Source organism: Callithrix jacchus, chromosome 4, assembly GCF_049354715.1.
Source record: "Callithrix jacchus isolate 240 chromosome 4, calJac240_pri, whole genome shotgun sequence".
Lineage (NCBI taxonomy): Eukaryota > Metazoa > Chordata > Mammalia > Primates > Cebidae > Callithrix > Callithrix jacchus.
The window spans coordinates 118234942-118356837 of NC_133505.1; the positions used below are offsets into that span (position 1 = coordinate 118234942).

At 41.5% G+C, this 121896-nt stretch overlaps 3 protein-coding genes across 15 annotated transcripts; 2 read left to right on the plus strand and 1 right to left on the minus strand.

Moving 5' to 3' along the window:
* Positions 1–61050: 61050 nt before the first annotated feature.
* Positions 61051–90744, plus strand: CCN6 (cellular communication network factor 6). The gene is made up of 7 exons (XM_035296543.3): positions 61051–61410; positions 66002–66125; positions 73025–74796; positions 82024–82321; positions 85721–85963; positions 89378–89441; positions 90613–90744. Exons 3-7 carry the CDS (start codon positions 74650–74652, stop codon positions 90617–90619), a joined length of 759 nt encoding a protein of 252 aa, XP_035152434.3. The 5' UTR covers positions 61051–61410; positions 66002–66125; positions 73025–74649; the 3' UTR covers positions 90620–90744.
* Positions 85497–111165, minus strand: TUBE1 (tubulin epsilon 1). 6 transcript variants are annotated; one of them, XR_013534488.1, is made up of 14 exons: positions 111059–111165; positions 110894–110967; positions 110212–110264; positions 107834–107891; positions 105111–105226; positions 103642–103763; positions 99600–99787; positions 99212–99387; positions 97998–98138; positions 96014–96154; positions 95158–95332; positions 94665–94819; positions 90635–90733; positions 85497–85526 (listed from the first exon to the last, which is right to left on the minus strand). XR_013534488.1 is itself a non-coding variant. In XM_008994928.5 (13 exons), exons 1-13 carry the CDS (start codon positions 111081–111083, stop codon positions 90706–90708), a joined length of 1452 nt encoding a protein of 483 aa, XP_008993176.2. In that variant the 5' UTR covers positions 111084–111165; the 3' UTR covers positions 90374–90705. The 6 variants fall into 6 exon arrangements, 3 of the variants coding, with proteins under 3 accessions (XP_008993176.2, XP_054110329.1, XP_002747086.2); XR_008480795.2 differs by lacking the exon at positions 85497–85526 and adding an exon at positions 86633–87663; XR_008480797.2 differs by lacking the exon at positions 85497–85526 and adding an exon at positions 86633–87663 and having other exon boundaries at positions 94525–94819.
* Positions 111166–111284: 119 nt separating this feature from the next.
* Positions 111285–120280, plus strand: FAM229B (family with sequence similarity 229 member B). Of its 8 annotated transcripts, none has more exons than XM_008994920.5 (4): positions 111285–111367; positions 116106–116263; positions 118052–118190; positions 119456–120280. In XM_008994920.5, the coding sequence occupies exons 3-4, from the start codon at positions 118066–118068 to the stop codon at positions 119571–119573; spliced, it is 243 nt and encodes an 80-aa protein (XP_008993168.1). In that variant the 5' UTR covers positions 111285–111367; positions 116106–116263; positions 118052–118065; the 3' UTR covers positions 119574–120280. The 8 variants fall into 8 exon arrangements, with proteins under 8 accessions (XP_008993168.1, XP_008993172.1, XP_008993171.1 ...); XM_008994924.5 differs by having other exon boundaries at positions 116106–116207; XM_008994923.5 differs by having other exon boundaries at positions 116109–116263.
* Positions 120281–121896: the final 1616 nt, after the last annotated feature.

A 121896-nucleotide genomic window follows, 5' to 3' on the forward strand; every position in this document is an offset into this window, starting at 1 on the left:
TTATCTGTTGCCCCCGCTATTAAACCTGGAAGGCTGGCTCTTGTTGGGTTCCAACAATTATCAAGAGCTAAATGTTATTCTAGGGACTTCAGATGCCTTAAGTCGTTTATTTATCTCAATAATCTTCTGAGAAGGTTAGCCAATCTACAGAGGAATAAACTGAAGCACCAAGGGAAGAATAATGCTGCAAAAGTCTCACAGAAAGTAAGTGCAGAGCCAGGGTTCATCAGGACATCAGGCTTCATGGTCCTTGCTAGCCACTGTACCACACTGCCCCTTGATGAATGAAAACTTCTTGGGCTTCCACTTCCTTGTGTTTCTCCTTCTTCAGGGGAAAACGCTGTCTTTTTTTCTTTTTTTTGCCAGTTTCAGCAGAGACACTCCCAGATGTCAGTGTGTGTCTCGGCCACATGGTACAATCTGCCATGTTCTGAGAGCTGGTCTCCATGGAGTTGGTTCCCAACTTCCTTTTCTACAGAGTGCCAGAGAGATTCCTTATACAGAAGGTAAGCTGAAGGGCCAGACCTTCTAGGCAGAGGTTTTGGATCTGGGGATTTGCAAAGGAGGCAAGGCATATACGGAGTAGGGAAGAAAGGAAAAGGAGGGGAGTGATAGTAAGCAGGGTGCCCAGAAAAAAAGGTGAAGGCTCACATTAAATGTGAAAGAGCCTTCTTGAAGATTGGCTGGGTAGGGTTAGGAGGAGAACAGCCACATGGATGTCTGTGGGAAAGGAAATCTACAGCCTTACCACACTGGTGGCAGTACCTTCTCCTGACGTCTCATTCGATGAGAATGACGATGTGTGAGGAGGAGGGACATGAATCCTCTCTCTTCTCCATCTTGTCCCTGAGTAAGTTCTGTGCAAAGCAAGGACTGGCAGCAAGAGAGGGTAAAGTGGGGATGGAGATGCTTGCAGAGGTGTTTACAGTGTCACTTGATATAGTATTGAGGTAATAATGGAAGAATGGAGGCTCTGGGGGGCATGGGCCAAGGTGCCTTGAGGATGGAGAAGGCATCAGGAAGGCTCAGGGATGCACCTTGGGCTTTGCCATCTTGTATTCACAAAAGAAAACTCCAAAATCAGTCCCAGGTTCTTGGCACTGTCTCAGGTCCTCAGATGCTCTCTAACATATGTGTTCAACCATTCCTCTTCCCTGTTCTCCACATTTCCTGGGTCTCGACAGCCTTGTTGGCTGTGGAATGAGAATGAGATGTCAGAGAAGGTCCAGCTGGCCTTGGGTTGGAGTAGGTAGCTTCAAACAAAGAATGCCTCTGCAGTGGGTGTGAGGCCAGGCCACTGGCCCGAGTGTTTGGTGCTCAGGAATTCAGACTCTCCCTCTCACACTGACTCAGCCTGTGCCTTTGGGTGACTCTGTTTCTCAGACCTTAACACGGGGATAATGATACTCACTACTTTGTGAGGGGGTATTAATTAAAGTTAGCAAACTGCGTGGCAATGCCAGGATGAAAGGGGTTAAAAACAAAGTGTAATTGTGAGGCACGGTAGGTTGTGTCACTTGCCATATGTGTTGTGATTAGAATTGAATAGGCAGATGAAATTCATGTTAGAACATAGGCTCTGCAGAGAATAGGTCTCATTTTAGAATGTGTGTTGGAAGCCACCTTGGTCCCCAAACTAAAGTCAAGAGAAAAATGTGGATTTGCACGGGATGTGTATTCATGGGCTGATACTTCTCCCTATAGTCTTGTAAATAGAGAAGGGAACTGATTTTCGAATGTCGCATATTTCAAGTTTTCCTTCAGAGACTTCAGGCCTTTGCATTCAATCCTCACTTCTCACCAGCAGAGATCTTGATGACAAGAAACATGTCCCCGGTGAGCACAGCTTGATGGCAGGTAAGGGATAAGGTATGCCTTGGAGAACCAAACCTGGACACTTTTTCCCTCTCCGTAAGTGGCCTTTCTTGAGAGACTAAAAAATGTAAGCTTCCTTAGTCCAGTGCTCAAAGGCTGGCTGCCAGCAATTCCTCCTTGTCCCAGACACTGTTCCATGACCTTGGAGCCCCTCAGGACAAGAAGTCACAAATCATGTGGCTGAGACAGAGCCATGATTTCAGAGTGCAGCTCTCCTCGCTGTTTCACCAGTGCTGGCTGAGATCCTAGAGCAGCTTCTGCGGAATTGATCGAAATGATGTCATGTGTGAGGCTAATTTTTGGAAATGGAAATCAGTGTCTCTTGGAGAGACTAGAATGCCTGGTAGGTCCCGGGGAAGGCTGCAACCTTGTGCTAAATCACCATGTGCTAAAGACTTCTGTAGGCTCATGCTGGATGACATGCTTGCCTCTATGCCTTGAAGTAAAAAGCGATTAAATAGTTAAGAAAAAATGTCAGACTGAAAAACCCTGAAGAGCTTTAGATTCTCCCAGGTCTGTCAAGTTAGGCAACAGCTGGGCCATCAGATCAGGGAATTCATGCATTCATTCACAAGCTGTATTGATTTATTGAGCACTTTCTGTGTGCCAAGCACTGTTCTGAGTGTTGATACAGCAGTGGACATGCCAGACAAAAATTCCTATCCTTGTAGATAGCATTCTATTGGAGAGACATTCAAAGCAGAGGAAAACACTTATAGCATCACTGCTTGAATGACTAATTCCGTTTCCAGCTGTCCCGCAGCTGTCTAGGATTTGGACCTTGTTCTAATCCCAATCCTACTGCATCCTTTTCTCTATAAAATAGGAGGAGTGACATTGTCTAAAATGAGGGCAAGTTGTTGCCATTGATTTTAGCTTAGAAGTAGGGGTGATATTCATATTGGCAACTGGTATAGCACAGTGCTGACCAACCAGAATGGGTACCTGTAGTTCCTGCTAACATTAAACCTTTACACCCAAGGGTCTTGAGAGAATGATTCAGGTAGCTGAGATGGCGAAAGATTCAGAGTGGGGGCACTTGGGGGCATTGGCTATTTAAAAAATGGTACAGAAATATTTCAATACTTTGAACATAGCCTGACTATACCAGACAATCCCAGATGAATAGCAATCCTACTCTTGAAAGAGTCTAGAGAAAAGGACATACCCATATGATGTCTTGGTCAATATGCTCACTGATAAAATATCCAGCAGCCAACAGAGGACCTACTATCAATTTCATATTTTGAATCGCAATTAGAATTCACAGCTACTAAGTCTCCACAACCTTATAATAACTTTGAAAACTTTGAATTTTAAAGATGGCTTTTAAAAATCTCATAAATGGCTTCCAGGTGGAGCAGAGCTGTACCAGGCTTACCCAGGCTTTGTAAGAATTGTCTTTATTGAAAAGAATGCAACAGCCCTGGAATATGCTTTGATGTGGTGATAGACTTTTTTGGATCTCTTCTTGCCTGGTCATTACTTGGTTTACACGGGACTTGGCTGGTGAGGAAGCCACACCCCTTTGACAGGTAGGCAGGAAGCACTATTGACAGGAGCAGTTGTGAAACAATTCTAGTTACCGTCACTGGGGTGCTGGCATAGTACTGGTCCTGCAGGTTCCTAACTTGTCATCATAGCTGGCAACATCTCCTGGCTTTTATGGAAGGTTTAATTGGAGAGTGTTTGATACCTGAAGGACTTTGCTGGTTGACAGCCTTGAAAATGGTGAAAGAAAGAAATTGAAACCAGGTAAGTTGTTCCTTGTGCATTCTTTTCTCCTCACTCACAGGTGGAGCCCGGAAAAAAAATACCTGTTCAATGGGACACACAGTAACTGCAAGGAGGGGACGAGAGGACCGTAAATGCAAGGATGGCTGCCTGAAAAGAGGCTGCCCAGAGAGTTACCCACTTAACAATCTCATCAAGTTTGCTAACAAATTGTTTGCCTGGTGAAAGATGTCAGTGTCAATCACTCATGCCCCTTTCAAAGGGAAATGCCCCTGTGGCCCCTGCTGGGTGCTCACTTTTGTATCACATGACCAGTGGTGGCCAGAAGACCTCAGGGAAGGTAATAGTTCACAGACTTGCCAGAGTCCTGTGACATGGCATCCAGAGAGCTGGCCCAATCTGGTTTTGCCACTTGTGTATGTGTCCTGGGTCTATTGAGAGTCAAGGACGGGGATACATGGGTGCTGTGGCTGACGGTCATTGGGTGGAATCTGAGTAGGGGTGCTTGAGGAATTCAGGGCTGTGCTGGTCAGGTGGTGAGGGAGATTGCAGGGAAAAACACAGGTGCCATTGTGGAGTAACTGCTTCATTGCTTCATTCATTCATTCAACCATTATTATGTGTCAGGCACTCTACTGGGTACAGGGATACAGCAGTGAAAAAAGCAGACAAATATCACAAGCCTCATGGGGCTGACATTTTAGTGGGGGAGACAAAATAACAAAGAAAAATAAGAAAAATATATCTGGTAGTGATGAATCCTGGAGGGAGAATTAGAAGTAGTGTAGAAAATTATGGAGGAAGAATAGACAAAATAAGATAGGTAAAACTTAGACAACTGATTGGTGATGGATGGATAGGGATTCATTTTACTTTTTGAGTATGCTTAAAATTTCTCCTAATAAAAAATGTCTTTTAAAAATGCAGGTGGCTGGGCACGGTGGCTCACACCTGTAATCCCAGCATTTTGGGAGGCCAAGGAGGGTGGGTCACAAGGTCAGGAGTTCGAGGCCAGCCTGGCCACTATGGTGAAACCCCATCTCTGCCAAAAATACAAAAATTAGCCGGGCATGGTGGCAGGCACCTGTAGTCCCAGCTACTTGGGAGGCTGAGGCAGTAGAATTGCTTGAATGTGGGAGGCAGAGATTGCGGTACATGGAGATCACACCATTGCACTCCAGCCTGGGCAACAGAGCAAGACTCTGTTTCAAAACCAAACAGAATGAAGGTAAGTTGGATAGGAGACGTTAGGGTAGGGTGGGCTTACAATTTTAGATCTCACTGAGTGGGAAGGCCTCACTGAGAAGATGACATGTGAACAAAGACCTAAATGAAGTGCTAAGCATTCCAGGCACAGGGAACAGGTGGCGGCAGAGGAGGCTGTAGATGGGGCAGGGCAGGGATGGGGGATCACTAAGGGCCTGTGAGTCACTGGGGAGAATGTTGCCTTTTACTCTGGGTGAGATGGGGGGCCACCAGAGCATTTTGAACAGAGGAATGACACGACCTGACATGAGTTTTGGCAGTTCTTAGAGCTTTGGGAGTGAAGATCCACTAATCCCTTCCTATGGGGTCCACTGAGCATCCCTGAATCAGGCGCTTTTAAGTCCTAGTTCCGTTATAACTTCTGTTCTTAGATGAAGCAAAGTAACCCATTTATTTTTTTCCTCCTCCATGTAAACCCACAAGAAATCACATTTGTTTGAGATAGCTTCAGTGAGGCTCTATTGAATGGAAACAAACCACAGGAATAGCCACCTTTTCTCATTACGGGGCTGCCACTCTTGGAGAGCTGGAAAGACATGCAGGAGGAGCACCTGGGTGGCTCTTCATCACAGCTCAGGAGGGGAGGGGAGGATGCAGAGGCTCAGGAGGAGAGGGGAGGACTCCTCAGCTCAAGAGGAAAGGGCTCTGTGGCTCAGGAGGGGAGGGGAGGGCACTGAGGCTCAGGAGATGAGGGGAGGACTCCACAGTTCAGGAGGAGACCACAGCTCAGGAGGGGAGGGGAAGACACTGTGGATTAGGAGGAGAGGAGAAGACTCCATGGCTCAGGAGCAGAGGGGAGAGCACTGAGGTTCAGGAGATGAGGGAGGACTCTGCGGCTCAGGAGTGGTGGGGAGGACTCTGAAGCTCAGGAGGAGAGGGGAGAACACCACAGCTAACGAAGAATGGGAAGATTGCCACAAAGTCTGTGCAAGGTGAGATCGCTCTCTGATTTCCTAAGTCTTCCACTGGTCTAAGGCTCTTTAAGAAACTTTAAGACAAAAAAGTACACTTGAACCAAAAGCAAATTTAGGTATATATATTTATTTAATTTTAAATCTCATGAGAAATAATAAAATACAGGGACATTCCCCGTGCTCCTCAAGTAGTAAAATCTGAACCACTACCCGGAAGTGAAGAGGCATACTGAGCAAATTGTGTAAAGGTGGCCATAAGGAGAAGAACTTTAATGAGTATTTTCTGCTTGATTTGATGGTTCAGCCAGGCTTCTTCCATGAGGATCTTATTTTCCCTGGCATTCATCTCCTGGGTAAGGTAAAGGAGCACCTATCTAAAAATAGCACCTAGTGCTGAGTCGGTCTAAGGCCTCCCAGCCCTTTAGTCCCTGAAGCCAGCTTCTCTCTTCACTCCCATCTAAACCTCAAAAAGTCAACCCTCTCATTAGGCCTTGCCCACAAATACCTCCACCAAAGCTAGGACTCACACAGGTAAATGTGCTGCAGGTGCCCATGTGACTTCCTCAAGTAAGAATGTGACAAAACCAGTTTCCAGGGAGCTCTCATGCTCTTACTAATGAATGAGCAAGTAGGATCCAGGCCGCTTCTTCTCACATTATTTTGCCTGTGGAATCCTTTTGTACTTGAGATGCCTGAGCCAAATGCTACATTTATTTTTCCAGGTAAAAATTTTACTGAGAAAGAAAACAATTTTAAAGATTTAAAAAGAAGTCCATTGGGTTCTTTTTGCCACATGTAGGAAGAAACATCACAACCTTAGGGCTAATAAGCATGTATGTAGTGTTCATATAGATTGCTCTCTGTTTTCCTCATATTTAGTCTGTCATTTTACTTCTATTAAACTACCCTTCCCTCATGAAATTTAATAATCTTGTTTTACAGGAAGTGGCAAAGCAGGTGGAGAAGGTGGTCAAATGCCTTAACATGGATCATCTGCTTGTGGTGAGTTAGAATGCAGACTGCTCAGTGCTGATGCACCCGGAGAAGCAATGGTCCTAGGCTGGGCCCACCCCCAACCAGCATGGTTAGACCCCTCTATAGTTGTTCTCCAAGCAACCTGACATGGTTTTTTACTTGGATCAGTATGAAGTCCTTCTCCAGAACAGGATAGAAACAGAAGGCAGAAGAAGGCTCTAGCCTACTCTTGGAAGGCATTTCCTATTTCTTTTCTTTGATTCAGCTTGAATACCCGAGGGAGGCAAAATTGCAAGACTGGCCGTGGCAGTTAGAGCTCCTCTGTCGCAAAGGCTCTAGTATAGCCAGTTCTTCTAGGTCATGAGGGTACGATTTAGAAGTGCCCTGGGAGGGAGATTATTCTCCTGATTCTTCAGCAAACCCATCTTCAGGAAAAATGACCTAGGTATTGAGGCAATTCTGGCTCAAATGTAACTTTGCTCCTATCCTTCTTTCCATCTTCAGTATGCAAATCAGATAATTTCAGTGTATTACTATGAGCAGGGAAACAATGAAAACTATCAGCCTATTCACAGCTGCTCAAACCTACCCTGAGAAGCAAACTGGTTCTCAAAATACGATCAGCTAATGACACATTCTATAAATACCTGCCGCTTTATTAATGTGCTGAAAGCCAATTGATTTGTTCTGGTTCTTCCTCAAGGTCACCCGAAGCCCGAACCTGGTGTTTTTCACTGGGGTGTTATTGTTCAGCTCCAGACAATGATGGAGATCTTTTCTTCCTTAGGGGACCATTATAATTATTTTATTTCTTTTGTTAGCTGTTGTAACAAATAGGCCATTTTATCACGGTTAATATAATAGAACTTTATTTCTTCCTCAGTTTTTACATGGCAAGTGGCATATCCCTGGGTAATCCTGAGGCCCAGGTCTCTTCTGTCTTATCTGCTGTCCCTTGAATCTTACATTATCTGCATCAAGCTGGTAGAATGGAAAGAGAATAGGAAGCTTCGATCTAGAAGGCCAGATGTCATTTCTGTCATATTCCCTTAGAATGAGCCATACGGCCACATTTAGAGGCAAACAAAGCTGGGAAATATGGTCTCTGGCTGGGCAGCCAGTTATCAGCAATAACTCTCTTCAGATGCTCCTCAACTTATAATTTGGCTCTGTCCCAATAAACCCATTGTAAGTTGAAAATATTGTACATTGAAACACATTTACTACACCTAAGCTACCAAACATCATAGGTTAGGATAGCCTACCTCAAACATGCTCAGAATACTTACATTAGCCTGGAGTTGGACAAAATCATTAAACATGAAGCCTATTTTGTGATATAAGTGTTGAATATCTCATGTAATTTATTGAATGCTGTACCACAAGTGAAAAACAGAATGGCTGTATGGGCCCTCGAAGTATGGTTTCTACTGAATCTGTATTGCTTTTGCATTATTTTAAAGTTGTAAAATTGTAGGTTCAACCACTGTAAGCTGAGGACTGTCTGTATTAGGAAAGGAAGCATAAAACTATTGGTAAATATCTAGCCCTCTCTGTCCCATTTTCTTCGGTAATGAGAGTACTGAATGTTGATTATTTTCTGTGATCCTTTTAACCTTAGTGCCACTTTAGAAAGTGCCCAAATTTCACCTTCTGCTTCTTACACAAAATCTTCAAGTGTCTGGGGAACTCACAGAGCAAGGGCCCATGCTGCATGCCTATTGCGTGTGGGTTCAGCCGTGTCAGGGCCTGTCCAAAGGCTGGAAGGAAATCTGTTTGCATAAGATCCTAATGAGCTTCAAGGAGAGACAATGGGTGGCTGAGCTGGGAATGAAGATAGGAACCCCTTATCTTCCATGTGATACAGGAGATAGAAAGAAAATATTTAGGCAGATAGTGAGGGCAAAAGAGTCCTTGGCACAACTTCCCTTCTAACAAAAAGCAGCCCTAGAAATCATTTTTTTTTTTCTAACAAAGAGCAGCCTGAAAGATCGAGCTGCAAGCGTAAATAAGGAAGCTGGAAGCTTGCACCGGGGAATGCCGGCAACTGCATGGATAGAAAAGGGCTACCTGGGGGCCAGGCATGTCCACCATGGAAGTTCCATCTTCCTTTTTTTGTTAGCATGTGCACAGTGAGAAAGAAATGGGCAACTGGTTGCAGCTCAGGCTGAAAACCTGCCTGTGTAATCAAAGACTGGGGTGGGGACTGCCAGAGATTCACGCCCTATGCAAATGACACACCTGGTCCTAACCAGTTTTTCGCATTCTGTGCAGATTAGACACCGCCTCCCCACCAGCTCGTCTATAAAACTCCCGCATTTCGCTGCAGATAGGTAACACATTTTTCTGGGACCCCTCTCTGTAGCAGAGAGCTATTCTCTTTCTTTCGCCTACGAAACTTCCGCTCTTAACCTCACTCTTTGTATTTCTCCTTGATATCCTTGGGTGCCACCCTGGACAATGAGGCCACTTGACATGTGGTGACTTGGATGTGGAAGGACCCACTATGAGGAAGAAGATGAGGGGACCTTTTATGTCTGCAGATTCTGCAGAAAGCATAGGCTGGTTATATGGGATCAGAACGTTGGGATGTAATTAAGGATAGCACTGTTGGTGTTCTTACTATTGAGAATCAAACCTTCTATCCAGGCTTCTGTCTACACATGACTTTATTTTACTACTTTCATCAGAATAACTTTATTATTCCAGGCAACTCTTGCCAGGGAGAAAAAAGTTGCAGAGAACTTTATTGACCTTGGCAGGACTTCCTGAAAGACCTATTTACTCTTTAAGCTGAACTATCAAATGACATTTTATACCCTAAGACTCTTGAAACCTCTTGCCTCAAAATCCTGCCTTGTTTTTTCCAGTAATCCTAAATTATAGTATCATGATCTTTGTTCAAACCTAACCACAATTGAAAGACCTACCTAAAACCAGATCTTACAGTCTTAATAAATATGTCTTCTCGGCCGGGAGCAGTGGCTCAAGCCTGTAATCCCAGCACTTTGGGAGGCCGAGGTGGGTGGATCACCAGGTCAAGAGATCGAGACCATCCTGGTCAACATGGTGAAACCCCATCTCTACTAAAAAATACAAAAAATTAGCTGGTCACGGTGGTGCGTGCTTGTAATCCCAGCTACTCGGGAGGCTGAGGCAGGAGAATTGCCTGAACCCAGGAGGCGGAGGTTGTGGTGAGCCGAGATCGCGCCATTGCACTCCAGCCTGGGTAACAAGAGTGAAACTCCGTCTCAAAAAAAAAAAATATATATATGCCTTTTCAGCCCTCTCCTCTTAAGATGCTTCCAAGACTCTGAAGAGCAGTATTTTTCTTTACTCCCATAAGCAATAAACTCAGCTTTGACTTATCAACAGGTTGCTTTGGTGATAGTTTGCACAGCCAGCATTCCACATTATCTCCTAGTCTGGGGCACGTATGCTATGTTCCAAAGGTAAGGGAAACTAAAGAGATACACATTTTACTCAAATGAGAAAGTGTTTCCATTGGCAGCTCCAAGCCACTAACTAGGTCCAACTGTCTCATACTTTGGCATAATAAAGTCTTTTAAACACTAGTGGAAGAAGAACTCCACTTCTAGACTGTGATCCATAGGAACGCAACCAAGTAACTCACGGAGCAGCAGGACAGCCAGGAGGCAGAGAGCTTTGCAGGAAGACCCTTGAAGGTAGAGAGTGGCAGAGGTGGGAGAGAAGTGATGGTTGCCCAGAGCACACCCAAGACTTGTCAGGAGCCACTACACAGGCAGCAGTGATGATTTCATGAATGGCACACTTAGCCCACTTACTAGTTACTTTTCTCTACACTGTATTCCCTAAACCCAGGGATGCATGGTTATACATAAAAGATTGGCATCAGAAAGGCCCATGGTCATAAAAACTGAGTCCTTCAGTTATCAGCCCGGGTAACTGAGCAGTTGCTAGAAAGAGAAAGTATGGTAAGTGGGTTCATACCAAGCAGGAGAATGCCTGCGAATGCATGCTTGAATGAAAATGAATGAGAGGGGATACGAACCAATGAGCTCTGGGCTATGGGGGAATAAAGACATAAAGGAAGTAAAGAACATGTGATACTTAAAGCAGAAAGGAGTTGAGATCCCAGGAGAATAGGCTAGGGTTAAGAGGCTGTCTTCTCGATAAACTGAGATCCTTGGACCCCTTCAAGACCCCTCCTGCAACAGGTTTTGGGCTAACATGTAATTCTGTGCTGGGTTAGGCAAGAAGGAAAGGAAATGCGGAGGATTTATAATCTCAGCAGGGTAAAGATTTGCATAAAATGCCTCTGCTAAAACCTTCACTTCCCCTGAGAAAAGTATCAGACCGTCAGTCAGTCATACTGTAAATGAAATGAGCTAGTCAGCTTACTTGCCTTCCGACGTTTACATGAGGAGGGAGAAATTCGAGTTTGTGTAGGGGTAGGAGGCTTTGAGAGGTGTGGACTGTTGAGGGAAGAAGGAGTTATGCAGAGCTTGACACACTTCAGAAGAAATCAGGTGTGACAGGATGTTGTAATGGGGCCCTGAAGCCAGAGGAAGTAATATGACATTCAATGTTTCTATGTGCGGGGTGTTCACAGGTGAGAAGGGGACCAAACAATATGAGGCCCTACTCATACATTTCTTTCCCAGACCTGAAATCCTGCATTTTTGGATGAGTGTTAGCTGACTCAATACTCCAGAGTTTTTAATCTGTATGATGAAAATATTTGGTTAGCACTGGCCTGTATGTCTGAAGAATGCATATTTTATTTTAAAGGTGGTTAGAAAAGAAATATTCAGAACAAAACAGACACCTCACAGATCTGAGCTTTATATATAAGGACAGCATCACCTTTTTCTGTTAAGTGGGACAGATCATCTGCTTGGGGATTATAGAGCTTTACCACTCTCAAACCCAACTGCTGAGAAACCCGCATTGAAAACTGAGAAGTCAGGCTTATGTCTTGAGAGTAAACCCAGTGATGTTCAGTTGAACATTCAGTTAACCGTTTTGAGATATGGTGAGAACTGTGAAGTGTCCTTTCTCCTAGTTCTCTGCTGTCAAATAGAGAAGAATAAAAACAAGGGTCAGAGAGCTATTTGTACTGAAGATCCCAGGAAGGACCAAGTCATTCATCAAGTGGAGCAGATGTGGTCAGAAAAAAAGACTGGCCAGAGAAAAGCTGTCAGCAGAACCTGATCCTTGTTGGTCATTGCCCTGAAAGACATCCAAGTTTCCTGTATCCTCTGAAAGTGACCCATCATCAACTTCATCATCATCCTCATCATTGTCAGTGTTTACTTATTTTAACCAATAGATACACGATATAAAATGCTTGTATAAATAGTATTTTTTGAACTCACCTTTAATACAAAGAAGTATGAAGAGGACAGGCTACAATCTCAATTTTGATAGATCAATTTTTAAAAACCTGCTTATGGTTATAAAATGGAAATATACAAATAGGTATAATCCATGATTTGTTTATTTACTCTCTGATTGATGAACACATTCTACTTATTTATTTTTTGGTATTACACATCTTGTTGCTATGAGTATCCTCATACGAACATCTTGGTGAAATTTTACACATATACCCGTAAGTTAAATTCCTAGCATTGTATTGGTTGAGTTAAAGGTTGCATGCATAAAAATTATGGTAGGTTGGCCCAGCACTTTGGGAGGCCGAGGCGGGTAGATCACAAGGTCAAGAGATCGAGACTATCCTGGTCAACATGGTGAAACCCCGTCTCTACTAAAAATACAAAAATTAGCTGGGCATGGTGGCGTGTGCCTGTAGTCCCAGCTACTCGGGAGGCTGAAGCAGGAGAATTCCTTGAACCCAGGAGGTGGATCTTGCTGGGTGCAAGATCGCACCATTGCACTCCAGCCTGGGTAACAAGAGAGAAACTTTGTCTCAAAAAAAAAAAAAGTCGCCTGGTTAGTACTTGGATGGGAAACCGCCTGGGAATACCGGGTGCTGTAGGCTTAAAAAAAAAAAAAAAAAAAATCATGGTAGGTCATAGCTACCCTTTATTAAACAACTAATTTGGGCCAAGAAAAGTTTCATATTTTATTTTTAATCCTCACAACAATATTTCAAGTCATTGATAGTATTAGTGATTAGAGATGAGGGTGAACTGGACTTCAGGGAGGAGGAGGCTGTGACCTCCATAGGAAAGGCATTCAGTTCAAGAGGGTAAAGAAGAGACCCAGAGCCAGCAAATGAGACATGGGGTTTTATTAGGGAATTACATGCAGGGGAGAGAGTCCAGAGACGGTGGGCCCAGTGGCAGCAGGATGGGTAGGACACCCACAGCTACTTGCAAACATCATGCAGTTTATACAGCATTTTTACTAACACCATTCCCTTAATGACCTCCACCTGGCAATGTTCATTCAACTCAAGACTCACGGCCTCAATCCTCTGTACGGCCTGTGTTCCATGGGATGGGCTAGGGGATCTGATGTTACTCAGATGTTACTACTCAGACAAGGAACAAATCTCCAGATTGGCCACTCCTGGATTCCCTAGCTGGGAACACACATTCAGGTGCATCTGTCATACAGGGTCATTCACCCTACAGAGATCTTCCCGTACCCTAGGTAACAGAGCTGAGGAATAGCTGAACTATAATTCAGTCCCAAGTCTTTCCAGTTTGGAAGTGACATAGTCATCTGAAGGTTACAAATAACATTGAAGAGAAGATCATAAACCAGAGAAGCCTGGCCATCTCTTAGTCCACACCTCTCCCTTTCAGATGTGGCAGGGAGACCCTGAGAAGCTTAGTGTCTTGCCAAAGGCTATAGAGGTAAGATGGGACCAGGACCCTGCCTCCCAGGACAGTGACCTTTACAGTACACTAGTGGTTTTGTATGATTGGGGCCACAGAAGCCCTTTTCTCAAAAGAAAAGCTTGTGTACAATGTCGGGGGAGGAGGCCCCAGAGCTTGCTTCTCTCTTGTTTTCTACTTGTTCTCTCTCCCAAGGCATTTCTGGGGAACACAGTTTGAAAAACACTCGTCTACAGCACAGCTGTTTCTGCGTGTGGGGTTCATTATTCTTTCTAGTTGCTTTGAGCAAATGCAAAAGCTCTAACTTCTTTTCTGTTTTTAATGGAAGACTTGAGGTGGGGCACCCTTTGTGCTGTGGTTTCTTTGGCCTCATCCCACTGTCCAAGGGAGGCAGTGGTGATGGAGCTTGTTCATTTTTCTTGTGCTCATTAGATATGCAATCACAGAAGATATATCTAGGACTCTGGAGGTCATAGAAACCCACTATTATTAGTCTGAGAAAAAAACGGGGAAAGTATAAGGAAGAAAAAGTAATCAGAACATTGCTGGCTGGGTGTGGTGGCTCATGACTGCAATGCCAGCACTTTGGGAGGCAGGAGGATCATTTGAAGCCAGGAGTTGGAGACCAGCATGGACAATATAGTGAGACCCCATCTCTACAAAAGTTAAAACAAAATTTGCTAGATGTGTTGGTGTGCACCTGTAGTCCCAGCTTCTCAGCAGGCTTTTGTAGGAAGATCACTTGAGCCCAGGAGGTTGAGGTTGCAGTGGGCTATGGTCACACCAGTACACTCCAGCCTAGGTGACAGAGTGAGACTCTGTCTCTTAAACAGCAGCAGCAGCAGCAGCAGCAGCAACAATGAAGTTCATCTCCAATTTCTTTCTTTTTTTTTTTTTGAGATGGAGTTTCGCTCTTGTTTACCCAGGCTGGAGTGCAATGGCATGATCTCGGCTCACCGCAACCTCCGTCTCCTGGGTTCAGGCAATTCTCCTGCCTCAGCCTCCTGAGTAGCTTGGATTACAGGCACGCACCACTATGCCCAGCTAATTTTTTGTATTTTTAGTAGAGACGGGGTTTCACCATGTTGACCAGGATGGTCTCGATCTCTTGACCTGGTGATCCACCCACCTCAGCCTCCCAAAGTGCTGGGATTACAGGCGTGAGCCACCGCGCCCGGCCCCATCTCCAATTTCTTACGCTGTCCTCCAGCTGCATCCCGCCGGGTAGCCTTGGTGGAGAAGCGCAGCTGGTAAACTCACAAGCGCAGAAAAGCTTCCTGGGCCGGATGTGCCACGAGAAAATGGGTAAAAACATTAGGAGCTATGCACCTATAAAGGAAACAAAACAGGAAACTTGATGCGAATCATCAGAAAGCACCGTGTATAGAGAGAAGGCCATGGGCTTAGTCAAAGACAAAGCACATGCTGCGTTGTTTAGGGGTGATGGATGAAAGAAATCATATTAGCTGAATCTATAAGATAGAAACACAGTGTCCAGATTCTTGTAAAGCCAATGGTAAATGAATTCCGTTCCTGGAGGACAGTTTAAGGAATTGGAGATGAACTTCAGTTTCAGGCATTATGAGAGAAGACCATATTGATTCATGAGACCATGAAGCCAGGTGTTCTGTTTCCAAGGGGCTGTGAAAACCCTCAGCAGACTGTGAAGCTTCAGTTCATTTTCTGTCTATTTATCCACTTATTTCTGTGGCACCTGCCACTGTGGGGGCTGAGACGCAGTTAGCATGATTGTACCTGCTGGCAGGCACCAATAATTGGAGTTGCACAAAGATAAGCAGGATTCTGTTCAGTTAAGAGCATCGTCTGCAGTGAGCAAGGCTGCCTGCACTCTGGGGTGGTTCGCGGGGGTCCTAAGAGTGGTCTTTCTGGGAGAGATGAACTTGAAGTCCCAAGTCACTACTCTAATTGGTTTCTCTGGAGTATGTAGGAGGTAACAGGGGAAGGTGGGAGCAGGCCATTAAGAACCTGTGGCACTGACTAAAGTTAGGCTGAACCCTGAGGAGAGACTGGGGCTTGTTTTCTCCCAAGGGACATTTTGGAGGCAACACTGCCTCTTGCTCACACCAGGTACCACTCTGATCCTCAGGAATGACAGCTTTTTGCAGGCCCATTGACACAAGCTTGTGATGCCAATACAGGTTGTCAAGGTCGTTTTGAAGATGTTCAAGTCACATCCCATGAGGACAGTAATGTGAGGTTTCAGTCTTAAGGAGAAGTTAGAGGAGAGAAAGATCTAAGTGTGGTGAAAAGAGTATTGGACATTGGAGAGGTGGTGGCAAGGGTCCCTCTTGATACTGGGCATAGGAGTTCTCTTTTTGTCTCTTTCAGGACTAGAAAAGGCACAAACATTCAGAACACAGCAGTATATTCCCATCAACACTGGTGGCAGGAAACTGTCTTCTGACTGCCCCCCTACACCCATTCTCTCCCCTCTCCAAGCCATCTTACGTAGAAACAAATCTAACGTTAGTTGAGTGTCTATTATGGCACTATTCAATATGATTTATTAATCCTCATGCAGTCCTCTGAGATAGACACTATTATTTCTGTCTTGCAGATGAAAGAATTGAGGCACACAGAAATTACGTAACTAGCTTAGGGTCACATAGCTAGGAAGTATACATGTGTGTGTGTGTGTGTGTGTGTGTGTGTGTGTATAGATATATATAATAATTTGGGATGCCATAATAAAATACCTTAGAATGGGCATTTTATAAATGATAGAAACGTATTGCTCACAGTTCTGGAGGCTGGGAAGTCCAGGATCAAGGCACCCACAGATTTGGTGTCTGATGAGGGCCTGTTCCTCATAAACAATGCCTTGTATGTCCTCACCTGTCGGAAGGACAACAAGCTCCCTCTGGCCTCTTTTAAATGCACACTAACCCCATTCATGAAGGCTCTGCCCTCATGACTTAATCACCTACCCCAATTAACTCCATCACATTGGAGGGTCAGGTTTCAACATACGAATTTGAGGGAGGCACAAACATTCAGAACATAGCAGTATATTTTGCCACAATATTAAAAAGGGGGGCCGGGCACAGTGGCACATGCCTGTAATCCCAGCACTTCGGGAAGTTGGAGTGGGTGGATCACCTGAGGTCAGAAGTCCAAGACCAGCCTGGGCAACATGGTGAAACCACGTCTCTACTAAAAACACAAAAATTAGGTTGGACATCGTGGTGGTTGCCTGTAATCCCAGCTACTTGGGAGGCTGAGGTTGTACCTCCCAGGCTGTAACTGGGAGGCAGAGGTTGCAAAGAGCTGAGATTGTGCCCCTGCCCTCCAGCCTGGGCGACAGGGAAGGACTCCGTCTCAATAAATAAATAAAGGTATACAGCCAGATTCCTTCTCTCCAAACCACACCTGTGCATATTTCTTCTACTATAACACTGTTAGGGGGTCCTTTCCTCTCATCCTACTCAGTGATAGTACCTCCGTCTGGGACCCAAGTGTTAGGCTACCTCCTGTAATAGGTTCTCGGCTGCTGACATGTAATAAGCCTCTTCACAGATGCCACCCTCATGACTGCATCCCAGCCCCTGCTGGCCGTTGGAGCCTCTGCTCACTACCCATGTGGGGGACTGTCAAAGCCACCCTCTTTACTGAGAAACCTTTTGTAGTTGACACCAGTGCTCTGGACTCATCTTTCAGAAATTTTTCTAAGCCTTGCCATCAGTACCACAGTCTTAATGTTGAATGAGACCCTGCTTTGCACCAGTGTCTGCGTGGATGATGTCACTGCATCGCCACTGAAAATTCTACTTTGGGTCTAGAGTCAAGGGCAGAATGGAAATGCAGCAAACAATAAATACTTCGTGACTTGCCTCAAAAATAATACCGCCGACTTTTACATCAACTCCGTCTTCTAGCTCGCCTTTGGGATTGGTCTGTGCTGAAAGCAATTTCCAAAGTTAGAACCGAAGAAGGAGCAGATGAATATAATTAGGAGAGGAAGAATAGGAGTCAGCCAGGCAGAGCTCTGGTTCATTAATAATGGTCTTCGATTAGAATACCGCTCTTTGGGTGGTGTCTTTAGAAATCTCAGCATCAAGAGAGGCTGGAATTGCTTACAGTGTTATCGGCCCTGTTGTCTTGTCATTTTATTTCTTAGCTGTTTTATATTCTGGGCACAGAACTAGCTGGGAAGAATACAAATCCAGCGGTGTCAATGATAGCAGCTAACTGTAGGTATGGTCCTTATTTAAGGCTGGGCTTTGATTCAAGTCCTTCTTATTGTGCATTCCTCAGATTGCTTAATAGAAATGTGGGAAGAAGTGATACGGTAGGAGGATCAGTCAGGGAGGGGAAGGTATAGGAATAGAAGTGTTAAAAGGTCATAAATTATGCAGTACTTAAAAAATTCAAATTAATTTGAAGAACCGTTAATGGTCTGCTTTATCCTCGTTTTATACTTTTGTCTGTGAAATAAAAAGCAACGTCCTCGCAGGCCAATACGGTGCACCTGACCCTGGTGCGGCCAAGTTGATCTTCCTGCCACCAAAGCCTGCAGGCCGCTCCCTCTGCAGTGAAGACGTGCGGCGGTGGGGAGGTGAGGTTCGGATGTAATCAACAGCGACCTCTAGCGTGTGCCTGAGAATTTGCATTTGGTTAAGAGTACAGAAGGAAAATAGTAGAGGGGAATTCTGATCAAATTTCCAAGGAACAAAGGCGAGGTAGACATTTCTCATTGTTTTCCCTGGTAGAGAAGCCCAGGACTGACAGCTGAGGATTTCACTTCATTGGCACCACTTACTCCCCTCAGTGCTGGAAATGCTATTCAAAACATTGCCTTATTTCCTCCAGCAGATTTCCTCCAAACGGATCATTGGGATTGGTTTTAAAAAACCCTTTCACTTGTCTTTAGCGCTTCATTTCAACGAGAGAGTTCCCACAGGAGAGCATCAGCTCTTTTACTGCAGGGTGTGTGTGTGTGTGTGTGTGTGTGCGCACGCGCGAGGGGCTGAAGACAGAATGGGAGAGAAGAGCTCAGAAAGAGCGTGTAGGCAACATGGGGGGGTTCTGTGAGGAGGTCTGGGGTTCAGGGGTTCCTGCTCACCCTTCTTCATTGACAGCTGCTCCCTAGAGGTGGCCAGCTCTCCACTTCCACTTGTGGCTATTGTCGACTATTGAACATTTCCTTTGCCTGACCTTGGTGCGTCCACAGAGCAGCAATCAGCTCCCCGGGATCTTTTTTTTTTTTTTTTTTTTGAGATGAAGTTTCACTTTTGTTGCCCAAGCTGGAGAGCAATGGCACAATCTTGGCTCACTGCAACCTTTGCCTCCTGGCTTTGGATTCTCCTGTCCCAGCCTCCCGAGTAGCTGGGATTACACGCGCCTGCCACCACACCCAGCTAATTTTTGTATGTTTAGTAGAGACGGGGTTTCACTATGTTGACCAGGCTGGTCTTGAACGCCTGACCTCAGGCGTTCCGCTGAGGCTGATCTACCTGCCTCAGCCTCCCAAAGTGCTGGTATTACAGGTGTGAGCCACCGTGCTGCGCCCAGCAGCCCAAGGGGTTCTTGCCCTCGCCTCTGCTCTTTGCTTCCGTCTTCTGCCCCTCCCACTCTTCTGAAGCCAGATTCTGAGTCTCTAGGGTGATGTCCAGGCCAAGTGAGTGCACAGGCTGACGGTGCTCATTCCTAGCGAAGAATGCAGCCAGAGGATGCCTTCCAAGATCTGTCAGGAGCCAGGAGGAGATTCTTTAGAGAAAGGCTAACATCGCAGTTCCTGGCCCATGACTTTGCTGTTTGGTGATGGTAATCTGTGGGATGTGTTTTGCAAGAGGTTTAGGGGTTAGGGAATGAGGGAATACATTTTCCGGTAACTTCAAACAATTGAAGGCAGATAGATTTGCAGTACATATTTGCTGTAATAACTGGATTTGGCCTGCTATTGCCTTTTATGCAAGCTTGAACGTAGAAATGCTCCATGTTTTGTTATTGTGTTTTAAGCTATGAGCACGTAATTGTGATTGGGGCTTTCTCAATTTCACCTGTGTTTCCTTCTCCCGGTATTATTAGATCAAGGACCTAAGCATTTGTGTAAAGGGCCTTAACTCTCAGGGCCTAATCCACCTGCCCTATCAACACACAAACTTAGAGACATTCTCAGAGTTATGAAAATGTACATGTCAGAAGCAAGAAGTATATTATATGTGAAATCCTTTGTCCAATTTCTATTAGACTTGTCCCAGTTTCTTTTAGCAACAACCGTTGTCCCGACAAAGATTCTCTTCTTGATCAAACTAGCAGGTTCCTCTGAGCCCTCTTCTCCACTGGGCCTCAACCTTGACCTATAAAGACTTGAACAAACACTAAGAAAGTATCAAAAAACTCAAGACTGAAAGCCTCAGATGACCCTAGTCCCCATAAAGCACCTGCCTGAGAGAACTCAAGGCTACCAAAAGAATTTACTGTTTGTTCCCACCAACACCTAAAGACAGGGCCCAAGTCTCCCGATCTCTGTAGTACGTAGGAATCTAGGGTGGGAATCTAACTTCAGTAAGTGCCAGTTAGCAAATCCAGGTGGGTTTCACGTGAATCAACACCTCCTTCTTGCTTTTCGTTACTTTTCAGTTCTCTACTGAGCCTCTACACCCTCAATCCCTTTGTGAAATACCCACCCACATCTGCAAATCGAGGTTGAATTCAGTTCACACTGGACTCTTTTCTCTATCACAATTGTTATTAATGTTTAAAATATGCCCTTTCCACTTTAGTGTCCAGTTTTGTCTCTCTTTGATGGTCCATTTAAAAACGTTTCACACTGGTTGAACACATACTTGGCACCGTTTACTACAATCAGTGCTGGGGAAGCAAAGGAGAGTTAGACAGTATCCTAAGTGGTTCTCAAGGATCCAGCCATAAACTCACCATGTTAAAAAAAACCCTGTAAATCCCAACATAGTTTCCCTATTGGGCCCCAGAGCGTAGAAAATCACAAAGACATAATTTCTTGTCCATGTGTGAAAGCCAGTAAGTGACAGAGAGCACTGTAGGAGCCGTTCTTAGAGCTGACACTCAAAAGCCAGAGATTCATACCATATCTAACTATAGAAATCATAGGAAGCTAATATGCTCTCCCTTGTCTGGAACACTTTCTCCAGATATTTGCATGGTCTGCTCCCTCAAATCCAGCATTCTTCTTCAATGTCACCTCCATGGTGAGGCCTTTTCTGGCCATCCTATTTCCAGTACATTTAAAAGAACCAGGCACATAGTAGGTGCTTGGTAAATAAACATCAGTTCAGTGGATGTCTGTATCCAACATGGTTGACATCTCTTTCTGGAAATGCTGTCCTCTCCACAATCTTAGTTTTTTTTCTCTAGCTCTTATGTTGAGGTTTCTTTGTTTTCCATACTCTCATTTTTCAAGGCTCAGGTTCTTACCACATACTCTTCTCTTTCTACACTTTATTCACTGGGAATCACACACGTTCTCAGAGCTGTATGTCTCACATCTATGCTCCCTTCTAGTCTCATATTCCTAGCTGCCTGGTGGCCACTTCCATTTAATGCATTACTATCACCTAAACTCTCAAATTGCTTTCTCCATCAGAGTCACTAGTGCTGTGATTTCCCTTCTGCTCAGCTAAGCTTGAAACCTTTGAAGTTCTTTTTACTCCTCTTTACATTTTTTTCCCCAGTAAACACCAAGTCCTATGGGTTCTTCCTTTAGAATTTATTAATTAAGGAAATATGTATTTATTGCAAAACACCATGCTAAATACCTAGGGGAGGTGTGGTATAAGGTTTCTTATTCTTCCCTGAAGGAGTTTGTAATGTAGGCTGAGAAGAAAAACATGTTCAGGAATTATAATTTAAGGCAGAAAATAATTAGTCTTAAATTAGGGTTTATGAGAATGCAAAAGAGGAAGAGATACTTTCACTTGGATTAGAGAAGACTCCAGGGAACAGGGAACATTTGAGATGGGCCTTGAAAATCAGGTGATATTTGGACAAGCAGATCCTAGGGGAGGGGGGCCTTTTGGATGGAGGGAATGTCGTGAACAGGACACCCCTAGAGTGCACAGGGGAGAAGAATAGGAAGCAAGGTAGAAGCCAGAGATCAGGGACTTTTAATTTCATGTTGAAGGCACTGGGAAGAGATTTAAAAACATTGATCAGATAAATAATGCATCAGAGCTGTGTTTCAGGAATGTTAATCTATTCATAGCCTCTAAAATGGGTTGCAGAGGAGAAATTCAAAGAACAGCATCAGCTAGGCTAGAGAACATGGCAGCCTAGATGTGGGCAGCAGAAGTAGCAGTGGAAATGCAGGCACAGGGAGGAAGGAGATATTGGTGAGGGAGAATGAACAGAACTTAGCATCTGATTGAACATGGAGTGAAGAAGAAGAAATGGCAACAAACAGATGCTGAGATGTTGGATCTGAGTGTCTGATCTCCAAGTCAGAAATAGGGAGTAGAAGGTCACCAGATTTGGGAAGGAAAAGAATGCTTTTACTTTCAGTCCCACAGAGTTAGAGGTGCTGGTGGGATATCCACGTAGAGAGTTCACAGCTCTAGTAAGGAGTTAACATATGCACCTGGAAATCATGACCACAGGCAGACCTGGACAAAGCAATTTGCCCCCCAGTCAAGGTGAGAGTTAAGGGCAACAGATCAATGAGAATTGCCAGGATGTTTCTAATAAGAAAAGAGAAGACACCCTTGTGAAACGCCTACACTGATGTGGCAGAGGAGGGAGATCCAGAGAGGGAGCATCAAGAGAGAAGGGAGGAGAGAGTGGTGTCAGAGAAGACATGGACAGCAGTCAGAAGGAGTCCTTGGCACTACCAGATGCTGCAGAAGCCTGAGAAAGTGTGCAGTGGAAACAAAACTGTTGGATTTATGTGAGCACTATGCCATGGGAAGTATAAAGGATGCATAAGATGTCATCCCTTTCCCCCAAAGAGCTCACAACTCATGGGAGAACCGAGATTAACTGTATCTGAAACAACAACTGTTAACAATGATACACATAGGGTTTAGGTGTTTTGTGTAGACGCCCAGGAACTCAGCAGAAAGAAAGGACAGTGAAAGCTGGAGGAGTCAGGGACCATTTCATGGAAAAAGTGAATGTTGAGCTGGCCCAGGGGGGATGAGGGGATTTGCACAGGCATTGAGCAGTTCAGAAGGCACCAGGCAAGAAAGGCCATGTGATATGCTTCGGCTGTGACCCCACCCAAATTGCATCTTGAAGTTTCATGTGTTATGGGAGGCACCCAGTGGGAGGTAATTGAATCATGGGGGCAGGCCTTTCCCATGCTGTACTTGTGATAGTGAATAAGTATAGTCTGGCTCTGGGACAATGAGGTGACCAGACTGGCCAGGGCAGGGAGCATTTGGAGATCTTGGAAAGCGAGGTTTTGGACAGGCAGACTGAGAATGGACTATGTAGAGCCTGTATATAGTAAACACTATGTAGTAAACACTGGGCAGATTGTGAAGCTTGATGTGATAGAAAGAAATCCTAGAATTTAGGGAGCTAGAGCTCTTCAAGGTTGACTGAAGTTCAAGTACCTTGTCCAAGCATCCAGGGGAAGTTAGTGACAGATCCAGATAAGCAGATATCTTGACGCCTTGTATTAGTCCCTTCTCACACTGCTATAAAGAACTTCCTGAGACTGGGTAATTTATGAGGAAAAGAGGTTTAATTGACTCATGGTTCCATAGGCTGTACAGGGAGCATGGCTAGGAGGCCTCAGGAAACTTGTAATCATGGCAGAAGGCAAAGGGGGAGCAATCATGTCTTACTATGGCAGAGAAGGAGGCAAGGGGTGGGGAGGTGCTCATAGTTTGAAACAATCAGATCTCATGAGAACTCACTCGCTATCATGAGAACAGCAAGGGGGAAATATGCCCCCATGACCTAATCACCTCCCACCAGGTGCCTCCTCCAATCTGACATGAGATTTGGGCTGCGACACAAATCTATACCATATCACTCCTCAATCTAAACTTGCATGAAACTGGTGTCATAAGAGATTGTTCTGTCAGCACGGAGCACGGAGAGGAAGTTGGAGAGAGGAGGATCCCAGGTTTCTGAAATGAGGGCCTCTCCTAGGAAGTAAAATTGAGAGTAGGGTGAAGCAAGGGTTTAAAATCCTCAAATCCCCTGTGTCAGCTCGACACTCATTTTTTTCCATGAAATGGTCCCTGACTCCTCCAGCTTTCACTGGCCTTTCTTTCTGCTGAGCTCCTGGGCGTCTACACAAAACACCTAAACCCTATATGTATCATTTTTAACAAGTTCTTGTTTCAGGCACAGCTAATCTTGGTTCTCCCATGAGTTGTGAGCTCTTTGGGGAAAGGGATGACATCTTATGCATCCCTTATATTTCCCATGGCATAGTGCTCAGCACATCAGTGAACATCTAGTGTAACACACACACACACACACACACACACACACACACACACACACACACATTTTAATGAATTGGCTGATGTGATTATGGGGATGTGGCAAGTGCTAAGTCTGTGGGGCAGGTGGTAAGCTGGAAACTTATATGGGAGTTGATGTGTCTGTATTAGATTAGGGCAGAATTTCTCTTTGGGAATCCTCAGTATTTTCTTTTTAGGCCTTCACATGATTGGATGAGACCCATCTACATTATTAAATGCCATTTCCTTTACTGCTATGTCAACTGACTGTAGATGTTAAACCACATCTATAAAATACCTTCCCAGCAACACCTAGATTACTGTTTGATTAAATAACTGGGTACTATGGTCTACCCAAGTTGACATATAAAACTGACCATCTCAGTGCATTTACTGATGGAGTCAGAGTGAGGAATTCATCAAGGCAGAGTTTGCAGAGTAAGAGTGGAGAAGGGTCACTGAGAGGCCTGGATGAGAAGCAGTGAATTTCCAGGATGTGTGGAAAACTGATGCTAGGTGGTGTTCCTGAGAGAGGTAGTTGGCAAGAAGTTTATGAATCAGCAGGAACTTTCAGGTTCTGGAAATTGTAGGGTTAAAAGGAAGCGAGGAGGAGATCACTGGTAGAAGGTCCTGGAAATGTTTGTATATAAAGAAAGGGAAAGAAAGAGGGCGAAGACAGGGAGGAGAAAGAAAAGACAGAAAGAAGAGGGAAGAAGGTAGAGGGAGTGGGGAGAAAAACAGGGAGGGAGATGAGGGAGGAGAAGAGAGCGGGGAGAGAGAGAGAGCAGGAAGAGGAGGAGGAGAGAGCTCTCTAGAGTTTTAAAATCACAAGTCCTTGTTTGTAGTATATGGTTAAATGAAACTGAGGTGAATTTAAATGACTTCAAAGTTAGACATTTTCTGTTCTTTTCAGGCAATAAACAAAAACTAACAATAGACTCCAGAAATATGAAAACAAAGTCAATAGGAACCTAAGTGAGACAAAGCAGATGCTTCTAGTGAGGAGAGAGAGTTCTTGACAGATTTTCAGATGACAAAAGCCAAATTTTTTTCTGAAAATTGGTTTATTTCAAATATATTTGTAGAGATAAAACCTTGAGGGAGTAAAAACACACACAAACAAATAGAAAAACCAATCAAAACTGCTTACAGCAGAAATCCAGATATTTGCTGCAAAACAATTAGTATTAACATTGCTGAAGTGTTCCCTGAAATAGATGAGCTTCACCATTAGCCTTCTGTGAATTCAAGCAAGTAGGCATCATTACACAAATTACATGCCTGGAAAGGGGCTTTTGCACTGGGATGAACTTGTGAAAAGAACATTTAAAGCAAAAGCATTTTGCCAGTCTGTAATTTGCTCTATTCCCCTTGCTAGCATTGAAGATATTTATGTTTGAGCAAAATTCTCGCTCCCAATCTGATTTCTTCTTTTTCTCAATCCAGCCATGAAGTCATGAAGTTCCCTGTTTGGGACAATATGATTTGCTGCCATAGAAACAATTATGATGTCATAAATTTATCTTGCCCCATGAGATCAAAGAGGAAAAGCAATAATATGAAAATTTTGCAGTTCAATAGTGCCATTTATCCAGCAGTCACTGACTAGTAATTATCATCGATTTGCAGATGAGGAAAGCTGAAGCAGCAAGCTCCCAAGACTTGGTCTAGAGCTCTTGAATTTTAGACCATGGCAAGATGTCCGGATATTTTTAATTCCCACCCAGAGCAGCAGCTAAGGAGCCAAACTTCTGGTCTCCATGACTCTCATTTTGGATGAGGATGGGGAGTCGGCTCCTCTCCCAGCTCCTGCACTTCACCAACTGTTCCTAATTACAATAGTATTTGATGGAACCTGGTTTGATAAACAAAAAGCCCTTGGCAATTGTCATGGGGTGAAAACATTAATAGAGAAATAGAAAAGACATTTTGGATACTGCATTAAAACTCAGCACTCCTAATTAGCTCCAGCCTTGGCCTGACACTACCACCCTCCTCCAGTCCCACTTTCATGCCCATTCTTCTGGCTCCCAGCTGTGAGTGAATGGACCTAGAAACTAATGGTGCTTAAGCCCCAGGCCCCCTCACTTGTACAGTCCCCTTCCAAGGACCTGGGAGGGGCTCTAACAATGTGTTCACTTGGACAGACTTTGAAAGAAAAATGTGCCCTCTGACTTCCTCTTGTGTTGGGTGGTGTTGGAGTAGCAAAAGCCTTTTGGGATCCTGGTAGGGGAAAGTGAGTTGGGGATGCATTTGGATGAGGTGTCTTGCAGTCATTTCTGTTTATAGTCAGATTACTGCTACCCTTTTCTGAGTGGGAGTACTTTTAAGAATACTGGAGTTGTCTGCTCTGCTGACCCTCATGCGTGAGGAGAGGGCTGAATGTGTCTTGGGTACCCATCACTGGAACGAGGCATTTCTGGCTGCCTTTGTTGGCAGAATGTACAAAATGCAATAATTTATTATTTTTTGGAAGGGATGCTCTAGCATTCTTTGGACCCTGGACACCTAAAATTTTTACTGATGTGGTGAGTTTCTGAATCTTTATCAGGTTTATAAATATTCATGGAGTATTATCTCCTACTCTTCAAGAGTTGCATGTGGTTTACACTTAGGCCTGCAGTGTTCTAGTCACACCTTTTTATCCAATTGGATTAGCATAAAGTCATTCACATATTGGACTGGTATGATATTCTGTCCAAAAATGTCCAGCCAGTCCAGTTTTTTTTCCTTTTTTAAATTTTATTTTTTCCCAGGTTTTTTTGACCATATTATGACAGAGGATGGGAGAATTAACATAGCCCTCAGTGAAGAGGGTGATATGCAGTGTTGCAGATTTCTGATCCTCTTTTCTGATAGAGATGGAAGACGATGTATTCACTAGATCAGTGGCTGCATTCCATGTATCCAAGTCCAGGTTAATCTACTTTAGCAAAGATACCACATCTGGCACAGCAGCTGCTTTTGGATTTGAGCTTGCTTGGGCAGAAGTCATCCACTGCCATTTTTCAGGATCTGTCTTGTTTTTGCCGGGGTCAGATTGGTGAATTAAAGTAAGATAGGGTTTGCCAACCTTGTAGGTGTTAGATTTTTAAGGGTAGCACTAATTACTGCCATTTCCCCAGGAAGTTACATTGCTTTTGAGTAACTATTTTGAACTGGGTGTGTTTTGGAGGCAGGGGTGCCTTTTCAGAGGTCTCCACTTGGCTTTACTCACCGTCCAAGCAGTCAGCGTAGGTGTATGTATATCCAGTTACCCATTTGGGAACCATGAGAATGACTATTGGATTGGTCAGTGGAGCCAGTGGGCTCACTGTGAGCCAGACCTAGGCCAGCTCACCTCCATTTATTACCTGGGTCCCATACCCCCTCACTTTAACAGGAGGGTCGTGATGATGCTTTACATCTCCAGTTATCAATGTCAAGTGTTCAACAGACCTCAAAATGTTTGGATATTCCCCTTTCTTCAGTGTACCTGTGGCAAATGGCCACGTGTCTCTTTGGGGAAGGACTGGAGGAATTATTACCAGATATATTTTCTATAATGTTACAGGTCCTTCACTCGAAGGACCTAACCACTCTTTCAATTAATAGGTTCCAGGGCCACAGACTGGGTCACATCTATAAACTGGGCAAGAGATCATGACTTTTCACTGAGGTGACAGCCTTCAGTTTCCTGATCATTCATCCTCGGTTTCTTTTTGTTTTAGATTGAGTAGTATCATTGCTGGCTGCCCATTAATTTTGACCTAGGGCTGTTAACCCTTAGTAGAGAAGAGTGGGATGCTTCTGCAGTTTCAGAGAGTTCAGAACAATCTCAGAACTCAAGATTTTGGAAGGCATTAGCCCAGATGTCCCCAGCCCATGTGGCATTTGAACTCAATGACCTCTAAGATGCATTTTATCCCTGAGACATCTTTTGAGAGTGACCTTTTAGGTTTATTTCTAACCTTCCCTTGAGAGGCAGCAAGGCACAGGCTCTGGAGGCAGAGCAAGGTTTGATTGTGACCCTGCCATTTACGAGCTGTGGGACCTAGAGGAAGTTACTTAGTACCTCTGAACCTCAGTTTCTTCATCTGTAAAATGATAATTATACAATACTACCACCACGACAATGAAATGACTTGATGTGTGTAAAGCATTTTATATCGATGCCTGGCACATATACACTTTGTATACGTATTTGTTATCTTGGCTCCTTTCCTCAACACACTCACCCTCATTTTTCACACATGAGCTGTAGTTTCTGCTGCCTCTGTGTTCCCACTGCAGGCTGTGTTTACTTTCACTACCGCACGCAGCACATTCATTAGGAAGATTCGTGCCTGTTTTTCCTGCTTGACTTTGAGCTCTTCCAGGGCCCAGGAGTATGCTTTGTTGCCTCTCAGCTCCTGCCACAGTGCAGCTGTTTGGTAAATAGTCTTTTGAATGAATAAGTGAGCTTGCAGTCCAGGGACTGGTCTGTCTCGGGCTGAGTCCTGAAGTGGTTTTAGAACCCCGCCTTTTCCTAACCAGCGGCAGCTGGGTTCTCTGTCAGGCGCGCATATCTGGATCCCTTGGTCTGAGACTTTTGCTGCCTGGGATCCTTTGGGAAATAAATCACCCTCCAGGTCCTCGTATATTAGGAGAGTTGCAGCTGTTTTTTCTTCTGTTTTTCTGGGTGCTGGACTGTGCTCATTTGGGCGGAGCATCAATTGGACACACCTCTTCTCTGTTTTTTTCTAGTGTTATTAGCTCCTGGAAACCAACACCTCAGAGCCTCCCACCTCTGGTCTGACCTCCAGGTTCTTAAGCTTTTGTTTTGCTCCCAAGGTGGATGACACCAAATTCTTCATTTCTGTTGAGGCTTCCAAGATCTCAGATTTTGGCAGCCCAAGAAGCCCTGAGACCCCTGCCTAACCTCTACACTCGACCAGGCTGACTGTGTCACATCCGTGAGTCACCAGGGCTTTCTGGTGTCAGGAGCTGCTGGGCTTCCCTGTTTCTCAGGCTGCCTCCTGGTTCAGATATAGCCAATTTTCTCCATTAGCAGTCTCTGGTCTGCCCACACTCTGACACAATCCTTGCCTAGAAAATAAATATATATGGAGGTTTTTGGTTACAGAAATTTTTGATCATTATCAGCGTACTTTTTGTGGGTGGTATGCCCTCGCTGTCCATAGACCCTTGCCCAGCTTCTGGCCATTTGAAGCTGAAACACCTTTGACACTTCCTGTATCCAAGCCTGTGTATTTGATTAGTACCACTTGACCTTCTGGAGCAGGATGGCATAGCCTTTCCTACCCTGCACCCTGTGCCCAGGAAGACAGTGCTAATCAATCACAGCACTCTTTCCTTCAGTGTCTGGCTGAGATTGCTGATCATTCTCAACCTGATACTCCCAGCAGCTGCAACTACTGAGAGCTGCCACTCAGCGGAACCCTGTTCACCATCCACGCACTAAATCATGGCCTTGCCCATGTGGATCCACTTCAGTGGTCTCTCCTCTGCCTCTCTGGATTTGACCAGTCTCCTGCCCATTTGACAGCTGTAATCTGCCTACAGTTCTTAGCTCCTGGCCCTTACCAGACAGCTCTAGAGCCTGCTGAACTTCAGCTACCAGGTATCGACAGGATCTGGCTTGGTTATGCCTATTACAAGTCAGATGTGACTCCAGGGCCCACATTCCTTCTACATCACCATTACCATACTGTACCTAGAAACAGCTTTCTACATGGGTGTTTAAGCCTAGAGAAGTCAGAGATCTTTTCTGAAATGTCCTAGGTTTTTTTTTCTTCTGTGCCATTTATAGGCTTTGTTAGGGACATAGCTGGACAAGATTGGTTACAAGTGTTTTTCTCGGGATCACTCAGAATTGGGCTTCCTGACTAGGCTCTGCTGTGCATTCCCTGTGTCCCTCACAAAGAAAACCCTCACTCTATCCCTCTATCTCTGAGGATAGATGGGGCTGATGTGGGCCACTGACATAATTTAGCCCTAGTGCTGGGTGGTGGAACTTATGGTGTAAATGGTAAAACGTTTAAATACCCTGACCTCACAGAATGGGTCATCTAGTCTCCCGTGTTCTCTGCGGGCCACTTGTCACCTGGTGCTGTCTCCTGCCCTGGAAAGGCCAAGCAGGATTGGTCAGAGGCCTGGGCCGGATGCCAACTCCCAGGGCCAAGGCTGTAGACAGAAGTGTACTCTTTGCTTGGCCATTCTTTCATGAGGTTGGTCTTCCCTCTGCCCTTCCCACCATTGCAGTGTGTGGCTGGAGAAGGGGCCCAGGAGGCCGGCCAGCCTGCCCTCAGCATCTGCTGCTTAGGCTGCCTAATCTCAAGTATTTCAAGGAGTCAGCCTCAGTGGTGGGTTTCACAGGGAAACATATGCCAGTTGAAGAGGTCACAGGCTTGCTGCCTGGGGGCGGCCCACATGATACTTAAAAAAATAAAAATTATAGGATGACAGCAAGAGTGAAGGCAAATAAAAATAAAAGAAAATAAAACTTAGCTGTCTATGTTTAAAAATTGAGGATTTCATGATTTCTTCTTTCTCCTGAGAAATAAGATGCTCTGTCAAACTTGGGCCCATACTCTCCTGGCAGACATTGGCAGAAGTCAAGCAATGGCTCCTCATTGAGGTGGGGCTGTGGGCTGAATTGTGTCCCCCAAAATTCACATGTCAAAGTCCTAACCCCTAGTACTGCAGAATGTCACCGTTTTAGGACGAAGGTCTTTAAAGCGATAATTAAGTTAAAATGAGGACATTTTAACTTAATTATCTCTTTAAAGATAAGAGATATCTTGTCTCTTGTAAGATAGGTGGGCTTTAATCCAATATGACTGGTGTCCTTGTAAAAAGAGGCAATCAGGACGGACAGACACTGGGTAGACCACGTAGGGAGCTAGAAAACAGCCACCTCTACTGCCAGGAGAGAGGGCCCAGAAGAAACCGGCCAGGTCGACACCTTGATCTTGAACTTCCTTGAAGATGGCCTCAACCACTGTGAGAAAGTACATTTTTGTTGGGTAAGCCCCAGGCTGTGGTACTTTGTTACACCAGTCCTGGTGGACTCCTATAGCTGGCATACTCTTCAGTAGGCCATGGGTCCCCCGCTCCTCTTCCTGGCCCATTTCACCATTTCTGTGGCCTGCCTGACTCCTGGGGGCATGTTGTTTGTGACCCATGACTCATAGAAACAAAGAGAGTACCTTTTTCTGGTTGGTGGGAAAAGGCCTTTATCGCCTTTCCTCACAATCCTACAGTGGCAGGTTGAAGGGTTGGAGGTTCTGAATCTTGGCCAAACATTGATAGATTTCATTTTGAATAAGTCTTCTAGGGGGATTCCTTCACAGTCAGAGTGACCTCTGGGGGGAGCGTGGTCAAGACATATCCATATTGCCTTCCTCGATGGGGGTTCTGGGACCTGTGACCTGGTCTAAAATTTGGGAAACTGAGCCATATGGGGAGCTGTGTGGGTAGCTGGTTGTGGAGTCAGGGAATATCCAGAAGACGGCACCAAGGCCAAGTCTGAAATGAGGGCTAAGCAGAGCCTAAACATGGAGCATTGATCTGAAGAGGCAGGGAAGAGTGCTTAGAAACTAGGTATGAGGCACGAGGACAGAGAAGGTAGATACAGGACAGAACAGACTTGCTCAGGGTGAGGGTGGAGGCCAGCTGGCCTGAGAGAAAGCATCAGGTCTTCTGTAGAGTACCTACAGCTTCGTTCATGGGATGGATGGGAGCTGTTAAAGGGTCCTGAAGCAAGCCATATTGCCCTGCATCCTATAAAAGCCCCCTCCTTGCTTCCCAGTACAATTTATATAGGTTCCAGACTGTATTTGGGATGCATAACCAAATTAGAGGGAATACAGTTCACAAAAAAGAGACGTCCCCATTCTCCCCAGCACCCTAAGACCTCATCAATTCACATGCACAGGAATAACAGAGACCCAGCCCCCACCCCACTGGATAGCTTTCTCCTAGAATACGATATTTTTATGCTGACACCTTCTATGTGAGAGGATAGGGTATTGTTTTTTCCTTCCAAGGTTTCTTTGGGGGTTCAGTTTCTGTTTGTGCTAGTGAGGGAGACGCAGGGCTTTTGAGTAACACACTGAATAAAGACCAGTCTTAGTCCAAGATGAAGGAGACTGTGCCAGTGACTGTCCTCATTGCCTAGTTTACAGATTTATCCATGCATGCTCATGAAGCAATGTGGGCACGCAGCCTTTAATTATGTTAACTGTTCACTGCGTATGGAGAGAACAAATCATGCTTGTCTTCACTGCAGTGTAACAATACACAGAGACCTGTGGCCTTCCTTAGTCTCTTTCCTTACAAACGAAACACAGGCCATCTTAGCTGCATTTTCTCACAAGATGTATTTTTCAAAATTTTAATCATTCTCATTTTCTCTGAAACTTTGTTGATGGATGTGCATCGATTTTGAAATTTGGAACTTGAAGAAGAATACCTAGTATCCCCGCCAGGTTTGTGTTTAGCGAAGGCCAAGTCAAGAGTAATAAACGCATGCTTATTTGACCTTAGAGTAAAATTCCTGCAAGCCCAGCCCAAAACACCATGGTCTGTAGTTGCAATGAGGTCCTCTGTGGGCTTCCAAACAATTTATTACTCCTCATGCTCAGCCAGACCAACAGTCTCAGTTCTCAGCTTGCTGCATATTTGTTCATATGGGAGCCACTTTGTTTTTCTTGATTGTATCTCATTTTATTGACTGGAGCCCAGACTCTAATTTTGACAGTGTACATATTTGGATATCCTCCCTCACACAATAGGCCGCGTTTCCACTGTTCTGATACTTCATCATAAGTATCTTAGTTTGACAAGAGTCATATCTTTCAAGTACACATTAAGTTGGCTAAAGAGAACCTTCCATTAATTTATTCTTATTTCTGGGAATTACTGAGACTGCATTATGCCAAGGCAATGGTCAATGCAGATAGAATGCAACAGGGAGTGAGACATGGACTGCCCCAGTCTCAAGGAACAGCTTTCTCCTTTCCACTGGCTGTGAATGGTAATAGGAATTGAGTCTATTTATTCTCCCCTTTTGGGAACATAATGCAGATTCAGAGTAAACACTTTAAAAAGGTTTATTCAATTGGAAGCATAGTGGCCTGGCTGCTTCCAATAACTAACCGGTCCCTGAAATCACACCACCACCACATTTGCCTCTATCCTAAGGCATAGGAGTTTTTAATCTGTAACTGGGATCAGGAAAAGAAGATGAGAAGGATGGAGAAGAAAATGTAATACCCACTCCACTAGACACAAGGAGCAGGTGAGCCCTGTGCTTAAGGATGCAGGAAGCACATCAGGGGCTGATGGAACCATTCACAAAGTGAATGCCAGGAGGTGAAGGAGAGCCACATCGGGAACCCCACATTGTTCTGGAGCTCTGAAGACTGGACAGGTTGGGACCAGGAGAAGATAACACCCTTGACATGGGGCTTTAGGTCCTCATATTAAGAGTAGACATTTGAAGCACATGGGAGAGGTTTATTATTGCTAACTTTGCTCTCCTGAGAATTCCTAATACATGTAGGAAATGGGAATGTAGCAATTGGCTTGCAGGCTTAATGGGTAGTACTTAAGATCAAAAGATTGCAGATTTTTGGCTATAGTGGGCAATGGTCAATGCAGATAGAAAGGAATTGGGGGTAGAAAAAAGAGAAACAATATTATCTTGAGTCTATATTATGTATCAGCACTGTGTTGGGTAATTGATATATTTTATCTTATCTTATCCGTGCAACAGACTCTGTGAAATAGATATCATCCCTATTTTCAGATAAGTAAAGTGAGACTAATACAGGTTAAGTAATTTGATCAAACCAAGATTTGACTGTAAGTCAGCTTGGCTCAAAGACTGTATTTTTTCCATGATATCATTGAATCATTTATTATGAATGGGATTCTTCTTTACACTCTTCTATTGTCATGTATATGATCTAATGTAAACTTGATCTATTTTCGAGGAAAGCCTCATTCTCATAATTTTAGGATAATAAATGACTCATTATCATGTTCCCCTTATAGAAAAATTCCAAGGGAATAATGAGAGAGTGCAAATAGTTCAGTGCACTTCTGTCCTGTAATAGAAAATCTGTCCTAAATCTGGTCTGGGACAGAACCTTTTCAGTGTGATAAAAATCCATCACCTTCTTTTGGAAAAAAATTTTATTTATGCAACTTTCTGCTGAATTTTGATGGGATGAAGATTTGGTCCAGGATATTAGTTACTCACCCACCTGGCTGACTATTAGCTGATTGTCAGAAAAGAGTTCAGGAACTTCTGACCAGGTATTCTTTTCATTTTATATCTAATAGTAATGATATTTTAATCATTTTCTTTTCCTATACTTTATCTCTGACTGGCCTACTGTGGGTTTTTTCCCATGCATGAATGATTCTAGTAACATTTTGATACTTGCTGACAACTAAATTGTCTAATTTTTTTTCAATACTTACAAATAATATATGTTAATAGTTAACATTTATTGAACTCCTATAATATGTTAGACAAGGTGTTAAGCATATCACACACACTATTTTATTTTATCCTCCTAACCATCTGATACAATAAACACTCACATATGAGAAAACTGAGACCTAGAGAAATGAAGTAATTTGGCCAGACCTCACTAGAGCTAAGTACTGATGCTGGGCTATGAATCCAGACATTCTAACTTCAATTCTGTTCTTCTAACTACTGTACCATACTCCTTTCCCAGAATGTTTCAAGACTACTCCCCTTTATTTTTTTTAACTTTAAAAAGTTTCTTTTTCTTTTTAGAGATTGGGTCTTACTATGTTGCCCAGGCTGGACTCGAACTCCTGGCCTCAAGTGATCATCCTCCTGAGTAGCTGGGACTATAGGCATGCACCACTGTGCTCAGCTTTTGCTTTATTTGTAAACACTTGATTAGTTTTGCCGTCACAAAACTCTGAATATTGGTGTAATTGTTCCTCTCTTGGGTTTTTTGCTGGCCTTTCAATTACAGAGAAAAGAGGTGATGATGTTACATCTTGCTTCCATTTCCTCATCTGGCTGAAATGGGTCATTAGCACTCCATGTTCTCTGTTCAGACCCTTCAGTCCCTGCCCATGAATTGAAAGGACATATTCAACATCCAGATTGGTCAGACATGAAGCTCTAGGACAGGTCAGAGGAAAGCAAAATCACATTTGGAAAATACTGTAAGCCGTCTCCCATGTTGGATAAGATACTGTGAATGGGAACAACAATGATTATTCTCAATTCAATGTGCATACAAATGGAATTTCCAGAGCAAACAGCAAAAATGGGTAGTCAATCTAAAATTAGCAGGTCAAACGCCGAATTCAAAACACTTCCTCTGACTCAACTTCATACACCCTTAGCCTTTGGTCCTGACCCAGACTATTTGAAAAATATGCAGCCATCTGTAAACCAAGACTCTACAAAGTTTTTCAGTGACAGTTAAGTTCAGGACAGCTGCTGACCATTAAGGCCTACTCTATGCAAGACAGCACACACTGTAAGAGATTACAAAGGGAAAAAGACAACGCCTTGTCTATTAGCAATAGCCATATGGCAGCATTTAAAAAGCAAATTTGGCAACTCATTCAATTAGACTTTTCTTTCAGAACTTTCTGTGGGTTAGGCACCATTCTGGACGCTGGACACAACACAGTGAGCAAAACGAACCAAAATTCCTGCCTCATGGAGCTTGCATTCTAGTAGGATAAGACAGACAACTAAAAATAAGTGAACAAGCAAAACATATATGATAGGTATAAACTAATAATTTATTCCTTACTTGGAAATAAACCTCAGTGATGACTGCTTTCTTTACTATGATGATAGAGCATTTTACAAACAGCTCTTGACTATTTTCTGATTCTTAAGGGGATGTAACTGTGTTTAACTAACAAGGGCCCAGATGTTTAACAACCTATAAATTTGGAGGTTTCACTGCAGAAAACTGATATGAGGTAATGTCTTGTTTTTGTCGTGCATGCATGGGGGTGGAGAGGTGGAGAGGTGGTCCTGGTAAATAAGATAATTTGAAGTTACAGTTGTATTGCCCTGTAGAACATTAACTACTCTCGTATCCAATTTAGCAATCCTATGTCAATATCCTTTACCCAGATTGACTACATAAGTCTACTTATTTGGATGCTCTTTGAATCAGCTCTTGTCTTTCTTCTGGTTTCCTTATTAATAAGTTGACTGAAACATTGAACATTGGTATGTGCTCAGAATAAACTTTAAGAACTTTGCTTTTGCTCTAAGTCTGATGGTGATAAAGCTATAAAGAGAAATGAAACTGGGAAGGGGAGCAGGAAGTGCTGATTTTTTAAATTAAAATTTTAATTTTTATTATTTTTTAATAAACAGTCTTGCTTCATTGCCCCGGTTGAACTCAAAATTCCGGGTTCAAGTGATCTTCCTCCCGAAACCTCCCTAGTAACAGGGACTGTAAATGTGTGACACCATGTCCAGCTTTTCCTTTATTTTTAAAGATTGAATTACTTTTTCCTTCCCAACACTCTGAATATTGGTGTACTTGGGGGGTGTTGTAATTGTAAATAGTGTGGTCAGAGTAGACTCCACTGATGGGCAGGCTTTTGATCAAAGCCCCTCAGGAGATGAGGGATGTAGCCTGCAGGTATCCAGGGGAAGAACATTTAAAGAAAGGGAAAGGCAAATGAAAGGTCCTGGAGTGATTCAGCCCTGGCGTTTTCACAGTACCCCGAGAAGTTCAAGGAGGTGCAGGAAGGGCTGGAAGACTGGCAGAGCGACAGGGGAAGTGTAGGAGTTGATGAGGTCAGAGAGGTGATGGCAGAATGGGCCATGGGGCCCAGAGCAGAAGGCCTTGTAGGCTATGGCAAGACTATGGCTTTTACAGGGGGAGATGGAGAGGCTTCTAGCTGAGAAGTGACAGGGTATGACTTGTGTTTTTTAAAGTCTCACTGTCTGTAGGAGGGTCTGGGAGGAAGGAGGAGACCAATAAAGAGACACTCACAGCAGCCCTTGCAGGGGATGGTGCTGTCCCAGGACCAAAGTGTGAGAATGAGTTAGAGTCTATATATATTTGAAGGCGAAGCTAAAAAGATGAGATGGATTGGCTGTGGGGCAAGGAGTCCAAGATAGCCTGATTGGGGGCTGTGTCTGTGACAGATATAGGGGAACAGCTCATCGGCTGAGCATGGCTTCTGAACCATCCACAAGGACAGGAACCATCAAAGTTGCTCTTCCTATACATCAGAATTTCCACAAGCCCCGGCCTCCACCCTAGGGGAATTTCCCTAAACACTGTCACAGGGGATACCAAGCTTCTCATGGTTCAGTTTAGTCATGGACAGTCAGGTTTCCTGCTTGAAACAGTTCATAAGAACCTTTCTCATTCACCTATTTCCAGCACTGTATGTTCCCACGATTCTCATGGTTTTGATTTGATTCACGTTTTTGTTTTAATTTGCATGTTTAAATTGCATTTTCCATATTGTATTAAACATCCTTCGCAGTGTCTTGCCAGGCCATGATCCCCTCCCTCTGAGAATTGTTTCTCCCAGTCTTAGGCAAGGCCCTTGTCTGCCCTATAATTTTTTCACTGGCTTCCTGTGTAATCCTTAACAAATAAATAACTACTCCCTAATTTGCCAATTGATAAACCTGTATTTTCTTATGCGGGTTTTGCCTGTCAGTAGGAAAAATCTTCTTACTTATACATAAGAAGATTGCTTTCATATTAGTAATTATAGGTACATATGTGCCTATATATGTTTATGTATGTTACACATACTTATGCACATTTGCTTCTTCAAGCTGTCAAAGTTTAAGATAAAGGTGCCATGAACAATCCTTAGGTTCCAAGAGCCTCTCAGTTATGCCAACTTAAGACCCCTCGGGAGCTTTGTTATCACAGAGTGAGGTTGGAATCAAACCAGAGAGATGAGGACCGGATGCCTAGCAGTCACCTCCCCTGGGCTCTATGAGTCTCAGCCACAGAGTGATACGCTCCCCATCTCCTTTCCTCATACATTCAGACTCAGGTGTGCCTCTACCACACAGTGATGCCACCCAAGCTATATGAGTGTGAGCCAGCAATCTACCTTACTGAGTGCATGAATAAAAGTGACAGAAAGTCAGTGTAAACTGACTTATGCACAAAATGGAATTCATTGTCTCATGTCACTGAAAGGTCCAGAGCAGTCTAGGTTCAGGAAAGGCTGAATCCAGGTGCTCACACCACGTGATCAGGAACCCGTAGTGCTCCATTTCTCAGCTCCATTTCTGTGCTTTCGGGCAGGCTTTCCAGACACTCATGAGCCCTCCAGGCTCACTCCTACTGGCTCACAACTTTGGCGAGAAGAGAGCGAAGTCTAGCAACTGAGTCTCACTGGAATGACTTGGTTCATGTTCCCACTGCTGATCCCATCACTGCGGATGGTGAGACACAGCACTATTGGCTCTATGGAGCGAGATTAGGAAAGGAATAGCTCTCCTGTAGAAAACTTGCAAGAAAGGAGATGTATGCTAGGCTGACCACCATCAGGTGCCCTGTCTTAGACTTTAGTTATGATTGTCCTCCCAAGCTCTATCCTTCGTAGATTAGCATCTTCCACTGAGGCCCGAGTTCTGAATGCAATGCCCACTGAATTCCCAACTCAAGACAGAAAGTGTCTTTTTGAAAGTGAAACAATGAGGGTGTTTCTTGAGGAGCTTTAAAAAATACTTCCTCCTCCACTCTCTGCTTGAATTTAATCTTTTATTATTTCCATCAGAAATAATTTCTAGTGTTCTTTCATCTGCAAATAAGTGCTGGTGTTGTCTTTGTCTGCATGTATTATTTATCATTCAATTCATGGTGTGTGGCTGTTGATCAGCCTGTGGGTGTATGTGCCTGAATTTAAATGAGAGTTTATCTGTATGGTCAAAGAAGTCCTTTAGGAAATCAACTCCCAGAAAGAGGCTGGGAAGTCAGAGGCTTCGCTTTGTGTTGATAGAGGAGCAGGTAGCCTGCTTTGCAGCAGTTGGATCTGCTGGGGGCACGAAGCCGCTCTCAGCTTTAAGATCATCAGGGAACTGGATCTAGAAGCACTGAGGGCATCTTGTAGATCTCACGCGGCTCTTTAGCAGCCTCAGTTCAGCCTAACTATAAGTTTCTAGATTACATAATGGCAGTGATACACAGTAGATGGCTAGCTTGCATCTCACAAAGAATGAGAACCCATTTTCTGCTTTATAATTTACAATTTTCCTCAAAAGTGAAAACTATAAGGAAAAGAAGCTGAAATGCAGTTCTTTCATTCCCTTCTACTCTCAAGTGGTTGTAGGTGCACAGAGTCTGTTGGTAGAAATTATGGACACTATTTGCAAAAATAGTGTAGCCAGCACTGAAAATAATTCTCCCTACTGAGGGATTTCTATCCCTATGGCAACTGGCAAGCTCACAGATATAAGCTGGAGTGACAAATACCCTGGAGACCTCTTGCTCACTGTGTGGGCCCTGGGTTTGGTTTTGTTTGTCCTGGCCAGCAAATGTTGGCAGGGTCAGCAGCTAATGGCCTGGCCTTTGGAGCTGCAGGCAAAATGTGGAGCAGCCCAGACTTTATCTTGATAAATTTCTAAGTGCAGCTCTCAAGGGTTCATAGCTCTTTTGATGCACCTTTAAAGAGATTTTATTAAGAGACCAGGGGCTTTTAAAAATAATCACAAATTGGGAAATTTTCTTTAGAGTTATTGAGAAACAATTTAGGCAAATCTCCACAAAGTGTTTTCTTTTCCTTTTCCCCACTTCCCCAAAGGTTGAGTGTGAATTAAATACAAGGCGTAGCTGCAGTCAAACTGGAGCGATAAGCCTCATCCATGAATAAATGCCACACATGGCAGACGCTGCCGCTGCCCCATACACACACAGCGATAAACACAGGTCACTGTGGCCTAATAAACTTGAAGGAATGTCAAACAACAATAATTCCCTTTGTGAATCTCATTCAAGAAAACATTTCAACATCAAACAAGTCCTTAGAGCATTGTGTATTGTGGATGATATGGGACAAACTGTCGCTATAAACTCTGCCAGAACCTGGGTTTCATTTTGAATGATGACTCCAGGAATATGACTCCATTCCCTTCTCCCTCTGTGGCCTTTTCCCCCTGTTGGCCCTCCCCTCTTTTCATCAGCACTTTTTATAGACTGTCTCATTCTCTAACTTCATGGGGACTTTTGTTCATTCCTGGTGGGGAATATCCTCCTGTTAAATTTCACTTTAAAACATTACAGAAATGTGGACCTTAACTTGCTGACTTCAGAACCGTTAACTTCCAATGAGTGTGTAGTTTCTTTTTTCCTAATGGAAGCCTTCTCCGTGTCCTTGGATCGCTGACTCTCCTTTTCCTTGTGGTGACAGAGTTCATGCACAACTTCCCTTTGCTTTAAGATGCTGCCCAACTTGGTGTGCCCTCCAGAGCCACCATCAAATGTGCTAGAACTTGGTAGTCATAGTGAAAAGCACAGACCCTGCAGCCAGACTAGCTCAGTTTGAGTTGTAGCTCTGCCATGTGCTTGCTGTGTTACCTTGACCAATCACTTACCTACTCTGTGCCTTCATTTGCTGCTCTTTCAAACAGGGACAATCTATATTATGGGGTAGTTGTGAAAATTAAATGAGTTAACCTTTGTAAAGCCCTTAGAACAGTGCTTTGGCACTGCGTAAACTACATATAAGTGCAACTATCACTATTCAGGGAGTGATAATACCATGGCTAATATTTTTAGAATGTTCATTAGGGGCCAAGGATTGTGCTAAGGATTTCGCATGAGTTATTATCACATCTAAGCTGCACAAAGCCCTGTGGGGTAGGTATTGTTATTACCTTGGTCCTATAAATGAGGATATTGTTGCCCAAAGCCACCCAGTTACCAGAAACAGGTTTCTAACCTTGTTCTGTGTGGTACTAAAGCACATATACGTATTACCAGGCTGACTGTAATGATTTGTGTGGGTGTGGTGGTGGCATCAGGGGCTGGAGGGAAGGGGGCTGGGTAGGAAAAAGCAAGCTGTTCAGGGAGTAATTTTTGTCTTATTAGTGCCTATTTGGATCTGGGTAACTAATTTCTATTCCACAATGATTAGAGCTGTGAAGATGCTTTTAAAAGAGTACGTCTATGAGTGGGTTCTCCCCCGTGAACACTTGGCTAGCACGCATTTCTCAGCTTCTCAATAAATTATACATAGACTGGGAAAAGCTTGGCCAATTTCAGAGATGGGTCCGGAGCTGGATAAAGGAAGAGAAGTTGGCAGTGGTTTGAATGGCACCTAAACATGCTTCTCCTCCCTAAAAATACTAGCCCTCTGTTCCAATAAAATCAGTTTGATTGCCAACTGAGAGAGCTGAAAAAAATTGAGTCCAGGACATGAATTCTGATGAGAACAAGAAGGGACAGAAGTAGAGGGGCCCTCTAAGGGAGAGGGACCTGGACAGTCGTGATTCCTTGAAGGAGTGAACACCTGAGCTGTCTGGGAACTCCTAAATGAAGAAAGCATTGATAGTGAAAGAACTGTGGAGGATAACTTCTATTTTACAATGTTGCCTAGATCTAGCCTTGGGGTAGCTGATTAAGGTTTTGGAAATCAACAGCTATTGCCCTCATATACCAGATCTCAGCCTCACAAGCACCATTTATTTTGGAGGGATATTTAGTATTGGTGTCAGGTTAATTTTCAGCTTGTTAAGCCACCAGAATAATAATTGAAAAAGTCCTACTTGGCATATGGGCTATGGGTATGTTAAAGTTACCTTTTGCTCTTCCCCCCTTCTTTAACATATGTATTCCACCTGAGCTGATAAGCAAACCCCAGCCTCCTTCAATAAATTAGTGTCACTCCTCTGTCCAGAAAGGAGTATCTCCATATTTACAAGGTTTCTTTTACACTCCTCTGTCCAGAAAGGAGTATCTCCATATTTACAAGGTTTCTTTTATACAAGAAGCAACCCTTTCTCTCACACCTTCTATTTCTTTTATGGTTCTTTCTGGATTTACAGGTGAAGTCTCTCATGTTCTTTTTTTAATGGAGAATTTTAAAGGCCAAGGCGTTTTCAAATGTGGGGCAATGGTTTCTAGACACCAGATCCGTTCTGGAGGCCCTGGGTCTATCTTGTTGAACTGCCGGCCACGGTCCTGGGTAGAAGAAGCTGTGGCTGAATTCCCTGTGCATTCACCTGCAATTCCCATGGCAGTGGCATGAAGCTGCATGACTTCACTGAGCCTCATGTCCCCTGTCCGTAAAACGAGGCTCATGGAAGCAACCAGTTCACAGGACTCTTGTGAGGATTAAATAATAATGCACAAAAAACATCCGGTGCACCACTGCTTATCACAGAGCGAGCCCTCGATAAGCGACAGTGAGCATTATCTCTCCAGTGTTGCTTGAGCATGGCCTTGTGTCCCCCTAAGTGCCACAGTCATAAAGGGAAGTAGACAACTGCCTGCTCCAGAAACCCAGGAGAGAATCTTAAGATTGTCTTTAACTCCTCAAAAGCTGGTGCTAACTTACTCATGCCTCTTTCATCAGCATTACAGGAATGCCTCGCACTTTCTCAAATCTGGAATTAAAATCAGAGGCTGAGTCATTGCCCTGAGTTATAAGAGGCATAAATAAACTTCCCTGAGAATGTTGGAAACTTACCTAGTTTGAGATTAATTAGCTCTGCATCTCCAGACTGTGTACATAAAGGTGCATTGACTTCCGCTAATGTAGAAACCTTGTTGTTTAAAGGCCTTTAGGTGTTTCAGAGGGGGCTGCACAGCACATTGATAAGGGTTGTGGCATCTCTGCTTGTGTTTGGGGCTTATATGAGGGTGTGATCCGTCTGATTGTCATGGTTCAGGGTTTTGGTGTCAGGGATTAGCCTTCTATTGGGAGTTTTCCGAATGTAATCAGCCCTAGGAGTTTTTTATTTGTTTGTTTGAGACCGAGTTTGGCTCTGTCACCCAGGCTGGAGTGCAGTGGTGAGATCTTGGCTTACTGCAACTTCCACCTCCTATGTTCAAGCGATTCTCCTGCCTCAGCCTCCCAAGTAGCTGGGACTACAGGCAGGTACCACCACGCCCAGCTAGGCAGATCATGAGGTCAGGAGATCAAGACCAGTATGGCCAACATGGTGAAACCCTGTCTCTATTAAAAATACAAAAATTAGCTGGGTCTGGTGGCGGTTGTCTGTAGTCCCAGCTACTCGGGAGGCTGAGGCAGGGGAATTGCTTGAACCCAGAAGGTGAAAGTTACAGTGAGCCGAGATCTCACCACTGCACACCAGCCTGGGCGACAGAGATTCCGTATCAAAAAAAAAAAAAGGACTCACCAGGTAGACTTTGGGCAAAACAGCTGAGTAGGGAAAGCTTTGGCATCCATCTTCTCTCTGTGGGCTCTTGGAATTCCAACTAGAACAGGTCCAGTGACCATACTCTCTGCTGCTGTAAAAGTTAGGGTGGCCAAGGGATTCTTTCTGATGATGCCTCCCAGGGCAAAGCATCTTGAAAAGTCGTCAGTGATTGCTTTCTTTGTTCCTTTCTCACACTCCTTCCTAATAACCTCTCCAATCAGACGTTTGCCCCACCTTGCCTTCAAACTGCTCTTGTTAAGCTCAACAGTGTCCTCCATGTTGCAAACCCAGTGCTCTGCGACTTCATTCTCCTTGACATCAGTGGTATTTGACACTGCATTATCCTCTGCTGTTCAGAAGTATTCTCTGCTGGGCTCCTGGGGGCCTCCTAGTTTCTCCTCCACATCCAGCTGCTTCTAAGTTTCCTTTGCTGATTTCTCCTGGTATTCCAGAACTTGGTGCATCAGCGGGCCCCAGGCCCAGTTTTTGAACATCTTTTTCTTTTTCTTTTTAAAATTAAATGCTTTTTTGAGATACAATTGCTATGCAAAAAGCTGTAGATGTAAAATTCATACAACTTGATGTGTCTGCAGATAAGTTTTCACCTGCGAAACCATCCAACAATTATCACTATCAATGCTCTAAACTCATCCGTCACCTCCAAAAGTTTCCTCTTACTCCCTTATGGCTGTTATTGTTTTCTTGTTTTGTGGTAAGAGCACTTAACATAGTATCTACCCTCATAAAAAAGTTTAAGTATACCAAAACAGAACTGTCAGTCACAGGCCCTATGTCGTATAATAGGTCTCCGGGGCTTATTTACTTTGCACAACTCAAACTTTTTACCTTTTGATAAACACTTTGTCCCTTTCCCTGTCATTTGTCCCTCGGTCCCTTTGTCCCTTTCCCTGTCCCTGGGAACCAGCATTCTACTTTGTCCCTTTGTCCCTTTCCCCAGCCCTGGAAACCAGCATTCTACGCTCTGCTTTCATGTGTGGGACTATTTCAGATTCCACAAATAAGTGAGATTATGCAGTATTTCTTTGTGTGTCCGGCTTGTTTCACTTAGAGTACTGTTCTCCAGTTCCACCCATATTGTCACAAATGACAGAATTTCTTCTTTCTTTTTAAAAGATAGAATAATATTCCACTATATGTGTAAGCCACACTTTCTTTATTAATTCGTCTGTCCGTGGACATTTAGGTGGCTTCCGTATCTTGGCTATTGTGAATAATGCTGCAATGAACATGGAAATGCTGACATGTCTGAGATTCAGACTTCAGTTTATTTGGATATATACCCAGAAGTAGGATTGCTGGATCAAAAGCTAATTCAATTTTTAATTTTTTGTGGGGACATCTTATTTTTCTACACTCCCTTCTAGGGTGTTCCAGTCTTATGACATTAAATACCACCTGTATTTACATCTTTAACTGATAAGTTATAGATGTAGGACTTCAGCTTGCATCTCTTCCTGAAATCCGGACTTACCTAGGAAATTTCTTATGTAACATTGCCACTTGGATCTCTGTGGTAGGCTGAATCATGGCTCTCCAAAAGATATTCATGTCTGAATCCCTGCAACCTTTATATGCTACCTTAGATGGTGAAGAGCCAGTGTGATTACATTAAGGATCTTGAAATGGAGGGATTATCCCAGTTTTTTTGGGCAAACCCTAAATGCACTCACATGTATCCTTACAAGAGGGAGGTACAGGGAAATTTGACATACAGAAGAGGAGAAAGCAATGTGACAACAGAGGCCGAGATTGAAGTGATGCAGCCACTAGCCAAGGAATGCTGGCAACCATCAGAAGCTGGAAAGAGCAAGGAACAGATTCATCCCATGGCCCCAGGAAGGAGTGTGGTCCTGCCAATACCTCAATTTCAGCCCAGTGAAACAGATTTAGAACTTCTGGCCTCTAGAACTGTGAGATAATGATTTTATTGTTTGAAGGCACCAAGTTTCTGGTAATTTGTTATAGCAGCCCTAGAAAACAAATGCAGTATCCAATTGGCATCTCAAACCCTACACATCCAGAGCTGAGCTCCCTACAAATCTGCTCTTCTTGTTCTCCCTGTCTCAGAGAAAAGAAAATTCTATTCTTTTAGTTGTTCATGTCAAAAACCCTAGAATCATCCATAACTCTTCTTTTTATTTCATACTTCACATCCTACTTAGTGAATCCTGTTTGTTCTACTCTCTTTTTCTTTCTTTTTTTTTTTTTGAGACAGAGTCTTGCTCTGTCACCAGGCTGGAGTGCAGTGGCACAATCTGGGCTCATTGCAACCTCCGCCTTTTGGGTTCTAGCAATATTCTGCCTCAGCCCCCCAAGTAGCTGAGATTACAAGTGCCCACCACCACGCCCAGCTAATTTTTTGTATTTTTAGTAGACACGGTGTTTCACCATCTTGATCAGGCTGGTCTTGAACTCCTGACCTGCTGATCCACCTGCTTCGGCCTCCCAAAGTGTTGGGATTACAGGCGTGAGCCACCACGCCCAGCCTCTACTTTCAAAATATATTCAGAATCAACATTGCTGCCACCACCACCTTGGCCAAGCCACTGTCATCTCTTGTTTGAATTATTGCAACAGCCTCCTAACTTGCCTCCCTGCACCCTCCTTTGCCTCAGACACAGTCTAGAAGAGACTGCATGGCAGTCAAGGCTCTTTCTTATGCCTCCCTGTTGCACTTAGAAACCACAGTTGTTATTGTGATTTCAGGGCCCTCTGTGACTTGGCCTCTGGTACCTCCCTCAACTCCATCTCATACACTCTCTCATTCTGTTTCAGCCACACTGGCCTGTTTTCTATTCCTTGAATATTCTAAGCACACTTAGACTCAGGGCCTTTGCACTTGCTGTGTCCTCTGCTCACCCCCCAGGTATCTGATGGCTATACTCCTTCACCTCTTTCAGATCTTTATTCAAATGTCACCTTCTCTATGAGGACTCCCTGGCCACCTTATCTAGTACTGCACCCCTAGTAATTTCCCCACCCCAAACATAGCCGTACTTTGATTTTCTTTATAGCAATTTGAACTCTCTGACATACTATATAAAGACCTAGTTACTTGGTTGTTTATCTTTCTCTCTCACTGGAGTATAAGTTCCATGAAGATATGGACTTGTTAATTTTATCTATTGTCATATTCCCAATGTCTAAAACTGTACCTAGCATATGACAGATGGTCAATAAATACTTTTGAATGACTGAATGGTTTTCCTAGAGGTCCTTTGGCCAGGAATATAGAGATATTCATACTTTTATCCCAGAAGACCTGAGAAACCCACAAACCTCAGAGAGAACCATGTTGGTTAAGCAGAGGATCCTTTGTTTAAAATGAAAAAATAGTGATAAATCTTGAATTTCCTTTGGCCTTAGGCTTTCTCTTAGCTGTTTCAGTCCTTCATTCTTACTTTATTTCTCTTAAAGTTTTCCTTCTCTTTTGAATTTCCCAATGTGTAAGTTACAGGACTGCTGGAAATGCTCATGAGGAAGTGATGAAAATCTAGAATCATTTTGCTTTTGAAGTTTCAGTATTAGGAAACAATAAAAAACATAAAATACTTTTCCCCGTAGGTCACACCTGGCACTGTGAGCTCCATAGCACTGCACCATGGATGGAGAAGTTGTTCGGTGTCTAGTGAATACAAGTAATTGCAAAGCCACCCCACACCCATCGCTCTTGCTGACCACCCAAGTGCTTCTGTGAATGCATGCTCTGCACTGAAGATAAATTATGAATTGTGCAAACATAACAATGGGCTATAAATTAGGAGTTATTATGTCAGAATTTGTGACCTCTACTCCCATCATTGCCACATGGAATAGGAGAGAATTCTGAACATCTAAGACCTCACTGATCTTCTGTGCCAAGGACTGTTCTAAGCACTATGCAAATATTACTAATTTAATTCTCATAACAACTCCATGAAGTAGGGACCATTACTAACATCATTTTTAAAAAAATGAAACTGAGACATGAAGAGGTTAATTTGCCACAGGTCATCTAGGGCTGCCACAACAATGTTCTACAAATTGGGTGGCCTAAACAACAGAAATGTATTGTCTTACAGTTCTGGAGGCCAGAAGTCTGAAATTACAGTCTTGGCAGGGCTGTGCTCCCTGTCACATGTTAGGAAAAGATCTGTTCCAGGCCTCTCTCCAAGCTTTTGGTGGTTCGTTGGCTGGTGGCAGCATGACTCCAGTCTTCGTGTGGCAGCCTCCATGTGCGCATGTCTGCATGTCCAAATTTCTCCTTGTTATAAGGACACCAATTATATTGGATTAGGGGCCCACCCTGCTCTAGTATTACCTCATTTTAGCTTAATGAATTACATCTGCAATGGCCCTAGTTCCTTGTAAGGTCACATTCTAAGGTACTGAGGGTTAGGACTGTAGGAAGATATAACACATTCACCTCTAACAGTCACCTGCCGGTTGGTAAATGGCAGCGCCAGGTCTTGAACCCAGCTCTGTTCCGGTGCCCCCGGTGCATAGCTATGGTAGTTGCAGCTGTCATTATGCGGAAACCAGAGTATTTATTCACTTTCATTTCCTACCTTCATGGAAAAAAGTATATCATAGGAGAATAGAAGTGTGGAAGATGTTCCCCAATTTTTAGACAGATTTTATGTGCTTTTGAGTGTTCAGATTGTATTTGTGACAGTTTAGTTTTTTTTTTTTTTTTTTTGAAACAGAATTTCACTCTTGTTCCCCAGGTTGGAGGGCAATGGTGTGATCTTGGCTCACCACAACCTCTGCCTCCCAGGTTCAAGTAATTCTCCTGCCTCGGCCTCCCAAGTAGCTGAGATTACAAGCACCCGCCACACGCCCGGCCAATTTTGTATTTTTAGTAGAGACGGGGTTTCTCCATGTGGGTCAGGTTGGTCTCAAACTCCCAACCTCTGGTGATCCGCTCACCTCGGCCTCCCAAAGTGCTGGGATTACAGGTGTGAGCCACTGCGCCCGGCCTTGTGACAGTTTAGATGGATTTCCTCTGGGTTTTAGGACTTACATTGGGACACTATGGAGTGGAGGATGGGGGTTAGCATGATTCCCCCACCCTGGCACTGACTGGAAAGCAAATGACTTCTTCTTGCATTTATTAATGCAAGTATGATAGTAAACAACTATCAATGCCTCCTATTGTGACTGGCAATGTGCTAGGCACAGGAGTAGCCTGTGGCCCTGTCAGATATCAGGTCTGCCCTCTTGAGCTCACAGTCTTGTTACTGTAAGCTGGGTTCCTACAAGAGTGTGGTAGACTCCTGGAGGGGGGTGATCAGGCCACAGAGGCCCGAGACCAAAAAGGAAGGTAGAGGTGAAGACTCAGCTTTTAGTATTCATGAGCGCCAGTTACTGTGCATGGAAAGTCCTAGGTATAGTTTCATATCTTGGAAGAAGCTGTGCTGTGGGTCCATGTGGATAGCAGAGAGATCACAGTACTTTCCTGTTACTGAGAGATGAGGAGGATTCAAAGAAGGCAGAGTGAGGGAAAGCACACCCAGGACAACTCTCATTTGTGAGAGAAACCAATCCCAAATGAGAAGGGGAGACCCAGCGACAGCCAGTGTGGCGCAGAGTGTGTGGGGGCCATAAGCACGTCCCGGCATGGAGAGAGGCAGGACAGGCGCCAACCTCACAGGAGGGGCAGCTAGCGAGAGCCTGGGCACACAAGAACCCAAGCCCTATGGTCACAAACTGGTTTTCACTAGTTCCTGAATGCTAAGGAGGCGGGATTGCCTCTCAGAGACTCATGTCTACCATCTGAAGTTGTATGTTTAGGATTTCTACATGGGCGTTGTGGTAACATGCATCAAATTCTCATTCTCGTGTATTGGTCCAATCTTTTCCCAAAGAATGCTTTTGGTACATTCTTAAGGTCCTTAATTAAATAACCCTCCCAGGTGTCACTTTAGTTGGTTGCCTGGATGGAGTTGACTTTACCTAATAGTTCAAATCTACTCTGTGGCCAAAGTGAGAAAACCTAGAAAACCACACACCTTCCAGAATGGAGATTATACAAGGTGTATTTCAGCCTGAGTCTGTTACATGTTATATGCCCATTTTACAGCAGGCACTGAGTGGATAATTTCTTTAACCCCCATAACACCACACAATGTCTTGTACATGGTTGGCATTAAATACACATGTTGAATTAATCCACATTTTGACATTGTCAGTAAAACCTGCATATACTTGGTGGGGGTTTTCAGACACCCTGTTCCATCTTGCTCCATAGGCTACCAAGATCTATGAATTTTGACTGTCTAACCACATCCTGTTGTGCATGGGTGCTTGCAACCACACGCTTGCAAAAGCAGTTAACTCTAGTGATCAAAGATCACCCAAGAAAATGTTCTACAATTACCTCCAGAGTAGGAGACCTGCTGCTATTGTTTGGAAATCAAGTACAAGCTGAGATTATCCTTCGTGAACGTAGAAGAAGGGAGATTCCAAAAGTGGCCCTCATAGACAAAAATCTCAGCATTCAAATTGGACTTTAAACACTCACATCTTGAGAGGCAATATGTTTGATACACAGAGTGACAGCCCAAGTTAAATGACATGCTGCAGATCAATGTGTAGATTCTGATTCTTAGTGAAAAGGTCAGAGTACTGCTACCCTCCTCACGAGAGCCTTGGGTATCATGTGTCTGGGTGGTGAATTCCCAGGTTGGACTGGAGGGGGTTACTGTCCTCCAAGAAGCAAAAACTAGCAGAACGTGGCTTCAGTCTGCCTTTCTACTGCTTCCCTCTTCTTCCATCAGCCCTCAGAACTCACTTTAAGAAAGTGTGGGCTTCGGGTCAAGAGATTGAGACCATCTTGGCCAACATGGTGAAACCCCATCTGTACTAAAAATACTAAAATTAGCTAGGTGTGGTGGCGCCTGTAGTCCCAGCTACTGAGGCAGGAGAATTGCTTGAACCCGGGAGGTGGAGGATGCAGTGAGCCGAGATGGTGCCACTGCACTCCAGCCTGGTGACAGAGTGAGACTTTGTCTAAAAAAAAAAAAAAAAAAAGAGAGAGAGAGAGAGAAAAGGAAAAAGGAAAGTGTGAGCTTGTGAGGTCAATGACCTCTCGGATATTTCCCTAGATGCTGAACTCCATGAAGCTTGGACAGGGTAATGGGTTTTGGATTTGAATTCAATGATTATATCTAAGAGTCTCTGATTATATCTGAGTCTCTACTGGCAACTCCTTCCTTTATATTGGCCAAATAAAATGCAAGCCCAACTGATACAGCTAGGAAGTACGGAATCCAGAGAAGCCACAGACTACACCAGTGTGAGATGATCATTCGGCTGAAAAGCACAAAAACATGGAGTCTTCATTTAAAGGCCCAGCTTGAGCCTTTCTGTCTGTTCACACATTTCCCTTCTCCAGCGTCTTCCTGCTGGAGTCTTGCATTGTGGGAAAAGGAAGGATTGTCAAAGAAAGGCCTTGCTGTTCTTAACTGCTCCGAAGTTAAAAGCAGTTCAGACAAGAACATTTAAGGGATCTATGGCAAGAATTACTCTTCCATTGTGTTCAGCCTGCTGGATTCACCACAGCCATTTTGCACAGCGCCCCCTGCTGGTGCTGGTTGCAGACTACTCGTTAACAAAGACAAGGACCTCAGCCCAGGTAGCTTTTTTCTTGCTATGTTGGAATGATTAAGATTGAGCTAGTCTATAAAGTGACCGTTGCTTTAGAACTGGTCTGAGGGCCCGATAGATGTGTCTTGGTGTGGGTACAGACAGCAAGCAGGAAGAGTAACAGGAGAGAAATGCAAGATGCCAGTAGTTCTGTCCAGGAAGTTTTCTGAAGACATTTCTTCTGCTGAAGACTTTGCTTAGGAAGCATCCTCCTTAAACCAGCACATTCTCCATCTGAAAGACTTTACTGTTCAAGATTCAGAAACTGGCTAATTTACTGCTCACTCTACAAATTTCTACCCATTCAATGTCTTTGACACTGTCAAGATAAATAAGATAGACCAGAAAGCATCTGACAGGCAGGCACAAGGAATCATGGAATTTAAGATGTGGTGGCCACCTTTTTATTTGTTTTTACAGAAAAGACCTGTTTAGTAGGCCTCCTAAGTCTTCATGTCCTCTGTGGTTGCTCGCCCTGGGAACATTTTTGGGTGGAAGGAGAATCTATTTCTCTATTATCCTGCAATTAGCATGGCCTGGTCGTTGTGTCCCAAGCACTGTATTCTTCCAGCGTCGACTCCTCTGTTTCCAAGTGATCCAGTAGATCCAGGGAAGCAAAAGGTCACCATCTATCTTCATGGAAAGGTTAGACCTCTGTCCATCCACAGTCTCAGAATAACTCTACAAAAATGGAAATATCGTAATTGTGTTTGGGCACACTGTGACACTGAGGACTGAACGATTTAGAGGAGATGACGGTGTCCTGAGTCTGGGACAATGCGCTCACTTTAAATCATTCATGCAGGCATGCGTTCAACAGATAGTTTCTGTGCACCTGCTGTTGCCAGAGGTTAAAGGCTTCTGACCTATTCTCCTCCCTCTTTAGGCTGTTTGTGATATGGCCCCACCCTACCTATTGGATCGTCCTTCCCACTCAGGAATAACCTGCTTTACGGGCTCTCGCACAAGTATGTCTGAAAGGTGGGTTGCTGCCTGCCAGCATGCCGTGTGTGCTGTCAGCCAGGCCACCCATCTGACGGGCACTGGTCCTCACCGTGGTGCACACGCAGCAGATTTCCAATAAATGTTTGGTTAATTGATTGATCTGTAAAGCTACCATTGTTGAGCATCTGCAAAATCATCAATAAGGAGCATCTTAGCTCCCTGATGCAACAGAAACAGGACATACTGAAACAGAGGAATTTAGGGCAGTTTCTGCTTTGAATTTAAGACTAAAGCTAATTCAAATTGCTGTCAGAAATCTGGAACCCTTTTGCTGGCTAGAACGTGCTAGTAAAGGCATGAAGAAGCGTGTTTCTTTTTCTTTAAGGTCCATGTATAGCATCCTGGAAACTGTTACTGGATCCTAAGTTTTCTCTGTGTGCTAAGGCCTCCCTCTCTAACCCCTCACCTCCTCTCTGTCAGCCTGCCCTCTACCCTAGACAGAAATCAACCTCATTACTTTCCTACAAGTCTTGCCTTTCTCATCTCACCCAGACCACTGTCTAATTTTCTTCTTTCCTCTGGTTCCTGGAGTTCATTACCATCCTTTTTGCCATTCCCAGAGATGGCCTGAACTCTCACCCACATCAGAATGATCTTCCTCCAAAGTATTTACTAAGTGACTTTCTGCATGCAGAGCTGTGCTGGACAAACACCAAATAAATTCATAGAGCAAGGTCCACTCCCTTCAGGTGTGTTGTCCTCTGTAAACACCAACAGGGATGGGACGTCGAGGACTTTTGGTCAGTTAATAAACACAGTACTTCTTTCTTTTCCTTTTATTTCTCTTGTGCATGATCTCTCTTTTCTTGTCTGTAACATGGGAATCAGATCACTTGCCTCACGGAGCTGTTTAGAGGAATAAGTGAGGTAATTTGCCCAAAAGTACTTGACAATGGTAAAGTTCGCTGTGTACTTGCTTGTTTTTATTTTCATCGCCTGGCATAATACCTGGAATGTCAGGTGCTTGTAATTCTTTTGTTGGAAGAATAAGTGAATGAAATTTTAAAAAGTCTCTGCACCCTGCTAGAATCGGGTTGGAAAGTGGCTATGCACACTCATGAAATACCACAAGAACCGTGTATAGCAACACCTCACTTACTGAGATACCTTTTTGTGTAAAAGCAGTTATCTGGAGCATAGTTAAAAAGCAGTGTTCCCAAGAGCAGCCAGAAAAAATGTCCCTGAATACATGCGCCAAAGTGTGTGCACTTGAGTCATTAACAATGTATTGAAACAGAGCCTACTTCATTTTAGAATTTTATTCATTCTTTTCACAAACCTGCTTCTCTGGGCTCTCAGCCCTGCAGTAACATTTTAGGGTAGACATGGAAGGTGGGATCACCTGTGAAAGGGAACAGACACTGACAGGACGTATCTAAAAATGGGTATTTTAAATAATGGCCATTTGTGATCAAATAAAGTCCAAACTAGATTTAGCATCTTCTGAAATCATTCATGTTAAATGATACATTTTAGATATGTTAGAAGGAATGTACACTCTTAAAATATTAACTCCAGCAATGAGAAAAATGCAGTTGCAAGTAGCACGCAGCATGACTGTCAACTATTGGGAAACGATGCTGCCTAGGTTCCACGCATCAGTGTTGGAGGCCCAAGCAAAGGCCACTGCCAGTGGGCGCTTTCCCCTGGAGGGAGAATTTGAGCAGCAGCAGCGGTGTGGTCGCAGGTACCTTCTGCGGCGCTCAGCAATACTCTAATTGCCTTGTTTGTATTAACACATTCAGTTCTTGCAACCTACATATCAGGTAGCCTTATTATTATCCTTTTCCAAATGAGAAACTGAGAAGAGAGGCACAGTAACTTGTCCAAGGTCACACAGGAATGGAAGTGCGTCTATGCTACTCATCACCATGCTAATCGCTTCCCCAGGTTTTAAAAGAGAAGAATAAAATTCACTGGTGAGGAGAAGAATAACAGGAGCAATGCCTTGAGCTGCGATGCCAATGGGAAAAGGAATTGTTAAGATGATGCTTTAAGGTATTGGGAGATTTGAAAAGCTGCCATGTAGTTTTTTTGCGACATAAAGAAAACTCCATGAAAAAAGTATAGGTAGGATATTGCTGAAGGATGTATTTTAAGAGAGTGTCATTCAGAAATGGGGTGACCATGTAACAGGGGTGACTGTGATTTCATAAAGCTCTTGTTTCAGGTGTGTGTGTTGGGATCTGGTACAAAATATTTTTCTTCCTGGGAATCCCAGTCAAGAGACTTTGAAAGCCCTGCCCTATAGAGTTAGATGCCCCACAAGGACAAAGCTGGCATGAGTGGCCAGTAACCAGAGATCAGATTTGCTGTCTCATTGCTCACAGTCTCCATTTCCTCCAGTGACACCTTCTGACTTAGTAGTTCCATCTGCCTTGCCTGCTCAGATTTGCAGAGGGAGGGACCACATCTGACCCTGGTGCTCAGGAAACATCCAGATACGGGTAGTTTGCAAAGTTCTTCTTACTGGGTGCTGTGTAAATGCACAAAAGACCACTCATGCAATAACACACGGATGGAGAGCTTACTATGTTAAGGCCTTATGTTAGGAGACTGCATTCTGTCATTTTTGGTTTAACAAATAGATAACTGATGTAACACTTTTAAAAAAGTATATATTTTATTGCACTTTAGGTTCTGGGGTACACGTGAAGAACATGCAAGATTCTTGCATAGATACCTACATAGCAATGTGGTTTGCTGCCTCCGTTCCCATCACCTATATCTGGCATTTCTCCCCATGTTATCCCTCCCTTACTCCCTACCCCCACTGTCCCTCCCTTAGTCCCCACTCCAACAGACCTCAGTGTGTGATGCTTCCCTCCCTGTGTCCATGTGTTCTCATTGTTCAACACCCGCCTATGAGTGAGAACATGTGGTGTTTGATTTTCTGTTCTTGTGTCAGTTTGCTGAGAATGATGGTTTCCAGGTTCATCCATGTCCCTACAAAGGATATGAACTCATCATTTTTATGGCTTCTATGGTGTATATGTGCCACATTTTCTTTATCCAGTCTATCACTGATGGGCATTTGGGTTGGTTTCAAGTCTTTGCTATTGTAAACAGTGCTTCAATGAACATACGTGTGCATGTGTCTTTATAATAGAAAAATGTATAATCCTTTTGATATACACCCAGTAATAAGATTGCTGGGTCAAATGGAATTTCTATTTCTAGGTCCTTGAGGAATTGCCACACTATCTTCCACAATGGTTGAACTAATTTACACTCCCACCAACAGTGTAAAAGTGTTCCTATTTCTCCACATCCTCTCCAGCATGTCTCCAGATTTTTAAAAAATTACCATTCTAACTGGCATGAGGTGGTATCTCAATGTAGTAGTTTTGATTTGCATTTCTCTCATGACCAGTAATGAGAGCATTTTTTCATATATTTGTTGGCTTCATATATGTCTTCTTTTGAAATGTGTCTGTTCATATCCTTTGCCCACTTTTGAATGGGTTTGTTTGTTTTTTTCTTGTAAATCTGTTTTAGTTCTTTGTAGATTCTGGATATTAGCCCTTTGTCAGATGGGTAGACTGCAAAAAATTTTTCCCATTCCATTGGTTGCCGGTTCACTCTAATGATAGTTTCTTTTGCTGTGCAGAGGCTTTGGAGTTTAATTAGATTCCATTTATCTATTTTGGCTTTTGTTGCCAATGCTCTTGGTGTTTTAGTTATGAAGTCCTTGCCTATGCCTATGTCCTGAATTGTTTTGCCTAGGTTTTCTTCTAGGGTTTTTTATGGTGTTAGGTCTTATGTTTAAGTCTAATCCATCTGGATTTAATTTTAGTGTAAGGTGTCAGGAAGGGATCCGGTTTCTGCTTTCTGCACGTGGCTAGCCAGTTTTCCCAACACCATTTATTAAACAGGAAATCATTTCCTCATTGCTTGTTTTTGTTAGGTTTGTCAAAGATCAAATGGTTGTAAATGTGTAGTGTTGCCTCCAAGGCCTCTGTTCTGTTCCATTGGTCTATATCTCTGTACTATGCTGTTTTGATTACTGTAGCCTTGTAGTATAGTTTGAAGTCAGGTAGTGTGATGCTTTCAGCTTTGTTCTTTTTGCTTAGAATTGACTTGGCTATGTGGGCTCTCTTTTGCTTCCATATGAAGTTTAAGATGGTTTTTCCAGTTCTGTGAAGAGGGTCATAGGAAGCTTGATGGGGATAGTGTCGAGTCTATAAATTACTTTGGGAAATATGGCCATTTTCATACTTCCCATAGAGAAATGGCACAGATAAAAATTGTATTTTGCACAGAAAAATTTTATTTGAAAGGAGAGAAAGAAAACAAATCCCTTCCCCTGTATATCTCTTCCCCTGTATATCTGCAGCTTGACGAGCTTCAGTTGAAGGGTTGGCTTTAAGTCTGTTTTCATTTCCAGTGGGTACGCTTTGAGTTGGCACACAAATTCAATGTGTGAATGGTGTGGGAGTTAAGAAAGTTGCATTGCTATTTCTCTTTTTAAAATTAACAGTGGAATCCTTATGCGAGCCATGTAGGCTCGGGAATGTGCCACACGCTGTTCTCTAACTGCATAATGAGGGAGTTCTCCATAATAAAGTAGTCCTCATTCTTGCCAAAATTGGTGCCCCTCCTCCACAACCTCCTCTGAGAGGCAGGAGACTGACAGCTGCTCTGCAGGCCTCCCCAACTCCTATAATTTCACTGTCAATGTAACCTCCACATCCTGGCTATGGGGCATCTCAGGTGAGGCTTACGATTGAGTCTGCTTGCTCTGAGGTCCCTGTCGTCTTTAGCTTCCTGGCTGTTCTGACACCGTGAATACCTTCCTGATCTACATTATGTGCACATACACTCCTTGACAAGGTCAGTTCCCAGTGGCTCTCGGCTACCCTTTATAGGGAAGACGTTTCTACAAAAATGTGGTCCTTCAACCAGCAGAAGTGGCACCATGGGAATTTACTAGAAATGCAGATTCCAAGGCCTACCCCAGCCCTACTTTATCAGAAACTGTGGGTTTTTTTTTTTTTTGCATTTGTTTTTGTTTTTTTGAGACAGAATCTTGCTCTGTCACCAGGCTGGAGTGCAGTGGCACCATCTCAGCTCACTGCAACTTCCGCCTCCCAGATTCAAGTGATTCCCCTGCCTCAGCCTCCTGGGACTACAGGTGCCCGCCACTACGCCCAGATAATTTTTTGTGTTTTTAGTAGAGACAGGGTTTCACCATGTTGGCCAGGATGGTCTCTATCTCTTGACCTCGTGATCCACCCGCCTTAGCCACTCGAAGTACTAGGATTACAGACGTGAGCCGCCGCGCGTGGTCCCACCAGAACCTGCGGTTTAACAAGCTCCCCCAGATGATTTGTGTGCCCACTACAGTCTGAGGGGTGCTGGGTATATACTTGGGAGCAGATCAGAAGGTTGTCTAAGTTTCTCTCTTCAGTCTTGATCAGCCAATCAACTAGTCAAGGCCTGCTTTCCTTCATATGCTAAATGTGGAAATCAGAGTAGTAAAAAGGTACCAGCCCTGGGGGCTCCCAAGTAAAAACTTTTCTCATGGCAATTGCAAGATTAAGGACAGTAACGTGGCCCAGGAAGGTAGGGACATGGGGGACATCTGAGGATTCTGTGGCACCTGTGAATGCAGAGGCTGCCATGAAGTTTAGGCTCCTGCAGTGACTTATCAGGATTATCTTACATTGGCTGGTCGTTCTGACAGCAGAGAAAAATGTCTGATTTTGGTTTTGACAAAAAACCATGGCTGGGCAGGTGGGTGAGTGCACAGGCAGACCTTGTGTCCTGCTGTGGCTTCTGCACAGGTAACTTAAAACCTCTTCAAGAAAGTCGTCAACTAGAAATTTATAGTTATAAAATTATTATAAGACCATTCCTTAAGGATATACTGACCACATATTTAAAGTTTTCCTCTTAGGCTGGCCTGGGTGGCTCATGCCTGTAATCCCAGCACTTTGGGAGGCCGAGATGAATGGATTACCCAAGGCCAGGAATTGGAGATCAGCCTGGCCAACATGGTGAAAGCCCGACTCTGCTAAAAATACAAAAATTATCCCGGTGTGGTGGCAGGTGCCTGCAGTCCCAACTACTCCAGAGGCTGAGGCACGAGAATCATTTGAGTCCAGGGGGCGGAGGTTGCAGTGAGCCAAGACTGCATAACTGCACTCCAGTCTGGATGACGGAGCATGACTCTGCCTCAAAAATAAAATAAAAGAAATAATAATAAATTTTAAAATGAGGTGTTCCTTTTAGGTTCTTAAAGTCCTATGTGGCTCTTCACTTTCCTGTGCTTCCATCATCCAACATGCCTTCAAGGTTATTAATTCTTTAGAAATGTGTTTCCATCATCTTCTTTCATTTCCTTTTCTGTGCCATCCCTAAAGTCCAAGCTATTATAACTTCTAATTATAACAGTTATTAGATGACTACTGTTTTACAAAATATTTCCCCAAACACAACTTTAAAATGTCTTTAGCTGCACAGAGTTTCCTAAAATGATGTTTATCAGGCTGCTTTCCTGTTTCATAACCACAGTGATGGTCCATCTAAATGACTCTCCTTTATCTTCAGTGCTTTGGCGATCTGGCCTCATGTCACTGGACATGAGGCATATATCTCATGTATATGCCAGACAAACATGGCATATACACCCAAAATATGGGTCAAGATTTCTTTCCCAACATCATCTCTTGACAAATAGAAAGTCACTTTATATATGTCTTTACAAAGTTGGGTGCCTTTTGAAAAAGCACTGGTAATGTGCATATTTTCTTTTTTGGGGGACAGAGTCTTGATCTGTCACCAGGTCAAAATGATCTCAGCTCACTGCAACCTCCCCCTCCCTGGTTCAAGTGATTCTCCTGCTCAGCCTCCTGAGTAGCTGAGACGACAGGCAAGCACCATCATAACCAGCTAATTTTTGGATTTTTAGTAGAGATGGGGTTTCACCATGTTGGCCAGGATGGTCTTGATCTCTTAACCTTGTGATCCACCAGTCTTGGCCTCCCAAAGTCCTAGGATTACAGGCATGAGCCACGGTGCTGGCCAATATGCATATTTTCTCAGCTACTTTATTTGGAAAAAAAAAATCACTGCTTGGGGAATCACGTCTTAGATTGAAATCAGTGCTAGCTTGGGATGCTTATTGAGATTACATGTTATAACAAAAAAAAAAAAGGAGGAAAAGACATCAAATACAGTTTAGTAATTACTTCAGGAAGTGTGACCTCACTTCTAAGACTTTAAAAGTGATTATTTTTGAAAGATTACTTAAAAACTAAAGTAAGAAGGTACTTTGTGGAGATCATGAGTATGCAACTACAGGAGGAAGGAGATAAAAACTCATCTAATGGGATGGAACTGGTAAATTGTGGCTTGGATAACAACATTATACATGAATTGAAGTAATGCCATATATCCAGTACCTTAGATGACCATGGAGATGAGGTACTCTGGAAAACTGTGGTAGATGACTAAAAATATGCCTGTAAGTGATTATGGTGATGCATGAGAAGAGTTTCAAAGACAGATGTGTAAAATGTGAAAATGGAGAAAAGCAGTGTTTGTATGTTGCATGAGACACTACTGTAAACAAGCAGGTGCATTCAAGGAAAGCCTTGTGGCCCACACGTTGACGCCACAGGGCCTGCCTCAGCAGGGTCAGTGCCTAGACCTCCCAGCCTGAGACCTCACTATTGATTGGGTCAGTCGACATCAGGTGACCAAGCAAGGTAAAGACAGAAAGCCCTGGCCACTTTGGCTTCACTGAGGGTAACTCTGGTAGGCAACATTTGCTCCAGAGCTCCCTGAAGGGTTGGTGGAGTCTTTGTCAGGCTTGTATCACAGTTTAATATCTTTCTCTGCTAAATCCTGCTTTTCTCTTTCTTTGACAGGTATTGATCTCTAAAAAACATTCACACTCCAAATTCCATCTCAGCATCTGTTTCTGGAGAATTCAGTCTCTGTCAGCATGGGTACTATGTTAATAAATATTACAAGAAGATGTTGATCAGTTCATCTACCTCCTTACAAGTTTACACATTCAGGTTGGCTACTGAAATTTTTCTTTAAACATTATCTCATTGGGAAAACTGGGTATCAGCTTATGAATAAGGTCAATTTTTATTGCATACTCTCAGTATTCCCATTGATACTGTATTGAGGCTGGTCCACTCACTGTCCCTCCTGCCCTATCCCCTATTCCCATATCACACTCAATTGCACTCATTCCTCCACCTAGGTTCTGGCTCATGCCATTTCCTCAAAGTAAATTTCTGTCCTTCTGTTCTCTTGCACATGTAGACACTACTCATTCTTCAGGGTCTTCAAGAATACCGCTTCCTCCACAAAGACCTCTTTGACTTATGTAGACTTCTCTTTTATTCTTAACTTTAAAAAATAGATGTCATTTTGTTTTAAAAATGTAACTCAGTTAAGTGAAGCTATTTTCTAATCATTTCATGTGAATTACATCTCCCAGTACCTAATACAGCACAGAGAGCATAACGTAGTTACCTGTAAAAACACTAGTTAATTGAGTAAAATTGATCAATAACAATATTGAAAATATTAAGAAACATCCAAACAATTTAAAGTTTAAATTATACCCTGGGGGAGCAGTATGTTCCAAAGCCTGTTTCCTGGATTTTCCTTTTTCTTTAAAAAATGTTTTTATGGTCAAATTTATTTGGAAAATGTTGCCTGTCATATCTTCCTATTGGGGATGAGTGCACTGGGTAATTAAAGGATTTGAAAAGTCTCTCAGTAAATAAATTATTTGACTTTAACCAAACTACTTTAATCATAATGCATTTATTCCCTGTTTTGAATAGCATCTGTGAGCATCTCTGGGGAATCTGTGTTGTGCAGAACATCCTTTGGGAGCTGTGTCCTGGCAGATAGCAGAGACCTAGATGCCCATAGAAATAGGCTCCGTGTCAAATGGGCTGATGACTGGCACCTCCAAATCTAAGGGGGGACATGGCTTTAGCAGACTTGCGATGTCACCATTGCAGGCACAGGAAGCCAGCTGAAGGAACCGGAAGGTAGAGCTGTCAGTTCGTGCCAGTGACTCATGGGAAATAGTTGATTTAGGGTAGCTAGTCTCAACCCTGGCTGCACATCGGAATCACCCAGGGAGCTTTAAAACATCCTGATGCCTGGGTCTCACCCCTGGAGACGCTGATGTCATGGGTCTGGGGTGGGGCCTGGGCACTGGGATATTGTGAATTCCCCACAGGATTCCAGTTTCAGCAAAGCTGAGAGCCACTGCTTCAGGCAAGTGGGGATGCTTGTGTGTGAAATGATTCTTTTCTTCCAGATTCCAGGTTTCTTTTATTGAATGTATCTGCTGTACGGGAAATTACTCTGGGAAATCGATAAGTAAATAACCATCTGTGCTGCTCATCTTGGTGCTTAAACCTCCAACTGTAAGTAGGCTCCGAGAACCACCAGTGCTGGTTAGAAAGGCAGAGTTTCCTGCCCCACCCAGAACCGGGTCCTGATGCCTGGGTGATCTGTAGGAGCACTGCAGCCTAAGAGCATTGGGCTAGACTGGAGGTGCCTGGTGAAGAGCAGCTCCTCTCACTGGAAGCCTGTGAACCAGAGGGCCTGCTGCACACCTGCCTCTGACTTTATCTCAGTCCCATAGGCGCAGTCAGCCTGGCTCCTATGCCTCTGTCCTGCTTCCCCAGAGGATGGCTGCCTACCTCTCGAAGGAGCCTTCAGGGGCCCCCACAGTACCCTTTTCAAACACCAGTTAGTCAATATTTTAAGTTGGGGGACCCCAAATTCGTGGAAATCTATCTGGCTGTGTTCCCTTATGCATTAAGAAGCAGAAAAGAACAGAAATATAATTTTATTTCTATAGATGATAAACATTGTCAGAAATGGTTCTTTTCCTTCTTTGTTTTGTATTTAGTGAAGAGTGGGGGAATATCAGAAATGGAGGCCCCGAAAGATGAACTAAATCATCCAAATGCGTATGAGCCAGGTAGGGGTGAGTCTGCCACTTCAGAGGCCCATGGGAGCTGAGCTGGATGAATGCAGAGTGAAGAGTCAGAGACCCCACAGACGCCAGTGGTGAACTCCTGTGACTGTGTTGGTGCATCTAGCTCCACCGTCAAACAGGATCATAACTTGCTCCATCAATGACTGGTTCATAGTGCGCGTCTGTCTCATGCAAGGTGTGCTCATTACTTTAACACAACGTTTACCTTGTAAACGTTTCTCATCATGAAAAAGAAACAGACCAGTAACCTCATATTTTTGTGATGAGTAGATTTTTTTGGTTCATCAGCCCGGCCCTTTCTCCATTATCAAGCTTATGGCAAGGCTGACATTCCAGGGCAAACACTTGCCTTCTTGGTACCCACGAGCAGTGGACTCCTCATTCTGCTTTGGTTTACTGCTTCCACATTAACTCATTAACTAGCTCCCTTATTCATTGCTCAACAGACAATTCTTATCTACTGTGTTGGGAACAGGGCTAGGCAGTGGGTCTTCCTGTTCTTACCTACCTAGAATCAGAGAAGAACACAGTGCATGGAGCCTAGGGATGGAGAAAAGCTCGATGTGGCAACTTCCAGATCCTATCATAGGAGATGGAGCCACACGTCTCTCCAGGATGCGTATTCTGGGAGGTTTATTCCCAAGTAGGAAGACAGTGTGGGTGATAGGCAACCCCATGCTTGGCAAATGTTCACTAACGAAGGTATCTTTACTATGATGGGTCCATCTGCATTCTCCTATTCCATATCCCTTGCCTGTGAAGAGTCTGCAAAGGTTAGGTGCTACTGCAGCTTACCGGGCCTTCTGCATAGGGAGGAAGACAAGTTGGACATCCAAACAAGGTGGCATACAACCGAGAACTCTGTTGGAGGCGGTTAGCAGAAACCCAATCCAAATTAGCTTAAGCAAAACAGAAATTTTAATTTAAGGATATGGGAGAGATTTGTCAATTACGGCTCAATAAGACAGGGAAAAAGGATGTGGGGGAGGAGCATGGCTCATGGAATCCAATGGAGTCAATGCTTGGAATTTGAGAATGACACAAATCCAAAAACATGAATGCTCTCAGGACTCTGCTTGTAATATTCGTATAATTGATAAAATTTGTGGAGCATTTATTATGTCCTAGGCATTTTTTCCACTTAGTTTCATTGTATTTTATCTATTTATTTTTACAACAACTCTGTAAAATCTGAACTAAAATTATTCAATTTTTCAGAGGTGGAAGCCTGGGGAAGTAAAGGCACGTGTCCAATGTCACACAGCTATTGTAGTAAGAGAACAAGTGTGAATACAGAGCCTGTGCTACTGACACTCACCACATCAAAGTCTCCTCCTGCCTTGGTGCTGACCGCTGTCCTCTGTCCCTCAGCTCAACTCACCCCGAGTTTCACTCATCCATCCATCCATCAGTCTATGGGGACACCACACTTCTCTGTCTCGAGTCATGTCTCAAGGAAAGGACTATCAGTGGCCAGCTTGGGTTAAGTCCCAGGGGTTTCACCCAGAGAAGGCTCTGCCATACCAAGGAGAAGAGATGGGTGAGAGTGAGGGCTTCAGGCGCAAGGTGATGGTTTTCAGGAACTGAGTGCTTCTGGGCAGCCAAACAATTGTTAACACAAATTTCACCTTTGCCTCCGGCATGACTTTTCATTTTTGCTTTACTTCCCAGCAATTTAGAAACAAATTTAATTTTCTATCTTTTTTTAAATATACATTTAATTTTCAAAGGCACTGACTAATTCATTCCACATGTCTGAGAGTGTCTAGTTCTCTTCCCTATTTTACAGAGCTTTCCTCTTCTTTTACTATTTTTTTCAATCATTAAAAAAAATTCAATTCTCCTGTTTCATACTGTGCTTGATTTTTTGGTAAGCTGTCTTAGCTTACAAAAACATTTATGGAAATATGTGAGGGATAAATTATGGATTAAAAAAGAAAAAAGACTTCAGAGTTATGCTATCAACATGATCGCTACTAGCCATGTATGACCATTTAAACTTAAGTTAATTAAAATTAAATAAAATAAAAAATTTGGTTCCTCAGTCACAAGCCATATTTTAAATGCTCAACAGCACAGTATAGTTCTATATTATAGACTATTTCCCTCGTTGCTGAAAGTTCTGCTGGGTGGTGCTGCTACACAGGGTTTCAACAATGGTGTGCTGTCTCTGAAATAATGAGCTCCCTAAAGGAAGTGGCCGGATGACCTGTGTTCACCCTCCAGATCCCAGGGGTTGTTGAGTCCCAGCTTTCATTCCCACCATTATGTTTCCTGTTGATTACTTCCTGACTCACTTCCCTATTCATTTTCTCAAAGCCAACATTTACATCATATAAACTTAAGTTATTCCTTTTCTATTGCAGAAAAAATATACAATGGCAATAGACATTTTTGGGGGGTTGAAGGGATATTTATTACTGATACTAAAAATGTAATGCACTTACTTAATTAGAGGTGGGACCGAAGGAATGTATGAACTGAAAATGCCGGCTAACAAAATGTGTTTACACATGGAAATGCAGTAAGAGTCCTGAAACAGGGTTCCCATGTTCTCCCTGGTGGGAAAGTTTCCATCTTTCCTCTTTTTGTAACTGTCCAGAAAAGACAGAATGTTTTTGATCAAAGTGGCTTTGAATCTTTAGCATTACTTTCTCCCATTATAACAGAATTTTTTCCCATGCAGTGCCAATCCACACATTTAGTTTCTGCAGCTCCTTAGTTTTATTGGGATGGGGGTGGGGACACCATCCTGTTTGAAAGGGTTTACAGCTGATATTACTGTTTACAGTAAATTCCTAGACTGGGAGGAGGCAAAGGCACATTTTGGGAGCAGCTAGGTGGCTGGAAGAGATTCTCTGCCCCCAAGACTGATCAGCGGTCCTGCAAAAGTGAGAGCGGCTCACTTCTCCTTGGCAGTGTGCTCCAGCAGGGAGATTGGTCCCTAGGTATAGCACCTTCCAGCGCACGAATGTTCTCATGCCCCAAGGCTGTTGTTGAAATAGCAGGGCTGTCAAACCTGAAGGAACCATTCATTGCCTGTGGGCTGCAGGGACCTGGAACCCTGACCCAAACCAGGATGGCGGAGGTGCTCAATAATAATTATGATTCAGCTGTCCAACAGCTCAGTAAAAGGGGGACTTGGAGTCACATGCAACTTGATTTAAAGGATTCCAAAAATATGTGATATTTATTGTGCACCTGAGTTTAAGAACTGATATTCTTGCTTACTGAAGTTGGACATACTAAGTTTGGACATAAAATTTGAGGGGCGGGTTAGGGCAGTGTCTTTGTGACTGGCACACACTGGACACAGATGGCATTCTGAAAGCCACCATCCAGGACTGAAGAGTTGCTTTCCACACTCTGGAATTGTGACAAGAGGTTCACTTTAGAGAGTCTTTGGTGGATGAGCCTCATCAATGAACAGTCCTAGTGTGTGTGAGTGTGAGCTAAGCTTTGTTCTCTCAAGTCTAAAGACAATATTTGATTTAGCAATTGATTCAATTACATTACATGTGGATTTGGCTGAGTGGGGTGTGTGTGTGTGTGTGTGTGTTTCTTTTAAACAATGATGATAACCTTTCTGAATTCAGGTGGAAGCTGTCTTGACTGACCGCCAGGTACCTGGTGATTAACTCTTCGTTTCTTTTGTGAAACATACAAACATGCCCTGAGCTCACTGAGCGCTCACAGCTGGTAGGACAGGAGGCTCCTCTTTAGTAGGCCCACAGTGTGTTGTTTGCCTCTTTCCTAACCTGTTCATTCCACTTAATTGTATCATGATAACTACACAATTTGAGCAAATATTACTAAAACCATTGAGACACAGGCACACAAAGAAAGGGAAAGTGTTTCTAATGAAAAGAAGCAAAATGCTTGGGAAAGATTCAACGAGGAAAAGTTGCTTTAAATGTGTTGTTGGATTATATTTGATGGTTATTAGTACAGAATCTAAGATTCTTTAGTCAAGATGCTTTACACTGTCTTTAAATTCTCATTTCACAAAGGAAACTCAAATGAGACAACATGGAGGATGCATTGTCTGTGTGGTTCACCAAGAGAGGGAACAATACAGCACTCTAATCAGCACATCTATATTCAAAGAAAGGCACTGGCTGAATAAAAGCACTGGTGAGTAAATAGACATCTCAGTTCTCTGCTACAATAAAATGTTTGCATAGGCAAGAGTCCCTTTGACTGCCTGTTGAGCGCCCTCTGCTGGCCGGGAGGGAAGAGTGCCACGGCGGGGACGGCGTGGAGGCCCCACCCACGGTTTAGTTTCAGATCAGCGCTTTTCAGTTCCAAGATGCAGATTTCCGGTTCCAATGAACGCCGGCTGAAAATAGGGCCGTGGTTAAATCAATATCGTGAAACTATTTTATGCCAGTAGTACTTTCATCTATTTTTATAAGAATGTTTTGTAGTTGAGAAACCTAAAGAGATGATGAATTTCCCCCACCGCCCCAGACTATTTTGCCTTTCAGTGACTTGGTTATATTTTACGATAGGTGCCGATTCAAAGGCAGTGGTTTCAAAAAGTACAGCTGCTATTCTTTGGTGCCGCTATTCAGAATGACGATGTGAAATGAAAATGATTCTGACTATGGGAAGGTCTGATTTTCCTATGAATGAAAACAATCATGTGTGTAACAGAGAGCTCTCTCCAGCCATCGAGGGACTTTTTGCAGACAGAGAAAAGGATGCTAAAGGCATGTTCCCAATACTGCAGACTTGCCGAGATGGCGGCGGGCTCCTCCCGCCTCTGCAGCAGCGTCACAATCAATAATGCAGGGCTCTGCCGCAGAGGAAGCGCCTGCTTTTATGTAGGGGCTCCGGGACCCCAGAGCAGGTCTGGTCTATTAGCCCATCGCGCCATCTAGCATCCGCAGGGGCTCATAGCAGGTTGAGACTGCAATCTAGATTTTGCAGAAGGGTAACTTTTAGCCTTCTGCAAAATCTAGATCTCACTTAATGTAGATCTCACTTAAGAAGGCAAAAAAAAAAGTGAGCGCAGTGTTTATTCATTTGCTTGTCAGATTAGTAATTTTAAGGCAGGAAACTCTAAATATTTACCAAGCCCCTGCTGTAGGTCAGTCGTGTTGTGGGTAACAAGGCTATGATGATGGTTGAGTCTCTATTTTCAGTGACCCAGTCTAGTAGGGACAAGCCATATAAACATGTGCCCAGTTAAATCTGAATTTCAGGTTAACAAGAAATTTGTTTTTAGTGTAAGTGTCTCCCATATGTGCTAAAGCAGTTAACTGGCATATATTATTATCATTATTTTTATAAGCAAAATCCTGCAACCCTGCATCTAAACAGATAATTGCAGTACAGGTTTTACAAGGGCAGGGTGACAGACTAATGCTTGAGGAGCTTTGCTGTAGGAGCTGGTTAGGAAGGCTTCTCAGGGGAGAAGTCACTTGTGCAAACTGTTCATCAGGTAAAGCAGTGGGCAGGATTGTCCTGGTAGAATCACATAAGCAAAAGCAAGCAGCTGGGGGACTCACAGCACAACAGGTCTGTGCTGCCTGAGCTGGCAGGTGAGGCAAGGAGAGCACAGGGGTGAGGTTGTTTTGTTGTGGAAGGCCTTCTACCCTGTTTTCCAGGAACTACCTTTTATTCCAGAGGGAGTGAAAAGGGGTTTTGAATGGGAGAGTGACATGATTAAATTTGTGTTTAACGAAAAGAGATCAAATAGCAATGTTGAGGCTGGACTAGGGAAGGTAGGAAGCTGGGAGGCAGGGAGGCCTGATGGAAATTATCTGAGATGAGTGAGCTCAGAAAAGTAGCAGAGCTTGAATGTGAATGAGGGTCTTCTGACTCCAAGTCCAGGATGCCTGTCACTGTTCCCATCTAATTGAATTATGATTCACATGTGCAACCATTTTACAAATCAGGAATGACACACCGCATTATGCATACTTTTCCTTCTCTGAAAGATTAGCTTCACTCACATTTGGAAATACTAAAAATTTTTTCTTCTCTCCCTTCTCCTTCGCTTGTGGTTGGCTCAGTGTCTGCCTCTGATTAACTCAGCCCTGTTTCCCCACACAGAGCTCCCCCTGCAAACCAGACTAACAAGGCCAAGTGACAAAATGAATTATATCCCTCTGAGATATTTGGCCTTGTTTTCCATGGGCGAAAGCCTGATGCCTTAAAATGCCCTTAGAAGGAGGACACCTGCTTATTTTCAAGGAGGCTCTGACCCAAGCCCCACGCAGATGGCTGGGCAGAGCAATTTGTGGTGGTCAAGTGTTGCTCATTTTTGGACCTGGTTTATTAAAAGTTAGATAGGAGACCAAACAGAGCCTTGTGACTCTTTGCCCCTCCATCCATGGTGGGGGGCATTGGCAGCACCTTAGCACACACAGAACAGCCCCTCAGAGAATGCACAGGTGTTGATTAACAAGGCTTCTATACACATTAGTGGAGGAAGAAGAGAAAACAAACTTACTCTCTCATGTACTTATGACTAGAGTCATGTTGGGATCTTGAGACTAGGGCTTTGTAAAAAAATGGGATGCTTTTAACAGAAAGGCATATAGAGAAAAGGTGAGATGTGCAATACAGTCACATCACCTAATGACGTTTTAGTAAATGACTGACCACATATTCAAAAGTGATCTCATAAGGTTATAATGTAGCCGAAAAATTCCAATCATTTAGTGATGTCATAGCCACTCCAACATCACAGTGCAATGCATTAGATGTTTGTGGTGATGCTGGTGTAAACAAAGCGACTGCGCTGCCAGTCGTATAAAGGTAGAGAACATAGGGCCGGGTGTGGTGGCTCACGCCTGTAATCCCAGCACTTTGGGAGGCCTAGGTGGGCAAATTACGAGGTCAGGAGTTCGAGACCAGCCTGGCCAACATAGTGAAACCCCGTCTGTATAAATATACAAACAATATTAGCTCAGCATGGTGGCAGGCACCTGTAGTCCCAGCTACTTGGGAGGCTGGGGCAAGGAGAATTGCTTGAACCTGGGAGGAGGAGGTTGCAGCGAGCCAAAATTGCACCACTGCACTCCAGCCCAGGCGACAATCTGAAAAAAAGAAAAAGAAGTATAGCACATACAATTACGTACAGTATATATTTGATAATAAATGACTGCATTACTGATTTACATATTTACTCTACTATATTTTTATCATTATTTTAGAGCGTAATCCTTCTACTTATTAAAAAAGTTAGCTATAACACAGCCCCAGGCAGGTCCTTCCGGAGGTATTTTAGAAGAAGGCATTGTTATCATAGGAGCTGACAGCTCCAGCATGTTTTTGCCCCTGAAGGCCTTCCAGTGGGACAGGATGTGGAGGTGAAAAGAAAGTGATATTGATGATCCTCACCCTTTGCAGGCCTAGGCTAATGTGGGTGTTTGTGTCTTAGTTTTTAATTTAAAAAATTTTAAAAGGAAAAAGCATACAGAATAAAGATATAATTTATTTATAATCAATATTATTTATTTATTTATAAAGCAGTACAATGTGTTTTAAGCTGTGTTATAAAAGTATCAAAAAGTTGGCCAGGTGCAGTGGCTCATGCCTGTAATCTCAACACTTTGGGAGGCCAAGGTGGGTGGATCATTTGAGGTTTGAGACCAGCCTGGCCAACATGATGGAACCCTACCTCTACTAAAAATACAAAAATTAGCCAGATGTGGTGGTATGCACCTGTAATCCCAGCTACTTGGGGGCCTGAGGCAGGAGAATTGCCTGAACTTGGGAGGTGGAGGTTGCAGTGATCTGAGATCGCACCACTGCACTCTAGCCCAAGCGACAGAATGAGACCATCTCAAAAAAAATCAAAAAGTTTTAAAAAAGTTAAAAAGTCCATAAAGTAAAAAAGTCACAGTAAGCTAAGGTTAATTTATTATCGAATAAAAAATAGGCTACACCAAATCTGTTTGTTCATAGGACTACAGCAGAGCACAGGAAAGGCCTAGGCCTTCCCATTCACTCACCACTCAGTCACTCACCCAGAGCAACTTCCTGCCTGCAAGCTCCATTCATGGCAAATGTCTTACACAGGCGGACCATTTAAAATCTTTGATATGATTTTTTACTGTACCTCTTATATGTTTAGATACACAAATACGTACCATTGTGCTATAATTGCCGACAATATTTAGTCCTGTAACGGGCTGTACAGGTTTGTAGCCTAGAGCAACAAGCTCTGCCATACAGCCTGGGTATGTAGCAGACTACACCATGTAGGTCTGTGTCAGTTAACTTTAAGATGTTTGCACCATGACAAAATTACCTAACAACATACATCTTAGAACATGTCCCTGTCTTTAAGCAACATGTGACTGTAATTGGTAATAGTTTGCAAATGGCAGAAAAGGATGCAATGGATAAATGTATGCAAAATTACAGACATGCTTAGCTTTGGTAGTATACAGTATGTAGCATAAGGTGACTTAAAGGGATTGCCTTTTAAATCACCAGGTTTCTTTTGAGCACCTACATGCAAACGTCCTTCAGCCTTGTTGGGCCTGCAGTAGCACCCGGCAGGCAGAGTTGCTACATGGTTAGAGACCCAGTTGCAGGCCCAGCCAGGAGTGGACACAGAGCTGTGGGAGATGGTCCAGATGCTGCAGCTTTGGTTTTGGTTCTGAATTCTGTGAATTTTCAGGGGAGAGTCCATACTCCAGGAGAATGGCAGTTTTGTGAAGCTTAGGGTATTTGTAGCAAGTATGAGTATGACTTCACAACTTCATTTCCTTTAATTCAAATTAAAGCAGACTCTGAGCCCTCCTCCCCTGCCTCCATCCTGCGGTGGATTTGTTCTGAGGTGTCGTTGGTGCATTTCTCTGCACCCCAATACCATGGCCACCATCATGACCACCCACCCACACCACTGCCACCACGAGCGGGGGTTGGACAAGAGTCCAGCAGGCCTACAAGGTGCCTAGAAAAGAGGCCAGGCCTCTGATCATCAGTTCCTAAGTTTTCCTCCGATAACTGTGTGGTCCAAGTCTGCATAGACACTTGAGGCTTTGCATCCTCACAAAGTTCTTCGAGGAACTTGCCAGTGCACGGCACTCTGGTACTGGGTCAGTCTCCTGGAAGCACCGTTAATCATCAAGTCCCTCTGAGCTCTAGCTGCTTTCCTGGGCTGCTGCACGGGGAGGCCTGAATGCCCAGTCCTTACCCAGCTCTCAGCTGCACTCCTCTTCCTCCCTCTCCTCTCCCAGCATCACCTCTCACCAGTGAGAACGAGGCAGGATCTCAAAAGGCAAGATAAAGCATTCCCGCAGCTTCCACCGTGTGCTTAGAGGATGGATAGGAGGGAACCCTAAGGGGCCTCGCTAACTTCTTGAAATTCAGGAGGTGAGCAGGTGGATGAGAAATACTGAGAACTCAATGCAAATTGATTTTTCAATAAGTCATCCTGCTACTGATCATGGTGTCATTTATCAGCCATGCAGAGAGCAGCAGAGCCTGGCAACGAAGTTCTTGGAATCTTGATTCTACCTCTTGTTAACCATGTGACCTTGCTCCAGTTTCCTAATAAGTAAACCAAAGATGGTGATAATAGCACACAGGCACAGTGTTGTTGAAGGATCAGATGAGTTAATACGTATGCCACACTCAGTACAATATTGAGACACAGTGACACCCACTAAATGTTAGCTCTTATTATTACACCCCCTTTTTTTTTTTGTTTTGGAGACAGGGTTTCTCTCTGTTTCCCAGGCTGGAGTGTAGGGGTGTGATCATAGCTCACTGCAGCCTCAACCTCCTGGGCTCAAGCAATCTTCCCGTCTCAGCTTCCCAAGTAGCTAGGACTACAGGCACACACCACCACACCTGGCTAATTTTTTGATTTCTCTTTTGTAAAGATGGAGTCTCACTGTGTTGCCCAGGCTGTGAGTTTCACAGGAGCAAATACTGACCCCCCTCATAGCACACATTCAATACATTACTTATATAAATGATATTTGTCTCTTTTCTCAAGGCTGTCAATATTCCCTTCTCCACAACCAGTCAGATAGGAAGATAAGAAAAGTGGGAATGAGGAAAGGAAGACTCACTCATACTGTGCCGAGACCACAGGCATGAGCTCTGAACGCTACCTGCCCGGATGGCCGGTACTCCCAGGAGAAGGGACTATTCTAGCTGTGATAATGTTCCTAATGGAATGGTTTTAGAATCTTATGGGAGGAGAAGTGGGATGTGCTCTGTGTGGGGAGCTTATCACCATTAGGGTGTGCATCTTGCTGGGGAAAGATGCCTGGCTGTGAGTCACCTCCTGAGTCTTCACTTGGCTTCATCTCTCGACTCCATATATCACTTTCTCAGATGTCTTCTCTGCCCCAATCTAAATTAGCTCCCACCTGTCGTTCTCTCTCATAGTTTCTTCTTTTCTACTATTTAGTCTTTGTTCAACTCTCAATGACAGATATTTTGTGCATTTATTTGTTCAGCGTCTTCTCTACCAGCAGATTATTTAGCTGTAGAGGGCAGAGGTTAAGTGTGTTTTATTGACCAAGTATAATCGCTTAGCTTTCGCTTTTTAATCTGTTAAATGAGGATGGTAATACTGCTTTTGCCCACCTCACTGAGCTGTAAAATTAAAAAATATAATACATGGGAAACTTCTTTGTAAATCATAAAACATGGTACACATTGAGTTATGCTTAGCGCCATGTCTATTTGCACATACATCACAAACTGAGTACTTGTGAAATGAACTCCTAGACAGATGAGCCTCTGTTAAATGAGATAATGGGAACACGTGCTCAGAGCAGGACACACACTGTGATAGCTTTTATTGCGTAAGGTTCAAAATAGCAGCCCCAACCTCTAAAAATACCATATTCACTGAGTCTACCCATAGTAGGCTGGAAAGAGGTAAATGGGAGTCCCACAGCTAACAATGTCTGAACACATGCTAGAGTGAGTAACCCAGAGACAGTGTGTTCTGGAACTGGGGGACGTTTTGCAGGTTACTTCTCAAGCAAGATGTTCCTTTCCTACCAAGAGGCAAGGATGGTTGACATCTGTCTTTTCTTGCTCCACAGCAATGAGATGGCAGAGGGACAGAAGATGATTCTGGAAAAATGCCTGCTGCTGCCAGAATTTCACAGAGAGCAAATGGGAGGAGGGTGAAACTCCTTAAGTTCAAACATTTCACAGATATGTGCATTACTATATGTGGAACTGAGAGAGTTGGAGCTGGAGTGATACAGCTGATGAATACCCCAGTGCTAGGCTGCAACTCCTCTGCTTTTGATAGACAAACCAGAAACATGAAATTATCCATCCTGATGGCCTGTGTGGTGTGGGAATCACTGAGGCTGGGAACCCACAGATCAGTGGTGTGAACCAAGAAGATAAAACATCAGATTGGACCAAAACAGACACATTTTCTTCACTACTCCATTCTCTGGTTTTGTCCTATATCTTAGGGAAGCAGGATAAGACACTGACAGCCTAACTACGCTGGGTATTCCTTGTCGTTCAATGTGCATATACTTATAGTTTAACTGACTCCTTAGTAAGCTATGTGTGGCCTGCAGGTTTTAGGGTATCCGTGGTTCTCCACAGATTCTCTGTGGCAGAGTACAGCCTGCTTTTTCCCAGGCCCTCAGCTCAGGCCTGAGCGAGGCTTGACATTGTCTTTATACAGTAGTGACCGTCTTGAGCAGAAACGAAGGTGAGTGATGGGTATAGGATAGGTAAGGCAGCAGGAAAAGGCGGGATAGGTACCAAGTCAAAGGAACTAGAAACAGGCCTTGGGATGGGGCAGGCAGTGGGTTGGACACTGGATCTGAGAGGGACAAAGTGCCAGTGCAGTGGCAAGTGAAGGTGAGAACACAGACCTGGGCTGGGAACATGGAGAAGAGAAGGCCACACGTGATGGCAAAGGAGATGGGCTGGTGGCCACACGTGTCAGGGAGGTGAGTATGAAGATGAGAAGCACTACAAACCTGTCAACATTTTATGTTTAATCTTCATTCATTAAAGGAATGATTGCTACCTGTGTAACTGTTTGATTTTAGGTCCGGAAAAATGGAGTTTAACTTCATTGTCATCTGTCACGGAACTGTGGCCACAGAAAAAGGCATCTCTCAGGCTGGGTACTGTAGGAGTCCGCCCCCTGCTCCATCTGTAGTTTTTCCACCCACAGTCCACCTGGTGTGAGAAAGGTGTAGGGATAAAGGTGAGCCCAGGGCACCGTGGGCACCTCCGAGAGAATCTGAGTGGGTGGAGTCAGGGTCCTTCGAGAGCCTGTCATTAACATGGACGGGGAAAGCCAGAGCTATGCTGTGATGGGTGCTGTGGGGCGCCCAGGCCTGCACTCTGTCCGTGAGGGTGAAGGGGGAGAAGGAAGCAGCCCAGAGAAGACCCGGAGCAGGGCAAACACAGATGGAGAAGCTGAGGGCAAGGAAGGGAATGACATGGGACCCCCACCTGTTGTCCGGGCAGGCTCTGCTCTCCAGGAGCAGGTGGCACAGTCAGTCAGAACAGTCACTACCTGCCCTGCCCTCGTGAGTCCCGGGAGGAAAGTGCTCGCCCACTTCTGACCTGTGTCACACTCACTACGAAGGCAGGTATTAGAAGAATCCCATGAAAGTAAACAGGGTGTTCAAACGGATCCTTAAAAATGAAAGTGCAGGCTGCAAGTGGGTAGTGTGGGAGGTGCATGGGGTTTGCAGAGGAGACAGGGGAGCTTTGTGCACCCGGAGCAATGAATAAGCAGCGACTTCTCTACCCCTCACCGTGGCTCCACGGTCCCAGCGACATGCGGGGGCTCCTCTTCTTCACTCTTCTCCTTGCCAGCCTGGCACAGGTAAGTCCTTTCTCCCGACTCTTTCCCCTCCGGAGACTACAATCATTCTTAGTGTTTCAGGCCAAAAGCTAAACAAAATGAAGATGGGGAAAGAGGGAGGATAAATGGCCTGTGGAAATACTTCATAAGAAATAGGAAGCCATTTTCCTCTCCAAAGAGTTCTGTGTTAGTTCTTGACTTCATGCAAGAAACGTAAAACGTTTCTCCCTTTCAGGTAATGGCACCAAAGTCCCCTTTCACTATGTTTGAACAGCCCCACACTTTCCTATAGATTTTTGTAGCAGAGCCTAAGGCACAGCCTGGCACGGTATGGGAAACTCTCTCTCCATGCCAGTTCCAGGCGGAGGCTCAACTTTCCATAGCTGTTTGCAAACTGTGCAAAGAGCCCCTGGAAAAACGAATCTTGACAGCGACTTTTTCCAGTGAAGCTTGTCCTTGTTTGAAAGGAGCACTTTGGAACAAACATTTACATTTTGAAAGCGTTCTCTTACTTTGTCTTTCCTCAATCCATGTGTTTCTCACTTCCTGAAAGAGAATCAGTCTGTGGAAGCTTGGAAATATTTCCAGCAACGGGCCAAAAGGAAGTTTAATTTATGATGAGCAATTCACTGCCTTAGTCTTTTTAAATAAGATGGAAACAAGGTGACTTAATTGTTGATTTATTTACACGGTGGAGGTTATCCTTGGCACAGGGGATGGAGCTTTTGAAATCTGGTGATTTAGAAAACATGGGTGTGTCTGTGAGTTAGTAGTTGATTGGGGCTGTAAGTAGTAGATATATCTTAGGAAACAAGGGATTGGAAATTGTTATACCATATATGGAGAGATTTACAATTTCAAAAGAGTCACAATAAGAACGTCAGTGGTCTGGGTCATTGCTGCTGTCACATGGAGGGGTGCACCCCTTGGCAGTGTGTTTCCTCTGCCACTGTTCTTGAGAAGAACTATCATTGTGGATTGAGAGAGGCTACATGTTCTTAAACAGCAAGTATTCCAACATACAGAGATGTGTACAAAATAAACAAACACAGAAAGGTGTTACACACAGAGTGGTAAGAATGTCTTATTTTGTGCTTAACTTTGCTTTTATGAATTCATAAATTCATAAAATATCTTATAATACCTAGCATTTACTGAATATCTGCTATATGCCAAAAACTGTGCTGGGGGCTTTATTTATTTAGAGACAGAGTCTCACTCTGACGCTCAGGCTGGAGTACAGTGGTGCAATCTTGGCTCACTGCAACCTCCACCTCCTGGGTTCAAGCGATTCTCCTGCCTCAGCCTCCTGAGTAGCTGGAATTACAGGCCTGTGCCACTGTGCCCAGCTAATTTTTGTGTTTTTAGTAGAAATGAGTTTTTGCCATGTTGGCCAGGCTGGTCTCGATCTCTTGGCCTCAAGTGATCTGCCCACCTTGGCCTCCCAAAGTGCTGGGATTACAGGTGTGAGCCACCATGCCTGGCCCAAGAGTGCTTTTGGTATTATCTTAATCATCAAAACAACTTTACAAGGTGGTCATTATTAATCCCATATTACAGAGGAGATTAAATGATAGGAAATTCTCTAAGATCACAGAGCTATTGCAAGGCTTGGATCTCTTAAAATGCTTATCCTTTCTATTGCACCATTCTAGTGACTCTTGTTGTCTTGAGATTTTGCTGTTGAAAACAATCAAAATATGTCTGAGGAAAAGAGAAAATTATAAAATTCTTTAAATTTACCCACATATTCACTATGTCCAGGCCCCTTCATTTTTTCCTGTGTTTCTGAGTTACTATCATAACAGTATCTTCAGACTCAAGATCCTGCTTTAGTATTTCTTGTGAGGCAGATCTGCTAGCAACAATTTTGCTCAGGTTTTGTTTATCCAGAAATGTTTTTGATTTCACCTTCATCTTTGAAAGATAGTTTCACTGGCTATACAATTCTGGGTTGACAGGATTTCCTACCCACCCCCCACTTTAACACTGTCTCTGGGCACCTTGTTCTTCTCCATTTCTCCTTCCTCCTCTTTCTTTTGATGAGAAGTCAGATCTCAGTTGTATTGTACTTCTGTATGTAATGCTTCCCCCTTTCCTCAGTCTACTGTTATGATTTTCTGTTTTTTTTTTTGAGATGGAGACGGCCTCTGTTGCCCAGGCTGGAGTGCAATGGTACCATCTTGGCTCACTGCAACCTCTGCCTCCCAGGTTCAAGTGATTCTCCTGCCGCAGCCTCCCTAGTAGCTGGGACTACAGGTGCATTTTTGTATTTTTAGTAGAGATGAGTTTTACCATGTTGGCCAGGCTGGTCTTGAACTCCTCACCTCAAATGATCCACCTGCCTCAGCCTTTCAAAGTGTTGGGATTACTGGCTACTTCAGCTTCATTTTTAAAAGATAGTTTCACTGGCTATATAATTCTGGGTTGACAGATTTTTTTTCTCCTTTCAGCATTGTCTCTGGGCATCTTCTTCTCCATCTCTTCCTTCTCCATCTTTTGATGAGAAATCAGACCTCATTTTTAATCTAATTCTGTATGTAATGCTTTTTCTCAGTCTACTGTTATGATTTTTTCTTTATCCTTGGATTTCAACAGTGTTACCTTTTTACTTCAGAGATGATCTGGAAATGCTTCAAAACTGGAAAGATAAAAAGGCATTTCACGGGGGCAGTTTTGGGAATGTGCATTTCATTAGAAAGAACACGAGGAAAAGCAGGAAGGAGAAAACCAACTCAGGGAGTCCAGCAAATGGAAAGGGATGGAAGGAGAATGTGTGAGAGCTAATGCTCAAGAGGTAGGCAGGAACCAGAGCAGAGAAGCCTTTGGATACTTTGCTCAGAAGTTTAGGTTGCTCACTATAGACTGTGGGGAACCACTGATGGGCTTTAAGGAGAGGAGTAATATAATGAGACACATTCTTTAAAGAGATTCCTGCAGCGGCAATGTACTAGATGCACTTGAAACATCATTCTGGAGGGAGGAAGATCAGTCAGGAACTTGTAGTGACGATGCTTACTTAGTAGCCATGAAATGGGGAAGAGCATCCAGTTCTGGGAATACAAGGACAATAGAATAAGTAGGATAGGTCACTGAATGGCCATAGGAGGTTAGGGAGAGGAAGATGGCCTAGAGGAGGCCTATCTTCCTGACTCCAAATGTTGAAGAGTGAAAAATGATGACTTTTGGACTTGAGTATTTCCTGAAGGACATTTGGGTGGAGATGTCCAGTAGGTAGTTAGCTCATGGATCTAGGACTCAGTAGAGACATTCAGGCTGGAAATTTAGTTTTGAAACTTGCATAGGATGAAAACTGAAGGCAAAGGAGTGGGTGAGATATCCAAGAGACAGTGTAGAGTGAGGTGAGCAAAAAGTTAAAGCTATAAAACACCAATAGGCCTAAATCTAAGTCAAATTCAGGGTAACAGAAGCCTATGGAGGAGACTGAGAAAGTATGTTGATAAATAAGGGGAGGATTGGGGGGACCAGATGTAATGAAATCCAAGGTAGAGGAGAGTCAAATGCCTTAGAGAAGGAGGGCAAGAGGAGGACTGGAGAGATTTCACAAATGTGAGACCGCAAAAAGGCCACTGAACCTGGCATCCTGAATCACTGGTGGCTATAGCTGAACCTGTGTAAAACTGAGAAGTAGGCAAAATTTTTTTTTTAAGTTTAAATTTTTTTAGGATTCTAGCTTCACTATTCCTACTCCCTTCTCCACTTTGGTGTTTCCTTTTCCACTGCTCCTTCTCCAGAAGCCCAGCACTGTCCCATCCCCCACATCAAAACCCATTCTCATGTTGTGCATGCAACTTTTGAATCACAGCTGAAATATTACTCTTTACTGGAGCATATGTGTTTTACCAGTGGTGAGGAAAAAAAGACTGAGGGTTTAATATTTGGTGGAATTTCATACAGATACTTCTAAATGCTGAGTTTTTGAGCTGTGAAGGGACTCAGATCTAAGAATCAATTCAACAGCCCCCGGTTCCATCAAATAAACATTGAGAGTTATTTCCATAAGCCGGTTGCCACACAGTGTGCTGGGTGCTGGTGGTATACTTTCAAATGAACCACAAGCACCTGAGGTTGGGGGGTTTTATGGCTAGTGGAAGAGATAGGCACTTACATGGGTAATTCCCTTCAAAGACGTTTGCAAGGCAGGGAAGTTATGGGAAGCTTTCTGGAAAAGATGATGCCAAAACAGAACCTAGAAGGATAACTAGACGGAGGAGGAGCAGGGTCTGGGCAGAATGTCTCAGGCAGGAGGAACAGCATCATATATGCAGGGAACTGCAGGCACTTTAGCTTTCTGGAACCTAAGGTTTATAAGAACTTCAAGAAAGAGGAGGGCTCTGAATGCTGTGCTTAAGTGTTTTCACCCTCCCTGCAGGCTAGACATGTTTAGGTGTGAAGAATGAGGGAGAGGAAGAAATCCAGATGGTTTTCAGTTTCCTGACTTGGGCACCTGAGTGGATGGTGACACCATTCACTAAAATGGGAACTGCTAGTTGAGGAGCAGTTTGTCAGAGGGAGGGTAATTGTAGAACCTCAAAGTGCATATGCCCAGAAGCAACTATTAAGTCGTAAGCTTAAGGGATGAGGTCTAGGCTGCAGAAATAGATGCAGAGATTCAGTGATTTGTTCAGTATCTACTGAGACCAGCTCAGCTGTAGAGACCCCTACTGGGAAGCAGACACCCAGATAGAACAGCAAAGTGGGACTATCTGGGACCAACAGCCTTCTGAACTGAGAGCCTCAAGGGGCTGACAGCATTCTGGACTGAGGGCCTTGAGCAGACACTGACCCATGTATTTATTCTCTCTGAACAGGTGATTATTACTAACGAACAGGTGTTTTCTCATAGAACCAAGATAAACTAGGTAGGCAGCTGGTACCTGCTTACCACCAATCAAGGAGAAACTAGAAAGTATTCTCCATGAGAAAGCCATGGGGGCAGGGTCACATATCCCATGCTTAAAGAATTGTTTTCACCAGTGTATGATATACATACTGTTTTGCTACTTTAGAATGCCCCAAGTAGTTTTCCACTTGGGGTGAGGGTGGCTAGATTTTCCTTGCCACTGTTCTTAGCAAACCATATATCTTATACAGTCAGCATTTCTCAACAAGTATCAGAGCTGGTTTACAGTAGGATTTGGACTAGGAAAGGAAGGAGGGTGTGTTGAGAGCTTAGGCTCTGGAACCTGCCTGCCTGATTTAAATCACTCTTCTATCACTTACTTAATCTGTGACACAGGACAACTTAAATAATTTAAGTCTCAGGGTCCTTATTGATAAAATGGGGTATACAGTTTCCTATTGCTGCTCTAAGAAATTACCAAATTGAATGGCTTAAAAATGATTATTTACAGTTCTGGACATCAGATGTCCAAAAATGGGTCTTATAGGGCTAAAATCAATTGTTAGCAGGACTGCCTCCCTTCTGGAGGCGACAGGGGAGAATCCATTCTTTGCCTGTTCCAGCTTTTCAAGGCTGTCTGGCTTCCTTCCTGACAACTTTCAGCAATGGCATTGCTCCTACCTCTGTTTCTGCCGTCACACCTCTGACATGCCTCCCTCCCTCCCAGGTGGACCCAAATGAACTTGTGATTACCTTGAGCCCACCTGGCTAATCGAGTGATAACCTCAAGATCCTTAAGTTGATCACATCTGGAAAATTCCCTTCATTGTTTTAGGTAACATATATGCACAGGCTCCCTGGATGAGGACATGGACACCTTTGAGGGGACCATTATCTGCTGATCACATAGTATAATAACTACTGCACACTGCTGCTGTGAAGGTTGAGTGAAATAACCATGTCAAGTGATTTATAAAGATTGCAGTGACCTTGCTTTGAAGAAGCTCACATTCTTGGTGCAGGTATCAGAAAGTAAACAACTGAAATGTGTAGGTAATAAGAAAGGTGGTAAAGTCTATGGTGAAAGGACTAGGATAAGAGTGGCTGACGAGGGCCTCACTGAGAAATGTGAGCATAGACCTAAAGGCAAATAAGAGTGAACCATGAAGATATCTAGGGGCAGAGTTAATTGGAGTATTCAGAGAACAAGGAGGCTGCTGTAGCTGATGTGGAGGGAGCAAGGGAGTGAGTGGTAGTGGGTAAAGTAATATGGGGAGGGGAACCATGTGATGCAGGGCCATGGCGGTAGTTTGAATTTTACATTGAAATGGGAGGCCAAGAGGAAGCTACTCCGTATAAGCAAAGAGTGATATGAACTGAACTGGCTTATTTTAAAAGAATCATTCTAGATGTCAGGTGGGCAAAGGAGCAAGCAAGGTGAACATTTAGGAGGCTATTGTAATCATCCAAGTGAACCATGGTGATGCGAATCATGATGGTAACAGAGAAGGTATCAATAAATAATCACGGTTGGTATTTTTAAAGGTGTAATAAACAGGATTTACTGATGGAACTAGATGTAAAATGTGGAAGAGAAGAGTCAAGCATGATCTGATCTCAAGGTGTTTTGGAAATATATTGGCATTTGCTCACATAGGGAAGGGCATGGAAAAGCAGATTGGAGGGTAAACGTGGGAGTTTGGTTTTGGTCAGATTAAATTTGCTATGCCTATTTAACATCTAAGTGGAAATGTCAAGTAGGCAGTTTGAGTTTGAGTTCAGAAGAGGGGCGTGAGTCGGAGATATGAGAAATAGGGAGGGAAGATGGTTTAAAGGTCTTATCCATGAGGTTTACAGATGAGAAGGAACCAGCAAAGGAGAGTGAGAAGGAGCAGTCAGTGAGAAAGGAGGATAAGAGTGATGTCTTTTTTTTTTTTAGACGGAGTTTCGTTCTTGTTACCCAGGCTGGAGTGCAATGGCGTGATCTCGGCTCACTGCAACCTCCGTCTCCTGGGTTCAGGCAATTCTCCTGCCTCAGCCTCCTGAGTAGCTGGGATTACAGGCATGCACCACCATGCCCAGCTAATATTTTGTATTTTTAGTAGAGATGGGGTTTCACCATGTTGACCGGGATGGTCTCGATCTCTTGACCTCGTGATCCACCCGCCTCGGCCTCCCAAAGTGCTGTGATTACAGGCTTGAGCCACCGTGCCTTGGAGGCTGAGTGAGGAATAGTTTAAGGAGAGTAATCGTGTCAAATGCTGATAGGTGTTATTATTGTAACTCACTGCACTGTATACTACCTGTTTGGGGAAAATCTACTCCTGTTACATACTATTACATAGAGAAACTATTTATAACATCACTTTTATTATCAAATGAAGTTCTGCTGCAGGGCACAGCGCACTGGACCATTAGATGCAACACCTGAAGGAAGGCCTAGAGAAGCGTCAGATGCACATCAGCGTAAACAGTTTTGCCACTGGCCCTGCAAATGCCCTCATCAGAAGCCCCATTGCCCTCCTGGAGTAAGCCTGGTGAGAGATGGCTGTGGATGCTGCAAAATCTGTGCCAAGCAACCAGGGGAAATGTGCAATGAAGCTGACCTCTGTGACCCACACAAAGGGCTGTACTGTGACTACTCAGGAGACAGGCCTAGGTATGAGACCGGAGTATGTGCATGTAAGTGTCTTCTGGACCCTCTGGAAAAGATTGAGTCTAGACAGACTTTTCCTTTCCTCTCCTGCAATTGTTAGCTTTGAGTGATGAGCTCAGTTTGGCTAAATATGAGATGGGTTTAGTTTTCATGCACTAGTGGGACTGGCTCCATTGTAGTGGATCCTATGTGAAATTAGCAGATGCTTACATACATTTAGAAACCCATTATTTTCACTGCATTGACATGATCTTGCAGTTCTTCTCAGGTAATTTACTGATAGAAGGTAAGAGGAATCATCCAAATGGAGTCTGACTTCTTAAAGTGCTACAAAATGACAGCTTTTGTTAATACAGTCAAAAAATAATCTGAATTCAGCCTTTTCTGTAACAAAAAATAGTCAGCTTAAAAATATTAGAATGTATACCCATTATTCAGACATACAACTTTAACCTCAGCTTTCCCAACTAATGGTCAAGTTTCTGTGCTTTACTTCAGCAGATTTGTAAAAACAAAACAAACAAAAAGTGAGGTCATCCCAAACCACAACCTGACCCTCAGCTTTATGTGACTAAGCTCTGGAGACTGATTCAGACCATCTACACATTGACACTAATTCAGGATGACAAATTATTTAGGATTAAAAAAAAATTTCTAAGAAGGAAGGCAAATTGCTATCAGAAGTATGGTTATGAGCTGTGGAATGAGAATCTATCTTTGGAGTCAGACTGAATGTGTCAAACTCAAGTTTGACAGCCTGATGTGCCTGCCAGCCCTGTATTGTAGGGTTAAAAATGTGGGATCTGGGTTCAAGTCCTGATTGCTCTGCCAAGTGAATATACTTCATCAAGATGTTTATTATCTCTGTGCCTCAGTTATATAATATACACTTCCTAACTTACAGAGTTGCTAGGAGGATCAAATAAAATAATGACATAAAACACCTAGCACAATATCTGGTATTCAGGAGGTTCTCAAAAATGTTATTTATTGGAATCCTATAAGGAAAACATGACCTATCAAACAATGGCATTCAGGACACCCATTTCTCCCAAGCTGGGCAGGTTATTTCATTAACCCAACAAACACTTAGTGACCATCCACTACAGAGCCAAGCACTGTGGCCAGCAACTGAGGATACAACAGGGAAAAAGTGATACAAGCCTTGGCCTCAGAGAATCAAATATTAAGGTGTCAGATCTTTCCATAGTAATTTCACACAAAATGTGATGAGACTTTCAACAGAGCATAGCCACGAGGAGAGTAATAGGGATAATCTATAACTGGGACACCAAACTATATAGGGTCAAATCTAGCCAACAGCCTGTTTCTGTAAATAATGCTTTATTGGAACACGGCACGTACATTAACATAGAGTCTATGGCTGCTTTACGATGGCAGAATCAGTAGTTTTGATGGACACTCACTGGCTTGCGAAGGCTAATGTGTTTTCTGTTTGGCTCTTTATAGAAAATTTGGTGATCCCTGATCAGGAGCAATGTTTTAAAAACTTTTTGACTTGAGGACCCCCTTTGTAGTCTTAGAAATTGCCTCTTTATACTCTTAGAAATTAATGAAGATCTAAAGAGCTTTTATGTGGGGTTTATCTATTGATATTTGATGGATTAGAAACTTAGAAATATTTATTAATTTAAAAAGAATAAACCCATTGCAGATTAATAAGAAAAATGTTTTTATACAAAATGTGTAATTTATTTTCCAAAGAAAAGTTTAGTAGAAGAGTGTTATTGTTTTATATTTTGCTGCAAATCTCTCTAGTGTCTAGCTCAACAGAAGCTAGCTAGATTCACATATTTATTGCTTTCTTCAATCTGTTACTATGTGTTTTTTTGTTGAAATATGTGAAGGAAATCTAGCATCACACAGCTATATAATTTGAAAAGGGAGGAATATTTTAAAAGGTTTTTCTGATAATTGTGAATACACTTTTATGTTTATTGATATATTAAAACCTGACAAGTGATAGTGTCTTTAAAAATTAGCTGCATCAGAGAATCTGAAACCACATCAATGAACTTTCAGCTCTGTGACATTAAAATGCATTGGTCTATCCAAGACCCATTTGGAACAGATCTTTTACTCATGCATAATTTTACCATTCTATGCATTGTTTATTTGGAAAATATGTTTACTGTGATGTAGAGATGTCCAAAATATTGATACACTTAATTATGTAATGGTAAAAAAAATCACATTAATATCATCCTCATCAGAAGAGTCTACATATTGGATAAATACAAAGATTTCAGTGATGGATATGAGTTTTCCAAAATTCTAATTTTTCCTTGAAATCTTGAATTCTCTCACTGGCAAGAAATGTGGTCACAGTTGTTTTCCTTGAAGTGACAGGCTCATTTTGCTCATTAAAAAAAAAAAAATGTTTCCAAAATACCCAAGTCTGAATAACCAGTTTATTGTCAGTCATTTCTTCAAGTAAATTCCTACTAAAAAAAGTGGTTAGTTCAGCTCACAACTTTACCAATGACATAGTTCCTTAAGTTTCTCTGAGACAGCTATTTGCTTAAGTTTCAAGACAGCTATTGCACTAGAATATTCTATGTATATTTCCTATTTTGTCACATAGAATACTAAAAGACCAGTATTTGATAATTAAGAGTTCATAAAATTAATACTTTTTACTATGCCATCAAGGACATTCTTAGGTAAAACTCCCCCCTGACCTCTTTTAAAGTATAAGTACCTGCAAGGAAAAATACAAGATTACCTCTACAGTGTGATTCATGCCAAGGCACCAGCAGTTTAGCCATGATTGCTTTTGTACCACCAGTGCAAATACCAACATGGTGAAAAAGGCCAGCCACAACTTAGTATTTGGAAAAGAGTTTTGACCTTGCAGATCCCCTGAAAGTGTCTCAGGTTGTGCCAAGGGATTAGAGGACCATACTTGGGGAACAGCTGATCTAGAAGGTCAAGAATACCCCTCAGAGGAACTGAAACTCTCCTACAATCTCTTAACAGAAACCATCGGTACTTTGCAGTTCCACAGTTAACTAAGTTATAGTTTTTTCAGATATTCACTTATCCCGTCTTCCTAAGAATATATCCTAGCCTATTGTTGGATGTCTGGGGAAACCTATCTCACTAAGCATCAACCTAGCTCAGATTTATTATCAACTGCTATACTTACATTGATTTTACAGGGTCTTTTCTTGGTCTTAATTCTGGAAGTGACCATGTGGGGTTTATAGCCTACAATATAATGAGAAAGCCTCATTTTAAAAACCTTTCTACAGATGTCCTGTGAAGGAGATTCCAAATGAGACCTAAGAGGTTGAGAGCTATACTTCATACAGGAGATAAGCCATTTCTTCTCAGGTTTATAATTGGAGGTCTAGACTGTCACGGGTTATGGCTTTGGTGATTTTGCTCTTTTCTCTTTTCAGACCTTGTAGCTGTTGGATGTGAGCTCAATGGGGTACACTATCATAATGGCCAAGTGTTTCAGCCCAACCCCTTGTTTAGCTGCCTCTGTGTGAGTGGGGCCATTGGATGCACACCTCTGTTCATACCAAAGCTGGCTGACAGTCACTGCTCTGGAGCTAAAGATGGAAAGAAGTCTGATCAGTCAAACTGTGGCCTGGAACCATTACTACAGCAGCTTTCAACAAGCTACAAAACAATGCCAGGTGCTCAAAAGTAGAGCTATTTTTCATGTATGACCATGGTGGTATTCTTTCATGTTCCTTTTATGTACCATAGGTATGCAGTAAGTAGTTACTGATTGGTGGTCAGAGTGAGATACAGTTTGAGTATATCATCTTAATCTTTGCCTCAGACAAGGATAAATGTCTGAAAAGGAAATTTTATAATGTTTTAGAATTTTCCGCTAAAACATTTAAAAACATTTTTAGAAGATCTACTAGATCAGGTAGCTCCTCTAAAATCTTACACCTCTGCTTATTCCCAACCTCTTCTCAGGAAAATTGACCAGATATTGTTCACATGCACCCTGCAACAACTTATTTGTATTGTTCTATTATGGGCAAGAAATTTGACTATCCACTTCCCCAAATTTTAAATGGCAAGCCCACATATTTGGAACTTGTAAATATATTATTTCTAAAAATAGAAAACTGGTAGGAAGTCTTTTCATTCACTTTGAAATTGAAGCTCAATTACTAATCTTTCTCTCTCAAAACACACACACACAACACACACACACACACACATTTTTAAGTAGGTTAACCATGTATATATGTACTCAGAAAAATGAAGTATGACTGACTCTTCATTACTCATCTTGAGCACCTGGCCATTTGCAAACAGTTAGCTTAAGTATATTCATAAACCTTGTATTCTGGTCTGCTCTAAGTTAGCATTTTATTTAGGCATCAGCATATTTTGGGAACAGGCGTTTCAAAACCACCAGCAAATAAAGTATAGAAGAGGAAGGACTCAAAAGGGGCAACACTGAAGTCTGGTTCTTGTTCACATCTGTGTTCTCAACCAGAAATCAAGAATGCCTTTTTCTTAAAGTTTAGAGCTTAGTGAGAGTTGGCATGGAAATACAGAATACTTGTACATGTTAACAAGTCATAAGTTCACTTTTATTATGTGGATATTTAATAAAGGCAACTATAAGCAGAGAAGTAAATTTTAGGTATTTAAAAACTAACTCTATGAAGGGAACATCCTCAGCAACTCCAGTTTTGTCAGTTAATTAGAAAAAAAAATTACCAGGTTGTGGTGAATTTGCATTTGCTATACATTTTCAGTTGACAGCATGGCACTACTAATGCTCTAAAACCTCTCAAATTATAAGCCATATCCTTTTTTTATTTTTTCAAAATGTACAGAACACTTGGTTTTCTGCATTGGATCTTACTGATTCAATATAAGGCTCTTAGAACCCATGCATAAACTTCCCTGGAAAGATTACCTTAGAGCAGTTTTCCACAAGTAAAGCCCTTTGGATCAAGTTCAAGTTGGTCTCGAGACCAATCCAACATGGCCCTTTAGGAGCAGCTCAGGATTGCAGCTCCCAGTGAAAGAGCAGAGGGGGAGTGGATGCCGCATTTCCAGATGGATCTTTATTGCCCACAGACCAGGAGATTCCCAGGCAGAGGAGCCCCACGGGTCGCCACCGCGGCTGTTTCGGCTGGCGTGGCTGTTTTGCCCAGTGGCTCTCACTGGTCTGGTTGCTCTTTAAGCTGGCAACTGGAGCTCCGAGAAGGCAGATTCACCCATTCATCTGATTGAACGGGTCTGAAACAGGGAGCCAGGCCAGGAGATTCCAGGGCAGCGCCGTTGTTTCAGCCGGTGCAGTGGGTCGCCACATGGGAAATCACACAGATCCCAGTGCCCTTTCAGCAGGCTACTGGAACACCTAGGAGAAAGTCAACCGTTCAACTTAAAAATAAAAAGGTGGCTCAAGCCTGTAATCCCAGCACTTTGGGAGGCCAAGGCGGGTGGATCACAAGGTCAAGAGATTGAGACCATCCTGGTCAACATGGTGAAACCCTGTCTCTGCTAAAAATACAAAAAAAAAAAAAAAAAAAAAATTAGCTGGGCATGGTGGTGCATGCCTGTGATCCCAGCTACTCAAGAGGCTAAGGCAGGAGAATGGCCTGAACCCAGGAGGTGGAGGTTGCAGTGAGCCAAGATCACGCCATTGCACTCCAGCCTGGGTAACAAGAGCGAAACTCCATCTCAAAAAAAAAAAAAAAAAAAAAGGCTCTGAGGCATAGAGCCAGGTGATCAGGCTTGGCAGGTCCCACCCCCACAAAAACAAAAATGCCCCAGCAATTGGAAACGCTTGGGGTTGAGAGTTTCACAGCAAGCACAGCTGAACCCAGGATGGTGCAGCTCGGTGGGGGAGGGGCGTCTGCCATTACCGAGGCACTCCACCCCTACGGAGGTAGTCTGCCATTGCTGAGGCAGCCTGCCATTGCCAAGGCAACCCGCCATAAGAGAGAGAGTCCGCCATTACAGAGGCAGTTCTAACCACACCCATATAAACAGGACTGCAGGGAAGTCTACATGGCAGCAGGGTGGAGCCCACAGCAGTTCAGCAAAGCCTCTGCAGGCAGTGACTAGGCTGCCTCCTTGCTGGGCAGGGCAGCCCTGAAAAAAAAAAAAAAAAAAAAGGCAGCAGCACAACGGATACTCATAAATAAAGCCCTAACTCCCTGGGACAGAGCACCTGGGGAAAAAAAGGGGGTTTATGAGTTCTGCTGCAGCAGACTAAAACGTACCTGCCTAGCAGCTCTGAATGAACAACGGAGCTCACAGCTCAGCACTTGAGCTCCTATAAAGAACAGATTGTCTCCTCAAGTAGCTCCCTGACCCCTGTATATCCAAAGACTCACCTCACAAAGGACTGATCAGACTGACATTTGGTGGGCATCATTCTGGGACAAATATAGCAAAAGAAGAAACTGGTAGCAACCCTTACTGTTCTGCAGCTGCTGCAGGTGATCCCCAGGCAAGCAGGGCCTGAAGTGGACCTCAGCAGGCCTACAGCAGAGAGGCCAGACTGTTAGAAGGAAAACTAAGAAACAGAAGTTCAAGTTGGTCTCATCTGAGAATTTAGAGCAGTTCAATGGATTCACTTTAACCTGGGTTGGGAGAAGCATCTGATAGTCAGTCTTAGTAGTTAGTGCTTTGTCATGTAAAACAAGAAAATCTCCTGAAATGTTCTCTGGTATTTGAGATTTAGACCTAGATGTGTTTCAAAGGAAGAATATGTTCAGTCTAAGGTTTCTTCATTGCTTAACTGTAAAATTATGTTTATGGCCCACACAGGAATTTGGCATTTAAAATTAACCACAATGATAAAAACACATACTTTAAGATATATTTGTGATGGTAATTTATATAGTCTCTGGTTGGAATCTAGCTTTTGCTAGGTCAGTGTGAAGCATGCAATGACATAATGCTCTCATGCTTTTTTCAACGCTCACCAAACGCTAAGCTTTGTTTCAAAAATCTCTTCTAGTTTTCTTGCTTTTTAATGAATGTTAAACTCCTAAACTACAGCTCTTGTTTAACAAGTGGGATTACTGTAACATGGTAATCTAACCTGCCTTTATTTATTGCAGATGTGTGCCAGGCTTCTAATCTGCTTCCTGCATTGAGGTCTTTAAACTGTTGTCTGCCTTCCAGGTATCTTCACGTTTCTATTTCCTCTCCCTCAGTTTTATGTGCAATTGTGACAGATTCTACTGTAATTACACTGAAAGCAGTATCATACCATCAATTCAAAGATTGCACATACTTAAAAGAGACTTTTTCCTATGAAGAAGGCATTCTTTTTCTGAGTCTTTTTCAAGTTTTAAATGGATTTTTTGAAGTAATATAGCCATAATTTTGCTATGCAGACTTAAATCACAACCACACGCCAAAGCATCCATTTCAAGATGCACATTAGCTTTAAGGAAATGCCTTGAGACAATAAGTCAATATGTAGTTTGCTTAAAATGAGCCAAGGGCCTGACTGATTTATAACAAAAAGCTCCCAATGACCTTACACAGAAATGGGAGAATTATTATACTCTCTTATATTCTCATTATTACCCTCTTCTATTTCTCCTTAGCAGTAGACATTGGAGGGGCTCTATCTACTCACTCACTGACCCATCTATTGATCCATTCATTCTGTTTTTTCCATAAGTAATTTGAAATCATAGCCAACTGGAGAGTGCCTCGGGCCTGATAACACAGGGAGTATGAAGCTAAGTTGAATTAATGAAATTATCCATTTGCAATGACTTTGTATATAAATGATTAGATAGTTTAGTTCAGCATAATATTAGTTTTCTAAAAGACTAGATTAAAACAAATGAAAGAAATCTGTCTCATTGACAGTCTAATTCTCAAACATAATTTTTGTAGTTTAGATTTTAACATATCATGAAAGTTAACATTAAGATCACACTGTTCTGATCAATATCTCGAATTCCTTAATTTTCATTTCAATGTCTGTTAAATGATGAGGCAAGAACCAGGGAAAAGATAACTTATCAACAAGAACATAAGGTTACATTTAGTATTCAGAGGACAGGCTAAGCAGAAAGATGCAAATGAGTAAATCTCAGTTTTTCAAAGATAAAGTATTTTTATTCTTCCTTACAGATTAGACTGTAATACTTGATTGAAAGGTAATTTTGGGATTGGGAAAGAGGGAGACAGAATGATAAATTAGACCATCAGCTTCTTTTATTCTGAATTACATCATATAAAAATATTCAGATTTCTTAAATATTAGGTTAAACATGATTAAAAATTATCTATTTATATATTTATATGTATACATACATACTTTTCTTCCTTTTAGATTATAGAAATCTCCCACTTACTTGGAAAAAAAAATGTCTTGTGCAAGCAACAAAGTGGACTGCCTGCTCCAGAACATGTGGGATGGGAATATCTAATAGGGTAACCAATGAAAACAGCAACTGTGAAATGAGAAAAGAGAGAAGACTGTGTTACATTCAGCCTTGCAACAGCAATATATTAAAAACAATAAAGGTAACATTTAAATAGATTTTGTTTTTTTTGAGACAGAGTCTGGCTCTGTCACCTAGGCTAGAGTGCAGTGGCACAATCTCATCTCACTGCAACCTTCGCCTCCTGGGTTCAAGTGATTATCCTGCCTCAGCCATCAAGTAGCTGGGATTACTGCTAGGCACCTGCCATCACACCTGGCTAATTTTTATATTTTTAGTAGAGATGTGGTTTCACCATGTTGGCCAAGCTAGTCTCAAACTCCTGCCCTCAGGCGATCCACCCGCTTTGGTCCCCCAAAGGGCTGGAATTACAGCTGTGAGCCACCATGCCTGGCCAAGTTTAAATGATTTAACTTAATTATAATTCAATATAAAGAGATTCCTGAAAATCAAGTGTGTGTGGGTTTTAGAGGGAGGGACGGTGTTTAGTTCTTACAAAAATAAAATCGTCTCATTATAATGCTTAAAGTCAAACTATTTCAGAGGAAAACAGATATTAATCTAACTGCAATTTGTGGGGAAAATATTACTAAACATAGCAGATTCTAACTTTTCTCTCTCTTAATGAATAAAAGACTTTGGTTGCTACCCTATAATTATGAAAACAGAGATTAGGAACACTGGAGTAGAGAAGTTCTAATCTTAGTTATATGTCACTAACCTGGAAGGAGACCACACTGTTTCCAAAATGCTATATGCTTACATAGCAAACTTGCTAAAGCATTACGAGAAAATATTTACCCTAAGATTGTTTGGTATAACTAGAGCTGGTCCTACTTCTTGAACTAGGCAGGATGTCCGTCTCAAAAAGAGTAATTTTTAGAAATGCTACAAAATCCTTCCTACCCTCAAGTTATTCTCTATCATATTAGCAAGTTGATGACTCAGTTTTAAAAAGATTAGGATTAAATTATTCATCTATCCATCACCCAAAACTGGGCTGTTATGAAAGTTGCTACGTCTTAGGTAGGTATTTAATAAGACATGGCCCTTGATAGTAAACAAAACAGAAATGTCTATTGTGAAACTGAGTAAAGAATAGAGAGCAAAAAACAATGAGGTGTGGGTGTTATAATATGATGGAGTAAGAACAGAGAGAACAGACGTCTGGTGAGAGGGGATCTTAAAGGCAGAGAAAAGAGTGCTAGAAATCACTACAGAACAACTTTTATTGATGCCTCCAAATAATTTTATTTGTGCCATAAAATATTCTACACATTATTTTTCTAAACTATTGTAATAAAATTTAAAGAATGAATTCTTAATATTATATATCTTTTCAGATCCCCAAAGGAAAAACATGCCAACCTACTTTCCAACTCTCCAAAGCTGAAAAATTTGTCTTTTCTGGATGCTCAAGTACTCAGAGTTACAAACCCACTTTTTGTGGAATATGTTTGGATAAGAGATGCTGTATCCCTAATAAGTCTAAAATGATAACTATTCAATTTGATTGCCCAAATGAGGGGTCATTTAAATGGAAAATGCTATGGATTACATCTTGTGTATGTCAGAGAAACTGCAGAGAACCTGGAGATCTATTTTCTGAGCTCAAGATTCTGTAAAACCAAGCAAATGGATGAAAAGTAGTCAATCCTGTCATATAATAAAAAAATTAGAGTATAAAACTGTGGCAAATCTTTTTGTTTAAAACAGTAAGAATGCCTAGCTATCCTCAGATCACTATATTTAAGGCATTAGCAGTTTTTTAAAAAAGTTCTAAAAATATATGTAAAATTTGAAAAACTTAAAAATTGAACTCATTTCTAAAATATATCCTATAACTACATAATACACAGACATTTGGTACCATATAAGCATTTTGTATATAAAAAAATTATGCAATTTACAAGAAAATATTTTTAAAAAATAATCTGGAATACTTGCTGAAGATGTGTAAAAAAGCATACTAAATTTTAGGCTGGGCGCAGTGGCTCATGCCTGTAATCCTAGCACTTTGGTAGCCTGAGGCAGGCGGATCATTTGAGGTTAGGAGTTTGAGACCAGCTTGGCTAACAAGGTGAAACCCTGTCTCTAATAAAAAAAAAGTACAAAAATTAGCTGGTGTGGTGGTGCATGCCAGTAATCCGAGCTACCTGAGAGGCTGAGGCAGAAGAATCACTTGAACCCAGGCAGTGGAGGTTGCAGTGAGCTGAGATCACACCACTGCATTGGCATGGCAGAGTGAGACTCCTTCGGGGGAAAAATAAACAAGCATACTCAATTAAAAAAATTTAATCTACATTTGACAATGTAGCCTAGGTTTCCATTAGCTGATAAATCATTATAGAGGCATGTGAGATTCTAGATTAATTCCTGAACAGAAAGAAGATTAAGCCATAAATATACTTTTCATTGCCTGATGTTGAATATCAGTTTCTTTTGGAAAGGAGACAATGCAACTTTTCTGGCCATTGTTAATAACTGCAAACTAAATTTTTTTATATGAAATATTGTAAAAAATTAAATATCCAAGACAAAGACCAAGAACAGTATTATGACTTTGCAAAGAAAAGAAACATAAAGAATAAAACTTAAAATTAGCCCCATGGATCTGAAGTATAAATTGTTATTAAAAATACATTAATGATAAGACTAGAACTAAAGATTACAGTAACTGGAACAATTATAGCCATTTATTGCAAAGTTTGGAAGAAGTTATCAAGCTTAGTAATGTTCTGTTCATTTATATAAATGACATGCAAAACAATAACAAGTAGCACTGTTTAAAAATTAGGGGGAAAAGGGGAGGGCCAGTGGGAGGGGGAGGTGGGGAGGGATGGCCTGGGGAGAGATGCCAAATGTGGGTGAAGGGGAGAAGAAAAGCAAAGCACACTGCCATGTGTGTACCTATGCAGCTGTCTTGCATGCTCTGCTCATGTACCCCAAAACCTAAAATCCAATAAAAAATTAAAAAAAAAAAAAATACGGTCATTTATTATAAAATCAACACGTTTGATAAGAAAGCAATTCTTTTAAAAGTTTAGGCCAGGTGTGGTCACTCACACCTGTAATCCCAGCACTTTAGGAGGCCAAGGTGGGAAGATCATGGGGTCAGGAGTTCAAGATGAACCTGACCAACATGGTAAAACCCCATTTCTACTTAAAAAAAAAAAAAACAAAAATTAGCTGGGCATTGTGCGGCATGCCTATAATCTCAGCTACTCAGGAGGCTGAGGCAGGAGAATCACTTGAACCCAGGAGGTGGAGGTTGCAGTGAGCTGAGATTGGACTACTGAACTTGAGCCTGGGCAACAGAGTGAGACTCCATCTCAAAAAAAAAAAAAAAAAAGTTTAATGCAAATAAATTTTAAGTGTACAAATTAGGATCCTTTTGAGCAAACAAGTTGTCATCTAAAGAAGGAACAAAACCTCCTTAACAGTTGTAATAAAAACCTATGCCTGAAAAGTTAGTGGATATTACACGGAAATATTTATATTGTATTCTTCTACTCCTGGTAACTATTTATATGGAATCAGGAGAACTTAAATAGAATATCAAGATATAAATCATAAATACTTACAAAAATATATCTGTACAAGATTTTTATTGAAGACATAATTATCAGTGCAATGCCTAAATATAAGGCTATAAATATAGCAAAATATTCAAGAACTCTGTTCTTTCAATTTTAGAAAAAGGGACTTTGCTGAAGAGAAATGTTTGAAGTTAAGATACTAGGATTTCACTAATTGCACATATAGGTATTACCAACAAACTGTGATTAAACAGAACTCACTCTTTAAGACAAAAATATTTCCTGAAAATATGAAAAAAAAAAAAAAAAAACCCTGGACTTTCCGAATCACAAAAATGCTGAAACAGGTCAGAAAAAACAATGTGAGATTAAGAAAGTATTTTTGGGGTTTTCTTATTTACACAGCTATGCTTAGTCTGGGTAAATCCTGCACAGGCACGTTTTTTGTGGCATCCAGTTGGTTATATTCCTGTATGAGTGCTGATAAAGATGACACAGCTTCTGTGAAACAGCTTTCTTCCATCCCTTCAACTTGTAGATAGTGATGAAGGTGAGCCTAGAAATTAAAAAATTTGGTAACATTTACCATTTCAGGAACTTTAATACCTACAACTATCCTATAAGGTAAGTTATTCCTTATTAAAATTAGAATTCATTCAGCTCTACATTTGAAAGAGAACTTGTGTCAAATTGAATAAATCCTATTAACTAATGAAATTTCTCATTTAGAGTAAAAATAGCACAAGTAAGCCTCTCCTCTTCATTTATAATTTATAATCAGTACAACAAACATAATAGAAAAGATCACCCTGATTTGTAATAGTGTAATTCTTAAGAACATATCTTAAATGGCCAAAATTAACACATACAGTTACAAAGGGGTATGATAATCACCTTTTTCTTGTAGAGCCTCATGAATCTCTCCTTCAGTTCCATGAAGGTGGGCTTCACACATGTGTTATTTGCTAAAGCTAATAATGAATGAGAATGGCCCACAGGAGGTATGGAACACAGGCTGGTCTTCCAGCCTTCTTGATTCCAGGAGACAAATTGTAGAGATGGTTTTAATCTGAGATTAAAACAAACAAACAACACATACAGCTCAAAGGCAAGAATTAAGGCACTAAAAATGTCTGCCTTATTATTGCAGCTTATATTAGTTAAACTAGAACATTATGGATGGTATCATTCTAATTTCTTAGTTTACAAGCTAAGTTATCTGTTTTTTACCATTGGGAGTAACATGGTATAGTCAGATAGTGAACTAAAAGACATTTAATAGGGGAACATTAAACTGACTGTGATGGTGATTCAAGAAGCTAGAAACTCAATCCTTAAGATTAGAATTTAGGGATATAAAGAAAAGAAGGTATTATTTCCTTACTTTGTAATTCAACAGAGTAGTTTTCTTATACATAGAATTAAATAGGAAAACAAAAATCAGAAGCGGCAGTAGCAGTGGCAGTGCCAGTGGCAGCAGTAATAACAATAATATCAACTACAATTTTCTGAACACTTTCAGAAAATAAAACATCTCATATATCATTTAATACTCCTAAATAAAAACTATGTACTATTATTATCCTTATTTTATACTTGGAAAAAAACAAGGCACAAAGAGACTAAGTAGTTTGTTCAAGGTCACACTTTAGTAAGTGGCATTGTTAGAATTTGAAAAGCAGCTATTAACTACTATGCCACACGGTCCCAAGCAGCACACACAAATTATCTTTAAAAATATTAAGCAAACCTTTCAATATTTCTGCGAAGATCTGAAATTTGTACATTTCCTCTCACCATGAGCGCACAGGCGAGGTAAAGACTGTGTTTGGGGTCTGCCTGAAGCAGCTGGTGATCTTTACTAAAGGCATCTGAAAACATCTGATCCAATCTGCAACAATGAAAGAGTCATTGTCTATATAAAATATTACTTCTTTCTTCTATGTACAACTATAAAATGAAGACAGTCCTCTATAAGTAAATAAACCACACTAAGTATTATCCTAACAAAATATTAGATTATATATATTCTAAAAATAGTAAATAGCTATAATTTTCTTGAAGCAATCTTGATGATAAATACGAGAAGGGAAAAAAATCATATATTTTCTTTTTGCTGGGGGAGAAAAGCTTCTGTAGTATATTGGTGATCTCAGGTAGCTAAAAAATGTTGACTGTAGCATTACTGAACTCTATGTAGTACTGATTTTTGAAACTTGTATCATTATTACTTAGTTCAGTATACCTTATTTATTTCAAAGTATCCAAATTACTAAAACTAATTAAAAGCCGATAACATTAAGACTATTACTTTGTAAAGTATATTATATCATAAATTAGTTAACAGGAGGAAATTATCAAAGGACAATGTGAAGCTCTCCTATAAAACATGAAACTCCATAGTAGTGCTCCTAAAAGCAGAGACTTTTAACCTAAGTCTTTTAACTGAAGGCTAAAAGATAAAAGAAAATAAAGGTGACTGACAATGTTTATATCTAACAATACACAGACTCCTATGCTAGCCTGATGGCAATGTTCATTTAATGATCACCATGATGCATACACCGTGTATGATGCTTAACTTGTTCATCAGCACCCCATGCAGGAAGGAAATTCTATCTATTAGTTGGCAAAGTGGTCATTTGCTGTTGGCTTAAATAAAAACTTACCAATATCACTTGTGACATTCCTGAAGTATAGAATTATCTTGTCAAAACTTTAATTATAAAAAAGAATCTTTAATTTAGTTTAAAAAATTTTTTTAAATTATTTTTAATCTGTTTTAGAGACAGGGTCTTGATTTGTTGCCCAGGCTGGAGAGCAGTGTCACAATCACAGCTTGCTGCAGCCTCAAACTCCTGGGTTCAAGTGATCCTCCCACCTCAGGCTCCTCAGTACAGGTGCACACCACCACGTCTGGCTAGTTCAAGAAAATTTTTTTTGTAGAGACAGGGTCTCAGTATGTTCCCCAGCTGGTCTTGAACTCCTGGGCTCAAGTGATCTTCCCATCTCATCCTTTCAAAGTGTTGGGATTACATGTGTGAGGCACTGTACTCAGCAATTTAGTTTTCACTTTCTTATTTATATACTGTCCCCTTACAGAGTTCGGCAAGACCTTTTCCCTCAGCCAACTGTGAATGTCACTGTGAATTTTTCAATCTCATCATCAATGTATACGCTAAGAGTATCTTTCAAAACTACATTTTTTTGTTAAATATACTGATGAAATATTTGTGCTTAACAATAAGCAAGGTGTTCTGGAAAACATACAGAGTTACATCTGAAATCCTTTTATTGTGCTGGGCTGTGACAGTAGCTTTAAAACAAACTCTCATTTAATCTAACCAATAAGTATATGAGGTAAGCACTATTTCATTTTTACAGATGAGAAAAACTAAGAAAGTTTAAGTCACTTGCCCAAGGTCTTGTAGCTAGTAAGTGACAATTAGGAACAAACATTGTTTGTCAGACTTCAAAGCACTTTTCATAAGCCTACAAATTTAATCATTAGATTTAAGTTCAAATAATTTAATACTGGTATTTTTCAACAATTACTTCCAAATAAAGATGCGTTAATCTAAGGGGAAAATGGCTGTCATTAACTGCATTTTATATACTTCTCACAGATAAGATGATACAATGAAATAACTAGAGTTATTGCAAACTTTTTTCTCTTACAATGTTTTTTAAAGTAATTTGAAGTCTCAAAAAATGGAAACAAAGTTAGACCTTACCTTCTAGGAGGAATGTTAACATCTGCCAGTGTATATAAAGGTGTTAGGCTTGACACGAGATAATGAAGCTGGGGAAAAGGAACTAAATTCATGCTGATTTCATTAAGGTCCATATTAAGGGACCCTTCAAATCTCGCAGAGCTAAAAAATTAACATTAAAATAATGAGAACATTTTTAATTTTAAAATTATACACTTCAAATGTAGCTCGATTTATTCAGCAAGTAGTTTCTCAGATTCTTTTGTACACTGTTCTTCAGTGCAAACACGTTTTCTTCCATATAGTGAAATTTAGTATCATGAACAATCATGTATAAAGTAAAATATAACACACAACATCTATACATCTATAGTAATTCTTTTTTCTTTTTTTTGGAGATAGGGTCTTGCTCTGGTTGCCCAGGCTGGAGTGCAGTGGTGCGATCTTGGCTAACTGTAACTGCCACCTCCCAGCTCAGCCTCCCGAGCAGCTGAGACTACAGGAGGTATATACCACCATGCTTGGCTAACTTTTGTATTTTCTATAGAGATGGGGTTTTACCATGTGCTCCAGGCTGGTCTTGAGCTCCTGGGCTCAAGACCTGTATTTTATATACTTGAGCCTTGGCCTCCCAATGTGCTGAGATTACAGTCATGAGGCACCATGCCTGGCCCTACACTAATTGTTTCTGGATTATCTAAAGTGTAACCAATAAACTATTATAGTTGCTCATTACACATATAAAATATCCTATGTAAAACAAACTTTATATTTGAGTTAAACACATATAGGTCAATAATTATTATAGAAACAACTAAATCCCTCAAGGGTCTATAATCTAGAATGTAATAACGTCAAAGCAATCTCTGATACCAAAAAGCCACAGAAATATTTTGGACCTGCTAGTAAAGAGGTAAAATTAGTTGGTTTAAATGATTAGGACATTCTACAGCTACAAAATGTTTAATTTTGTCTAAGTGTTTCACAAGTGTGTCGACCACAAAATCTTTTATATGATACCTATTAATACTGCATGGAACACACTTGGTGAAATGCTGCTTTGGAGTTATAAGAATTAAAATTCTGCTTGATCACTCCAAGGAAAGAAAATACGAGACAAAATAAAAACAGAAGCAGCTCCTATAATAAAGAATAACTAAAAAATGCTACTATAAAAATTCAAAATATCACCCAAAGCACAATAAATGTTTTTGACTATCCCTGGATAGAATTACCTTGTTAGGTTGAGCAGCAAATTGGCCACAATGTTGTTCATTGCATCAAAAGGCTTCTTATGACATTTTTTTAAAGCCCCAGAACTTGAAGTAACCAGACTCTTTGGCTTCACAGTTGTACCCAACTTTCCAGAATTCACCATGAGGTCGATTTTGCTAATGATGTCAAATAAAGACTTTTGAGGGAAAAACATTGGGAGAGAAGCTGTTAAGAAGAGGGGATGTAGATGACAGTCCACTAGGAAAGAGAAAGAAAAGCAATTTAAACTGATGTTTTCTCTGAGATATAAACGTTGAAAAGTGAAGAGAATGTTTCATATAAACACATATACATAATACAGGACTAATATATATATAATTTATCCAAAGTTCCAATATAATTTCTTACTTGATTGTCAATGGGCAACACACAGTCTGCATGCTCATTAAGTTCCTTCATTGCCAAGATGCTATTATAAGGTGAGGTTATGACATCATCCTCACAAGAAGGATAAATGGAAGTTACAAATCTATATACTTCTGGGAATTCATCTTCAAGCATCTTTAAAAGAAAGGTGCCAAGTCCAGATCCTGTTCCTGAGGATTAAAATATTTTTTTAAATTAGCATAAATGATTCAGAATATAATTGAGGAATTTGAAACTTTACTTTTTTTGAGGCAGGGTCTTGTTCTGTCACTCAGGCTGGAGTACAGCAGCATAATCACAGTTCAATGTAGCCTCGACCTCCTGGGCTCAAATAATCCTCCTGCTTTCAGCCTCCCAAGTATCTGGGACTGCAGGGATGTGCCACCATGCCTGGCTAACTTTTTAATTTGTGTAGAGACAGAGTCTCCCTATGTTGCCCAGGCTGGTGTTAAATTCTTAGATTCAAACAATCTTCTGCCTTGGCCTCCCAAAGTTCTGGAATTACAGGCATGAGCCACCACGCTTTGCCAGAATTTTGTATTTGTAAAAATAATTTTCAATTTATTTCTGTTATTATATAGTAACGAATCTAATTTTGGATAAGGAAATGAAGGCAAGAGTCAGGAAATGAAGTCCTGAATGCCACCTGTGGCTCTGACAATGAGTCTGGGAGGGCCATCTATATTTTACTCTTCTTCATATTTAAGTTATAGTGATATGCCACAAGAACCGACTACACATGCACAAGCAAAAAATTCATCTATGACAGTATTCAGTCTACACTTGATATTAAGCAATTTAAGAAAACTAATTGGACAGCTTTATTGTAGTGTATATATAATCTTAACAAGGAAAACTATCATGTCATGAAGCAACTTAAATACTGAGTTATTTATAATTAAGCACATTGACCTCAAATTTCCAAAAATTTTCAAATATGAAACACTACTTAGTTAAAAGCAGAAACTCTAGGAATCTCATTAAAGATAATTTTCTGACACATAAAGTTATATTTACATAAATTCGGAAAATTTTCAGAACTTAAAAGTGGAATCCTCTAATTTGGTTTTTCAAACTGAGTTGTGAACTAGTAGGGGGCTATGAAACTAATAAATAGATTAATACCATTGAGACAAGAAAGGTTTGAAGGTAGTTTAAGGGGATTGATATCCTTTGGCAAGCACGCATTATGAACATGTCAGAAATGCTTCATTCTAGGAAACAGGACTGTACAGGCAGACTCTGAGGAGAAAGTCAGCATTCCTCAAAAGCTCATACATCCTGAAAAGTAGCTGAATGTTCTGTAAAAGAAACTAAAGGTGAGAGATCCAAGATGGCAGACCACTAGCAGCTCAGGCTTGTAGCTCCCAGTGAAAGTGCAGAGAACAAGGATGCCACACTTTCAGACGAATTTTTGTTGCTCAAGGACGAGGAGATTCCCAGTGGAGGAGCCCCATGGATCACCAGTGTGACTCTTGCAGCCTGCGCTGTGGTTTTGCCGGTGCCCCGGCACTGCAGTTCTTGGTGCAGAGTAAATGGGACTGGTTCCCCTTTTGGCCGACGTTTGGAGCTGACTGAAGAAGGGATTCAGAGGGAAACCAGATGGGAGACTCCTGGACAGAAAAGCACCAAGAATCTTGACGCCACTGTTTTAGCCGGCGCAGTGGGTTGCTCAGATTTCCGCCCTGGGAATTAACAAGTTGGACGTCCACTAAGAGACCTAATTTGAAAGTTGGTAATTACAAAGACGACCGGTGGGTAAATTTACAACGATGGGAAGAAACCAGCATAAAAAGGCTGAGGATTCTCAAAATCAGAATGCCTCTCCCTCTACAGAAGATCACAGTTCCTCATCAACAGGGGAACAAGGCCTGATGGAGAACAAGTGCATTCCATTAACAGAATCAGGCTTCAGAAGGTGGATAATAAGAAACTTCTGTGAGTTAAAAGAACATGTGCTAGCCCAATGTAAAGAAACTAAGAACTTTGAAAAAAGATTTGATGAAATCCTAAGGAGAATAGACAATTTAGAGAGGAATATAAGTGAACTAATGGAACTGAAGAATACTATATGAGAACTCCAAGAAGCATGCACAGGTTTTAACACTCGAATTGATCAAGCAGAAGAAAGGATATCAGAGGTCGAAGACCAACTTAATGAAATGAAACGAGAAGACATGATTAGAGAAGAAAAACCAAAAAGGAATGAGCAAAGTCTCCAAGAAATATGAGACTATGAGAAAAGACCTAATTTACATTTGATAGGTGTACCTGAATGTTATGAAGAGAATGAATCCAAGCTGGAAAATATTCTTCAGGATATGATTCAGGAAAACTTTCCTAACCTAGTAAGGTGGGACAATACTCATCTCCAGGTAATACAGAGAACACCACAAAGATATTCCTCAAGTAGAGCAACCCCAAGACACATAATTGTTAGATTCACCAGGGTTGAAATAAAGGAGAAAATTCTTAGGGCAGCTAGAGAGAAAGGTCAGGTTACCTATAAAGGGCAGCCTATCAGACTTACAGCAGATCTCTCAGCAGAAACCCTACAAGCTAGAAGAGAGTGGGGATTAATATTCAATATCCCCAAAGAAAAGAATTTTCAACCCAGAATCTCATATCCAGCCAAACTAAGCTTTATAAATGAAGGAAAAATAAAATTTTTCACAAAGAAGCAAGCACTCAGAGATTTCACCACCAGGCCTGCTTTACAAGAGCTTCTGAAGGAAGCACTACACACAGAAAGGAACAACCAGTATCAGTCATCCCAAAAACTTACCAAAAGATAAAGAGTATCTCCATAATGAAGTATTTACATCAACTAATGGGCAAAATAGCCAGCCAGCATTAAACGACAATATTAAACTCACAAATATCAATATTAATCCTGAATTTAAATGGAATAAACGCCCCAATCAAAGACACAGACACACAAACTAAATAAAAAGTCAAAACACATTGGCACTCTGTATCCAAGATCCAGCTCATAAGCAAGGACACACAAAGACTCAAAACAAAAGGTTGGAGGAAGACTCACCAATCAAATGGAGAGGAAAGAAAAACAAAACAAACAAACAAACAAATAAAAAAACAGGAGTTGTAACTTTCATCTGACAAAATAGACTACAATAGTAACCAAGACTAAAAGAAACAAAGAAGGACATTACATAATGATAAAAAGATCAATGCAACAATAGGAGTCAATGATCATAAATATATATGTATCCAATATAGGGGCACCAGATATATAAGACAAGTTTTCACTGACTTATAAAGAGACTTGGACACCCACACTAATAGCAGGAGACTTTGACACCACATTGTTAATATTCGACAGATCAACGAGATAGAAAATTAACAGAGACATTTATGATTTGAACTCAGACCTGGAACAAGTAAACTCAGTGAATATTTATAGAATTCTTCACCCCAGGTCCACAGAACATACTTTTTTTTTTTTTTTTTTTTTAGTATCACATTACACCTATTTTGAAAGTGACCACATAAATGGAAGCAAATCACTCTTCAGCACTTGCACAGCATTTCACAGATTTAAACAAAATATTGGTTGGCTGTTTGTTTGTTATTTTCTTTCCTTATTCCTTCCTGTCTCCGCTGTTAAGCACAATCATCACCATAAAAGAGGTTTTTAATACCTATTTCTAGATTGCATTCCAGCCTGGGCAATTGAGCAAGACTCCTGTTCTCTCTCCCCGTTTTCTCTTTCTCTTTCAAAAAAAAAAAAAAAAAAAGGAAACTAAAGGTAAAAAAAAAAAACTTTCCAATATAATTCTGTTGACTCTTAAGAGGGCTTACATTAACAAAAACAAACAAAAAAGAAAATAGTGACATAATTCCACAAAATTTTAAGATAAAAAGGTGTATGTTTATATGCTCAACTCATACACACTCCGAATAGTTCCATTTTTAGCAAGAACAGGTCTAAAAACAAGACTTATGTTTGAAAAATGAATTCTCACTTTAACACTGTTACAGGTAAATGAATGAAAAATTTTACCTCCTCCCATGGAATGTATTATAAAGAAACACTGCAAGCAATCACAGTGCTCTGCCGATTTTCTGAGTTTCTCTAAAAGCTGGTCTTGGTAAAGACTGCCAAAAACTTTGTGACCCACAGCCCTGAAAATAAAAATATAGATTAAAAAAAAATCCTTGCATGTATTATTTTTCGATTTTATTAGTTCTAATCTAAATAAAAGGATTTTAAACAAATTTGAAAAGTATTTTTATTGAACTAAGTAAAAATCTATTCTTGTTTCCTGTAAATAAATCATACAATATCCTGAAGATACTAGATGGAAAACTTAACAAATATTCAATATCTATAATCCTCAAATATCTGGATAAGTAAGCTCATTAGTAATGAATATTAAACTATGATTTTCTGCATTTACCTTCTCAACCTTTCTCTTAAGGTACAATTCCAACAAAACAAGATTTCACTTACATAATTTTTCTTTTCTCCATTTAAGGTAATTTCTGAATTGTAGTGCAAAATGTGGCAAACTACAGAGACACTGAAAATAAAAAATTTTCAACAAACCTATTCTGGTTTCATACATGAGAAAAAAAATGGTCATAACATATTATTAGAAAAAATGGCATATAGTGGAAATTGATATTCATGCAGCTCTACAAGTCTTTTCAGTTGTCCAAATTTGCAAATACCACTATTACGAATTAAAACAAAGTATTTTCCCATAACATGCAGCCAGATATAATTCAAAAGCTACATGTAAGTTAGACAACAATTAGGGAAAATGCAATTAGGGTGTCAGGTGGGCTCACTTAACTAAGTGACTGGTTCTCCCCAGATAAGTCTCTGGGAACACAAGATTCAAATTTATGCTTTAGTAAAATTATATATCATTTCACATTATGTACCTGGGGGACTGGCTGCAAATAGTGAAAATAATGAGTATGAGAGATTTGCAAATAACAGGGAGCTACTTAATTTCTAAAAAACAGCAAAACAGTCTCAGTGTGAATTCCCAAGTGATCACTGTTGAAGCTTTTTTCGAAGTAAAGAGACCATTATAGACTCAAGGGTCAAAACAGCCTCAGGCTCAGCTTGAATGCTAGGATACTGGTCTGGCTTGCATCTGTATCAATTCTGCTATAGCTGACCAACTGGACAACTTGAGAGCCAGTTAAATAATATAGATAAGAGTTTATGAAAGTCCTTAAAACATTTGTCACCTCTTTAGTGTTCAAGAATTAATTTCTAAAAAGGAATTCAGCAAATTAATTTTTCATAATTCACCTTTTTCTTTTAAAAAGTTAGAAGAAACTAGGAGTAAATACAGGTGGCTTCCAAGCATTAAAACACCACCATTTATTAAGGTGGTGGGCTTAAAGGCCTAAGGCAAATTGCATCTTATCTCATATCAGCAGAATCTCAGAATGAAGGAAAGATTGCTCATTTTTTTTTCAGAAGACATTCAATTTTTAACTGTGTATTCTCACCAATTATTTCCTGAGCCAGAAATATCAGTGATGAGCTGATTCATATCAAATACATCTCTCAGTGGTCCCTGCAGAATTTCATTCACTACCCCTTCCTCCATATCAATCAAGACAGCCTGAGAAAGAAAAATAAAATCTAATTAGTATATTTTCCTTTTAGAGTTATTCACTCTGTAAATGAAAAGAATTTATGCACTGAATATTGCACTGTTCTCTGTATAGTTTAAGCTTAATTAAAAACTTTATGTAGAATCTGTTGTAAAAATTAAAAAAGAATTTCACGCTGTTTGAAAGGTGGAATCCAATTAAAAAATGAATTCTAAATTCTTGTATTCTACTCCAAAATGACTAGTGGGGGGAAAAAGACCCAAGACTAATCCCCTCAATGAATTTTTAACAAGGTCTCAGAAATTTAGAAGGCAACCTTAACCAGAACAAGTTCTCAAAAAATATAGGATGCATTAATGTATTTGCATACTGGGAACAATCATGCTGCTCTTTATGACCATAGCCCAAAACTGTCCAATTCAAATAAGTAAATTTACCATTATGTGCAAAGCAAAGACACTGGATAGATGTCAAAAATGACAATATGGTCCCTTCCCCCAAATAATTCACAATCGAATTCTTAGCTGACATGACCAAAAAAACCCATACTCCTAAGACGAAATGAGAATATAAAACACAAAATTAATTATAGAAAGAAAAAAAGATGAAGGAAATGTAGTAAAATGTAAAGCAGGGATAGCTTGGCAGTAGGATTATATGTCCCATCCTCCTACTTCCCTATAGCTTCCATACATTCTACAGTGAGGAAGAAGAGTCAAAAAGTAAACTAAATAGAGTTAAGTAAAAAAGCAAAACTGAAACAAATTCTGAAATAACCTTAGGGTACACTAAAAAATGATTTGTTAACTCTTTGTTTCAATGTCACAGAAGAAATGCTTGGTTTATGGCTTTTCGTTCTGTGACCATATAACATTAAGCAGTGCATTTAATCATTTGTGTAATTAACCATGCTACTTTAAGATATACAAATAAAATAATAAAGCAGTATATCATAAAGACTATAAAACTATGTCTTATAAATACGCTCCTTTATACAGAGCAATCATATTCATCCACAGGGCTGTATCCTTTTCATACACAGGACTGTACAGGATTACGTTTGGCAATGTTAGGTATTTTCAAGGATATTTCTGACAATATGCAATTTTGACCTCAAATGCTGACTTTAACACCTAAACCAACAAAAGAGAGACTTCACTGTATGGGTAAATTGTAGTACTAGAAGTTGTAAGATTAAAAAAGAAAAATATTTTAGATTATACTGGTCTCATTCCAAGATAGATTTATTGAGGTATGTGGAAGATTAAATGTACATAAATCACACTCTCAATTACGCTACCATCTGGCAAGGGAAGCAATATGCAAATACAAACTGATATTCAGGTATCTCCTGAAATGAGTACAATCAACACTGTCCTAGTCACTTAATATTAAAATCCTGACATAACTCTTCCAGACATTCCTTAGTTACATCGGGCCCTTGATTTTCCTTTGGAAATTAAACTAAACTTTGGAAGAGTATTTTGGGTTCTTCACTTAGGTATCCAAGGTCTGGAGACACAACTGTTCCAGGATTTAATGTTTGTACTTCCTTTCAGAGCCACCTGGCTTTCCCCTGAGTATAACATAGGACTTACAAAATTCTGACTATTCATTAACCTAAGAAACTGAACACAGTGGAAGTACCCAAGCACCAAGTTATCTTGTGAAGCTTGGACTCTTCAGTGATCACAATCACATAATACCAAGAGCTCCTAAGGAGAAAATGGAAGAGTACCTTCACAGAAAAAAAGTCAAAGGCTACAAAAACGCAGATTTATTTTTTCCTAATAGTGTTCCCTCCACCTCTCAATCTGCTCACTGAAAAGATTCAATTGGGAGTAGTCTAGGAAATGTCAGTCTCTTTTTCTCTAAGATTTGTATTGGGATATCAGTTCTCTCTACATGATGAAGTAAACTGTGTTAATCAATTAACATAACAGTCTGCAAGCACATAATTTTTGCCTTAAATTTTGTTTTCCAAGGACTTCAGAGATCGCAGATACCAGGAGATGATTCCCAGATGTCACAAAACTATTGCACACTAGTCTTTCAGCTACTACACCAGGTCTGATCTTTAGCATTGTAATTCCTTCCATAACATTTAAACTTCCTTTTCTGTTATAGTCAAAGACCACTGATCAAAAATCAGAAAAAGTAGTCACAAAGAAACAATCACAGAAATATTGTTGGAATGATTAAGACTGTAAATATGGGCTATGAACCTGAAGTAGTTGGTTCAGGAGAACTTGCATGGTTAATGGTTTTTATTGACTACAATGTGGCTGATTCCATGTTTTGTATTGTTAGTAAGTAACCTTGATGCAAATAAATCTTCCAATGTATTCGAATAAAACATTAAACTGTTCCTTTTGTTATCATTTATCTAGACACTATTTCTTCTTAAAAAAGGCTACAGTGTTTTTAAGTATGGACTTTTCTCCCTAATGTGTTAAGCAGACACAAATGTCTGCTTAGTTATATTTATATTAAACATGGCTTAGTAACTTTTTTCTACTTTGAAAAGTTGAAAGTTTCATTCTCATGATAGTTACTGAGAACAGTTATTTTAAAAATACATGCAATGTAAGAATCCAAGCATATATGTATCTTACTCGTGCTTTTAAAGAACATATTTTTCCCTTGGAAATACTTCCACCGTCACCAACCACTCTGAAAGATAAAAAAATGAGAATAGGTCATAAGATCTTCCATGGCTAATAGTGCTAACAGGTAATAAAGTTAACTTCCATTTATATAATAAGACTGTTTATAGGCCAGGTGAGGCAGACACAACACCTATTCCTAATCTCTTTCTTCCTTGCTTACCTCCCATTAGGCTGAAAAAGTGAAATACTTATTTTCCTGCCTTTCTTTGTAGTTAGGGCTGGCCATGTAATCCAGTTCTAGCCAATGAAATAAAGGGTAAGTATTCCGGGAAGCTTTCGAAGAAGGACCAGATGCAGTTTCTTTCTATCTTCTACCTTTTTCCTGCCTCAAACATAAATATGAATGTGATTCCTGGAGCAGAGACTGCCATTTTGTAGTCATGAAGTAATAAATACAAGGACAAAAAGCCAACACACTTATGGACAGCAGAACAGTATATAGTATTAGGTCTTTGAGGCATTTCTTTAAAACTAGAACATGATTTCCAGATTTGTCTGTGAGATGAATCGATCCAGATTTGTCTGTGAGATGAATCGATACCTTTACTGCTTAAGTCACCATTAATGTGGTTTCCTATTGCAGCAAAACACTCAACAACTGATATACTGGTATTTGCCATTGAGTATCTAAAGCTGTTCTCAGAATTTCACGTTGGAAGTTAAGTTGCCAAAGTACTGAAATCTAACACAGTGTATGGGTCAAGACAGTTCACAAGACAGAATATATGAAGGGTAGCCAACGCCCAGACCAAATCCAACTAGCTGCCTGTTTTCCTAAATAAAGTTTTATTCAAACATGAACACACCCATTCCCTTATGTATTACCTATGCCCACAGTCATGCTACAGATCAAGAAGTGGTGTAAAAGACTTTACGGTTCACAAAACCTAAAATATTTACTGCCTGGTCCTTTACAAAAAACGTATGCCAACTCATGCTGTAGGTAAATTCCTATCATGCTATTAAAAAGGTATAAACATTTGATAAGAAGAGTACACAAAGATGTGGTCTTACTTTTGAAAAAGATTTTTTTGTACTAAGTTGTGGAACAGATACCAAATGTGTTGATAGTACACAGAAAGAAGTGCAAGATGCTACAACCCTTCTTGCCAAACTTACCGGGAAAATAATAGTGCTCTCAGCTTAAAGTATAAAACACACAGAGTAGATAAGAGTGTAGTTATGAAGAATCACCTTATGAAGAAAGAAAAGCTCCTAGGCTGAGTCTCAATGTAAGCAACAAGAAGTAAAGAGGTGGGTGTAGGAACTTAGCAAGAGAATCACCTGAAAGGAAGTATTACAGAGGCAAATTTGAGTCTCCTAAGAGAATTTAGAGGTGAGGATATTCTGGGCTACAAGTAAGAGGGAATCTACAGTCTATATGACAGATATCTCCATAAAATAAAGATAAATGATACCAGCCATTAAAGTAATACACCTAACTTCCTGTGCTCTGATTCCACGGTCACCAAGCAACCTTCTGATTATTACATAGCTTTTCAGGTAGATTTCCTACAAGAGATAATGTACTGTGGCTATGAAGAAAAATGAGAATTTGGTTTTTGGTTAACCTGGCTCTACTGGAGAGCAATGAACCCATCTCAAGATACCAATGACACTTCTGAGTTTGCAAGCCAGAGCCCTAGATAGACTGTGGAATTCACCCAGGAAGCTGGGACGAATTTGCTTTCTCTAGAAGATAACTGCTCACACACCCAGCCAATTATTTTAAACTAGAACTGATATTCCTACTGAATTAAAGCCTGATATTAAGTATATACTTTTCAGTTTAGGTTTGCTTTGTGAAGTATTTTGAAAACGCATGAACTTCATGATTTGATTGATATTAAAAGCTTATGGACATACCCTGAATGGCAACGTAAATTACTCTTCCAGATAAAAGATATATGGTACTTACATATACCCTTTATTAAATAAACAAAATCCAACAGCTGCTTGTCTCCTTTGTAAGTACATTTTTATACTTACATCATATATGTAAACAATTACATTTTTCTTTCAAAAGTTAGTTTTTACTGGATGCGTTAACAAGATGCTCTCTGGGAAAGTTACAGCTTTCCTTTAATGAAACTTATTTCAAGGTTAAGTTAAAAGAAGCCACACTAAAGGGAAACCTGTTGTCTTGTTCTGCACAATAATATGAGAATATTAATAATCTAATAAGAATAAATATGGTTTCAATAATGAAACAAAAAAAGACAACTTCGCGGCAACTGGCTATTTTTATTGTCCTTTGAAGAATTCTCTCCCAAGCGACTAAAACGAAAAATAACACACCGCGACAGACTTTAAGCCCATCTTACCTGGTATCCACATTTCTAAAGAAGCTGCTTATTGCCTCATCATAAATTCCTTTCTAAAAAGAAAAGCATACGTTAGTAGCATTTAGGTTCTGTTTCTTGCCCAAATCAAGTTCTCTCCATTTTAATAATCTCATAATACTATAAGGGCTAGGATGACGCTCTGATAAGAAAAAGCAAGTATCAAAAAATGCTGAGCTTCATTCTTCCCAAACTCCTTAGAAGAGTAAATGCCATGAGATCTACAGATAAAGTTCAGCAGGGGGTGCTAAAGAAAGGATTCCACCTATAGAACTGTAGAACAGGTGCATCAAATGAGTGTTCTCTGGCTCCTTGGCGATCTTTTTAAAAGCTGACTGGTTAAATTAAAGAATACAATAACCACACGTGTTATCTATTTTACAAAGTACTTTCCCATATACAATCTCACTGGTCTGCCACGAACACTGATAAAGAGAAGACCCTGAAAATTAGAAAAAATGTTAAGACTAAGGTCTTCGGTCAGTGTTCTTTTAGTTTAGTGTGTGTCTGGCAGCAACATGGTTAAAAACCAGTATATTCTTTACTGAGAAACATTCCATGCAACTTAAATGGGTCAGATGAAAGCTCAAGTCGAGCGTTTCCTGCGTGGGTGTTGGAAGACCTCGCTGACAGGAGAGAGGGGCTCGCGGCGGCAGGAGGGTACCTGGTTGACCGCAGCGTGCTCCCTTAGCGCCAGGTCCCAGAAGCAGCAGCCGATCTGGTTTCCGCACTGGCCGACTGCGACCAGAGAGGAAGGAAAGAGAATAGGACATTAGGCAGGAAAACAAGGCATTCCGCGGCGACTCTCTACCTGTCCCGCGCTGCTCACCCTGTACGACCACTGACTGTGTCATTCTGGAGAGCTGCCAGCTCGCGGTGCTTGCGAGCCGGTACCGGCTTCTGCATGCCGCCTGCAACGGCTTTCTCCGAGGGAGCGGCCGTAAGTCACGCTGCTGCCGCAAGCCGCTGCTGTCGCTAAGCACGTCCCTAGTTTCAGACGAAGTTTTCCGTCAGGAGGCCGCGCAAGTGCACTTGCGTTTCACCGTTACCATAGCGACTGGGCCTCGGGACGCAGATCCTTGCTGCTTTGCCAACATCTTTGAGCAACTGCGGCTCCGGAGGCCGGGGTAACTGGCGGGTAACTAGGCTTTAGAGTGGCATTTTAAAATATGTGTCTTTAAGCTGTTCGTAGGCTATCAGAGGTTTAGTTTTTGTTCACAGTGTCAACACCCAGGGCGGTGGATCAGTTCCGTTATTCACATTCCACGAGAGACGCTGCCTTAGCATCTCTATCCAGCAAGCCCTTTGTTTTATTAGAAAATGAACAATGGCGTTGAGCAAAAAGAAACCCCAGAGAAACAGACATGTCAGGGCACAATTGAAACTAGATGGTTGGCCGGGCGCGGTGGCTCAAGCCTGTAATCCCAGCACTTTGGGAGGCCGAGACGGGTGGATCACGAGGTCGAGAGATCGAGACCATCCTGGTCAACATGGTGAAACCCCGTCTCTACTAAAAATACAAAAAATTAGCTGGGCACGGTGGTGCGTGCCTGTAATCCCAGCTACTCGGGAGGCTGAGGCAGGAGAATTGCCTGAACCCAGAAGGTGGAGGTTGCAGTGAGCCGAGATCGCGCCATTGCACTCCAGCCTGGGTAACAAGAGCGAAACTCCGTCTCAAAAACAAACAAACAAACAAACAAACAAAAAAACCAAAAAAAACTAGGTGGTTATACACTTTGAGAAAAATGACAAAACCAAGATCAGAGACCCAACCAGTATTTGTTGAACGCTCTATACTCATCAAGTTAACTTGTAGGCTCTCTGGGAGGATTCAAAAGAAATTAAGACATGGATCCAGTTCCAAGAAGCTTACAATTTAATTGAAGACATACACGTGAAATACTCAAAGAATTGTATGGCATTGACTATAAGTGCAATGGATTCAGTGGTTGAGGATGTAGATGAGTAAATAGAAGTCTGATGGAAGAGATGGGATTAACGCTATGCATTTAGATGGGTAGTTAGATGGGATCGAGGAGGAGAAGATTAAAAAATTAGGCCTTATGACAATTACCAACTCCGTAAAATTGTCAAACATTAAAAGGTGTAAACTTCTATTGATAAAATTAGACGAGAATTTAAGAACTCAAGTACTTCTTTAATGAAAGTAATATTTTCCACAAAAATTCTAAAGAACTATGAAACCATAAGAAGTCTTCTTTGTTTAGTAAAAAGTTAAATTATATGCTTTGTGTTGTGAATGTGTGCTAATATGAATTGTAATATTCAATTGATTAGAACACTTTATTGTCCCATTAGACACATAGTAATTATTATTACATTTTTCTGATAGCTGGTAGTTTAAAGTTGCAGTGATTTTATATCTTTTGGTAATAGGCAACTTTTAATCAGTAAATTTTTGCAGGCTGGATTTATTCTTAACTGCTTATTTAGCATAGGGTCAATGGTAGAGGTGCAGTTGGGCACTTTGGGTCTTGATGCTAAAGTCCCAAAGTCTGGAGCTTTCAAAATTTGCAAGTCTTCGTCCAGTTCGTAGGCAGTGATGTGAATAGGTCTGTATCAGTCTGTTATCCGTGCCAGTCAGATGATATACTGGCCTCTGCAGAACCCTACCCCTCATGCAGTCACAGTCATTATTCTCTAGAAGCCATACATAGAAAAGTCCTAACACGTCTCATTAATAACTTCAGTCTGTAGAGAATCAGACTGAGAGAGAGTTCTGCTTAAGAGTCAAGCAAGGGAGAGCCTTACTTGCCAGCCACTCCAAAACTTCCATACAGGCAAACTCAGATTAGCTAAGTCGAGATGATTTGAACTGCAGCGGGCTATTCAGAATCTTATAAGCAAGAGAAATGCTTTTTTGTTGAAACCATTGACGTTTTGGGGTGCAGTTTTATTGGAGCAATAACTGACTAACATACAAAACAAATAGAGTGGACAGAATTCCACATGCTGAAAATGAAAAAGAGATTTCTATAGAAAAATCAACACCAAGACATATAACCTCATTAAATCATTCAGTTTTTCAGAATAAAGAGAATTCTTTAGGTACCTAGGCATGAAATGAACAGGGGAGTGTGATGGAGAAAAAACAAGAAACATGTTGTTTTCCTCTGTTTGCCCCCTCCTCAACTGTGTCAGTGTTTTTGTCTTCCACCCATTTCCACCTAATTAATGAAAAGTTGTCTTTTAAATTTAGATTTCATATTCTAGACTAAAACAAATCCTATCCTAACCTATAAACTCCACTATAACAGGAACTGTGTTTGTTTCTGCTTAATCTTTTATGTTTAACACTTAACACATGCCTGGCTCATGTGGATTCTCAGCAAATATTTGTTAAATGAATGAATGAACTCCATGGTCTTTTTTTCTTAGACTATGGCAAGTTCAAGTATCACTTATTTTCTGCATCTCATGAATTAATATCTTGAGAGTTGAAAGATTATTGCTCTTGAGCTTATGATACTTAGAGGAGTATTTGGAGACTTCACTGTCTTTTAATTCACCATTTGTACTGCTCTTGTCTATCTATTGCTTTATGAAAATCTGCTGGAGACTCAAGTTCATTTTGTCTTCTGATGTATTATTCTAATGTCATAAAGTTTCATCATTAGGGCTACTGTTTGGTTTGTTTCATTGTATCACCCATTCTAAGGAAGCATGGTATGCCAAATGGACTAGTTAAAATGGTAAATTAGAAGATTTTAAGAATATCCCCCTTACAGATATTTTACTTTATATATATCAGTGACTAAAAAGTGAAATCAGTGTCTCAACACTCTGATTTCAAGAATGACACAAAAATATTTAGGAAGTAGTGCTGATTGAATTATTGTATCCCAGTCACTGGCTTTATACATGTTATATATTTTTGTATTCCTCACAACAACTCTATAGGGTAGGAATTAATATCATTTTACAGACAAACTTTTAGTGATTTGCTCAAAATCTCAGCACTAACATTGTGTCAAAATTCAAATCTGACTGGGCACAGTGACTCACACTTGTAACTTTAGCACTTTGGGAAGGCAAGGTGGGTGGATTGCTTGAGCCCAGGAATTTGAGATCAGCCTAGGTAACATGGTAAAATTCTGTCTCTACAAAAAAATACAAAATCAGCTGGGCATGGTGGTGTGCACCTGTAGTCCCAGCTACTTGAGATGCTGAGGGGGGAGGATTGCTTGAGCCCAGGAGGTTGAGGCTGCATGCAGTGAGCCATGATCATGCCACTGCACTCCAGCCTCAGTGACAGAGCAAGAACCTGTCTCAAAAACAAGCAAATAAGGAAAAAACAACAACAAAAACCAATTTAAATATAATTCTGATGCTACCATCACTTTTCCACTGCTACCTCCTCTCAAACATGTAAACTATCAAAAGTTTTTGCCATCCTAAGGACCAAATGCTTAGGTCCTAAGATACATTAGCTAACAATGGCCAGCAATTATTTGTGTGACTGTGACACTGTCAGTTAAGTTATTTTTCTAAGCTAAAATGGTGATCAACTTACTTATAGATACTATACTAGTAAGAAAAAGTAGAGGTAAGATTGTATTCAACATCAAGTTAATTCTTATGTAAAATGCCAGTTTTCTATAACATGAGTCATATGAAAACACAACAGTGTTAGGTGGGGGGCTAGAGGAGGGATAGCATTAGGAGAAATACCTAATGTAGATGATGGGGTGATGGATGCAGCCAACCACCATGGAATGTGTATATCTATGTAACAAACCTGCACATTCTGCACATGAAACCTTAAGTTCAGTAATGAAAAATAAATTTAAAAAAGAATTTCTGTCATAAAAAAATGCTCACTAGGGCTGGGTGCAGTGGCTTCTGCCTGTAATCCTAGCACTTTGGGAGGCTGAGGTGGGTGGCTCGCCTGAGGTCAGGAGTTCAACCTGACCAACATGGAGAAACTCCGTCTCTACTAAAAGTACAAAAACTAGCCGGGTGTGGTGGTGTGTGCCTGTAATCCCATCTACTCGGAAGGCGGGGTGCGCTGAGGCAGGAGAGTCACTTGAAACTGGGAGGCAAAGGTTGCAGTGAGCCAAGATTGCACCACTGCACTCAAGCCTGGGTGACAGAGTGAGACTCTGCCTCAAAAAAAACATGCTCACTAACATTTAATAGTTTAGTCATCAGATATGAAAATTGAAAAACTGCTTAGCTGAAGAGTAATGTTCTGATGTAAGGGTTAAACTCAACATTACTGAGTAGAGCAGATGTTCATGAGGTAAGCTATTGATACAGAAGCTAAGAACGAGTTGGGAGAGGGAGAGCAGTTCAGAGAAATGTGACGGTTGTATGAGCAGAGAAGCAGCCCAGGGCCCAGGGAACAGAATAATGAGGACAGTACAAGATGTATTCTTCCTTTCACAATTGTAATTATTCCTGCCATTTGTGAATTTGAAGACTCTCTTGAGGAAACAGTAAAAAATAAAAAAGGTTAGTCCAGGCATTAGAGAGAACATGTAAAGAATCCCATGTAAGAGTTATAAAGAAATCTATAAAGGTACAGTTTGGGTTTGAGGATTTTGGAGTGGGATGAGGAGGTAGATAGATTGGATTTTTTTGTCATAATATAAGTGAAAGTCTAGGGGGGAGAGAGAATGAGGAAAACAGGATCTAAAATGAGAAGAATCTCAACTCTGATTTTGTACAGATTGATAAGACTGTAGGCCCTCATTCATGGATGAAAATACTAATAGTGAACTAAGGAATTGTAGGGAAATAAGGAATAAGGCAGTAACAATAAGAATGAAACTTTCCAAAAGACTTTAAGAGAAAATTTTTGGTTATCCTCAGTTGGTTGTTGGAGCTATGCATTGAGATATTTGATTCTTTAGCAGGTAGGAAACTATGTGAAAGAATCTTCTGATGTCATAATTTCTGGGTGTCACTGGAACATTTGATCATCATTCCTTGGCAATTCCAGGCTTCTGTGGAAGGTCAGTAGAAGCATTGATTTATTCACCTCTACAGGAATCAGACTCAGCCTATATTGGTAAGTCTATTTATCCTTGATCAAATAACAATGTTAACACCTGCATGGATAATCACAATAAACCACAGTGTGGTTTTACTAAATCATCATTGAGCAAAACACTTTTTTTCTTGATAATTGACACAGTCTATAAAAGTTATCATTTAAATTCTTAAACCTTAATTTAGTTTTATTGCCACCAATAAACATTTACTTTTAGGCATAGAATACTGTACTAGGCATAAGAAATAGTTAAGCAATTTAAAATTTTTCCTATCCCTTGTGGGCTAATAGTTGAATACATGCAAATTATTTCAAGATAGAGCTATTAAATATTCACTGTGTGCCAAGCACTGTTCTAGGTATTAAGTATTCAGCGATGACAAAGACAGACTTGGAATGAGGGTGGATATTAAGCATTTATAAAAATAAGGGTAGTATTTCTTAACAGTGGGCAGTTCTGCCTCTCTCTCCCACGAGGGGACATTTGGCAATGTCTATAGACATTTTGAACTGTCACAACTTTGGGGGAGGGGTACTGTTTGCATCTACTGGGTGAAGGCCTTGAATTCTGCAAAACATCCTCCAATGCACAGGATAGTTTCCTCCTTCACCGACTAAGAATTATCTGATTCCCAACTGTCAATAGTGTCATGGCTGAGAAACCTTGAATTAGAATGATGATAACTGTTACAAAGCAGAAATAAAGGTTGCTATGAAAACTTAGATAATGGGGGTTTATAGAAGTAAGTTACAGAGTAAGTCAAATGTCAGTTCAGACTTAATGGATTGAATTGGCCATAGCAAATGATGGGTGGGAGCAGTGGGGTAGTGAAGAGTTCCAAGGTAGGCAGTAAGGAGTTTATTTATATGTGTTTATGTGTATGCATCATGTCTACTTCATAATAAATTTAATATCACATGTATACTTGCATATATTTATATATATTTTACTAATGCTCAGTAGTACATGCTGAATAATAATAGTTAACATTTACTGAGCACTTACTGTGTGTTAGTTAGGCAATGCGCTTTACATGTATTACCTTACTCCTCACTATTTTCCTAGAAGTAGATAATATTATCACCAACGTACCTGTGAGAAATATAGATAAATACCTTGGATCACGTAGTTGGGAAGGGCCAGAACCAGGATTTGAACTTAGATAAATCCAGCTCTCCCAAGGCTACTTTCTTAACTACTTTACTGTGACTATAAGGAAGCAGGGGGAAATGAATAATCACCTGGAGCAGAAGGATTAGCTGAAGATATCTTGGTGAATGCAAAATTCTGTGCTCCAAAGGAAGAGAAGAGTATAGATAGGTAGAGAGGCGCGTGTTGATTGTAACAACTATTTAAAGGCAAACCGAATTTTGTCTTCACACAGCAGAAATGGACTTCAGTTATGTTAACCATAGGGTACACTATCCTTATATTACTTGGTGGCTATTTTGTATTTTTTGCAAGACTTAAATTGTACATAAGGGATAGTTGTGAAATACTTTTATAGCTATTTATAAATAGAATAACACTCAGAATATTTCTATATGTCTATAACAAGATTGTAATATTAAAAATTCCAAGGCCAGGCACGTGTGCACCTGTAGTTCCAGTTACTAAGTAGGCTGAGGCAGGAGGATCGCTTAAGCCCAGGGGTTCAAGATTGTAGTGCACTATGATTGTACTTGTGAATAACCAGTGCACTCCAGACTAGGCAACATAGTAAGACTCTGACTCCTAAAAAAGTTCCATACAAGTCTTTGATGACAATCTATCTTCACCCCCAATATTTTAACTTTCTAATCTAGGTTTTCAGTGAATTATGCCTTTTGAGTTTGGGACCCAGCCAAGGAGGTTTCCAGTGGAAGGAGGAGATTCTTCAATTGGGCTGGAACCGGGGATGAGCTCTAGTGCTGCCTGTAATGGGAAGGAGATGTCACCAACCAGGTAAAGTCTTCAATCCTGACAACTGAGGAAATATGTATTGGCTATCATCAATATAACCTTCAGCTGTTATATCATCAGTATATTGGTTATATCATCAATATAACCTTCAGCTGATACTCAGTACAAGCAAGAAAAAATTCTCAGGAATTAAAAAAACATTGTTGTTTCTAAATTAGTATTAACAGAGCCCAGGTTTCCTTAGTATAGAATCTGTGTTTTGTATTTCTATAAAGTCTTGATGATAGGCCAATTTATTCTCTCTCTTTCTAGTACATTTTTAGCTATTAACCCAAAATCCGCACAATTACGTTTGTCCCAGCCTTAGACTCTTTTGTTGATAGCTTCATGATTAGGTAACATTCAGTTAAACAAACAAACCTTCAATGTTAGTATGTGCAGGGCACTGTGCTAGGCATAAGGCTAAAAATATGAAAAAGACTTAGACCTCAGATTTGGTGTCACTTTGGCTTTGCTGTGACCTTTGGCAGAAAGAGTGATACAGAGTATGAAGATTCTGTGAGACAAAGCAGTTTTGCAAAATGGTTAGTTCCATTTCTCTGATATTTATCATAGCAAAACCTTAGATTCTCATGGTTGGAAATTTTTGGAACACAGATTTAAGTTTAACAGGGTGTAGGTACTTAAAAATTGGAGTTAGTAAAGAATGAAACAGGCTACTTTGGGAAATAATGAGCTCCCAGTCTTTAGAAATGTTTAGGGCTGAGTGACTATTAATTGGTGGAAATGTTGGAAAGGAAATGCATATATAAGACGTATTTTTGGACTAGGTGTCATTTAAGGGCCATTTCAAATCTGAGAGTCTGTCAACATTTGAACAGTATGTGGAATACTATGTTCAGTTTTGTATTTTTCCACAGACATTCTCATTTTGAAATCACTCAACTGACGTGATTTTAGGGTACATATGCACATGAATTGCCATGGTATTATCACTTATGTTTGTAACTATGTACTTTGTTTTGCCATTTAGCGATCATTATGTACCTTTCAAAATGAACATCTGGAGGGTTATCTTTGAATATATGAATTTCCTGTGATTAAATCTATGGCAAAGGCCACAATTTCTTTGTTATATCAGTCTAAAATAGGTGCCTCATCAGCAAAACCATGTTATACTCATTTTATGACATTCAGAGATTTCAAAGTGATTTAAACAGTTAAATATACACTAAAATTTGGGTGCTCTGAAAAAAATATTTCTCCTTTTTAGTATCTAACTACATGTCATCTGCTTTTTTATTCAGGCAACTCCGGAGATGCCCTGGAAGTCATTGCCTGACAATAACTGATGTTCCTATCACTGTCTATGCAACCATGAGAAAGCCACCTGCACAAAGCAGCAAGGAAATGCATCCTAAATAGCATCACTAAGTCTTTTGTCAAGGTCTGACTAGGTCAAGGGTAGTGGACCAGTATCATCTTGTGATCTGGTAAACAAATAAAAGTGGTGGCACCTTCGAATGATGACAACAATTGAACTATTTACTTGTAGTAAGACAGACAGAAATATAGTCAATAAAACACACATAGTAATAGGCTATCAGTTATGCCTGATAGGTAAGACAGAATAATATTTCACAATTAGAAAGTACCTTAGAGATCATCTTGCTCACAGTAGGTCATTAATATCAATAATTGAAGATGAAGCTTAATTCGACATGGTCATCAATCAGGTGGGGCTTATTCTAAATGTTTAATGTATCTTAGGCTCATTTCCTTGTTCATATTTGGGTTGCTAATTAGATAAATCCCTTTACCTTACTACCCCAAGCCAGTCCCTATCTTGATATTATTTGATAATGCTCTGCTCAGGAATAATTAGATTGGGTGAGAAATGGAGCCCTGTGGTTGTGTTTTGGAAGAGTATTCAAGGTCAAAGAAAGTTCTTAGTCCATGGTTAATCTGCAAGGCATTTAAGCTACTTCCATAAAGAAGCCCAGATTATTGGTTTAAATGTAAATGAAGTCAAAGCTGTGGTTCTAACCCTGATTTTTCCAAGAAAAATGATGTCCCATTATCATATTGTATCCTAAGTGCTAACCAGATATCTTGATAAATTGTTTATGATAGATACTGAGAAACCTCATGTGGATTTTTTAATTTGGTTAGATCTAGGATCACGTTTGAGGTTGGGGCCAGCTCTCTGTTCATTTTTTTCCTTGTGGTAGTCCCCAGAAACTCAGCCTGTTTTCCTTTTCTCTCAATGGCTGTCAGCATCCATCTAGTCAAATTGTCTTTTCCAAAAGACTGACTTTAGAATCAGATACAATTTTCACCAGTGTGTGTGTGTGTGTGTTTTTTGTCTATCTTGCTGCTTCTGAAAATATACATAAAAGTCTTTTAAAATGAAAACTTTATTAACTTATAATTAAATAGACATAGATGCATATACATTACCTTCGGTGAAAAAGAAAAACTGCCAGGGAGTTATAAGATGAAAAACTCACAGAGCTGGGAGATGTTTGAAGGCTAACCAGTTAAAGTGGAAAGATCTTGAACATATGGAGCATTGAGTAGACTCAGAAAGGTCATGCTTTCATAAGAGATCCAAACTGGCACTAGACTAAAGACTTTAACAAAGCTTAAAAAGCCTTGAGAGACTCGAGATGATCTCGAAGTAACCTCATTTTGTCTGCCAAATAAAAATGGAATATTTCTTAAAAGAAGAAAACAAAATGGAGGCAGGAAATTGCCTGAGGCTGGAGAAAGAATGATAGGAAGGAGAAAGGAGTGATGAAAAATTCCTCAAAGGGCTGGGTGTGGTGGCTCACACCTGTAATCCTGGCACTTTGGGAGGCTGAGGCAGACGGATCATTTGAGGTCAGACATTTGAGACTAGCCTGGCCAACATGGGGAAACCCCATCTCTACTAAAAATGAAAACATTGGCCGGATATGGTGGTGGGTACCTGTAATCCCAGCTACTTGGAAGGCTGAGGCAGGAGAATCGCTTGAACCCAGGAGGTGGAGGTTGCAGTGAGCTGAGATTGCATCACTGTGCTCCAGCCTAGGCAATAGAGTGAGACTGTGCCAACCCCCCAACGAAAAACAAGAAAAGAAAAGAAAAGAAAAATTCCTCAGAGCTTATACAAGGCCGGGAAGAATATGTGTTTCAGCAATAGTGGAAAGATCTTTTAATATAGTCCATGGATCATTGAGTAGAGTCTTCAGCAAAATACTGTCAAAGGGGGTTAGGGTTAGGTTAGGGTTATGGGAATAGACTGAAGACTACTCTGGACTTGTGCTAACATAGCTTAAGAGAAACATTTGAAAGGATCAAACTGACTTCAAGTAACTCTTAACCTTATCCAAAGGGAGACAACTGCTCAAAATAAAAATAAAAACTACAATAAAAGCCAGCACCAAATGTGTAACATTCACAATGATTAGCATCTAATAAAAAATTACCAGGCCTTGCAAAAAAAAAAAAAAAAAAAGAAAAAGAAAAAGAAAGCAAAATGCAATCCACAGTCAAGACAATCTTTAGTCGATAGAAACAGACTCAAAATGACAGCATTAGTAAATTCTCTGTATCCCAACCCAAATCTCATGTTGAATTGTAAACCCCAGTTTTGGGGGAGGGAGCTGGTGGTAGGCGATTGGATCATGGGGGTGGATTTTCCCCTTGGTGTTCTCATGATAGTGAGTTGTCATGAGCTCTGGTTGTTTAAAAGTGTATGTACTCC

Excerpts from the sequence above, each read along its gene's own strand:
- CCN6 (XM_035296543.3), top strand. The coding sequence starts at position 74,650 with ATGGGGTTTGCAGAGGAGACAGGGGAGCTTTGTGCACCCGGAGCAATG. Across the intron at positions 74,797-82,023 it reads TCCTTGCCAGCCTGGCACAG|TTCTGCTGCAGGGCACAGCG; the intron begins GTAAGTCCTTTC and ends TATCAAATGAAG. Across the intron at positions 82,322-85,720 it reads TGAGACCGGAGTATGTGCAT|ACCTTGTAGCTGTTGGATGT; the intron begins GTAAGTGTCTTC and ends TTCTCTTTTCAG.
- TUBE1 (XM_054254354.2), bottom strand. The coding sequence starts at position 111,083 with ATGACACAGTCAGTGGTCGTACAGG. Across the intron at positions 99,788-103,641 it reads AATACATTCCATGGGAGGAG|GAACAGGATCTGGACTTGGC; the intron begins GTAAAATTTTTC and ends TTTAATCCTCAG. Across the intron at positions 92,978-94,664 it reads CCCAGACTAAGCATAGCTGT|GAGTCTCACTCTGCCATGCC; the intron begins GTAAATAAGAAA and ends TTTCCCCCGAAG.
- FAM229B (XM_008994920.5), top strand. The coding sequence starts at position 118,066 with ATGCCTTTTGAGTTTGGGACCCAGCCAAGGAGGTTTCCAGTGGAAGGA. Across the intron at positions 118,191-119,455 it reads AAGGAGATGTCACCAACCAG|GCAACTCCGGAGATGCCCTG; the intron begins GTAAAGTCTTCA and ends TTTTTTATTCAG.